The sequence below is a fragment of the Caretta caretta genome, chromosome 12 (genome assembly GCF_965140235.1).
Source record: "Caretta caretta isolate rCarCar2 chromosome 12, rCarCar1.hap1, whole genome shotgun sequence".
NCBI classification, from domain to species: Eukaryota; Metazoa; Chordata; order Testudines; family Cheloniidae; genus Caretta; species Caretta caretta.
Window position 1 is genome coordinate 30132135 of NC_134217.1, and position 144179 is coordinate 30276313.

At 40.4% G+C, this 144179-nt stretch overlaps 1 long non-coding RNA gene across 1 annotated transcript; it reads right to left on the reverse strand.

Annotated features, from left to right (window-relative positions):
* Positions 1-40901: 40901 nt before the first annotated feature.
* On the reverse strand, positions 40902-98486 carry LOC142068630 (uncharacterized). The gene is made up of 2 exons (XR_012664509.1): positions 98083-98486; positions 40902-41798 (listed from the first exon to the last, which is right to left on the reverse strand). It is a non-coding gene; the product is annotated as an uncharacterized LOC142068630 (long non-coding RNA).
* Positions 98487-144179: the final 45693 nt, after the last annotated feature.

Consider the following 144179-nt stretch of genomic DNA (forward strand, 5'->3'; position numbering starts at 1 on the left):
GAACCTGGGGCCTCTAGAGCTTAATGTATGAGCCTCTACGGAATGAGCTAAAAGCCAGGCTGTAGAGCAAACTCATTAATCTCTCTCTAAGTGGTCTCGGTGCCACTAGCCGGGACAGAACACCACACCCAGAAGGTGTGTGGGTTACAGCTGCATCAGCACTGCAGAAAATGAGCAATGACATGTCATCAGAAATTTCTAAGACTAGCAGCAGTAGCCTTTGGATACATCTATGCAAAATTGTCAGCTAACAATATGAAAGTGGACTGACCAATTCTTGAATAACTTGGGCCTCATTCTCCTCTCCATTAGGACATAAGAAAGGCCATACTGGGTCAGACAAAAGGTTCATCCAGCCCAGTATCCTGTCTGCTGACAGTGGCCAATGCCAGGTGCCCCAGATGGAGTGAACCTAACAGGTAATGATCAAGGGATCTCTCTCCTGCCATCCATCTCCACCCTCTGACAAACAGAGGCTAGGGACACCATTCCTTACCCATCCTGGCTAATAGCCATTAATGGACTTAACCTCCATGAATTTATCTTGTTCTCTTTTAAACCCTGTTATAGTCCTAGCCTTCACAACCTCCTCAGGCAAGCGTTAGCAGCTCCACTGAAGTCAATGGAGTTCCATTAGCATCAGACCAGTGCAACAGAGAGGAGAATTGGGCCCTTAGAGTAAAATTCAATATAGAAGAACTAAGTGAGGTTTTGCAGAAGATGGAAAGTGGATACGACAACTGCTAAGGCTCTTGTAAAACTGTTTGAACATCAACATTATTATTTCTCAGATTTTGTCATCTTCCCTCAGATATGGTTGCCATGATATTCCCTGAAGCGATTGACCAAATGTTACAATATTAGATTCTAAGAAAAAACGTTGTGGTAAGGAGAGAGGATGTGTCCATGAGATCAGATAGATCAGCTGTTACAATTTATTGGATGGAGCAAGCAGATGGTTCTGACATAATGTACAGGGATTTAATCTATGCATTTCTGTGAATCTGTGTCCACAGCAAGTCTGGAAAATGTTCACACTTGAATGGCAAAATTTCTTTGCAATTGCAAAACTGATTAATAGTATTGTGTAGCATTTAAACAAACAAGGGCTGTGTTTTAATTAGAAATGATCAAGCACTAACCTCCAATCTCTGGAATATTTGCAAGGGTAGTACTGAAAAGGACAGTAAAAGTGACAGATTTAAAATTATATGTTAAAAACCCAAATCTTACTCTATGCCACCATCTCAGATAACAACAAACTAATTTTAAAATAAGAAATTTATTTAAACCATTTATGCTCTTTTACTCTCTGCATTTTCTTTGCTTTGATTTTGTCTTACATAAGGAACGGAAGGAGTGAGAGCAGAGCACAAGAATAAAGACAATGAACTTCAAAAAAGCAGACTTCAGTGAACTACAGGAATTGATAGATATGGACCCAGGGAAAGAAAATCTAAGGGAACAGGGAGTTCAGGAGAGCGGACTGTTACTAAAAAAAAGGAATATTAAAGGCTCAACAAAAAAAAAAAAAACTATCCCAATGCAGAGAAAAGATAGGAAGACTAGTAAGAGACCAATATGGAGCATCAGGAGCTCTGTAATGACCTGAAAATCCAAAGGAATTATACAAAGTGAAACCAAGGACAATTTGCTAAGGTGGAATACAAAAGAACAGCCCAACATGTAGGGACAAAAATCAGAAAAGCTGAGGCACAAAAATGAATTACAACTAGCAAATGGACATAAGAAAAGATACTATAAATACATTAGAAGTAATCAAAAAGACAAACGAAAATGCAAGTCAATTAACTGTAAAGGAGAGCAAGCCACAGATGACACAGAGAAGGCTGTGTTTAATGCCTTTTTTCCCCTTCAGTCTTTCCTAAAAAGGTTAATTGTGACCCAGTGCTTAACACAATATTAAGAACAAGGGGAAAGAATATTCAAACAAAGATTAATTTTAGGGTTCTCTGACTTTCTTTGAAAACTCTGCATTCATATGCATGCAAATACACGAAGTAAATAACTTAACTGGAAATTAACAACCACCAAAAGCAGTGGGGAAAATTGAGATCCCTGGAAGGATTTTACTAAAGACCTAACCCAGAGTGTTTCCAAGCAGCAGTCTGGATTTTGATTAATATTATAATACAGCTTGCTAAAACAGCATCTTATAAATATCCATGAAACATTTTATTACAGATGATTGTAAATACTTAAAATCTTGTCTTGCAACCCATCAGACTGAAAAAAAAAGGTAGCTGAAAACACTGATATATGGAAATAAGGTAAATTTTTAAGTGTTGTTTCCTTAATATTACAATATACTGGTCCAAATTATACAGGAGAGTGTAGACCATTACACACAATTGAAAAGTGTGTTGATTTGCTTTATAACTAAACAGTAGGCCATAGCAGAGAGATGGACATCTGCAAAGAAAGGTTGGGAGAAATAAGGATGATGAAAACATGACAATTACCCTCCCACCCTCCTCCTGTCCCCTGACTACAAAACATAAATAGAACTCTCCAAGTTAGAGGTGGGGGCTGGGAGTTTGAGACCACCAAAATGGCTGTCCCAACGATTTACTGTTACAGTCTTTCACATCTGGTATGTCTTAATGGTATTACTACAGCTAAGCATCCTGCGAGTTCTAGAGCCAAGGAACTTTAATTTAAGGTCTATCTGTGTGAAATTTTGGTCATCTATCCTCCAAGTTCCTGTCCTATATCAAATATTTATGTGGCCATTGATAATGCCATTCTGTGTAGCACTTCCACTGTTCACTTTCCATTTTTCTTCCCTTAATGCAAATTTAGAGTTCATGAAAGGTGTCAAGTAGACAGCCCAGAAAACCAAAGTTATACCTTCTTAAAACTGCAGCACCCATATTGTGCCTCATCTCTGATCAACAAATCACTTCCAATGGTGAAAAACTCTGTGGTCTATTCAAGTCCTCAGCATCACTGCTGAGACTGACAAACATTTATGATAGAATTGAATTGTGATTGTCTCATTTCATAAAGCATTGAACAACTGCCAGAAGGTAATTACTGGGGCTGACCGAATAATACAAATAGGCCAGGTTGTGGCTGGCCTCTGTTGCAACTTCAGGAATAAAAGGAATTTGTAGTGATGTGTTTTTTCCAGATGCACGGTGCCTCCCTAAGGTCCCCAGAGAAAAGTGGATTGCTGATGCTCTGCTGTCAGCATCAGACCAGCACCATCAGATGAAGTGGTGGGGAAAAGGGGAGTAGAGTGCCCTATAGGAGAAGATGTTTGGTCAAGTGGTGTACAGCCACCTCTTTTCCACACTTTCTTTCCCTTAGGTCCTGTGCCAAATTTAGCTTAGCCAGACTTGAGGATAAGGGCTACTCTATTGGGATAAAAGCGGCAAAGTGTTCTGTGGCAATGCATCTGTTAGTCTATCAGGGACCACAGGACTCTTTGCCACTTTTATTCAGACTAACATGGCTACCCCTCTGATCTATTGGGATAGATACTCCTCATGCCAGTCTCTGTAACAGACGTTCGATGGCTTATCAATACAGAAAAAAATAGCAGTTAATCTTGCTATACCTATCCAAGCTGTGGGTTGGATGATGACATTAGTGGTTATGAGTTTTAGTCAAGTCCCAATACAAATATTTTCCCCATCTGGAAAACCTATGGACCCAGATTCACGAAGATACTTAGGTTAGATACAGGCAAACAGTTCCCATACACACACATCTGTGAACAGAATTTGACCAGAAGATATTTCAGTGAGTTTTTCTAAAAACAGTCCATGATCAATGCAATTTTCCTAGTCTTTTAAGCTGTTTTTCATCATCAGGATTGTCTCATCCCTGAGTTCATCATAACACTCCTCTAAGTCTAAATCCTAGTTTTAGGCTCCACTGCAATTCACAAAACTTCTGCTGAACACTGTAGGGGCCTAAAATCACTCTATGCCTGAATTTTCAGAGTACAAGTTCTCTAGGCACCTATGTTTCTGAGCATGTGCAGTGATGCCTCCCTCTAGGCATCTGAGCACCTATCTCCTGCCTAAGTCCCAGATGATCCAAAAACTGGAGAAGATAGGCATTCACCTGCTTAATACCATGAAGTGCCTGATCCATTAGGCTTACTCATAGGCCGCTTACCAGATGGGGTTCTAACTTTTAATATAGTGATTAAAGCAGTCATCTAGAAGGTGGGAGACCCAAGTTCAATTCCCCCTTAGCTAGAGGAGAAGAAAGGATTTGAACCAGGCTTTCTAACCAATGACCTATGGAATATCATTCTCATATTTTCTCTGTCTCCACTAGTGACTAAATATTTGAAGTTGTTCCACAGTGTATAAATACTTAAGAGTCAGTGGTCCACAGAGAAAGAATGACTTGATAGACTGATGGTTAGGTCACCCTTCTGGGAGGTGGGAGACCCAGAGTCCAATTCTCCTGCTCCAATCACACTAAGCATTTATCCAAACTAGAACAGCTTCAACATGGCAGACTGGGGAAGCCCCACATCTAAATGTCCTAAAGCTCAGTTGTTAGAGCACCCTCCTAAGAGGCAGACAATTTGAATGGTCTCCCTCTCTGCCTGAGGGTGAAATTGAACCTGGATTTCCCACATCCCAGGCAAGTGCTTTAACCACTGACTAAAAAAAGTTAAAGTGGGCTCCTCCTCCTCAGGCTCTTTTGCATGGAGCAAGGCAGATGTCCAATTCATTCCCTGAAGAAACTCCTAAGGCACCTAAGACACCTAACTCGAGGTATCAGGTTCCTGTTTGTGAACCACCATTCATTGTACAAGGAGCCTAAATACCCAAGTTGGCTCTATGGATTGCAGTGCTGTTCCTTTGATTTTCTAGGCACTTGGAAGTTATGCTGAGTGTTGTGATGCCTAAGTTCTTTGGTAAATCCTAACCCATGTGCCCAAATGTAGGCTCCCAAACCCATCACTGTTAGGGTAAACACCTAAACAAAGCTAGAGAAAGGTATTTAGGCACCTTACTGCCATTGATTTCAGAGTTCAGGCCCTGGGGAATCAAAGACATGGTCCCCTTTACGTTCTCTATACTTAGATGCCTAAATAAAGGAGTCGTGGATCTGTCTGGTGTCTTCATCTTAGGTCATGTCTTTTTACTTATGAGGGCTTAAAAATCTACCTGTATTTTATTTTGCCTAAATTATTAGATTCATAGATTCCAAGGCTGGAAGGGAGCTTTGTGATCATCTAGATGGACCTTGTGCGTAACATAGGTCATAGGGCTTCCCCTGAATAATTCCTAGAGCCTCTCTCTTTTAGAGAATGATCCAATCTTGATTTAAAAATTGAAAATGATGGAGAATCCACCACAAACATTGGTAAGTTGTTCCAATGGTTAATTACTCTCACTGTTAAAAATGCAAACCTTATTTCCAGTCTGAATTCATCTAGCTTCAACTTCCAAACACTAAATCATGTTATACCTTTGTCTGTTAGACTGAAGATTAAACATTGTTCTATGTAAACATAGACTATAATCAAGTTACTCCTTAGATTTAGCTCCTTGAATCTATTTAGCTTAACACAGAGAAGGCTATCGCTATAAGACATGTTTCAAATCCTTTAATTGCTGATAATGCTGCATTTGGCTGTTGACATTGCTTCAATGTTGAGCAGCAGTATTCTTGGGCCTCAAGACTCTAACGTGGGAGGATGGAGGAGGCAGAGGAGAGAGACAGAAAATAATTGCATCCAGAACGTTGGCTGGCAAGAAATTCAGCCCTAGAAAGGACCTCAAGTGAATGTGTCAAAGACCCCAAATGAGAAGCATGTCAGATGACAAGTCCATGATGATTGGTGTTAGTTCCTTTGGGAAATGCCACTTGACAACTCAGAGCTGTTCACAGTCACAGAGTTAGACAAAATATTGAATGAGAAGTACTTGTGCCACCTTAGAGACTAACAAATTTATTTGGGCATAAGTTTTTGTGGGCTAAAACCCACTTCATCGGATGCATGCAGTGGAAAATACATTAGGCAGGTGTGTTATACACACACACACACACACACAGAACATGAAATGGGTGTTGCCATACCAACTATAATGAGACTAATCAATTAAGGTGGGCTATTTATCAGCAGGAGAAAAAAAACACTTTTGTAGTGATAGTCAGGATGGCCCATTTCCAACAGTTGACAAGAAGGTATTGTTAGGGGCTTATTCCTTCACCCGCTTACTTCCGTGGTCCTTCTCGCATGAACAGAGAGCAACAATACCCGAAGTCCAAAGGTGCAAACAATCTGATGTTTATTGGGGAGAACTTCCAGCAAGCATGATTCCAGTTTCCTTCCTCAGTGTCCCCCTTCCCAGCTCTGACACCACAGAGCCTTACCTGTGTCCCTGTTCCCATTCCCCCCTCCAGCAAAACGATTCCAATTTCCCCAACCCCATTCCCATCCCCCCCACACACTTCCTGATTGACTGCAGACTATATAGTAAAACTTGAGTTCTGCTTAGCTATATCTTAACCAATCATTTTACTGAAATTTAACTAACCAATCCTAACATATTGTAATATGATTATTTAACCTGTTATATCCCACCACCTTAATTAGATTACACCCAGCAAAATTAATTATACAGCAGACAGAAACACTCACAGAACCAGACAGAGACCATGCAAATAAACAATAGCAAAGTGGGAACTATAATGACAAAACAATACAGAAGTGAGGATTTCACATCCCAGCTATTGATAAATGAGTTCTTGCCAGATAGGATGCTATCAAACTAAGTTTCCTTTTACATTTTCTAGGCACTTCCCTTTTTCTGGAGGTGATAGGAATACAATGCTTTCCCGACAATGCCTAACAGCCCAATAGCACCTTATTTCAATGTGACTAGTTTGGAATGTGAGGATGTGACCGTTCGCTTCCCAGCTTATGGCTGCCTCTGTTGCTTAACCAGAGGCCTTAGTCTAAGAACAGGGCCTCAGACGGTCACAGTAAGAGCAGGCCCTTACACTTGCAGACAGTGATTTTGATTCTCTTTTATACCTCCATAACTAGCTAAGTGATAAGAATACACTTAAATTCTTAGAGTATCGGCCTTTACAGACAGGCCTGAATATCTATAGCCTAACAGGTATGAAAAGGAGGACTTGTGGCACCTTAGAGATGAACAAATTTATTGGAGCATAAGCTTTCGTGAGCTACAGCTCACTTCATCGGATGCAAGTGAGCTGTAGCTCACGAAAGCTTATGATCCAATAAATTTGTTCATCTCTAAGGTGCCACAAGTCCTCCTTATACAGTGGCACACGTTCACATACGCAGATGACTGTGCTTTGATGCCTAAGCAAATGTCATTCCTAGAACTGGAAGATGCCCTAATCATTGACTTTATTAAGATGGCTGAATATCGCAGTTGGTGGCATCTGCAACCAAGTCTGATTAAGAGAGTTTCAAATGTGTTACATCTTTACAATGCTAGACCAGTCCAAAAACTGAATATCTTTCTCAATTAACATTGCTCGAAACATGAATCATACCCAGTCACACCCAGAGTAACGCTAGATAGATCTCACACGTGTCTTAATCAGCGGAGGAAAACTGTGGCTAAGATGAGGTCATGTAACAACCTTCTAAGCAAATTGGCTGGCACTTCTTGGGGAGCAAATGCCCAAACTCTCCAATCAACAGGTTTAGCCTCTGTTACTCTGCAGCAGAATACAGTACTCCCGTCTGGCTCCATAAGTCTCAGGTCAAGTTGTCTGAAGCACAACTACACTCACCATGTGCACTGTAACTGGGACAATTCGGCCCACACCAGAAGCATGGCTCCCTGTGTTAAGCAACGTCACTCCTCCTACACATCCATGCTTGACATGCTACAGCCAGAATGGTTGAGAAAATTGGAGCAAATCCAAGCCTAATAAACACTGTATACAGACCTTTTCAACCACTCAAGAGTGCATTTTTCATCGAGGCACCCATTGTGGGCCCACTTGCCATGCCCAGATTTATATCAGACATCAAAGTGGCATGAAGAATGGTCTGCATCGGATATCAGAAACAAGTCTTGTATGGTTGGGTCAGTCATAAATGTACCTGGCTTTGATTTGATACACCACTCATGGGATTTTCTGAACCAATTTTTAACAGACCAGGGTCAATGTGCAGCCAGCCGTCACACTCAGCACCAATGAGAGGATCCCGCATGCAGTCATGGCCAAAGACAGACAGACATCATCACATATCAGTGATGACTACCATCACATCTGGTCAGAGGGCAGTCTGAAGGCTCTGCACTTTACAGATGAGACTACCACAAATTGGTTTGGCAAGCTCTGAACCTGATAAGAAGAATAATCCTTTAATCGTTCTTATGACTCTTCTCTGTACCCTCTCCAATGTATCAACATCCTTCTTGAATTATGGACACCAGAACTGGATAAAGTATTCAAGCAGTGGTTGCACCAGTGCCAAATACAGAAAAATAACATCTCTGGTGGACGAGAAGCTGGATATGAGTCAGCAGTGTGCCCTTGTTGCCAAGAAGGCCAATGGCATTTTGGGATGTATAAGTAGGAGCATAGCGAGCAGATCGAGGGACATGATCATTCCCCTCTATTCGACATTGGTGAGGCCTCATCTGGAGTACTGTGTCCAGTTTTGGGCCCCACACTACAAGAAGGATGTGGATAAATTGGAGAGAGTCCAGCAAAGGGCAACAAAAATGATTAGGGGTCTAGAACACATGACTTGTGAGGAGAGGCTGAGGGAGCTGGGATTGTTTAGCCTGCAGAAGAGAAGAATGAGGGGGGATTTGATAGCTGCTTTCAACTACCTGAAAGGGGGTTCCAAAGAGGATGGCTCTAGACTGTTCTCAATGGTAGCAGATGACAGAACGAGGAGTAATGGTCTCAAGTTGCAGTGGGGGAGGTTTAGATTGGATATTAGGAAAAACTTTTTCACTAAGAGGGTGGTGAAACACTGGAATGCGTTACCTAGGGAGGTGGTAGAATCTCCTTCCTTAGAGGTTTTTAAGGTCAGGCTTGACAAAGCCCTGGCTGGGATGATTTAACTGGGAATTGGTCCTGCTTCGAGCAGGGGATTGGACTAGATGACCTTCAGGGGTCCCTTCCAACCCTGATATTCTATGATTCTATGGTCCTATTTGATATTTCACTGTTTATGCATTCAAGCATTGCATTAGTCTATTGCTCCACAGCATCATACTGGAAACTCATGTTCCACTGACTATCCACCATGAACCCCAAATCTTTTTCTGAGTCAGTGCTTCCCAGGATAGGAGACACCTATTCTGAAAGAATGGTCTACGTTCTTTGTTTTTAAATGTATACATTCATCCATATTGAAGCATATATTGTTTGTTTGCACCAAGTTAACCAAGAGATCCAGATCTCTCTCTATTAATGACCTGTCCTCTTCATGATTTACCACTCTTCCAATTTGTGTCATCTGCAGTGATGATTTTTATGTTTCCTTTCAGGTTATTGATAAAAGTGTTAAATAGTGTAGGACCAAGAACCAATCCCTAAAGGGATTCTCCTCGAAATATACCTGCTTTTTGGTTTCCTGTTTACAATTACATTTTGAGACCTATCAGTTAGCCAGCTTTGAATCCATTTAATGTGTGCCATGTTAATTTTATATCATTCTAGGTTGTTGTTGTTTTTAAAAATCAAAGTCAGATATTATACAGAAGTCTAAGTATTCTTCATCCACAGAAAGATTTTTTGTGAGGTTGACACAAATTCTTATATTTGAAATATATCCACATAAGAAATTTTCTGTCTTAAATTTGTGCCAAGCATATGAACATAATGACTGTGTAATAAGGTTTATTACTTGAGAAGTCTTCACATTGTACAGTATAATTTTAATCTCTTTTGTGAATTAATGTATTCTGTCTTTTATAACATACAACCCCATCTGCTGAACAATCTTACAATTCAATGGTAACATTGTATAAAAGCCAGCACCTTTTCTTTTACATAATACAAGGAAAGCTAACTCCCCACACAGAACTGTTGCAAGATTGCTGGACTATTCCTCGGAAAGAATAGAAAGAACAGAAAGGAGAAAAGTCTCAGGAGAATGCTCAGTAGAGGGGAAGATGACTGGCAATAGGATACAAACCTCTAGATCAATGGTTAAATAGGGCTCAGACTAAGAGGAGCTGGTTGGAAAGTTTCTGTTCAACTTTTTCCAGTGAGGGGGGGGGGTGGTACCATTATATTTCCCGAGAAAGTGCTCATATTTTAGCCAGCTGTCTTAATTATGAATATCAATACCATGTGAGGACTCCAAGATCGCCTCTGGGATGCTCAATTGCTGGTCTCAGTTTGTTTCTTGTGCACCATAGCACAATAACCACCATTTAAACTGGTGCTAATTAATCTTAGTAGGAAGTGTATCACTGGAGTTATGGGCATGGAGGCTGACCTACCTATCCCATTAACCTCTGCTATTTATAGGTAGTGCCTCCAGATCAGAGGTGGGCAAACTATGGCCCGCGGGCCACATCCGGCCCATAGGACTGTCCTGCCTGGCCCCTGAGCTCCTGGCCCAGGAGGCTAGTCCAGACTGCGAGCTCCTGCCACTCTGAGCTGCATGGTAAGGGGGTGGCAGCGGTGCACCCATGGCAGTGGGAGGGGTTGGGTAGTGGGTCCTGGGGGGCAGTCAGGGGACAGGGGGCGGTTGGATGGGGCAGAGGTCCTGGGGCGGTCAGGGGGGTTGGATAGGGTGTGGGAGTTCCGGGGGGCCTGTCAGGGGGCAGGGGTGTGGATAGGTTGGGACAGTCAGGGAACAGGGATCGGGGCACGGTTGAATAGAGGGTGGGATCCTGGGGGGGGGGCGTAGTTTGGGGCAGGGAGTCCCAGGAGGGGGCTGTCAGGGGACAAAGAGCAGGGGGGGTTGGATGGGTTGGGGGTTCTCAGGGGGACAGTCAGGGGGTGGGAAGTGGGAGGGGGCAAATAAGGGGCACAGCCTTCCCTACCTGGCCCTCCATACAGTTTCACACTCCGATGTGGCCCTAGGGCAAAAAAGTTTGCCCACACCTGCTCCAGATGAAGATCAAAGTATTTTAGTTGGGGAGCATGGGGGGAAATTCACAGGACATAAAGAGAGTGCTGTCAATCTTTTTTTTTTTTAAGGAATTAAAGTGAGGAAAGGTGGATTAACAACAGTCAACTGCAAACATTTCTTTCTTTCCTGAGCAATAACATTCAGTTTAAAAAAAATAATTCAGCGGCTTGTACATGGACAGTGCATTCCACAGTACAATTCTAAGAAGGGGTGCTTCAAAAAATACTTCAGGTACATTTATAAGCAAATAGAAATAACTTGTCAAAATGTAGCACAGGAGGAGTTAACTCACGATTTTAGAGCATTCTAATCTAACAGACTGTTAAACAGTGTGAGAGAATTAAGTGACCTGAAAATGGCATAACTAATGGCAGAATCTTGAAAAAAAATGATGGTAATGCAGAGGTTTATGAAATGTGTATGAACTGTATCACATATTCATGCCCTATTACTGTGAATTCTGAAGTGTCTTCCTGTTCAAGATAATAGACCTTGATTCAATTCAGTCTGATGTAGAATGAATTTCATGCGCTAATTAGTAAAGCATTTCTTAATGATTAGGAAAAAAGTAGATAACATCAAATTGAAAAACCTAACTGTCAGAGATAAAACAATGATACAACTCAGGGTGGAAGCAATGCCAGTCATGCTGGATTCAGGTGTCTTAATTATGATAATTAATGATTGTATTCCCTATATAAATGAACTCAACCAACATGAAAAGCATATTGTAATTAAAGTGCTTTTGAAAAGTAACATTTAAACAAATGTCATTGGTAATATTAATTACTTTTCTCATTTCAGTTTCACATTTAATTGCCACGGTTCACTAAGGAGCTGATATGGAAAGACTGAGCTACCACAGCTCCCACTGAAATCCCCACTTAGCTTTAAGCTAATAACGGAAGAATATTAGAGTACTCTAGTGTTACTCTAGTTCTGATAACAAGATCTGCTCCTAGATCACTGCCATAATGACTGGATTTCCTGAAGTATAATGAAAACATTCTACCATTAAAGAACTAAGGCATGACACTTTCTATTCTAATGTGCTGTTATAATAGGTTTCCTCTCTGTCACTAGTCCAGCTGCAAGCAGGTGTGATTTCAGAAAGGCTGAAAGAAATGTGAACGGACAGAAAAAGTATTTTGGGGGTTTGGAGGTCTGGGTCTGTCTATAGCCAGTCCTATGGGAACAGGTACTTCTGTACAAGAGCTCTGGCTGCACTGAAATGGATTGATAGACTTGGTGGCATGGTCTTGCCTTTTTCATTTGGTTGCTCCAGTGCAACAGTTTAACCGCTTATTGTGATGTTAACACATAGCGCCAGTGTCAAATTTTCAGGTGACAAATTTTTTTTGTTGTTTTTTTTTAATACAGATAATTATCTTTTAATATTAAAAACAGGAAATGGGAGATCGACTGTAATTTGTTAACAGAATCACTGGTCTTATGTCATATTTATCATATTGAGGGGGAAATACTTAGCGGTAATGAGTTAATCTCAACCTAATGCAAAATCAGTTTAGTAAATGTAATTTTAATCATAGTAAAATGGCAAATAGAGAATAACTTCACTGAACACAAGCCCTTCATGGATGACATTTTTGTTTCCATACAGGTGAGAGCCATACAAAAGTTTTGAAGCTGCTGGGTAAGGTGACAACGGGTGGGGTCCACTAAGAGACTTAGGCATTGCAAAGCTGAGCAGCACAATGCCTAACTTTTAGGGACCTAGGGGAAAAAAAATCACAGGAACAACACTATGATCCACAAAGCCTGACTTAAGCTCTTATGATCCTATACAATGAATGGAGAGAGACAGGTGCCTAAAAACATGATCATCATACCAGGCTTTTTGCTCTTTTTGAGCATCCTGTAGGTTTTCTTTAGCAAGGGCTAGAGGTTCGGAGGGTGTTTTGTAGGTTGGTTACAAAGTCCAGAATATTAGTTCCTGGAGAAGGTGTAAACCTCTCCCATTCCTGCTTCACCAGCTGTAAGGGCCCCTTAATCTCGTGGCCACATACAAGTTCAAATGGTGAAAATCCTAAACTGGGATGTGTTACAGCTCTGTAGGCAAAGAGCAACTGCTGCAACACTAGGTCCCAGTCATTGGAGTGCTCATTTACGAATTTACGTAACATGGCCCCCAAAGTTCCATTAAATTTCTCTACCATGCCATTTGTTTGATGGTGGTAAGGAGTGGCAACCAAGTGATTTACCCCATGAGCTTCCCAAAGGCTTTCCATAGTTCCTACCAGGAAATTAGTTCCTGCATCTGTGAGGATGTCGGAGGGCCAACCTACCCTGGCAAAAATGTCTGCTAGTGCCTGACACACACTTTTAGCCCTGGTGTTGCTTAGAGCTACTGCTTCCGGCCACCGGGTGGCAATATCCATGAAAGTCAGTGTGTACTGCTTTCTTCTGGGTGTCTTTGTCAGAAAAGGACCCGGAATATCCACAGCTACTTGCTGAAATGGAACTTCAATGATGGAGAGTGGCTGGAGAGGGGCTTTGACCTGGTCTTGGGGTTTTCCCACTCTTTGGCATACTTCACAAGACCGGACATAGGTAGAAACATCCTTGCCCATTCCCTCCTAGTGGAATGACCTCCCCAAATGGTCTTTGGTCCTGTTCACCCCAGCATGGCCACTAGAATGATCGTGGGCTAAGCTCAAGTGCTTCAAGAGTTGGAACTACCAATTCTCTCTGAGGATGCCAGTCTTCCTGGTGTCCACCAGAAAGAGTTTCCTTGTATAAAAGTCCTCTTTCTACAACAAACCTGGATCAATTAGAAGAGCTGAGAGGCGGTGGGTTGCTCCGTGCTGCCGTCCAAGCTCTCTGGAGGCTTTCATCTGCTTCCTGTTCGGTCTGGAACTGTTCCCTTGATGCTGGAGACATCAGTTCCTCATTGGATTGTGGACCTATGCTTGGTCCCTGTGGAAGCGATGTAGGGGATGGAGCTGTTTCCGTTTACTGAACCACTCTCCGCTGGTGCACTATGTCGGGGTTCAGCCTCTGGCTGAGCCTCATGTAGGGTTATCGGCTGCTGCCGGTTCAGGTTCGGTGGGGCCCTCTGGTGTTGGGGTTGCAAGTACTGGATTCAGTGCTGGCAATGGGTCTGGTGCTAGTTGTTCTGCCGATTCCAGTTCTGGGACTGGCTCTGTCTGGGTCTCTGGGACTGGATCCACAACTGCTGTTGCAGACATTGGGCTGGGGTCCGGGTCCATCACCTCTGACCGGGTCCTGGTAGAAGTTTCCGGAACAGAGCTAGGCATCACGGCATGTTTAGCCTAGCTGTGGGTGACCATTCCCACCCTCTTGGCTAGCTTCACATGATTGGCCAAGTCTTCCCCCAACAGCATGGGGATGGGATAATCATCATAGACTGCAAAAGTCCACGTTCCTGACCAGCCCTTGTACTGGATGGGCAACTTGGTGGTAGGCAAATTAAAAGAGTTTGATTTGAAGGCTTGAATCATCACTTGGATCTCTGGGTTGATTAAATTGGGGTCCACTAAGGAAGCATGGATAGCTGACACTTGTGCTCCGGTGTCCCTCCACGCAATGACCTTCTTCGCGCCCACACTCACAATTTCCCTCCGCTCCGAGGGTATCTCGGAGGTATTTGGGCCTGAGGACCTCTGGTGTGATTCCGGTGCAATGAACTGTAATCTTTTGGGGTTCTTGGGGCAGTTGGCCTTTACATGTCCCAGCTCATTATATTTAAAACATCCTCCAGCAACCCACCTCGCCCCAGTGACCCATCAGCTGGACAACGGTGTGGCAGGACGATAAGGGGTCTGGAGGGTTCCTTGGGGGTTAGTTGGGGCCTTGGGCTGCCCTGGTAGTAGGGTGTGGTCTGAGGTTGTCCCTTCTGGTATCTGCTCCAACTGTGACCAGTTTTTTTTTTTCTTTTTCTGCCACCTCCACCCATTTGGCTCCAATCTCCCCCCCCCCCCCTTGATTACAGTTTTGGACTTTCCATCTAGGATGTATCTTTCTATTTCCTCAGGAACACCCTCTAAGAACTGCTCCATTTGCATTAGGAAGAGCAAATCTTCTGGAGATTCAACACTTGCTCCTGATATCCAGGCATCCCAATATTTTCCAATGTGGTAGGCATGTTGGGTAAACAACACGTCTGGTTTCCACCTTAGGGCTCTGAATCGCCAACGGGAATGCTTGGGTGTTAGCCCCATTCTGACTCTTGCCTTGGTTTTAAACAGTTCATACTTGTTCATGTGTTCCTTAGGCATTTCAGCCGCCACCTTAGCTAAGGGTCCACCGAGCTGCAGCCTCAGCTCTACCGAGCTGCAGCCTCAGCTCTACCATGTATTGGTCTGTAGAGATGCTGTACCCAAGGCCGGCCCTTTCGAAGTTTTCTAAGGCGGCCTCGGTATCATCGCCTGCCTTGTAGGTGGGGAACTTTCTGGGATGGGAAGTGTTACCTGGAGAGGGATTGCTAGGGTTTGTTGGTATATTCTGCTGAGCCTTTGCCTTCTCCATCTCCAGTGCATGCTTCCTCTCTTTTTCCTTCTCCTCCAGTTCTTTTTCCCTTGCTTCCATAGCTCTCCTGTGGGCAGCCTCTTTGGCTGTTTCTGTTTTGGGCTCTGTCATGTTTGCCTCTCTGTTTTTAACTAACTTTACACCCGAGAGTTAGAAATAAAACAAACAAAAAACTTGGCTTGTAAAATTTTGCTGCACTGTAATTGGATACCTATGTTCTCTGATAGTGATTGTCAGCCTACAGAAAAATCCTTAAAAGAAAAAAAAAAAAAACCTAACACCTTTGTCTCCAGGCAAACAGACAGAAAACCTTTCTAGTTGCTCTTAGGTTAAAAAAAAAAAAAACACTTCTTCAGGTCTGTGGAGACTTGTGAATTTCCCTGCAGGAGGTTAACTACCCTGCCTTTAGGTAGAGAAAACTCAAGCTCACAAAAGACAACTCCCTTTTGTCTCTGCTCTGGCCTCCAAGCAGAGACCAAAAAAAACAAAAAACAAAAAAACAAAAAAAAAACCCTAACTGCTTAAAACCTGCTTTCCAGCAGCCCAAAGGGAAAAAAATATTTCCTTTTAAAATTTGTGCTTCTGGTTCAAAAAAATCTCAAATTGATCTCAAAATGATTTCAAGTTAATCCCACCGCTCTGCCACCATGTCAAGGTTCCTTCCCCACTCTGAACTCTAGGATACAGACGTGGGGACCTGCATGAAAACCCCCTAAGCTTATTTTTACCAGCTTAGGTTAAAACTTCCCCAAGTTACAAACTATTTTACCTTTTGCCCTTGGACTTTATTGCTGCCACCACCAACTGTCTAACAGATATATAACAGGGAAAGAGCCGCTTGGAAACGTCTTTCCCCCCAAAATCCTCCCCAAAACCTACACCCCCTTTCCTGAGGAAGGCTTGATAAAAATCCTCACCAATTTGCATAGGTGAACACAGACCCAAACCCTTGGATCTTAAGAACAATGAAAAAGAAATCAGATTCTTAAAAGAAGAATTTTAATTGAAGAAAAAAAGTAAAAGAATCATCTCTGTAAAATCAGGATGGTAAATAGTTTACAGGTTAATCAGATTCAAAACAGAGAATCCTGCTAGGCAAAACCTTAAGTTACAAAAAGGCACAAAAACAGGAATATACATTCCATTCAGCACAGCTATTTTCTCAGCCATTTAAACAAAACAGAATCTAACACATATCTAGCTAGATTACTTACTAAGTTCTAAGACTCCATTCCTTTTCTGTTCCCGGCAAAAGCATCACACAGACAGAGAGAGCCTTTGTTTCTCCCCTCCGCGTCCAGCTTTGAACGTATCTTGTCTCCTCATTGGTCATTTTGGTCAGGTGCCAGCGAGGTTATCCTAGCTTCTTAACCCTTTACAGGTGAAAGGGTTTTTCCTCTGGCCAGGAGGGATTTTAAAGGTGTTTACCCTTCCCTTTATATTTATGACAGTACTGTAGTAAGAAGGGACCTTGCAGGCTGCTAGCCTGTCTCCATTAGAAAAGACTAATGGCATGTTCGAGTCAACTTCATAGCATGGTTTTTTCTTCTTCAAATATAAAACTTACAAAGTAATAGAAACAAAGTCATTCCCCTACCCAACAGGGGCTGCAGGGACTCTCCCCTTGTAACTCATCCCCTGCTCCAAGCCCAGCCACAGGGGCCACCTCACTTCCTGTAGCTGTTCTCCAGCTCAGCTTTCCCAGCCAATCAGCTGACCCTTTCCCAGATGGGTCTGATAATTGAATAGAGCTGGCTGGCCGGCCGGCCTGCCCCAGGCATCCTGTCCCTTAAAGGGACAGGCCACCCTATTAGTCTACTTATGAAGATGGTATCTGTATATGCCTTTCACTTGGTGTCTTTAGCCACCCAAAACATTTACCAGTAGACTATGGATGTAGACTGAAGTGGTTCATTGCTATTAAAAAGTAGCTTGTTAACTTTCCTTTTTTTTTTAAATAAATGGCTGTGAATGATCTATCCTTCTACTCTGAGAAATAGCTCCCAGTAACAGAAAAGAAATGAATTAGTAAGGGGAAGGTTGGAAATACCTACCCTCTATTCTTTTGCATATAAATATTGCTTGTTTTTTTGTTGTTGTTGTTGTTTTTAAACCTCTTTCCCTAAGAGTAGTTGAGCTACTTGGTCTCCTTATCATCACCTCCTCAGTTCCTCACAAACCCAGCTGTCCTATCAGCAGAAATTTTTTCAACTCATTTTGGAATAGCTCCCAGTTAAGTTATTACAAAAGAGAGAGAGAAGTGGCTGAAATAGCCACAGACTGTTACCTTGAACTGACAGAGAGGGACAGTTTAAAATTGACACATTCCGCCCCCTCACCCATCAGCCATTCAATCTTCCACCTTCCCGCCTGTTAATCTCTCTTTTCACACAACCTCCGCACCCCATCTCACAGGGTGTGTTGTCATCATCAACCCTGGTTAATATTTCCTCCTCACTAGTTTAAAATAATAGGTGAAATCCTGGCTCCAGTGAAGTCAATGGGAAAACTACTATTGACTTCAATGAAGCCAGGATTTCACCCAAATGAGACACAGAAATATTGTGTATGTGTTTCAGTGATGAGATCTTCACTGTGAGTTTATGTATAGCTGTGACATGAAAAAAGCCCAACCGGCCAAAAAGAGTTTGAAGAAGATGGATTGTGGGTTTAGCCTCCTTCTTGTCCACAGGCACAAACCAGCTGAGCTGGCTGGGGGCTAAAGGGAGTGCATATGAAATGCAGTAGATAGGATTGTGTACCTTCCACTGCAATGTGCATTCCCTTAGAGCCCCCAGGAGGAATTTTGATCAAGTCAGCACTTTTCTTCCCAGGTGTTTTCACTGTAGCATAGTCTTTCTCCACCTCCTCCAGGCTGGACCATGCCTTACTAAAGTGGCCACCTTTATGCTTATTGTAGAAACAAACAAATTACAGATCACTAGTCAACAATCAGAGAAAATAGGTATATATGGAAGAACGTATGTCTTACACACAAAGTTTTATCTTTACTTTCAGCATCCAACCAGCCAGGAAAGTTTTTTTTTTTCCTTCTTCCTGGCCAGATGTAGTCCTCTTCTTGCCCTGTGTATTGAGTAGTTTCAGTGCTCATTGTCTAAATCCTGTATTCTGTTTGAAAGGATGCTGGTGTTTGTCCAGTCCTAAGCCAACATTTACCAATTAAATATCATCCAAGAGTCAACATTTTGTTAACCTTTGGCATGGTCATAAATCCCATCAAAGAGTTTGTATGTTCACTGCTGATTTGCATTTTAAAAGTGTTTCAGTTCCAGCAAAGAAACAAACCACCATTCTAATTGTTCACAGCAACTTCTAGATGGAAAGAAAATTAGAAAGACTATTAATCATACCAGAAGGGCATTTGCAGCTTATTGTCTTGATTTACAGATTCCAAATATTGATCTATTCTTTGATATACAAAGGTCTGTATAAGTTTTGGTCACCAGTTAAGTAAATGAGTCGGGGGAGGCAGGGTCTGTTTGGTGGACAGAAAAGGATCAGTTCGGGCGGCAGTCCTTAATCACTACAGCAAGAAAACCCTTCTTTTGTCACTAGTAAATAGGGATAGATCTTCAGCCTTAACTTTTTGCTTAAAACATAAAAATGCAGAGAAACTCACAGTTTACAATAGACTGCAAGCTATGAATCACAAAAGAAGCATTCATCACTGAGAGGTTTTAGCCTGCAAGGTGCTGAGTAGCTGGAGTAGGAGTAGATAGCACAGAGCACTTCACAGTATCTGCTCCTTAGTAAAATTTCAATGCCACTAATTAGCAGCAGTATTCTCTTCCTGAGCATTATCACTGTCACCTTAGGCTGATCATCCCATTTGCCTGAACAATGCCTTTAGCTATAGCCTCCAGCTAGGGTACCACAGAATTAATATTGATCCAGCAGCAGTTTCCTTCACTACAGATACTAACAGCTAAATGACAGGTTTCAGAGTAGCATCCATGTTAGTCTGTATCCGCAAAAAGAAAAGGAGGACTTGTGGCACCTTAGAGACTCACAAATGTATTTGGGCATAAGCTTTCAGCTGTAGCTCACGAAAGCTTATGCTCAGATAAATTTGTTAGTCTCTAAGGTGCCACAAGTCCTCCTTTTCTTTTAACAGCTAAATGTCCTTTCTTCATATATGATGTTGGTGGATTACTTAATGCATTTGTATGAAAGTAGTTTTTCACACCACAGTGCTAAAAGATCATTTTCGTTTCTGAGAAATGTACACATTCACTAAAAGCCATTTGAGATGGCGGGGTGGAAAACTGACTGAAATAGACATATTGTTCTTTTAAACAACATGTGTATATTTGTGTTTGTGTGTGAAAAATAATATTGCTTATTTGAGGCATATTTCACTCACAGACAAAATCAAGAGTCCAAGAGCTTGTAAACAGAAATCAAGGATGTATTTGGAAGCAACTTCAAAAATGCAGAGTCCCATTTGGGACTCTATTTTCAGGTGCTTTTCAGTACAAATCTTCATGAAGAAACATAGCACACATTTTTTTTTATATATTTCATCCACCACACAAGAGGAAAATGAGCCACTGCCCAGAAACTTGACCATTTGTCCAAGCCGATGGCAACCTAGACACTCATGTACAATTCAGCGTTTGTTGCTATGTAATGTTAGTCATTGATTTATTTATACAGATATAGCGTTACATGGAGAAAATGCAGGTCTTTGTGGGTGATACACTGAAATGTATATTCAAAGAAGACAGTGTACCAGACTCTCAGCAGGCCCATGAGTTCAAAGTTAACAGGAAGGAAGCTATGAGCCTCTATTTTTTTAAATAGTTCCTATTACTTTTTTCTACAACCAGTGTGTTAAGCTGCATGATGCTGTGTCTTTAAAACCTTCTAAATGTTGTTGTCTTTGACAAGGTAGAGCACTTTAAAATTGGTCCCTTTCTCATACGCTCATTTCTCCCTCTGTCATTGGTGGATGCTGATGCTTTCATTATGGTTTCTCTTGCTACACAAGTGTTTTCAGCTATTATCTTTTATAATTAAAAAAATGTGTTCATTTACTCCCATGCTCCCAATTTAACCTTTGCTAATAGAAAACAGGAGCAGAAAATGGCCTATCCACTAGTACAACTGCACTGAATGGGAGGGCAGGGCTGGCAACACAGCAGGAGGGAAATTACTTTGGTGCCCATGTTTGCAGTCTGAGGCTTCTATCTTGCAAACATTTAGGCCTCTGAGTAACTTTACACAAGTGAATAATCCCATTTAGTTCAAAGGGACTCCTCACATGTGTAATGTTATGAACTTGCTTAAATGTTTGCAGGCTTGAGGCCTAAATTATCACTGGGCTGTCACTTGCAGAGTAGGCAGCTTCACTTGTGGGAACACCATTTTTTTCATTTGCTCTTAATTGTACCCAGAGCAGCAGTATTGAATTCCCCTGATCAGCATAATAGACAAAACAAAATTCTGCATTGTCAGAGTGTACAGGAAGCTAAACTGAAAATAGTAGCTGGTCTTAAATTTGAGAAGGAAACATGATTGTAAAGAAAGTTAAAAGACACAGGCTAGGTCAGAGTACTTTTCTATAGCAGCATTACGGTAGTTAAGGTTGTATCATGATGTCTGTTTAAAGGTTGACTTTTCTAAATGCTCTAAAGTTAACATGCTTAGTCAGATTCCTTTGACATTTAGTATGCCTCAGAAAGGTGTAGGTAGGGTTAGTGACCCACATTTGGGGTTATTTGAGCTAGGAATTGCAAAGATATAGGCCCTGGGAGGCGAGGGGGAAGCTATTTTCTCAAAAGTTTTCCAGGTGTCTTTATAGAGCTAGAGATCAAGCTATTGTGCTGTCAAGATAGTCTAAATGCATTGAGTTTTGTCCAAAATAGTGTATATCACCCACTAAATCTTTCGGGGACCCATGCTGAGAATAATATTTAAGAAAATGTATGGTTTTTTACAGTGGGTATAGGCCATTAGAGACAAAGGGCTAGGGGGTTTCCATTCTCCCCATTTTATGTGCTTTAAAGCCTCACTCTTGTAAATCCTTCAGAAGCTGAATTATTAGCTAGATTGCTTTGAAATCTGGCATGCTCATAGAAGTGTGGGATAGCATTGATGACCCCATTTTGAGGTCATTTGACCAAGGGATTCCCAAATTACAGTCACCCAAACAGTTGTCTACTACTGCCTTGTATTGTTAACCTGAGACGTACTAAGGCCTGAATGGATCAAACTTACCCTTCAGTTCACTAACACAAGAGAGGTAAATTACTCACAAGCCCCCAACTTAAGATGGAAGTAATTTTGGACTGAGTAGTTGGCTGGCTGTTGCTACAATTTGTGAGTCATGGTGGCAATTTTATTTTGATGGGGGAGGGGGAATGCAATCAAAACATTTTGGTGGGAGGGGAATTAGACATGGGAAGGCTTCCTGGGAGGAGAGAGTTATTAGAAGGTGGAGTAGTGGGGGAATAGGGGTTCGTGGCTGCAGCAATGGGAGGAAGTCAGGGGGAGGGTTGGAGGCTCCTGTGAGGGAGGTATGGGGCTGAAGGGGTATGGAGAAGGGGTACACTGGGAAGGGGGATGTGGGAGGAAGTGGCAGAGGGACTGGGGGAGAAAAGGAGCAGGGGTACTTGTCAGCCCTATATTTTCCTTTCCTGGGTGAGTGTCCTGATTTGGGGGGGCTGCCCTCTAGAGGCATCTGAGTACCTCTCCCTGCTCCCTTATGTGATATGGGGTCCTTTCTCCTATGGGGATGCTTGAGCCCCTCATGTGGCCCCCTGTGTTTATGCGCCAGGATATGGGGGTCCCATGCCCATATACGGAGATTGACACACACCCCCACCTACCCTTTCATGTGAGCCAGGTTCTGGGTCATGCCCTTTGGGGTAAGTCTGAGGGTCTCTCCCTGCCCCCCAACCCAGGAGCCAGGATCTGGGATAGTTCTTCCCCTTTGGGTGGGAAACTGAGAACAGAAAGCACTCACAAGGTGGGTGGGAACACCTGCCATTCACGCATCTCAGCACTATTGTTTCAGGCTATATTAATTTCCGGAGCGTGTTCTCATTCAGCTGAGAACATCACATTAACACGAATGGGCAACTTCACTCCTTTCAGAGCCCACTATGTTGCAGATGGATGTGTAGAGAAGCCCTTTTCTTCCAGCATCATCTCCCTCTATCCTTCCTGTTTAAAGGACAGTGTTTCTAAGTGCTCTAAAATCTGCATGCTTGCACAGATTTTCTTGAAGTTTGATGTGCCTTGTGGTAGTGCAAAGTAGGGTTAGTGACCAACCCAATTTTGGCGTCAGTTGAGCTAGTGGTTCTGGAGATATAAGCCCTGAAACATGAGCAGTTTTTCAAAAAGTTTGTTTTATTGTTTGTATTTTTTGGTCCAAAGCTAGAGATCAAGCTATTGCTGAAATATGGGTCAAAATGGTCTTGATCAGTCAATTTTTACCTGATTTAGTGAATGGCACCCACTAAGTGTTCGAAGGACCCAACTTGTGAATGATATTTAAGAAAATGTTCATTTTTCTTGCATAGATGTGCAGTCTGGAAGGATTACAATGTACTTGCACCAATAAAGAAATCAACAGTGAGAGGACTTCAGTGCTTGCCTGGGTAGTTCAAAGGAATGTGTTGATACTATTTTCCTCTGGTGAACACCTCGCCACTGAAGTTTTTAGTCTGAACTTTTCTACACTTGTGCAGTAAAGATTTAATAACTCATTGCTTTCTATGAGTTGTAATATATGTTTTTATTTTATGGGGAGGTTTACTGTGAACACAGCAGAATAGTCAGCAGCAGCTGGTCTAACCAAAATTTTTTTTATTGAGTAGAAATAAGCCAGAGAACTCGGGGGAGGAGGGGAGGGGACAGATAAAGTGTTGCCACTGGAAATGAGGACCAGTGGTTCTCACATTGTATGCATGTAGTATTATTTCTGAGCAGTTTGTCAAGTGTGTAAATGAACTCCAGGATCTGGAACCACCTTAATTTTATAGTGCCAAGGTCCAGTAAGAGTATGTGTGCATTGAGGCTCTGCTTGAAGAGGGCAGAGGGAAGATGGCATGGGCACTTTTTTGTCCTTTAATAATGTTAGAGGGAATACTGTGGGTGAGAGAGAATGGGTTGCAAAAGGAGGTGAAGAGCTTGTATTGTGGGGCTGCCAGAGTAAAAAAATGTTTGTGTTAACAGAGGCTTGGTCTATCCTACCAACTTATGTCAGTATAACTACGTAGCTCAGGAGTGCGGAAAATCCACACCCCTAAGTGATGAACCTAACCCGCAGTGTAGACAGCACTATGTCAGTGGGAGAACTTCTCTTGTTAACTAAGCTAATGCCTCTTGGAGAGTTGGAGTACCTATGCCAACAGGAGAAGCTCTCCCATCAATGTAGGTAGCTTCACTAAGAGTTACAGTGCTGTAAGTGTAGACAAGCCCAGAATATATTGGAGCATTGCTGAAAGAAGCAGGTGTAAAGGTTGCAGGGGCATCCTTAATGGTTACTTTCCTGGTTTTCAGACATTTTCAATTTTGTTCAACTTAGCATTCTGCACGGGGACAAAATCCTACGGGCAGCCTTAATGCTGCATTAATGTAGTTTTTTACCATTTAATATAGGTGATACCTTCAGCTCCCATTGACTTCAGTGGCAGCTGAGGATACTCAATGCTTTGCAGGACTAGAGGAATATTTCCGGAGAATTTTGTGCTTCGTGCAAAAATTACACTGAAAAAATGATGATATATACGAACACCACTCCTCCTTACCACTTACTATGTTCATTATCTAATAAAATTAACCTGGAGGCAGGGTATACTTACGTATTAAGCAACTATTTCTCTAGCAGGAAAACAGATGAATAGAGGTGATAATGGCCTAAAGTAATATGTGCAATTAGCTAATATTTTTAAAGGGACATACAGGATTTCTAGCAAGGTGTTCTACAATGAAATCTAAACCTATCTCAGTTTGCTTATGTCTATGGCATACTAATATTGTCTTCAGTCACTCAAAAACCTTGGTGGCAAGTGCTATATAAACACATTAGATTGCCACCACCTAGTATTACTCAAAAATACACGATAGCACAGTTTGTATTTGAAACACCTTATTCTACCTTGTTTCTCTTGTTGGATTATTTATTATTTTATAGTACCGTGGCAACATTAGGTTCTTCCAGTGCCCTCGGGTATGACTGAAGTAGAATCATTACCATTCAGGCTCAACCTGTTTGGAGCATAATAGGGAAAATTTTCTTCTTTGACTATTTCTTTATCTACAGTGTGGGAACAACTTTGTTATAAGCTTGTCCCTTAAATGCAGTGAATCATCCTTAATCTTATGAATACTGTCTGGCACCAGAAAAGACAACAAAATTTGTTCTCAAACCACCGTTCACTATCAATGAAATGAAGAACACAAACAGGGCCTGATTCTCCTCTCAGCTACACTAATGTAAATTAGGAGTAAGTCCATTGCAGTCAATGGAGTTCTACTGGTGCAAAACTCCTATAAGTGGGAGGAGAATCAGACCCAACTGTAGGGAAATATTAAATCAGACTTAGGAAATGTTGGAATGAATACAATCAGTCTTATATAGATTGATGCATTCAAAATCATGTTGACATCCAATTTTCTTTTTCAGTTTGTTTGGCAGTTGCCTTGTACGTTGACTGCTAGTACAATTAACATTACATAAACACTGACACCTTTTAATTGTATTTTACTTTATTGATCAATGTTTAAGCATTAATGTAGCTTTATGTTGTAATCACTGCTGGAGGAATATAGGTATCCTTTGTTGAGCCATTCGAAACTCAGCGGTTAACAGTGTGCCTAGAGATGCTGCACATATACCGATTCTCCACTACTTTAACCTTTCATAGTCATTTACACTTGTGCCAATTGGATGTAAAATATTACTGCTCCAATTTAGTTAGTGTTTTAGACCCTCTTTGCACAGGTGTGAATGATGACACAAAGGTGCAAGACATTGGAGGATCAGCTCCTGGGTGTGGAGATTATGATCAAAGCAGAATGGAAACATCACTGCTGACATTTTATTATTACTAACATTTATCTCAGGATCTGGAGCCCTTTTAGTAATTTTCTGAAAGTGAATTTTGTAAAGGTCTAAATTGTGTCCTTTCCACACTCATGCAAGGGATAAGAATAATCTGGCCCTGAATATTATAGGGCAACTTCTTGTAGCACCTGTTGTTTAGTTCTAGAAACTTTGTATCTTAGTGGTCCTTCTCTCCTTCCTTTTCTCCTATTCTGGTCTTTTATAAGAGTTCAACAAAACTGATAAAATTACAAAGAAATATCAATTTTGCCACCTCCATTCTCATCAATATTTTATCACAGTAACACAAGAGCCTTGCTGCAGATATAATTGTCTTGATTCCTACTGTGACCAAATGTCTTATAAATATTGTGCAAATAGCTCATGAGCTGAGTTCAGCATCTTCCTTTCTACATGCTAAGGGGTAAAGACATTAAATAGAACTCAACCCCCTCCCTGCCAGTCCCAGTTCCTTCCTCTTCGCTTTTCCTCTGATTTGTCTCTCCCCTCCTACTAACCACCCCACTGGTTCCCAGTCCTAGTCTCCCTCCCTGGGCTTCTTCTACAATCTTACTCACCCTTCCACCACCTCCCTGGCTCCTTGACTCAGTCTCCTCCCTCTCTGCTCTCATTTCCATTGTCCACCCACACGTGGCCCAAAGCAGCCATTACAGGTGAAATCCAGCTTTGCCCTGTGATCCTGGGCTGGATGGAGCATGCAGGAGGATCCACGGGTGGATCATGTGCCAATTGTTCATCAGTAGGAGCTGGGAGGCATTGGTGCATGCTCACTGAAGACAGAATGTTTGCTGGTTTTAGCTGCTAACATCAAATCTCTACTGACTGTGTGAAAACTGTGTTTTTTCCAAAGGCTTAAAACTTGGTCAAATTTGATTGATTATAACAAGGATGGCAAAAGGCATAGATTCATAGATATTAAGGTCAGAAGGGACCATTATGATCATCTAGTCCGACCTCCTGCACAACGCAGGCCACAGAATCTCACCCACCCACTCCTGCGAAAAACCTCTTTCTTATGTCTGAGCTATTGAAGTCCTCAAATCGTGGTTTAAAGACTTCAAGGAGCAGAGAATCCTCCAGCAAGTGACCCGTGCCCCATGCTACAGAGGAAGGCGAAAAACCTCCAGGGCCTCTTCCAATCTGCCCTGGAGGAAAATTCCTTCCTGACCCCAAATATGGCGATCAGCTAAACCCTGAGCATATGGGCAAGATTCGCCAGCCAGATACCCAGGAAAGAATTTTCTGTAGTAACTCAGATCCCATCAGAGGCCATTGGGCCTATTTACCATGAATATTTAAAGATCAATTAATTGCAAAAATCATGTTATCCCATCATACCATCTCCTCCATAAACTTATCAAGTCTAATCTTAAAGCCAGACAGGTCTTTTGCCCCCACTGCTTCCCTTGGAAAGCTATTCCAAAACTTTACTCCTCTGATGGTTCGAAGTCTTCGTCTAATTTCGAGTCTAAACTTCCCAGTGACCAGTTTATATGCATTTATTCTTGTGTCCACATTGGTACTGAGCTTAAATAATTCCTGTCCCTCTCCAGTATTTATCCCTCTGTTATATTTATAGAGAGCAATCATATCTCCCCTCAACCTTCTTTTAGTTAGGCTAAACAAGCCAAGCTCCTTGAGTCTCCTTTCATAAGACAGGTTTTCCATTCCTCGGATCATCCTAGTAGCCCTTCTCTGTACCTGTTCCAGTTTGAATTCATCCTTCTTAAACATGGGAGACCAGAACTGCACACAGTATTCCAGGTGAGGTCTCACCAGTGCCTTATATAACCAATACTAAAACCTCCTTATCTGTACTGGAAATACCTCGCCTGATACATCCCAAGACAGTATTAGCTTTTTTCACGGCCACATCACATTGGTGGCTCATAGTCATCCTATGATCAACCAATACTCCAAGGTTCTTCTCCTCCTCTGTTACTTCTAATTGATGCGTCCCCAGCTTATAACTAAAATTCTTGTTATTAATCCCTAAATGCATAACCTTACACTTCTCACTATTAAATTTCATCCTATTACTATTACTCCAGTTCACAAGGTCATCCAAATCTTCCTGTAAGATATCCCGGTCTTTCTCTAAATTGGCAATACCTCCCAGATTTGTATCATCCTCAAACTTTATTAGCACACTCCCACTTTTTGCGCCAAGGTCAGTAATAAAAAGATTAAATAAGATTGGTCCCAAAATTGATCCCTGAGGAACTCCACTGGTAACCTCCCTCCAGCCTGACAGTTCACCTTTCAATAGGACCCACTGTAGTCTCCCTGTTAACCAATTCCTTATCCACCTTTCAATTTTCATATTGATCCCCATCTTTTCCAATTTAACTAATAATTCCCCATGTGGCACGGTATCAGACGCCTTACTGAAATCTAGGTAAATTAGATCCACTGCGTTTCCTTTGTCTAAAAAATCTGTTACTTTCTCAAAGAAGGAGATCAGGATGTTTTGGCACGATCTACCTTTTGTAAAACCATGTTGTATTTTTTGTAAATGTTGACATGTTATAAAAGCATGTCCCATTTACCATTGACCTCAATGTCCTTAACTACTTTCTCCTTCAGATTTTTTTCCAAGACCTCACATACTACAGATGTCAAAGTAACAGGCTTGTAGTTACCTGGATCACTTTTTTTTCCTTTCTTAAAGATAAGAACTATGTTAGCAATTCTCCAATCATACGGTACAACCCCTGAGTTTACAGATTCATTAAAAATTCTTGCTAATGGGCTTGCAATTTCATGTGCCAATTCCTTTAATATTCTTGGATGAAGATTATCTGGGCCCCCCGATTTAGTACCATTAAGCTGTTCAAGTTTCACTTCTACCTCAGATATGGTAATATCTACCTCTATATCCTCATTCACATTTCTCATGCTACCATTATCCCTAAGATCCTCTTTAGCCTTATTAAAGACTGAGGCAAAGTATTTGTTTAGATATTGGGCCATGCCTAGATTACCCTTGACCTCCACTCCATCCTCAGTGTTTAGCGGTCCCACTTCTTTCTTTGTTTTCTTCTTATTTATATGGCTATAGAACCTTTTGCTATTGGTTTTAATTCCCTTTGCAAGGTCCAACTCTACTTGACTTTTAGCCTGTCTCACTTTATCCCTACATGTTCTGACCTCAATAAGGTAGTTTTTTTTGCTGATCCCTCCCATCTTCCATTCCCTATATGCTTTCTGCTTTTTCTTAATCACCTCTCTGAGATGCTTGCTCATCCAGCTTGGTCTACAATTCCTGCCTCTGAATTTTTTCCCCTTTCTTGGGATGCAGGCTTCCGATAGCTTCTGCTGCTTTGATTTAAAGTAATCCCAGGCCTCCTCTGCCTTTAAATCCACAAGTTCTTCAGTCCAATCTGCTTCCCTAACTAATTTCCTTAATTTTTGAAAGTCAGCCCTTTTGAAATCAAAAACCCTAGTTGCAGATTAATCTTTGTTAATCCTTCCTTTCACTTTGAACTGAATTAGCTCATGATCACTTGAACCAAGATTGTCCCCTACAATCATTTCTTCTATGAGGTCCTCACTACTCACCAAAACCAAATCTAAAATGGCATCCATCCCCTCTAGTCGGTTCAGCAACTACTTGCTGAAGGAATCCATCAGCTATCACATCTAGGAAAATCTGAGCCCTATTATTATTACTAGCACTCGTCCTCCAGTCTATATCTGGGAAGTTAAAGTCTCCCATGATCACACAGTTTCCATTAGTATTTACTTCATTAAAAACATTAAAAAGGGCTCTATCCATATCCAAATTAGATCCCGGTGGTTTACAGCACACCCCAAGCACTATCCCAGGGGAGGCTCTAATAGTTTTCTTCCCCAATGTAATTTTTGCCCAGACGGATTCTGTCTTATGCATTCCATCACTTCTTATTTCTTTACATTCTACCTCATCATTGATATACAATGCTACTCCACCACCTTTACCTTTATTTTGGTCTTTCCTAAACAGCACATACTCTTCAATACCTGTACTCCAGTCGTGACTACTATTCCACCATGTTTCTGTTATCCCTATAATATCTGGCTTCACTTCCTGCACCAGTAGCTCTAGTTCTTCCATTTTGTTACCTAGGCTCCTCGCATTGGTGTACAAACATCTTACTTTTTGCTGTTTGGCCTTGCTCACATTGTGTACCCTATTAGGCACGGTCATTCTACAGCCAGTATAACCTATTAGACTGGTATCCACACTGCCCTTCCTCCTTATATACATTCTCCTACCTACGACTGTATCCTTTCTTACTTCATTTTCTTCCCTCTCAATGCTAAAATCCAGCGTGGAGATTACCTGGACATCTCCCAACCATCTCCCTCAGATTCCTAGTTTAAAGCTCTCTTAATCAGTTGTGCCAGCCTCCATCCTAGAAGTCTATTTCCTTCCCTACTCAGATGAAGTCCATCCCGAGAGAACTGTCCTCTGTCCATGAATGCCTCCCAGTGGCCATACATCCCAAAGCCCTCCTTATAGCACCACGGCCTAAGCCATCTGTTGATGGTCATAATCTTGTCACACCTTTTTTGACAAGAATTATCAAAGACAGACAGAATCCCACTAAAGATCATCTGAGCCTCGATTTCCTTAAGCATCTTCCCCAGCCTAGCATAGTCTCCCTTCATACGTTCCAGTGAGAATCTAGCCGTATCTCCCTGACCAAAAGACTACCCTCCTTCCAAATCCCTGCTCCAAAGTATGGGGTCTCAAAAGCTGAAAAGAAAAGGTCACTAGAATTTTTCACATGGACAAAACATTTTCCTTACCCTTGGGCTTGGAAACAGTGGAAATATTTTGGTTGAAAATCCCCCCCCCTCACCCCCACCCTCCACCATTCCTGCCAAAAATAAAATTAAAATAAAAAATCAATCTGAGGCAGACACCCAGAGAGGGAAATTACAGCCCAAATGATTAAAGCTTGGAAAAGTAATAAGCAACTGAAAACAGGATCTTATAATGGTAAGTGTTGGGCAACCTTAATAACAAGCACCATCTATAACAAATGCTGGGATTTTTTAATTTGTCTTCTGTTGGTTTTTGTTTGGTTGTTTTTTTTTTTCCCCCAACCCACTGGGATCCATGTTTTCCTGCTTCTTTCACCACAGCTCTTAAGGCTAGAAACTTCTTTTTTTCTTTTTCTTTTTTTCATGAAAATTAAGATTTTTCTGTAATCCATTGAAACTGGGAACGGGGCTATGAAAAAAGGGAGCTGGCAATATTGCCACTAAAAACAAACAAAATCCCAAATCCTGGATTCTCCCTGAAGCAGGTGGATAGACTTTTCTGATTCCTGCTATACCTAGCCCTGGCTATCATTACTCCTTTTTCTGTTCAGTTTTCTCTCCCTCCTGTCTTTTCTATCTCTCTTCCTGCCCTTTTCATCCTGTTTTATTAGTTTACTGTTTATTTGTCTATTAAAAACCCAATAAACTCCTTTCCTTCTAGATGACTCCCAGTCCTTGCTCCTCACTTCCCAGAAGGCTGGAGCCTGCTGGAGGTAGAACTGGAGGCTGGACCACATGAGTTTTCAGTGGCAGCAGAGGACACAAGCTCAGGGCTGGGCTGCTACCTACAGGTATTGGTATAATTATAGGGAGAATGGAGTGGTCATCTTCCCTTCCCCATAACTTTCAGTCTTCTAGAGACAACATTGCCTTTTCGCCCTTTTGGCTGGTTGTAAAGGAGAGGGAGGCAAGTCTAAGGCTTCTTTGGGAAGCAGCATTCTCACACCCCTGCCGGTTGCCAGTGAGCCACATAGCTGATAGGCTCAGTAGGTGGGAGTCAGCTCCAGCTCCAATCTTCTGCCATCAAGAACATAAGATTTTTCCCCTGCACCATGTGGAGACTATCGCTGTGGCACCTGCAAGCAGTGGGGACATGGGCACTGGGGGGCAGCTGTAAGAGGTGTTTGGAAAGGAGAAATAAGATGGCGGCAGCAGCATTGGTGAGAGGGGAGAGGAACTGGAGAGAGATCAGTTTGGGGAGATGAGAACTCCGCTGAAAATGCTATACAGTGAAAGACTTAAAGAGCTCAATCTGTTTGGCTTTTCCAAAAGGGGACTGAGAGGTGACTTGATACAGTTTATAAGTGCCTTCATGGGGAGAAAATACAGGGTACTAAAGGCCTCTTTAATCTAGCAGAGTGAGGCATAACAAAAATCAATGGCTGGAAGCTGAAGCCAGACAAATTCAAATTGGAAATAAGGCACCATTTTTTAACAGTGCGGGTGTTTAACCATTGGGAAGTGGTAGATTCTGCCAATGGAAGTGACAGATTCTCCATCTTTTGATGTCTTCAGATCAAGACTGGAGTCTTTCTGGAAAAATATGCTTGAGCTAAACAGAACTCAGTGGGCTCACTCAGTACAGGAGTGACTATAATTTAAGGGCCTGTGATCTACAGAATTTCAGACTAGCTGATTTGAGGCCTCTTCTGCAGGACGGAAGAATGTGATGAGTTTGGAGAAAGGGAGAGGATACTGGAGGGAGGTGAGGGGGTTCACAGAAAGGGGAGACTAGGGTCTGGGGAGAGATCAGCCTGGGGAGAAGAAGAGAGAGGTGGCTGGGGGGGAGCCAGAGGAGACATGGGAGGAATCTGGGGCCGTTTGGGAGTCTGGAAGGATTTCACACGGAGAGGAGTATGAAGAAGGCAGAGCAGGGACTGGGGGGATAGCAGGAGGGTAGAAACACTGAAGATGGCTGCAACACAGGATAGGAGCCTGTAATGGCTACACCATAGGGACACGTGTCGGGGAGGCCTGTGCTGGCTGGGCTTGGTTGTGTTTGGTTTCAGTGAGGAGGTGGGGAGCAATGAATTTGTGTTGGGGCCTGTTTGGGGTTGCAGTGAAGGTGGGTGGTCTAACAGCTCTTCAGGCAATTAATATTTCTGCCCCACCTCCAGAATGGCTCAACTGTTTAGGGTGGAAGCAGGACGGGAATATGAACATCTTTCAAGCAAGCTATATTTGTATTTGGGAAGCAGGGAGTAAGGAAGATCTGGAGTCATGCAGCTTTCTCAACCCCCAAAGTTCCTCTGCTTTGCTCTGCATCTCTCCTTCCTTCTTGCTGACTGGTCTGGAACCCCATCGGGGAATACGCTGGGCTTGAGTCACCACTTTGTTACTCCATTTTTACACAGTATAACTCAATTCAAGTCAAGAGTTCTACTTGATGAATAATGCAGTGACGAATTAGTCTTGATCTGTATAGAGCTTCCTCAGTCACAAATTTAGGTCACTAGCAGCATTGGCTGGATTTAAAGCAGCAGTATTTAAAAGGAAACTTCCATATACACTTTCATCTCTCAAGCAAAGCATCTTACTTCCTAATTTTATATTTTTTTGGAATCCAATTTTCACAACAAAACATTAGTGGGGTGTTTTCTATCACAGTCCCTTATCCACACTTAAAATCCAAATGCCCTACCTGTGTTTCAGGAAAGTTCAGATTTGGATCCAGATTTTAGTTCATAATTCAAGACTTTTGCTAATAACCACATGCTATCTTGCCTTAAATTCACATTATCTGAGCCTTGCCTTGAAAAGAAAGTATAGACGTCATGAAAAAATATTCTCTCCCCTCCCCCCCACACCTTTATGACAGTCTCCTTATGGAAACAGCTAATTCCCTATCGTCCTGATAGCAGGAAAACTCTTTTTTATAACATTATGCCTGGTAAATCCTCTTCTATATTTTACATATGCAACAAGGAAAATATTTTTTCTAATTATACTCAGGATTGATTAGTTGCCTTTTATAATAATTTGTTCCTTAAACTAAAAGTATCACACATTTCCTATAGGAAGAAAAAATTTCCCCTCCTTACTTTTTTCAGTAACTAAGTTCTGAAAAGTATCTGAACTCTTGTATGACTGATTCAGTGTTCATAAAGTTCACTGGAATTATTTGAATCCTATAAGGAAGGAGTCCTCAGTTCACAATAACTTCTTTAGCTGATTCAGTCAGTCAGCCTCTTCTTTGCAGATAATATGTAGGTCAGAGGTTTTGTAAGTTTCAGTTTCTAGTTAGCACCCAGTTATTTTGGTTTAAATAGTCTATTTCTCATCTCTTTCACTTTTTCTTTTTAATAAACCAATGAAATAAATTATTTGGATCTTCTACTCTTAAGACATATCTTCTTCTAAGACAAAACCAAGAAATGAAGTAATGTATTAAAGTAGACTTAGATGGGCGACTGAATTAATCAAGGCATAGATGTGGTACCTTTTACCTTTAGTCTACTGATTCAAATCCAGGCAAATTTACTGAGGATCAGAGATTGTGCAATTATTGAAATAGGTCCAAGGAGAGAAGTCTGAGTCCAGGTTCAGATCCCAAACTCTTGCAATGTTCAAGACCATCATACTGAATTTGGTATTGTTTGGGTCAGCAAATTGAAGCCCAAGTTTCAAAGCCTGGATCCAGTGCTGAATCTGGATCCAGAGTTTAAGGGTTTAGATCCCGATCTAATGTTCCTGTTCAGTACAATCTGTAGACAATTCCTCATGTCATAAAAACCACCATCACTGTTGTTGTCACACTTCTTAGTCTCAGCAGGTATGAATTGACTTAATAGGCACAGAAATACTACAGAACTACTGCAAGAGCTTAGAGCTGTACGTCCGTGGTGTAGCATCCGCAGAATGCTGTCCATACTTCATTTGTAAAGGAATTCAGGTTTCAAATGTAAATAAGAAAATGTTCATGAGCACAAAATATATATTTATATAAACATTTTCATGTTTGTATTTGAAATCTTCATTTCTTTACAAATAAAGTGTGGATAGCATTCTGCAGAAGATGCACCACTGATACAATTCTGAGATCTTGCAGCGTTCTCTCTTTCTCTCTATTACTGTGATAGTCTGGACCCTTTCTGTCCTAGATGGACATTAGTGCCTTTACCATTTTCTGCATTGATTTCCTACTTGTTTTCTCATTCTGTGAAGACAGCTAGAGGGTGTTTTCCAGTGGCTTAGAAACGTTTAATATTGTGGCATTCCTATGTCAAATGTAAAGCACTCAGCTGAATGTGATCTTTACACCATATGTCTTTACAGTGCTGTGTAGCTACCAAAATCAGTGCATGTTCAACATACTTCAATAGCCAAATACATATCTGGATGTCCATATATTGAGTTTCCATGGGCATTAAGAAATTATTTTGATGCACAGAATCTGGTACTATATTTGTGGCAATATTCCCTCCTTCAGCTGAGGCTTCTTTTTGCTGTCAAATAGAATTCAAGTTTATCTGAAGACTAACCTACCTAAAGTAGCAAGTGAGACCTGTCTGAATACATATTCTCATTAGTTACTTCAAATTTTCTTTGGGATGAGAAGTGGCCTTTGGCTATTTCCCATAACTCACAGCCTGCCCACAAACACACAATAGTCTCCCCTGTAAAATGCTATAGAGAAATGAAATATCACTTCTACTTTATCTGCAAAACATACTGTTTCTATGGACTTATTTCTATTGTTTCAAAGTTTCTTTCTTTAACAGAATGCCACACCTGTTTTCCCAAAGAATCATAAATCCTAGTTTTGTTTTGATTTAAATATATTTAATAATTTTCCTGTTGCCTCTTAGTGCTATAAATGAAGTTGGAGTAACAGTCTGATATGGCAAACAGCAAATGAACTAGCTCCTTTCTGTTTCTCTTTCTGCCTTCTCACTTCTGTGAAAGCCAGACAGAATTATAAAACTTCTGAATGTTTCATCATTTTATCATTTCATCTTAGATTAACTGCCTAGAGTGCTTAGGTCAATGGAGACACAGAAGCAATCTTTTTTTCTTGGAAAGCCTGGAGGTGAAATGCCCTTTTTGTTGACCCAATGTATTTTGTTTTCACATCTGGCTGCAAATACACTGCACTAAGAAGAGACTGCTATACCCATAAGTATCACTCCCAGCTATTATAAATATTTCCCTTTTTAAAGACTTGGAAAGGATTTTTTTTCAAATTTTGTATTTTGCCAGTTCTTATTAAAATAATACAAGTCAGATTTTTGTGGAAGCTTAGCATGGTGACAGACAAAAGAGATTTCTTTCTAGACAGAATATCTAACTGTCTGTCTGGAGATTACTTTTCAAGTGGAAAACTTTTACAAATGCTTGTTGAAAAACTAGCTGACGGTAAGATGTAACCAGGGTTGGAAGAACCCCTTAGCATTCCCCAACCCTGAAATATTATTTCCTTTCTGTTAAACCGATTGTGCTTCAAGGGACATTTTTAAAAGCTACATGGATTTCTAATTAAATGGAAGACTGTGCTATGAAAACAATAAATTCTTGTTTGAATGAAACTCTTGTTTCCAGAACTACTGGCAAATATAGACCTCAAACCAGAATTTATGTTTTGTGAGAGTCAAATGGAATTTTATCTTGTAAGTTTCAAGTTCTGTTCTATGCATAGATCACGTAATGAATAGGTTTGAAACTTGGCAAGATGAGGTCTCCTTTCCCTACAGCTGCAGGCTGGGTGCATTGCTGTTTGCTGGACATCACCTTTTCAACTCAAGAGAAAATCATTAGATAAAGAGGAAATTCCTGTCTCCAATTCCTGTCTTCAGAGGAATGGGCCACATATTCAACTCGTTAATTTAATGGTGACTTCAACTGAATTATGCTGATTTACACCAACTGAGTATCTGGCCCATTTCTCTTCTCCACCATCTGATGGTGGGTCGCCATTGGTAAGGGATCTCCTTTCTCTGATCTGTGTGAAGGGTTACCTGTGAAGGAAATATTTCTGGTTGAATTTGCTGGATGGGAGAGTGGTCAGCCCATTGAAACCCCTCCTGCTCATGCTAGCTGGGCTAAGGAAAATGTATGGAAGTCCCTGGGAATGTCATCTACTCCACATACATTTTTGAATGACTTTAAAAAACAAACAAACCCCTGTTACATGGACTCCATATTATGGTATAAAACACCTTCCCATGGAAAGTACTGGGCAACCACATCTCCTTTGGGAAGTGAGAACCATAGGGGATGATTAAGGGAAATTACTCAGCTTATAACACCTACAGAGAGCTGCCACTTTCTGGGGATGTGAGCATATTCTGGTTCAAACCAAGAGACCAAAAGACAAAGAAAGGATTTTGGGATAAATAACCCATTCTTGAACTGATTCAGGGCCTTCTTCCTGATCCAGCAAACAGATTGGACTTGCTGCCCAGGGGTGTCCCATCCCTTGTGTAAGGATGGAAAGACTTTGGCCTACTGAGGCCCGATAAGACTGATAGGTGGCCCCTGGTAAGCTGTTAGCATGCACATAGGAGCATTTATTATTTTTTGCAATAATGCCTTTACCTAAAGAATAAATGTGCTTGCTTAAAAAAGAGCCGTATGGTGACCTGCAACTGCTGGCAGTTACACTGTTCATAACCCTCGGCCACAAGCAAAACACAGGCTTTTTTAGGCAGACTGGCTTGCTGGGGATATTGCAGTGTAGTGCTGGATGAGGGTCCCTCCTCAGAGAGAGGTGATGGCTGGGTGTGGGTAACCTCGAGGGACTACGGCGAGGGAATTCAGGTGCAATTACCCTGAAACTGTGGCAGGAGATGTATTTAGATTGCCAAATACAAACTGTTTCTTTAGGGACTTCTCATTATGTGGCATGCTGGATGGGTCTGTGTACAACATATACTGTATAAATGCATATCTATTTCCACACTAACTGGAACATGATAAAGAAGGAACTTGTGCATATAGTACAATATTGTTGCTTTTATCATCTCCCTGTTTACCTCAGGAGTGTAGCACTGGGGTATAACAATTGTCCATCTTCTGCTATTGTGTCTCAAAATACAAGAAGTCATAAGTACAGTACCATTAAAGAAGAATGTCTTTCTTTTTCAATTCGTACAGATTTAGTGTTTGCCAGTAACATCTTTTACTAATATTGCACTCACTAGGCATGAGAGAATTGTTGTCAGGTTTTGAATGCATTGTCTCACCGTATGTCACTCATGATATTCTTTGTATATCCAGTTCAGCATGACACATAAGAATAATGAGGTGGAGACAATAACAAGGGGCATTTTATCTTGCCTGCTGCATAAGCTCCAATTTATTCTTTGACTAAAGGTGGAAATAGTTAAGATTAGAGACTGGCTTTAATCAATACCTTATATCCAAACAACGTAGAACTTTTGAGTGTTTGACATTCCTGGATCTGAATTCAAATTTTCAAGTGGTCCCCATCTTATATATGATACCACAAGAGGTGCCGGCAGCCCAGGTGCTGAAGATAGCAGTCCCTTGGTTTAAACTAGAGGGACAGTCTCACGCTGAGAGGTCCTAAAGTGTGGAACTCACTTCCCGCTCCCTGGGACTATCAGAGTAGATTTAATGAACATCAGAATGTACTGCATGACATGTTGTTGTTTTTTTCTAGTGGATGGTATGTTAGGAGCCACACTCACTACATCTGCCCTGCTCCATCTGGAAATTCTGCTACACCTACACACACACACACGTAGGTTAAGTTTCAGAGTAGCAGCTGTGTTAGTCTGTATCCGCAAAAAGAACAGGAGTACCAGTGGCACCTTAGAGACTAACCAATTTATCTGAGCATAAGCTTTCGTAGCCCATGAAAGCTTATGCTCAAATAAATTTGTTAGCCTCTAAGGTGCCACAAGTACACGTAGGTTAAGTTGATTAAGGCTGCTTTATTCAACTGATGGCAAAAACCAGCCCATGTGTGAGCCAGGCCCATAGAAAATTGCAGTGAATGTCTACATCCTGTTTAGAACAGCCTGGGTAACTCATAATTTACAGATGGCCAGAAGTCTGTGGCAGGCATTTCTTTGTTTCCTATGAGAGAGACAAGGTGGGCACCTGGGGTTTTAGTTTTTGTTTCCTAAGTCATTCCCAGAAGAAGTATTTTTAATTATGTTTCTATGTTGGAAACACTAATTAGCTGATGTGTTGATAATGAATGTCATATGGGTGTATGTATCCCCTGCTCCCCTGGCAACCAAGGAGTTAATGCAGGAACTATGGCCAGCACTGATCGGCAACCTTCCAGAATCTGGGAGAATAAAAAAACCGAGCAGCAGTGGGCTGGGGTGGCTGTGAGAGGAACAAGCAGGCTAGAGAAGGAAAGTCTTGCCAGTAAACTGGTGAGATGGCACCCACAGACAGGACCCAGAGAATGGATGGCTGGATATACAGGCTGGAGAAGCCTACAGAACCAAGGGAGGTAGGAGGGCGCTCAGGGTACAGCAGGAGGAGTTGTTGAGGCCTGATTCCACCTGCCTGGTTTGAGGTCCCTGAGCTGGAACCCAGGGGATTGGGTGGGTCTCAGTTCCCCTCCGCCCCCCCTCCGCCCCCAACAGAGACTTAAGCATCAAAGGGGGTTTCCAGATCTCCTGAGGACCAGGATCAGCTAACCCTGCCAAGCATAAGGGGAAACCCATACACCCCAGCAGGACTGAAACAAACATCCTTCATAGCCCAGAATGGGACTACCAAAGAAATTCAGGCAAGGGGAGCTCACTGACAACCCTGCCAGACTGACTGGACTTTGTGCAATGCTCTGTCTTAGCAGAAGGGGTGCTGTTGTGTTAGCACACCAGCTCATCTTGTGCCTGTGCCTTTCCGACTACCCTTCATTTCCCCATCATTAGTGTATGTTTCTATTTCTCATGTCATCTCACAACTCTTCTGTAAATAAAAGTAAGATACTTGTAGACGTTTCTAGACTCTCTAGAACCATTGTAGCTTTTAGCCACACAATGGCTGTGCAAGTGTAGTTTGGAATGAATGTATTATGGAGTGAGCAATGCCATCAAACTCCCAATATACACAATGCATTTTGTTCATTTGCTCACCGGCTATGAATTTTGGGACACTGTAAATATGCCTGATAGCTGTGCAGAAGACACTTAGATTTTAAACTAGCCTCAGAAGGAACGGTTTAGTTAAGTAGATTTTTCTTATTGTTCCCAAAGATTTCACATACTTTCTCTGTGATCCTTTAAATATCTCCCTAGCATAGGCAAGTATTTTTTGCTTCATTTTAAAATCAGGATTGGATGTCTTTCTAATCGATTCTAGGTTCTAGCTCAACTGAGAAGTTATGGGCTTAACGGAAGAAATACTGGGTGACATTATCTGGCCATTATGCAGAAGGTCAGACAAGATGATCGTAATGGCCCTGTTTAGCCTTAATATCTATGAAAATGTGCTAGCTTTAGATTAGTATTTTCTACCTCTTGTGCATTTCAAACTTACTTGCCCTTCAGTAAAAGCCTTGATTCTCTTTGATCTTTCAAACAAATTCAACCAATGTTCTCATGTCATACTATGAACCAAAAGGCAATTGTTCAATATCATATTCTTTCTGTGCATAGTTTTAAAATTCAATCTTATTTCTGTAATGGGTAATTTGTGATGTATATGTAATTATATATAGCCATGATAACCCCGGTTTAAATGCCATGTTATTTCTTCTTTAAACTAAAACCAGTAATTGGCATGTCTCTATTATAAACATTCTCACAGTCTAAGAAAATATTAGCAATTCTTTTTAAGCTTGGAAGAATAGCAAAATGTTCAAGCTTTATGCATTTAGTGCCCTTTTTAAAATGTCTTACTTATTGTTTATTCCTGATAGGAATTCAGATGTATTCAAATATATTGCTATCACATACACCAAATGATAAGCATTTCTTTGTGACATCTAGTAATTTAATAAAATTGATATTAATGGCATAAAAATGGTTTGCTGAATGAGTTTGTGAAGGACCTGCCACTTGAACCATAGCAGAACTGGAAGTTTGAGAATCAAATGGCTAAGAATAACACTGTTCCATTTTCAATGTACTAAAAGCTTTTTACTCAGTGGGAAACTAAGTTATTAGAAAGGGCAGTCTGAAAATGTACTGCTAGGAGATTTGGGAGTAGTAGTTCTTGAAGTGAAGATTTAGTTTTGTAGATTTTACAATTTATTCATTTTTGGTGGTTGTGATGTGAGTCACAGGGGTAATAAACTTCAACTAGGTTGAAGTAAAGTTAAATACTTCCCAGTGTCTTCTATTAATTATCTGTGGGATAGAAGAAAAGAAATTAATGCAGAGACATAAGCTCACCGTGGAATAAAAGAGGAATACATTCTTATTGTGATTATTTTTACCAGAGTCCTTTTAAGAAAAGGCTGAATGATCCAGAAATATTTCATGTCTTTAAATTAGTGACAACATTCTTATCATTTTTAACATTTAAATGATGAAATGTAGCAAAAAAATTAGAGGTGGTTATTACATATCCAGGGTGCAATCCAAACTAGTGAGTAGCTATGTCAACCCTGCCCTCTAACCTGGAGTACACTTTACACTGCTCCAGTCAGGATTGCTCACAAACAGCCTCCAGCATGTAAGTAACTCCCAGCTATGTCTCTGTGTGTGCTGCATACACATTGGCTCTTAGTAGCCTGGTTATATTGCAGAGTAATCTGAAAACACCCCCCATGTTGGATTTCCCCACACAAATGTATGTCCTGTACTGCCCAGCACTCTCCTGCACAATACATGTTTATATAAAGTCCCTCATTTCATTAACAAAATGATATGCACAAGCCTTGTTACCCCAAATGGAGTTTCCCAAACATTTCAATTGAAACACACTCGATTAGATAAAACAAGTTTTTAACTACAGAGAGAGAGATTTTAAATGAATTCAAGTAATGAGGCATAAAAGTCAGAAATGCTTACAAGAAAAATAAAGATCAGACACAATTTATGCCTAACTTAACAAACGATGTTAAATTCAAAGTAAAGTTTCTCTCATCACATGTTCTCAACAGTCTTACTGACCAAACATTTTAGGCCAGGACCCCTTCTTTTGTAATGGCTGCTTCCTTTGTTCCTTCTGGTGCAGTGAATCAACGGACGGAAAGAGTGAGTAGGAGTTGGTCCCTTTGAGTATCTCCCCTTTCTTTTTATAGTTCTCTCTCCCTTTTTGATAAGCATCTCCAGCTGAGATCATGGTGACTGGAAGTCTCATAGGAAAGCCACAGTGTTTCTTTGCCAAGATGTAGATTTTTTGCCTCTGCCCCATTTCCTGCAAAAGAATGGACGTTTAGCATGTAATGACCCATTGACCTTGTTTACACCTGGCTAGGCATTAGTTTGCCCTTTGAGGAACTAGTTAGCCACTCCCCAGATGTGGAACATGTTTTAGTAATATTATACAGTGGAATGTTCTAACTCTACATTCAGGCCATGTCTACACTACTGGCTAAATCGGCACCATTGCGATCGATGGAGCGGTGTCAATTTAGCAGGTCTGGTGAAGACACTCTAAGTCGATGGAAGAGCATCTTTTATTGACATAGTGTGGTGTAGACACTGCTGTAAGTAGACCTAAGTTATGTCGACTTCAGTTATGTAACTTACATAACTGAATTAACATAACTTAGATTGATTTACCGCATTACTGTAGCCCAGAATGTTGCTACACATATTTTATCAGGGCAATAATGACCAATAAATTATAAGTTTTTGAATGATACCTCACAAGGCATACTTTATACAAAGATTATTACGACAGTGTGCATGGGGTGAATACAGGTGTACAGTCTGTCACAGTGGTGGACTAGGAATATCGCAAACAGATCTAGTGCAAGCTTTGTGAATTCACTGTGCCAAAGATTCAGGTCAATCCTAGGCAGCAGGGATTACTCACTGGAGATTTTTCAAGAATATTTCTTGCTTTTTTGTTCGTTTAACCCAGGAGTTCTTTTGACCAAAGATAGTAGAATGAGACAAAACTTTGTCATGTATGTGAAGGTCCTGTGATCTTGCAGACAGTTTGTGTGCCACTGATCTAAGATAGTACAAAGGAATAGGATTGGTGATATCCCAAAGCTAACTGACAAAATAATAAACAGAAAGGCAGGGGGAAAAACACACCACCCATCATGCTACTTAATTCTAAAAGAGAAAGTCTGACTTCTTCATTTCTCAAGGACTCAACATATGAAGATGTTTTAATAGTAAGGGGGGGTTGGTGAGTTCTGTAAGGAAATAAGGCAGCGGTGTAAATAGTATCAGACAAGGGTCACAAACTGCTCAGAATTGGCTGGATGTCCATAGGGTTGGGTAGAACCTGGATCCACCTTGACTTTGTATAGAATTAGAGTTCTACTTCACTTGTTTGCACAGACCTCTTGTGCACTTGTCTGCATATGCAATACCCATATGTGTGTAAATCAGATATTCAGAGTCACATTTACTCAATTTGCACTCTAAAATACAGTGTTTCCATATGCCAAATATGCACATGGTAGTGTAAAGACCTGCTTCAGGTTAACTGAAAATTAGGCTTTATGGTCTTTCATTCCTCAGCTGATCAACATAGCTAAGACCCTACATTTCTTTGTTCAACTTTATAACTCTTCTCTGGATACTCTCCAGTGAATTCACTTTAATCTACTGCTTGTAACTTCTTGGCAACAATAAAAATATTTACCTCAGCCTTGCAGAGATTTGGAGAGCTGAAAATAAACCATTCCCTCCCTCTGCCCAGATTTTTCTTAAGAACAGCAACATTTTTGTCTATTCCTATAATTCCTATAATTCCATAATCCTATTTTGTATTAGGATCTGATTATAAATAACTCCCCAAATATGAGTAGGATGTGAAGAGTAAACATCAAAAGACTTGTAAGCTCTGTTATTTGATATCCAGACAAATATGTTTGGGTAGATTGATGCCATCTTTCCTTTCCCCTCTTAGAAAAAAAATCCTATATCTTATTTGCTGGTATTATTTTTCTAACATAGAACAATGCTTCTGGTGGCTAGCAATTGCCATAGACACATAATACATGTATTGCTTTATGTCCCTTGGAAATATAAAATATGTCCAGCTAGGTAGACCCCTTACAATAACAGATGTCATTCCACTCCATTATATTTAGTGATGTCTATCTAAAGCAATTTACTTTTATCCAGAGTGCGTATTCCATATTGGCTGGTACATTGGGTAAAATAGAAATGTGAAGATCTGCCAAAGATTCCTAAAGTTTTTATTGTTTTTTTTTTCAATTTAGAAAATGTATTATAATGGGGGACCCTGACTTTTTCTCCATGTATCTTTAACATAGTCTCACACAGAGCTGAAATTAAACTAAAGTCTCAGTACAGCTTCCCTTCACCTTGTTAGGATTCCTAGATCAGTCTTCCACATCCCTAGCTAATTATCAACATCATCTCTCCAGATAATCTTATCAGAGGATAACAGTGTCACAAGATAATCTTGTTAGAGGATAATTTTGCCAGAGGATCATCTTGTCACAAGATAATTACATTTCAAGAGTTACCCCATCAGTATCTCCCAGGAAGATGGTTCATCTTTAAAAACAGTTATACTATGGTTTTCTGGAGTGTAAATACATGCTAAACTACATGCTGTTAGCCTGAATAAAAATGAAAATCAATGTACTGATGTTTTATTCTCTAGATCTTCTGTAAACCATCCCATGCAAGAATATTTATATAAAGAAAACTCTAAAGTGTAGCATTTCTTGAACAATATATCTCTATATATTAATTCATAGATGCCTATGGCCTGGTTAATATTAGTTTATTAATATTAAAATAACTTTGCTTTTAAAGTTCATTTCAATTGCATTTGAACAAGCTTATCACAAAACGTAGGGCTCGCAATGCCCAGATGAGGTAGGTGTATATATAACCCCTTTTATACATATACACATATTTGTGGATAAAGTGGCTTAGGTGATGTAACCAAAGCTAATGACAGTGGGAAAATTCCCATTGATGCTACAGCCAGATCACCTGTAATGGTAGTAGCACTAAGGGGATCCCTAGTGGAGATAAGGCACCAGCAGCTTTTTGGTGTTTTCAACACTCTGTCAGACCTCTAGAGCTAGTGCCCTGCTCTAAGTGCTAAACTGTGCTGCCTCTGCTTAGACATAGTGAGAAGTGTGCAGTCAGATGTCACATTTTAAGTTATCTTATTTCCTTCTATAAAAAGACTGAAGTTGGTAATCAACCGTTATATCTCAAGGGTGGACAGATTTCCATTACTTTAGCAGGTAACAGGTTTTGTCTTTCTTTAGTCACATCATGGAACACAGGACTTAACCACCAGTCCAGAGTCCTCTTAAGGGCTAGTTGGTTCCAACCTGCCACCCAGCAACCTGCTAATCAGAAGTTGAACTCTGACCAAGGATACAATTTGGGAATCTAATTGGTTCCCACCTCTTATTTAGACCAAGCAGAGGAACATGAAGTTGTCCATGCAGTTGGGTTCTCCCTGCTTCGGACTGCTTCCCCTGCAATATCTGCTCCTGCTCTCTTGGTAACCCGACACCTGACTCCCAGTTTGCCCTTTGGCCTGTCTTGGACTCTGACCTCCAGGTAACCTAACCCAGCCTGACTCCCAGTTCCTGCTCCAACCACTGGATCAGACAGCCCACACTTTGGTTATGACAGTTTGTCATAATCACTTGTTAAGGATGTTGTCTTTAATAGAAAAAAAGGGAACTGAAGATAAATATTTTTATTTATTTATTTTTCCAATTTGACAATAATCCCTTAATTTCTGGAAATAATTTCATTAAAATGTACCACTGTCTTGTTGCTTTTAAAAAACAAACAATCCATCAACTTAAGCAACTAGGCCTGGATCCTGCAAAGACTTACTCATGTGCTAAACTTATGTCCTCTGAGTTGTTCCATTGACTTGTCATAGGTAAGGTTACAGGTATTCCACACTAGTACAGTCATACAGAGATGAAGACCAGAGCTTGCTTATTATAGAAGCTTCTATTACCCTTTGAAACTTTAGATTGGAACTCACTGGTGTTTCTATGTTTACCTGCTTTCACCTTTAAATAACTCTTGTTACCTGTTCCTAGTTAATAAATCTTTAGATAGTTTATTATAGGATTGGCTACAAGTCTTATCTCAAAGACCTAAGGTGTAATTGACCTGGGGTAAGTGACTGGTCCTTTCGGACAGGGAGTAACCTGAATATTGTTGTGATTTTTAGTGTAAGGGACCAACTATCACAAAGGCAAGCTTGCCTAGGCGACAACATAGGAGTAACCATGGTTAGGCTGTTATAATGCCAGCGGAGTTTACACTTGATACATGATTAGTAAAATCATGGAAGCATGGAACTCGCAACCACTTTGGGGGTGGTGTCCTGCTTCTTAACACTCTGCTCTGAGTTTGGTACTCATGTTCTTGAGCCACCGCAGGACAGCTTGACAAATTCTTTCTATTATCAACACCTCTTTTCTGTGAATCTGCATAGATCCTTGAAAAACACAGGCTTCTGATCCCCCTTTGTTTTACCCATCTTCCAATGTTTCATTTTCTTCTAACTTTACCTTCAACTAGTTAGCAGCTTGCACATCCTGGTGTTCCTTTATTAGCTGATGCGCTGCATTCTACCACTTCCCTCACCTCTGCTGAGCCAGCTGCCCAGTTTCAATTTATTTGGGGATAGTTTCTTCTTCTTTTTCCTCCTGACCTTCATGAACCTATTCATGCCACTGCAAGAAGTAGGAAGATTGTCTCACATTCAGGAATGAATTCAGCTTGATATTGTAAAGGAGTCAGTTGTTTAATACCTCAAGTGGCAGTTCTCAGCCTTTCTGACACAGTATATGCTCCTTCTTTCTCCTGTCACACACACACTGTCCCATTTTACTATTTTAACAGTCTCTATTTTACTGTAACTTATTCCCTTGTGTTATGTAGTGCACTTCTTTGTAATATTTTTAATGATTTAAAGAAAACACTACAGTTTGTGCTGAGTATCTGTTTACCTTGACAAGCTTCTACAATTCATCTGGGATGAATAATGGTTCTTTCTGCATCTAATACCTTTCTAATAACAAACCTCAAGAGAAATAATGAAAATCTAAAAGAAAGAAGCCTTGAAATTTTTTAAACATAGTTTTCTCTTTTTTCAAACCTGTGTTTGTAAACACTGCCTTTTGTTTACGTGGGACCAGCTTGACAATATTAGTTGGTCTTGGGTATAGAATAAGCAACATTGTATTCTGGCATCAAAATGAGACTACAGAAAGAAAACACAAAATTGCCATTTGAAACAAAGGAGAGAAAATGACTCTTCGCTCCTGCTAGTGTTTCATGGTTTTTGTTTTTTGTTTTGTTTTGTTTTGGATGAGGGGCGTTGCATTTTATGAGGAGATGCAGAGCTGTATGAACTCAGAAAAAAATGTCTCAGAAGTCTTACGGAACTCTCTGTGTAAATACAAAAATGGCATCATAATTAGTCTTAAAACCTACCTAAATCTTTTCTTTTTTACTGTGGTTCACGCATTCTGTATTTCACCAGTAAGTCCCTTTTGCTTTACAGACAGACCCATTTAGCATTGAACCCTTCTCTTAGATATTCAAGCTTCTGACATATACGTCCATATTTCATTCATTTTAACCCACTTATTTGAAGTTACTCCCTGAAAACTGTATGGATCTGATTTTTCATAAGTGCAAAACATTGACAGTCCTCATTGACTGCAGCTGGAATTTTAGGTGCTCAGGACCTCTAAAAATCAGGAACATTAACAGTTCAAATGTAACCACACCAGAAAGGACAATGCTGTCAGACAATTAAAAGTAGCCAAATAGATCATAAAATAAAAACTGGACTGAACTTAAACTCAACCTTTTGCAGTTTGTTTAACCTTCTTAATAGATTATAATTCTTTTTGTTAGAATACTCTTTAAATATTAAAATAAAAAGGAAATCTCTTTGGCTGGTATTTTCAGATTGTCTAATCCTGCATGCCTCTGTGGGTTAGAGGATCCTCAGAATGTGCTGAATTCCTCTGACCTCAAAGTCTGAAATTTAAAGCCAACCAAGGGGCCCTTTAACCTGATAGGCTTCTACCTTAACTGAAAACCATAATGTCCATTTAATTTGTGTAACTTTACAGAGTATTCTAAAAATGTAATGTGAACATTGAATACATTTTTACAGTGAAATGCCATAGGTTCCATGCAATGTAAAGGATGCCAACTAATTGGAAGGATAGACAAGTAACATGAATAACACTGAATACTCTCATTAAAGTACACATTTTTTGTGACAACCTGTAAATACAGAACATTTGCAGAATTAGTGTTAAAATCACAGTACTGGTTCTAGTTAGCTAAACTTCTAAGATCAACAAGTCTGCCTTCTGAAATCATCAAGTATTTATTTAGGAAGATTTCACAAAAGTCCTTGGATCACATTTTTTACAATAAAGCTTTCATAAAGTGAGTGTGCATCCTAATTGTTTATTTACACAATATTAATATTCAGACAGAAGGATCATGGAAGCTCAGTTAATTAAACATAAATTAATGTGGTGGAATATTTAATTATCAATTCTACACCTCACAACTAATGATTATGTAAATGACTTGCATTTATTCTTGTTCCCAGGAAATTAACTTAATGGCCTTCAACAAATGAACATTTTGTATGCATTGCAGGACACTTTATCTAAATTTTAACAGCATGGTATTAGTTTCAGATAATAACATGATTACACAATTTAAAATGTATATGTATACAACACTTTTTTGGTCTTCTTGCTTTTACACTAGAATATAAAGTAGAACAAAAAGCTTCTTTTGGGACTTAAACTCTGAAGTCCTGTGATCTAGTTTGTGGCCAGCCCTTGGATTTCTTCCTTTTATCCTCTCTTCAGAGGCCATCCACGGCTGAAATCCTTGTGCTCTCCTACACACAAGGACTGGTCCTAGTAATTGCTGCTAGCATTCCCATAAGGTCCTAAGTAGCACTGACAAGAGGGACAGGGAGAAGGGGAGAAAATGGCCTACCCCACTATTCACCCACTCCGGTGGAGCTGAGCAGTCACAGAGAGGAGTAGGCAGAGAGTCCTCTTCAAGAGTGGCACAGAACGTAAACTTCCCAAAAGCTCCAGAACGCATAGTGAATCCCTGAGGTTCAGTGACTTCCAGAGCGTCTGCTAATGGCTCTTCACCACCTCTAAAGCAGGGCTCTGAATTACTCCTGCAATTTACTGTTAAAGATATTGCTCAATGGGCTTCAATAAGAGCCTATGTTTGCAGCAGACAAGGAAACTAAAAAATGTTTTTTGAAAGGCAAGTGTGTTTTCAGTAGATAGTTAAATCGGCACTTACACACAAAGTCATCCATAAAGGAAACCATTTGATATTTACGTATAGAAAATACATCAGCACACTGCAGTATTTTCAAGCTCCAATTTTTTTTATACTTTTTGAATTATCAGACAGTTTTGCATGTGTTACCCTTGGACCCAAGAATACTTTCAATTGATCTGAGGACGAGATTACTGTAATTACTACAAGTACCATTAACTGCCACTAAAGTACATACCGGATATAGATTTAATTTGCCAGGAAAAAAGTTCCTTGCTACAAACTGTTGTAATTAATATGCACTCCATCATAGAAATTAATATAGAAAAGCTATGCTGCTCTAGAGGGGAGGAGGGGAGGTTATTTAGGTCTTATGTGTGACTCAAAAAGATGACTGCTGATTACAGGGTATACATCTGTAGGCCTAGAAATACCAATGCAGACTACCAAACAGAACTTTTTTCATCCCAGAGAAATTACTGCTAGATACAATGAGAAAGGCCAAATACTAACGGCCAGATCCAAAACATATTGGAGTCAATGGAAAGACTCCAATTAACTTCAAGGGGTTTGAATTAGCCCCTCCATGACTGAGCTGAAAATGTAACAGAAAAAATATACTTATATAGCACTTTATATTTTCAAAGAATTTACTTACTTTACCATAGTGTCCCAATGCTGAAATGTCTTTGAGCATTTGGATCCAATTTCTTAGGTATGTATGAAAAATGTGTATTTTAGTGCAATTCCTCACCATACCAGGCAACTTATTTCAATGCAATTATTAATTTAATATTTTAATTGATTTTGCCACATTATTGCTTCTGTAAGATTGCAAGTGTTTGCGTTAATCAGGATAGCACAAGAGTATGCCATTTGCTTTATAAAGTCTTCAAAACAGGCTTGTATGTGTCTACATTTCTTCAATAATAGAATAAACCTCCTTGATAAACTCCCATCATATTACTCTCCTCATTGACTAAAGATACTGTAAACTAAGTACCATCAACCTTGCTCTTCAAATGTGACTAGTGAGTTGGGGCATCTCAATATTTGGAGTGCACAGTATAAAACACCTGAAAAGGGGGGCTAAGTGCCAAGCCTAGGTGCCGGCTTCCAATTGTCCCGGGGGTTCTCAACCGCCGCTCAGCCCCAGGTCCTGCCCCCACTTCACCCCTTCCCCAAACCCTCACCCCACCTCTTTCTGCTCCCCCAGTCCTGTCCCACCTTGCCCCACCCCTTCTTGCCCCCGCTTGACCCCCAGATAGCCTGCTGGAGAATCCATGGAGTCGGCACCTACAGTACCAAGCACCTATCTTCTGAAAATCAAGCCCCTCTAAGGTATCTCAAATGGAGCACCCAACATCACAAGTCACATCTGAAAATTAGCATATGTCAAGTCCCATTGCTAGAGGGCTTAGAAGGACAGAAATCTCTGCTTTGCCTACAGAGGATGAGGCAAAAGTCAGCTCTGGCAGCCTCATTTACATGAATTATAATTAGGGCTGTCGATTAATCACAAGAGTAACTAAAAATATTAATTGCGATTAATCGCAGTTTTAATCACACTGTTAATATAATATCAACTGAAATGTATTAAATATTTTGGATGTTTTTCTTCATTTTTATAGATATTGTATTCTGTGTTGTAATTGAAATTAAAGTGTATATTATTTTTGATTACAAATATTTGCACTGTAAAATGATAAACAAAATAATAATATTTTTAAATTCACCTCATACAAGTACTGTAGGGCAATCTCTTTGTCGTGAAAGTGCAACTTACAAATGTAGATTTTTTTTTGTTACATAACTGCACTCAAAACCAAAACAATGTAAAACTTCATAGCCTACAAGTTGACTCAGTCCTACTTCTTGTTCAGCCAGTCACTAAGACAAACAAGTTTGTTTACATTTACAGGAGATACTGCTGCCCACTTCTTGTTTACAATGTCACCTGAAAGTGAGAGCAGGCATTTGTATGACACTTTTGAAGCCAGCATTGCAAAGTATTTATATGCCAGATATGCTAAACATTCATTGCCCTTCGTGGTTCGGCCACCATTCCAGAGGACATGCTTCCATGCTGATGATACTCATTAAAAATATAATGTGTTAATTAAATTTGTGACTGAACTCCTTGAGGGAGAATTGTATGTCCTTTATTCTGTTTTACCTGCATTCTGATATATATTTCATGTTACAGCAGTCTCGGAGGATGACCTAGCACATGTTGTTCATTTTAAGAATACTTTCACTGCAGATTTGACAAAACACAAAGACTCTACCAATATGAGATTTCTAAAGATAACTACAGCACTCGACCCAAGGTTTAACAATCTGAAGTGCCTTCCAAAATCTGGGAGAGACAAGGTATGGAGCATGCTTTCAGAAGTCTTAAAAAACCAACACTCCGATGCGGAAATTACAGAACCCGAACCACCAAAAAAGAAAAACAACCTTCTGCTAGTGGTATCTGACTCAGATAATGAAAATGAACATGTGTCGATCTGCACTGCTTTGGATTCTTATCGAGCAGAACCCATCATCAGCATGGACTCATGTCCCCGGGAATGGTAGTTGAAGCATGAAGAGACATATGAATCTTTAACGCATCTGGCACGTAAATATCTTGCAATGGCGGCTATAACAGTGCCATGAGTACCCCTGTTCTCACTTTCAGATGACATTGTAAACAAGAAGTGGGCAGCATTATCTCCTGCAAGTGTAAACAAACTTGTTTGTCTGAGCAACTGGCTGAACAAGAAGTAGGATTGAGTTGACTTGTAGGCTCTGAAGTTTTACATTGTTTTGGTTTTGAGTGCAGTTATGTAACAAAAAAAAATCTACTTTTGTAAGTTCTACTTTCATGAGAGATTACATTACAGTACTTGTATTAGGTGAATTGAAAAATACTATTTACTTTTTTTTTTACCGTGAAAATACTTGTAATCAAAAATAAATATAAGTTGAGCACTGTACACTTTGTATTCTGTGTTGTAATTGAAATCAATATATTTGAAAATGTAGACAACATCCAAAAATATTTAAATAAATGTTATTCTGTTATTGTTTAACAGTGTGATTAATCAAGATTAATTTTTTAATCGTTTGATAGCCCTAATTATTATAATGGTTACCCATAGTTCCACATACTGTATTTTGTTCCACTCATAGGAATTTATCTATATTGAATGTTACTGTAACTGCATTTAGAGAAAGGCTTGGGAATTCTACACAATAATTCCTCCATGAGTCACCCTGATGTTACAAGGAATAGACTCTGATTTGGAAATGGAATTCCATTTCAACAAGAGCAAGTAGCTGTCTCTGACTTGGAATGCAGGAGCTCTGTCCTTGGGAGCTGGGACTCTGTGCAAGGGTGATGTTTTGCTTTGGGTTCCCTGCCTAGAGATTCTGAACCCTGTGTGGAGCAATTCTGTGGGCCTGGAGCAGAAGTTGTAAAGAGCTGACAACACAGTGAGGCCTGAGGAGACCAGTGTTTGTGGCACAGACCTGGTCTTCATAAGATGGCCTGACCAGACCAGCTGTGGAAGAACTGGATTAAGCACTAGACCAGTTAGCTGCACATCCCAGTGGGACCTGGTGGTGTGGCCTTTGCTGGACTGAAGCAGACAAGGGGAGGACAGCCAACTCCTGATGCCCCTGATTACAACTCCATTCAGTTAGACATATCAGTGGAGATTCGGTGGGTGGGTATTGCTTTGTGACTCAGAGGTTTGTACGTCAACAAGCCAGACAATTCATAAATTGGAACTGTTGATTGGCCATCCCCCTGATAGACTGATTGGGTTTTACTCCTGTCATTGTATGCAAATATATATGGTTATCCTATTTTTTTCCCTTGTTCCTCCAAATAAAAGGTGTTTGCAAGAGAAGAACTATCTGCAAAGATGACCAAGGAAGTGAGATAGAAAATGCAGTTTTATTGAAATCAGAATACTTCACAGATTTTTTTTTAATGAGAATTTCCGCAGAAAGAAAAATGAGATTTTTTTGACCAGCCTTAGTTTAAGTGGTTGAAGTTGCAAGGAACCAGATATGAAAATAGTAGAAAGAGGACTTCTTTGTCAAAACATCAAGAGTTATCTCATTGGTGGGACTGTCTGAACCACAACTGAAATTCTTTGAAATAATGTACTCCTGTATACCACAAAATTAACAATGGTCAAGCTAACATAGTTAGAGTTGAACTGTATTATAATAACATGGACAATGTAGATGTTTTTACTGGACCAACTTCTGTTGGTGGAAGGTACAAGCTTTCAAGCTCCAAGCGCTCTTTTGGTCTGGGAAAGAAAGCAATCAAGCAGTGTCTGAGCTAACTACAAGTTGGGACAGATGGTTAATCAGAAGGGGTAATGTGGGAACTGGTTACTTGAAATGAAATGGGCAATCCGGGGGTTAGATTGTTGTGCATAAAAGTTTGAAGTGAGCAATTAAGGGTAGCAGGCAATGTAGTTTGTTACAAATTGTTCTAATGAGCCATAAAACCAGTGTCTTTGTTAAGTGCATGACTTACAGTGTCTAGCGGAGTTATGAATTTAATTTCCCAGGCTTGCCTTTTCAAGGCGTTGTGCAGATTTCCCTTGAAGAAAAATATTGAAAGATCAGATATGGAGTAACCATTTTGTGAAAAGTATTCTCCCATGGGTGATAAGGTGTTTTTGTCGTCTCTCATTTTTCTATGCGAGTTCATTTGAGAGTGTAGTGGTTGTCAGATTTCATCCATATAGTTGTTGGGGCATTTTATACACTGGATGAGGTACACTGCCTGTTGTAATAAGCATGTTTAGGACCCACGAATCATGAAAGGCATATTGTAGGAGAGTGGGGTATTGATCTTTGTATTAGTGGAGTTATGTCTGCAGGTTTTGCAACTGTTTTGACAGGGTCTCATGCTGCTTTGAGTTGGTGTGCCCTGGTGTGTGGGGAGCTTGCTTCTGAGAATAAAGTTGGGGGATGGGGAGAGGGAGAGGATTATTTGAAGGCCATGGCCGGGTCATGGACAGCCAGACCAACTGGTCAGAGCCACAGTCTGCAGGGTCAGCAGAGTGTCAGCAGGGTGCCCGGTGGAGTGTTGGAGTGTGGCCATTCCCATAAATGCTGCGGGCTCAGACTGATGACACATCTGTCATGACAGAGTATGATGGGTGGGTGGTGGTTGTTGAAGTTGTTGTAGAAAGCTATAAAGGAGTTTAGACCTGTCCAGAGGATGAAAATATCAACGATGTATCTTCGGTACATTGTTGGTTTCCTGGTGCTTTTTTCCAGAAATTCTTTCTCAAGGTGGCCCATGAAGAGATTGGCATATTGTAGAGCCATCTTATTACCCATGGCTGCTCCCATGGTTTGGGATTAAATGGATGAATTTTTCAATGTGTTTTGGGTGGATTTCCAAGTGTTGTGCATTATCTTGGTTGTATTTGAGGAAGACAGCAATTCCCTCGTGGTGAGGGATATTGGTGCATGGGGGGGTTTCATCCCTGGTGGCAAGGATAGTGTTCTGGGGGAGGTTGGTAATGCTGTGGAGTATAACAACATAGTGTGTGGGTGGAAGTAAACTGTATGTTATCTAAAGGTTTAAAAACTGTGCTTTAATCTGGGTAGATAAAGCCTAACTTTGTCATGTTTCTTTAACCTGGTTATAAAATAGTTTGAGAGGCAGGACATAAAAATCCTGCATTAATAGTCAAGTGTGCATCATACACAGGCCTAAATATTGCCATTTGTCTTGTTAAAAATAATAAGTGATTTTCCTGTTTTGTTCCTGACCAAAGAATGTGCCAGATCTGTTTGCCGTGTCCTGCTCCCATTTGGATCACACTGGTAGAATACATGTAAAACTGATTTTACTGTGATTCGCAGAAGAGGTAGGAGGGCATCACCTGGCCCATTCCTTTGCACTTTATGTGACTAAGCTTTGACACGATGGCTTTCCCCTGCATGGTGGTAGTCTGTGAAACCCATTGAGAAAATCGCCTAGGTGATGTTTGATCCAAGACAAAGGATAGAGCAGCTTGAAAGTGAATCCCCCACTCAGGTAATGTCGAAAAGGCAAAGTATTTTTACAGCTATGAAGCATGGCTTGGGGAGAAGGAGGAACATGTTTTTCCTCCACTTTGAATTGATATTCTTTAAAACAAACAAACAAACAATGGCTGTAATTAGAAAGAGGAACTCAATTGGAGATAAACTTGGGGAACCAAGGAACTGAACTGGTTGAATCACCACTTTTAAATTTATTATTAATATTATTATTATTTTATTTATTTATTTTGTTAAAACAAACAATGGCTGAGATATGGAGCTATTTTGGAGTAAAGGAAATTGGGTCAACACTGCACTTGTAGAGCCTCATTTTCATTGACCCCTTAACCTGGCTTCTAAATCAATTAACTGTTATTGCTAATAATAATCCTTAGCTCTTCTGTACTGTGTTTTTCATCTTCAATGCATTTTACACTAGAAAAGATGACTTGGTATGGGCCCTGAAAAGATGACTTGGTATGTCCCCCTAAACTTGGGGATATTTGGATTTGAAGTTTGCAACTTAGGCCTAGCTCATTAATGGGCCAGTCCACAACATCAAATACAAACACAACCAAAGGCTAGGGAAGTCTGGATTCATATTCAGTTCTGGAGCCAAAGTTTGTAGGTGTGGCAATTTTGCACATTATAGAGATGAGGTGGGTGAGATAATATTTTTTTTTACCTCTCTCTCACCAATAGAGGTTTGTCCAATAAAAGATATTGACTCACCCACCTTATGTCTCTAGTATCCTGGGACCAACATGGCTACAACAAGACCTTTTACGCTTGTAAGCTAATTACTAGAGATGATCAAAAGATGGCTGTTTGAAATATTTTTTGTAAGAAAGTGTTGATGACATTTCTAAAACTTAAAAAGCTTTGACTAGCTCTACCAATGACTTAATTTTCTCCTCATCTTTTAAAGATACATCTGTCACCATTATATGGATGGTTGTCCTAAGGCAGACAGGTAAAAGCTGTGTGATCCCATTCCCAGTTTGGTCATAGACAAATCATTCAGACCAACATTTTCAAAAGTGTTCACTAATTTGGGGTGCTTTTTTTTGTCTTGTTTTTTTTTAAGAGGTCAAAAATGTTAGAAATTTGAGAAACTTGGAATCTAATTTGCAGAGATTCTAACCACCCAGATCTGAAATTAAAAGGATCTAAGTGTGCTCAGCACACTTTTGGGCCCTAGGCATCTAAATTTGAGGTATTCTAAATTAGTGGATTCTTTTAAAAAATGGTGCTAGTGATTTGTCTAAGACCAAACAGGGACTCGGTGTCAGATCCAAAAGAGAGCCTATGAGCTCATTGTCCGCAGAACCTGGGTAAGATTATTCCTTGCTTTCATCTGCAAGTACAAAATCCTGATTTTGAATGAGCAAATGCTGGAGTCATGCACAAATCTGGGCTCCTTGTACGTATGCAAATGATTTCATCTGCAAACCTTAGGTTGTAAATTTGGAGGACATTTTTGAAATTTTTTATGTTGTAGGTTCCTAAAAGCTCATGCTTCAGTTGGCCATCTGCAAGGGTCAGGATATATTTCCTTCCAACTCTCCCTCCCCAACATATTCTGTTTGGTTGGTTTTTGCCTCCTTTCTCTGAAGCCTCAGAGATGGCCATGGCTGTAATTGGGACACTGGGTGGGGTGGGCCAGTGCTCTGAGGAGCCACCAACCATTCTCTCTCTCAGGTGTTTGGCTGGCTTGTTCTCTCTCTCATGCTCAGGGTCTGACTGATCGCCATGTATGGGGGTGGGAAGGAATTTTCTCCCAGGTCAGATTGGCTGTGACTTAGGAGGGGGTTTGCCTTTCTCTGCAGCATGTAGGTATGGCTCGCATGCCAGGATTATCTGGGTATATCCCATTTACTCATTTCCCTGACATTGCATGGGCCTCAGGCATTGGTGCATCTATTTTTTCCCTGTGGTACATAACAGTCTAGTCTCCAGTGTGCTGTAAATGCTTTGGTCTAATGTCCATTGTTTGGTGTAGTGTGCTGGGAGTGGTGGCCTTTGATATACTGGAGGTCAAACTAGATAATCTGGTGGCCCCTTCTATCCTTAGCCTCTATGATTATGACTCTAAAATGTGGACTTAATGTCTTGTCAGTTTCTCATTTTATAAAATCTTTTTATTAATCAAACCAATGAAAACACTGTCTAACACCATTCCATTTCAAAATATTACAACTAGTTCATTACTCCTTCAAAAGGAGAGAAGGGTCAAAGCCTTCACGTGGCCCATCCCCAGCCTCCAACTGTGGAGCTGTTGTCTCAGTGAATTAACAACTCCATGTTTAAACTAATATGATGAGAAAACTATTTTCAAAGCCTCTTCACTAGAACCTGATGCACTGTTCTAGGATAAAATAAAGGATAGTAGCTTTTTGCTTAAGATCATTTTGGATAATGCTAAGTACATGTTGAAAACACTTTGTTCTCCAGATTCAGAAAATGAACACATTTATTCTCATTCACTTGTCATAGTTGTCATCCAAAAATCAGTTGAACAATCACAGTGAAGTGCAGCCCATGAAAGCCAGCTGATCAAATTAAAATTAATTAGTTTACATTGTATTCTTTATGCAGTATGATCCATCCCAGACATCTTGTTCAGGGTTACACATGTGTCTCAGAGATAGCTGTGTGTCTCTGCAATACAAATGAGTGAAGATAATAATAAGTAACACATAAGGTTCAGAATTTTACATCTTCTTGCCTCTTCTGAATCCCTTGCTGATTTTGTTACTTGGTTTATCTGCTATGCACTCATATGCTAGAATAACTTCCATTTTCTTTTATTTTTGTGACAAATGAATGAGTCAACTATTTTATTAACTTCCTGCTAGTTCTTTCTGAAAGTGAGAAATGTTTATCATAATCCTGTTTAGAGATGAGCAACCTCTCCAGATGAGCTCAGCAATCAAGACTTATCTCTCAAGGACAGTTGAGTGCATGCAACAATCCTATGGGGTGCTCAACACTTTGCAGGATCAGACCTCAAATGAGAAATGGAAAGAAGGAAGCAAATGACAAAGAGGAGAAAAATAATTGTTTTGCATGTCTGTTTTAGAGACTGATTCAGCTCTCACTGAAGTCAAGGGGAGTCTTTCCACTGAGTTTAATGAGAGATGATCAAGCCCTTAATTAACTTTCTGTAACCCTGAGCACTGTACCACTTAAAGATCTACCTGTGCAGAGACTGTTGTTGGAATGACATGGATTTAAGGCTCTGTCCCTTAGATATTCTGAGGTGGGAGTTCTGTGTACAGAATAGCTACAGATGTCACACTCAAAATGGATTGCCAGGGTAATATTTACCTGAGCCCTGTTCCCTTAATTGTTTGGAATTCTGCAGAAGAGATTAAAGGGGACACAATAGGACATTAGCAAGTGATCCCAGGAGAGTTTAGTGTGAAAATAAGTAGCAATGGGGCAAATCTACATGGGAAAATGGTAAAAATGCCGTCACTAGACTAGACAAGAGCTCTCAGCATTATGACCTCTGGTAGCATGGTCTGTTCCTGGTTCTCTGGCTGAGGCGTGAGTCCTACACTCTGATCCATTTTAATGTCAAAATGAAATATTTCTTCACAGTTGATAACTTTGTAATATTTTGCAATATAATTTAAATCCCCCCAAACAAGCTAAGGCTCAGGGGCAGGAGCAGATTGCAAGAAAGTAAAAGCTACCAGAGGGCTGTCAGAGAGGGTCCATGTTAATATCAGTGAGAACTCCTAGCTGCCATTGTGAAGATAGTTACTCCCTAAAATATAATAGTTCACTATTACACTTTTCTTTTCACATTTGTACATGGTGCTCGTTGGACTATGGGGCACTTATCAACCCTTTTCATACATATCAAACAACCAGAGAGTTTATCAATTCCTATGATTTCCAAGGGGCTCACTGAAATTTAATGAAATCCCCCCATTTAAATTTTGGACCAAGCCCTGCAATCCTCTCATATTTGTAAGTATAGGACTACTAAATCAATATGAGTACTGAGCATAGATCCTGACCTGACCAAATAATTACATAGGCATAGTAGGCACTAGGCATAGTGCTCATTACTGTAAATAGTTTTATGGAAATCAGTGCACTATTTACAATCATGTGGTAAAATCAATGGGAAACTGGATGAGGACCTATGCCTGATAGTAAGTATTTCTAGGATCTGGCCCAATGAGACCAAGGTAAATACCTGATTTATATAAAACTCTTCACATTAAGTTTTGATGGTGATGATGGGGTTTTTGGTTTTTGTTTGTTTGGTATTGTTCACTCAAGCACAGAGCTAATTCTGCACACACATTCTAAGTGACTCTTACTTAATCAGAAATAAGCTGAACTATGTATTTCATAATCAACCAGCAGAACTCTACTGTATATGTTCATCTTGTCTAAATGCTAAAGTAAACACAAAACTTCTGTTCTCTGACTTGCAGGAGCTAGACGGAGCAGTGGGGGTTTCAATTAAAATCCACAGGAAAGGAAAGGAATATGTCAATAAAACCACAGACTTGTAAGTACTGCATACTAGTTTGCAAACAAACACAGCAAGCATTCTTGGAGTATGAGTCTATTACTGTAAATTTAGACTGAATGCACAATGTTGAAGGTGACTGTCCCAGCATGATCTTCCTTCATTGCATGTACAGTGGAATGTTCTCTAGCTTCGTTCAATAGCTCGATTTAGACATAGTGCAATGAGACTATTAGTAATTGGGGAAAACTCCATGAAGAGGAATAACCACTTGAGGAAGATTAGGAGTGTTTTGTTCTCTTTTAAAAGCAAATACAAAGTAAAAGAATATGAGATGTGAATTTATTTTCAGACACTATTGATTGTACATTACTTTTGTTTAATGTAGACATTAGTTGAACAGAAATGTAAATGACATGGTTTGAATTATACCACTTTTGCAAATATTAATTGTCATTAGAATAGATTATGTTGATAATTAATTAGTTATAGAAAAGGTGTAATCACTCTGTAGAAAAGATTGCATATTTTACAGTGATGAAATTTTGAAGGAAGGCAGCCAAGGTGAAGGGAGTATATCAACAATTTACAGTTTATAGAATACTGTATACCCCCTACTGCATTTTTTTTAGTGCAATGCACCCTATGGTGTTTTTTTTATTGCTATCATATTAAAGAGATGAACCATTTAGCGCAAACAATATGGTTTACCTAATTAATTAAGAGCAGCTTAGGCTTATTGCAGGTTAATATCTAGCATTAAATATACTGGCTTCACATTATGTTTGAACTATTAATAAAGTAAACTTATTAACTGCCTAGAATATTACAATTAGTTCTGAACTCATAAAGAAAAAATAATCACTCCTATAGCGGAAAAGATATAGACATATGCAACTGTGTTCTTTTTCTTTTGTCCGGTTCTCTTTAAACAGTTTCTTTCTTTCCCTTTCTTCTAAACAGCTATATTTTGAGGAATTTAAAAAACACAAATAAAGAAAAAAGTCAGCTTTGAAATTGACAGTACAGCGTTTGACACCACTGAGGTTCAATCTCTCTAGTGATTTAGGGTGTCATTTTCAAAAACGCTCAGATTTGGATTAACTCCACATGCTCAAATAAATTGGTTAGTCTCTAAGGTGCCACAAGTCCTCCTTTTCTTTTTGTGGATACAGACTAACACGGCTCCTACTCTGAAATCGGATCCCATTGAAGTCAAATTTACCATTTTCTGGCTCACATCTGAAAATCTGTATGGGAGGTGTAAAATGCTGCCATGTTAAGACCTCAATTCTGCAAAGAGTTATGCATGCGCTCAATCTTATGTGAACCGTCCCATTGGAATCAACATGCAAGTCTATGCAGGAAGCCTAAAATGTCAACACTCACTTAGCACAACAATAGATGGTTTGACAAGGTTCAAGATAGTGGAGGAAAAGGCCCTGTGACATAGGCTGCAAGATCTCACGAGGGCAGGAATGCAGCTCATGTTCTGTCATAATCTAAGAAGAGTCATGCGTAGCTTTGATTTTATGAAACTTCTACATGAAGCCTAAATAGTGGAGGAAGTGCTGCTGGTGGTTTTGGGCTAAATCCTACTTCACCTAGGTGTGACAGGAGCCTGGGAACAAAGAGGACAACTCAGGCTGTGAAGCAGGTTGGGAGGGGACATAGAAGAAATGCACATGCCCCTCTTTTGAAAAGGGAATACAGTACACACTCTGCAGTACATGCTGCAAAGTGCAGCATTTGCATTGCTGAACTACAGGCTTGAACACACCATGCAGATCACAATGCTTTGAGTTGGTAAAAACATAGAAGCCAAGACTTCCACGAGCACTAGGCAGGTATTCTTTCCTACTGTTATTAAGATGGCCTGGGGAAGCAGCTTTCTATATACCACACTGGGCAATAAAGAAACAACATCTTAGTAGCATTAGGGTGCAGTGTCCCGATGGATATACTGTGTTTCTGGTGAAATATAAAAGCAAAGTCTTGGCTCTGTGTAATTAAATAAATAAAACAAAACTCCCGTCACTTTTCATAAGAGTTCTAGAGTGGGTGTCCTTGTCAAATTCCAGCTGGACTATAATATGCAGCCTACCAAAAATGTCACCTACAGTTTCAACTAGCTATGGAATTCTTCATGTTTTATCTCAAACTGTTGTTGTTGGGCACTATTTAGAGAGTATTCAGAGTAGCAGCCGTGTTAGTCTGTATCCGCAAAAAGAACAGGAGGACTTGTGGCAACTTAGAGACTAACAAATTTATTTGATCATAAGCTTTCGTGGGCTAGAGCCCACTTAATCGGATGCACTGTTCCTCACACGTTCTTGTCTACTGCTGGAAATGGCCCATCTTCATTATCACTACAAAAGGTTTTTTTTTCTCTCCTGCTGGTAATAGCTCACCTTAACTGATCACTCTCATTATAGTGTGCATGGTAACACCCGTTGTTTCATGTTCCCTGTGTATATAAAATCATCCTATTGTATTTTCCATTACATGCATCCGATGAAGTGGGCTGTAGCCCACGGAAGCTTATGCTCAAATAAATTTGTTAGTCGCTACGGTGCCACAAGTCCTCCTGTTCTTCTTATTTAGAGAATAGTTATCCTTTCTGTAGAGTCAGTGATCCTCCGCAATTCAGACCTAATATCTTTTCATTAATATTCTTGGGCAACACTATTTGATGAACCTAATGCAAAGCACATCATTTTCTATTTTCATCTAAGTGATCTTATGACTCCGTTCTGGAGCACTGACGGAATATAAAACCCAAACTAGTGCTATTTGCCACTATTTTGGGCTCCCTTGTCCAGACTCCAAAGCCATGGTGCGGTTGCCAATGTAAGACAGAAGAGATTTATTTTAGAAAATTGGTTTCTTTATTGGTACTTTAATATCTAGCACTATTGTTCCCAACCTTTTTTGCCATATCAAGATCTCCTTCTCCATGGTGACGCTGTACCAGGATTTCCTTCCCATCTATCCAGGATCCCACTCCCATTTAGCAGTATAGCAAGGGCAGATGGACACTAGTTCACAAACCCCAGGTTGAAAAGCCATGATCTAGTATATGCACTTGTACCCATCCTGGTACTGTAGTAGTAATAAAGGTTTAGCTCACAAGGCTGTTGGCAAGAAATGGAATCTTTATTTCTTAGCCCAGTCATATCACCTTGGTAGGGTTCTGAAAGTAAATATGTTTATCGCATGACAGGGGTTGGTATCCACTAACACCAGTGGTTACTGTTACTCTACCCTGTATTGAAAAGGCAAATAAAAACATAACAATCAGACAAAGTAACTAATACAGCCAATTAACTACTACTCAGTGGGTATGCAGCCAATTCTTGTACCTACAACAGTTCTTTCTGCAATGTCCTGTTAAACTGAGATGGATCCACTATCTCTGCTGCTGACCCTATTCGTTTTGTTGATGTAATCTCCACTTGTAGTTGGCCAACTCCTGGGACTCCTGACTGAGCTTCTAGGGGGTGCTACCATATGAACTACAACAATAATTGCTACCAGAGCTGCCTCTCACCATTTCACATTTTCAAAGCATTCTGGAAGTAAGGAGAGAAGCCAGAACAGATTGGAAACTCCTGTTGAAGCCAGCAGGGATGCTTCTGAATGCGTTGATATGGATGAGCAGTTTGCTGAGCCATTGCTAAGCCCGGGGCTGCTCATTTCCTCAGTGGGCTGGGACAGCTAGATTTTAAGACAAAGACACTCATTTTAAGAAAAGGCGTACTTGTGGCAAAACTTGTGTAATAGCTCACCTTTCCTGGTCACTCTTGTTACAGTCTGTATGGTAACACCCATTGTTTCATGTTCTCTGTGTATATAAAATCTCCCCATTATATTTTCCACTGTATGCATCCGATGAAGTGAGCTGTAGCTCACAAAATCTTATTCTCTAATAAATGTGTTAGTTTTTAAGGTGCCACGAGTCCTCCTTTTCTTTTTACGGATAGACTAACATGGCTGCTACTCTGACACTCGTTTTAGTATTGATTTTGACTTTGGGAGCTCAGAGAGAAGCAGAACAGCTCAGGAGTCTCTGATTAACTCCCTTTCCCCACAAAGAGAGTCTTTGAACTGCTGGGAAATCTAGCTCGTGTTTCAGGCAGTTCCAGCCTTGCAGAGACCAGTATCCAGAGTGACAGAAGTCTGACCTATCACCGACTGCTGAGAACCAGATGAGACCTCCATTGGACTCCAGAGCAGGGACCCAGAGGGGGACTCTGCTCTACACCCAGAGTCAGAGACACTGTAGGAGGACTGAAGGAGTCAGAGACCCATCCTGCCTCTGACAGATTCCACAAGGGGTAATGAGGTAGCTTAGGGTCACTTATGGGTAGCTAACTCACTGAGTAATTGGGAGACAGTTTAATTAGGCAGGGAAGCACCTGGGCATGGTAATAGGCTAATAACCTCAGAGACGAAACTCCTAAGGAGAAAGGCAGCTGTCAGAGATACTGCAGAGAGAGCATCACTCCGGCAGACTGGTAAGAAGCTTTCTGAGGAGCTAACACTCCAATGAGGGAGAAGCAGGGCAGAAGCTTGGGGAAACCTACACAGGAGGGGAGGTAGGTGGTAGATCAGGAGCAAGAGACTGTGAAGGATTGTTTTTTGCTGTTGTAAACAAGGGTGCTGAACGAGAACCCAATGGTGTGGTAGGGCCCGGGTAACCCTACCTGCTCCAGCCAAGGACTTGGGAGAAGACGACCTTCTGTCCAGCCTCACTAGAATGGAACTTTTGACTCCACATTATCCTGAAGGGAACAGATTATTGAGGACCTGGCCAGAGGGCAGGGTCATAACAAAGAGTTGGTGAACACAGAATTCAGTGTGGTGGTATAAGGATGGAGTAATTACCCATCTTGTTGCAATGGGGTGCTACAGGTTAAGGCCCATATGACAAGTATTGTTTGTTTGTTTGTTTGTTTAAGCTGGCCAATGGTCATAATGCTGGAGCATTCATCTTTAGACTCATCTTCAGCCTATCACCTGCCAGGTAAGGTGCCAAGGAGAAGTCTGAAAAGAGTGTTGAGACTGGGAGATTTAGGGGCAGGGTGTTAGTACTTATTAGTTAATCCTAACCCTTTCCTTGCCCCAGATCCTATTTTCCTCATCCTAATGAATTTCCCCTTTGTTGTATTGTTGTTTCTTTGCTGGTATTTGTGTTTTTCTTCTTGTGTACTGGGTTTTATACTTTTTGCCAGCAGTGATAGTGTTGTTCATTTGCTCAAGGGATAGCAACCCTTGTGTCCAGCCACAGCTTGGTTGGAGGCACCGGGTGTCACAAAACAGAACCCAGGACGCAATGGAGGTGAGGAGAAGGGAGAAGCCAGTCCAAGTAACAAGCTTTAGGGAGAAGGCTTGAGCCACACAACTGGTGAGGGACTCTATCAGAGAGTGGGTAGGTGTGAATTACTTCTGACGCACGGCAACTGTCAATATCCACTTACTCCAGCATTCACTTGTATATTCGCCACCTGAAGATGAGGGGAAGATAGCAGCTTTCCATACATATGGTATGATAGCAACAGGGTCAGCCTGAATAGATTACTGTGAAGTTCTTATTCTTCACATTATGAAACCAATATTTCCTGTGCCCCATGTGCTGACCAAGTCCTCTTCTTTCCAGCTGACTATCAAGTACAATGTACAGTGTGACTGTGTGTTAAGGCATGCGTAGTCAGGAATTTATCTCCCCTTATCTGAAGCCTGTATTCAAAAGTGTGGCTGAACAAATCTCTGTCTTGCATGCAAGTGGGAAGCAGATTGTTAATCAACAAGAACAACATTTGAAACACTTTCATCCAGGTAAGCAATATACATGTTCCACCAGGAAATAATACACTAATGTTTATTTTATTTATTAATAGTCATTTATCTGACAACACAACCCATGTGCATCAGTAGTAAATAAGCAAGAACACAAGAAGTGTGAAAGGAACTCTAAAAAAACCCAAAACAATTAAATATTAATAAATCTGAGTGGGAAGCCTTTCCAGAAGAGAAATGAGACAAAAGACTTTACATGATTTCTTGATCCTCCCATAGGCCCTGTGCCTAAAATAGGTTTCATCTCTGAGATGAAAAAGTCATCTATGATACACAACCTACTTCCTTACACCCAGTTCATGTGATGACACTCTGTACTTTTAAAGTGTATGTCAGAGTTCACATGTATAATGAAAACACATGGGCAACGGAAAAACTCATCTTTGCTCACAAAAGAACTGTGTATACATCTCAAGGAGCTTGTCTATCCATTGTTTATAAACAAAATATGTATTTTTCCTTTGCGTTCAAAGGCTTTGTTGTAACTGAAGAACTAACATAACCTAAATCTCTTTATTAATATCATTAAAGTACTCTAGAGATGCTTCAGATGCCTCTGATTCCCCAAACGGTGCCCTTGGTAAACTATTGTCTTCAATGCCTAAAATATAGATTATTTAATGACTGATTAAATAGGTAGGTAGATAGACTATGTAGGTTCCATGGGGCCTCCTCTCCTTTGTCCATGTACCCTTCTGTTAAATTGAAGACTGAACTACTTGAAAAATTATTTGGTGATGAGTTAAAGTAAAATCAACCCTATTCAATGGGAATATTACAGAGTCTACTGGGTTAGGCTCACAGTTTGGGAACTGGGCACAAATGCTGCATTTTTTAAAAAAATTGTGGCCAAAGTTGAATGGGTATTAGATAACAGATTGTCCCTGTATCTCCAGAACTCCAGGCAGAGATATAAATCTACTTTGTTGGCTGTACTCTTTTTAGATATAAAATGAAGAAGCTTTACCTAGGGGGCAGTACAATATGTAAGTATTTGTAAATATCCCTGGAATTGTTGCTCATTTTGCGAGTACTTAAAAAAAGATATTGTAAGACATTGTGCTCACACCATAATACCTCATTTAATCCCTTGATGGATAAATGGGGAAGAGTTGTCAGTAGTCCATTGAAATTTCAGTGTGAAAAGGCCTGCCAGCTGTCTAATAACAGAATAACAAAAATTGAAATGATAAAAATTGTGAATATCGTTACAAGAGCAGCCCTTTGGCTAAAGGACATTCAAAATCAAATGTCCAATTGCAGCTGATACCTACTTGACCCTTGAAAGGTTAACCCTGCACAGAGAAGGTAAAAAGGCAATTAGCTTATTTCTGCAGCAAACAGTACATTTGGCTGTGTAGTCACAGAAAGAAACATCTACTACTCCATTGAGAATAACCACCTGGCAAAGCAACTACCGTTGGCCAATGGAATCTGAAAGAGAGCAACTGGCATCATTGTTTGCTTTATATTCCTCCTTGGTTTGATGCTTGCCTGCTCGTTAGTGGAGGAATGTTTGGTGGAGCGTGCAAGAGCGCAGCCTTCGGTAAATTTGCTGGTGACCAAGTGCTGTATTTTGATATTGTATAGCTGAATAGGCAAAGGCAAACCTTGATCTAGATCAGAGGTTCCCAAACTCGTAATTGATCAAAGAGCCAGTTGAATGGAGAAGCATCAAGGTTCGTTTCATGCAAAACAAGCAACCATATAATCTTATTTTCTGTATCCTTCCTCCTCATTCACCTCTCTTTCTCTCCTTTATGTCATGATGAAAACCTGCAATATTGTGGATCTTAGTGGCAGTTGGCTGAGGTGGTCAGGTGGAAGCTGTAGTCTCATGGTTTTAATTCTGGACATCCTTAGTTCAGTCGCTGTCATTGGTCAAGGTCTTGGCTGTCACACTCAGCAGCTCACAAATGCTGCTAAACACCTTGTAAGATTGTGGATGTTATGAATCATGCTTCCAAGTTGCTCACTGCAGTGTGCTACTAGCATCTATAGTACCTAAAGGGCCAGATTTTAAAGGTCTGGCAATGCAGATAGGTGCCTAGATGGATTTTTAAAAGCATCCAAGTGCCTAATGCTAAGGTGCCCAGGCACTTTTGGAAATCCCACTAGGCACCTATCTGCATCTTTTGGCTCCTAAATACCTTTAAAATGTGGCCCTACATGCTTAGTATTGGGCAAGCTGTTACAGTGCAAAAGTTAAGAATCAGACTTTTTTACCAGGCACTGCAGGATGTAGCAGAGAGGAAAGAGAATACAAGGAGGTCCACATCCTAACTCTCTATTTCTATGCACCCCTATGGAAAGGCTGACCAGAATCCAATTTGGTTAAGTAATCTCTACTCCTTTCTACCATCTCTGTGGGGAATAAGGATGAAAATGTTGTCCCCATTTAAGTCAGTGAGAGCGTCGCCAGGATTTCACCCTAAGTTTCTGCAAGGGAGTAAGGAGAGGTGGCATGAGGGAGCAGTCATGGTGCTCTCTCACACACATCAGTGGAGTATGCTGCATCTTTTTAAAAGTGGTCCAAAGGCCATGAGGTCAGCCAAAGTTCAGAGTTGGTCATGATTCATTTCAGGGAGTTCTGCTACAGTCTAACCCTTGCATACTTCTAACATGCCTGACAGCACCTAGGACATAACTGTGCACAAAAAGTGGGGGAAACCCCTTTTATCTTTGTGGAAAACACAAAGTCTAATCTAGCACACACTGCTATAAACATCACCCAGTCTTGATTTTAAAATGTTAATTTATCTTCCCAAATTACCATGCTCACATATGGCTCATAATTGCAGTATCATGGAGTGTCAAATGAGCAAAACAGATGTATTTTTTTTAAAAGAGTGGCACTGTTTGCAAAAGCACTCTATTCTCCGTGGATGTGCATGCTGCTTCTACCTTCTGCTTCAGTACCTAGATATTGATATTGCTGAACTAAATGCAGTTTTCTGCTTCAAGTATATAAAATATTAAAACTTGAGCCAGCAAAGGCCTTTATTTTGAGAGCATCTAGAAGATGGGGAAAGTGCTGAATAAAGCCAGTTAAGGCAAATGTTTACATATGCAGTAACCAATTTACATTTCTTATCGCGGCGCCAGTCAGACCAAAAACCATGAGAGGTTACGTCAGATTACCCACAAATTAGGAAAAAAGACCTGCATTTCTCAGAATGGTGTATGAAATAAATGTTTCATTAGTCTCAGGAACAGTAGAAGGGAATGATTCATAATGCCTGCCCTGGTAAATTAGGAACTAATCCTGTCAGGTGCTGAGCACTGTGAGTTCCCATTGACATCGATGGGAGCTATAGCTACTCAGCAGCAAGTATGAATTGCTCAGCAGTGCAGAAAATGATCTTTAATGGGGTCAACATCCACCTCTTGTGAGTGCTGCCTCTGGTTGGGTGTATCTGCAGTCTTTAAACTAGTCCCAGCCCTGGTATAGGGCCACATCCCCAGGGCTTCCTCCCTGGAGACACTATCTTCCTGCAGCCCTCCACATGCTCAGTCCCTACAGCCAGCTAGGCACTCCTTCATTGCTCCCCCGGTCTCTGCTAGCAAACTGCCTTTGGCTCAGTCCTAGCAGCCAGCCAGGAGCCTCTCACTCCCACAGTCTATGCTCCCCACTTAGTTGTCCATTGTGCTGCTGTTCCTTCAGCCAGCCAGATATGCAGTCATTTCTTCTCTAGCTTCCAGCAGGAACTAACTATTGCTTTATTCTGCAGCTCCCTTTTATAGGGCCTTCCTGGGCCCTGACTGGCTGCTTCCCCGCAGCCACTCTAGCTTGCTTTGTGGACCTCTCCAGTATTCCTTTCCTGGGATGGGTGTGGCAGAGCCCTGAGGCCTCCAGCAGGGGCCCTTTGGGCCTAGTCCACCCCATCACAGGCCCCCATTGACTTAAACAGGATTTTCAATCCAGCCCTCTATGAAGTCCTGATCCCAAGCTTTGAATGAGGTGCTGACGCCTACCTAAGGAAGGCCCCTCAGCTCCCGGAGAAGTCATCTGGCATGATTGGACCCTTAAGACTGTCCCAAGTCTCTCGACAAGTGAATCGTTGGCAAAACGTTATCCTTTGTCCATCATTTAGGCTAGTCTGCTGCCGTTCTGAGTCAAATGCACAGTCTCATTTTTACATAAATCTCACCTGTCCTGCAGTTAGGGCATGTCTTTGCCACAAGAACTCAAAGTTATTCAGTGAAATTAATCCCACAAGACAGGGAAACTTCTGTAAGAAAAGTGGGATTTTAAGGCTCCAGGACTATAGCAAACTTTTACTAAAAATGCCCAGGTAGTCATGGTAACTATATCCATGGAAGCTGCTGGAATCCAACACCCATGACAATCAATGTAAACAATGTCATTTTGTGAGCCAAATGTCTGAAAGTGGAAAAAATCTATACACTATACATTTGCCCAGGAATTTGTCATCACAGATCACTTGGTACATACGTACCCACCCATCTGTGTACTGTATTTTCATGATGTCAGAGATATATGCAAATCTTATGTTTTGGTGGAGAATTTCAAAGGGAATGGAGAGTGTCAGTGTCTTGTAGGAGCCATTTAGCCCCGCATAGGATCAGGTCTACTATCCCTGCACCATCCTGACTAGATCAGGATCAAGTCTGGCATTGAAAAATCTCTAGTGTAGGATCTTCCTTGATATGCCTTGGAGCCTTTTTCTCCTAGTTAGAAAGCATTCCCTAATACTTAACTTCTGTGAAATTTCTGCTTTCTTCATTCTGAAAAAGAATTGGCTCACAAAGAGTTTGCCTGAATTTCTCGTTTGTCTCCATATTGTTTCATTCATTATTTCTTTACTTACAATAAACTAGGATATATCTGGCTTTAAGAAAATCTGTAATTAAAAACTCTTCCTTACAGGTTTGTATCTGAGTGTCAACCTCTAGAAATATTTTAACCAGTAGCTTTAAAAAAAATTGAGAAATACTTGAGACTTAGCTTTTATGAAAGCTTCTCAGAATTGGACAGTTTTAATGCTCTGATGGAGAGGGAGGTAATTATGTCCCCTACAAATATTATTATTCTGAATTAAGTTCTCTCAATTTGCACTGCTAATTATTTACAGCAACTGGTCTTAAAGCACTGTAAAACAAGAGGTCTAACTAATCATTTTTGCTTTTTTACTAATTTAAAGTTTAGCTTTCAGATCGCTCTGAAAAGGCTTTTCATTCCATTTTTTGTCTATCGTCCTGTATATTTTTTCCAGCAGAATTCATAGTGGTATCTTCTTCATACAAAGAAGAAATTTAAAGCCATGAATACTTCTGAAACAGCGTGATACACTGCTGTTATCTTTCAGCTCTTACGCATGCAGGGCTCCAGTGGGACTTATGGGAATGTGAGAGAGGATTTGGCCCATGCAAGGTAGGGTCTTACCAAATAAAGTCAAAATAAGAAATAAACAAAACATTTATTTCTATAATAATATACTTGTAATAAGTTGAGAATATTTTAGAATGTCCAATCAGACTCTCCCTTTCTAGCTGGCATATTGGCTCACTCTAAAAGTGGCTTTTATTTTCAGGCTCAATGCTGGAAGTCACTTCTTACTGGCCTGCTACAAAAATAGTCAAAAGGGTTGTACTTTGATCCTTACTCTCCCACTACACTTCCACTGACTCCAACATGGACTACGCTGCTAAGCTCCTTTCAAACTTTGAGAAGGATGCAAAAAAAAAAAAAAAAAAATCACACTTGGCGATGGAACAGTTTCTAGACCTGTCCCTATTTGACACAGCATCATTACCAAGAGCAAAGCTCTGCCACTTTAATTTGTACTTTAGGAAAGGACTTTATTGGGTGTGAGAGTCTGATTTCCCATGTTCAAATATCAGCTTTGCAGACAGTCCATATTGTCATTTTTACAGTTTGTGTCATTAAGAGATGTAAAATGCAATTACAGATTTTTATGCTGTCCTTCCTATCAGATATGAAAGTTTGAACTTTTGCAAAATGTCACCACCAGGAACAAAAGGCAAATCTGATTTATTGTATAGTATAATGTGTTACTGTCTAGTGTGAGGTTTGATTCATTTTTTTACAATGCAGCATACCTATGTGGTGCAAGAATCTGATTTAAGGGTCTGCATTAAAGCCTCACTCACTTTTGAGATTCTGGTTAAATATTACATGATATGACACAAATATATTGAAAAATAGCATTTAAGCTTCTTATAATGGACCATTGCTTTCTATCTATCTTACAGCACATTGACTTCAGTATTGTGCAGGGTGTCCTAGGTCTCTGGGTTTTAATATGTGTCTCTGGTAGACAGAGTTCAATTAATATGCCACAATGCAGTCTCTAGCCAAAAGCTACCAGCTCAGATATGAAGATAACGCTTCATCTTCTGGAAGTGTCCGATGTGTCACTATGTGCCAATCTAAATTAATATTTTATTACACACCACTATTATGCGTGAGCCTGTGGCTCTCTATTAGATGGATATGTGTAATGCTATATTCTGCAGTGATTCTAGATGAGGTAACCGTAGTTAGCTGTGATTATTTGGTTACAATGTGTCTTGACAAAATGCAAGGTTAATACAATTTTAATTGAAAAGGAGGGTCCTGATCATGACTAGGACTCCCAGGTACTATGGTAATACTACTAATAATAGGGAAATTAGATTGTCCTTAGCACTTACTTGGCCACAGAGGGTATCAAAATCCCACCTTATTTCCTCTGCTCAAATTGGAGTTCTGACTAAGGGTAGGGCAGGGGTACAGCAGAGACTGTTTAGCCAACACCACCCACTGCAAGCTAGTGGATAAGAGGCCTATAGAAATGGGCAGAGCCTCAGAGGAGTCCTGGCTCTGCCTTCCCTACTCATCAGCCAGAGTAGCTGGCTGGCTGAACATGGGGAAGAAAGTGGCACCGGGAAAGGGGGTAAAGTAACTTAATGACACACACATGGAGCAGGGAAGAATATATGATTCTGCAGCATAATTCCTTCCCAGAACTCTGCCACAGATAGCACAGCTGTATATTACCCCTTATGCAGGGCTGAGCCAATTTGTCTCTAGCTGGAGTCTGACTCATAACCCTGATCAAGATTTTAACACAATACTTTTTTTCCAATCTATAAGTAAAGGCTAGCTCTTGGTACATAACGCTACTAAGTGCACTAGCTGCGGCTCAAGTAAAAAGGTGTAGTATATTCAAACTATGATGGACATGGGTCTCTGGAAGCCATTTACTGTCAACCAAGCCAGCTTTATATGTGTCCTATACCATTGCTTAAGCCCCTCATAAAGGGTGAGATTAATCCATCCTTACTCTCACACGTAGGGACTTACTCATGGAAGTCCAAAACTGAGGGCCAAATCCTGCAGTCTATACTCATCCTTACTCAGGAAAATCTACCACAGTTGTCAAGACTAAAGATTGTTAGACGTGCCCAAGTTTATGCAGATATTGTCCATACTCTCAGCTCCTGCAACCCATATTCACATGAATAATCCTTTCTCACAGCAGTAGCACCAGTGAATGATAGTCATGGTGCTAATTTTGCCACCCTTACTCACACTGAAGAATGTCTTGCTCCACTCACTCTCTGTCCCTCCCAAACCACTTGATCCAAGCACATAGCAAAATGGAGTCTGAGGAAGCTGCAGAGGAGCGGAAGGGAGGGGAAAGGGATCTTGTTGCCTATTATGACTCTATGCAGGTGTGCAGTCCAATGCTCAACCTAGCCCAAAGGGACAATTTGCAGAGAAAGGTGGCAGAATCAGGACCTAAAGTTGTATATCTGGATTTTTTGGGGGAAAATACATTCAATTTATTTATTTTATCTTGCTCACTCTCTGTGTCCATGAATAAATGGGAATTTGTTAATCATTTCCTGAATTTACTTTCCTATTCTTTTTAAAGACCACTTTGTCAGTACCAGCATGCTGAACTGGTAATAGTGATGGTTTATTACCTATATTTTTTTCTAATTTTTAAATGTGGAAATCTTTTTGTAATGGTCAACTGCAAGAATACTGGTGGCACATTAGAGTTAAACTGCACATATTTTTTTAATTTAAAATCCATTAGCAAATCACATAATTACTTAGAGTTTTACACTTCAGTTGTTTTTGGTTCCCAAAAAGAAAACTGAGCACATGGAATATAATTTAATTTAAGTCTATGTTTAATCTACCTGAAATATTCTTGTATTTTAGGGGAAGTTTTAACCATTTGCATCTTGTCAAAATGTCCTTAGTGAGCAAACATTTAGATAGTTAGTTTTATTTTAAAATACAGGAACAATACATTTTCAATTAGTACTTCACCCATTTTCAATTCGAAGAAAACAGATAAACAAAGAACCCATGCACACTGTATCAGAGGAATATGCATAATATTGCTGGAGCATATGACCGTGTGGCCAAAAGTGATAACTGTGGTACAACAGAACCATGTGTTGACATAAATGAACACCGAAAAAGAAATAACGTTAAAAAGAACAAGGCAAAAGAAGTGCATCGATGAAATCCTTTTACAACTGTCAAGTAGTTTAAGACAACATAGGCATGCTAGTGGTATACTCCTATTGGTAGGGGTTGTTCAATTAATAATGTATTAAATTTTATTAAGAGAATATAGCCAGACTCTCAGATGGCATTAATTAGTGTTGGGATTGAGCAGGCTGTGTTGTCTAAAGCTTAGAGCATCTTCTGTGAATTAGATCTGACTTTTATTACTGACTGATATTCAATGTTTGACATTGTTCATAGATTTTAAGTCCAGCAGGAACCATTAGATCACGGTCACATTCCGGGGTGCAATCCAGACCAGTGAGGGGTTGTGTCACTGTCTGATTTGTAACCCTAAGTGCTTCACAAGTCTCTGTTGCGGTGATTCCAGCAGCCTGCTCATTACACCCTAGCTGCACTCTGATTATACCTGGCAAGATGACCCCAACACACTCTCTGTCCCAAATTCCCTCAAACCATCTGTTCTGAAGCGTCCAGTCCTCTCCCTCAGAGAAATAATAAGGTTTGTTTGCTCCTTTTAAAGAGACAAAAATAACATTACAGCTTACTGATGTAACTGGGGTAAATACACCCTTCCCTTCAAGCACAGCACTGAGTTGGTTTATTGTAAAAATAAAACAGATTTATTAACAAAAGAATATAGATTAAGTGATACAAAGTAGAAGGAATAAAGTTAGAAAGGTTACAAACAACTGTAAAAATACACTCTTGTGACTAAGACCTAACTTAACAAGAAACAGTCTATCTTCCATTCCCCAAGACCTCAACCCCCGTAGTTGAAGGTCCCATCTTTCTCATCTTGAAAGATTTGACTCCTTGTGCCTGTCTAGTGATGGATGCCAAAGATGGCTTCTCTCCTTGCTTATATCTTCCAAAGTTCAGCTGATCAAACAGAATCAATTATTGGGCAAAGCAAATGTCAAAAACAGGATCTGGTCTTGGCAAAAGCAGGGTGTACAAGTCATGTAAAAGAGGATGTGGGTTTTTGGTTTGGGGTCATTAGTTTGGCAAGTGTAAATATATCCAGACTACCTGTTTTTCACATATGTTCACCCTCACACTTCAAGAAAAAAGGGCACAGAGGATCAGATTCACCTCTCCTCCTTTCTGACTTCACCTTAACTACACTAAATGACTGCAAAGATCTATTAAATAACTTTCTTAGCAATAAGCAAAATAATTGATAGTCCATCCTGATAGTTGGTAGTGGCATAGGCACCTGGTGGTTTGTTAAAATACCCCTGTACAGTACCATAAGCACAGAGTAGCAACAAGCATAATGATTCTGGGAGGAGTGAAGTATAAGATACATCTACACTGGAGGTGTAATCTTCAGCTCAAGTAGATGTGTGTGAACAAGTTTTGATCATTTTAGTGCACTAAAAATATCATTGACACTGTGGGGAGAGGAGAGGAGGGGCTAGCTGCCTGCATGCGTACCTAGCGTCTTGGATAGGAATGTACTCAGGGTGGCTAGCCTGTCCTGCTGCCCATGTTGCTGAAGCTACGCTGATATTTTTAGTCCACTAGCTCAGTCAAAGCTAGTGCACGTATGCCTACCCAAACTGGAAATTAGCCCTCTGTCACGGTGTATGCACACCCCATCCCCTTTGGGAAAGGACAGGGTGGTGGTCTCACCGCAGTTCATCTCTCTGGAGGCACTTAGGGCAACTGTGGTAAAGCCCAGAGGCCACAGTTACAGCCTAATGGCCAGAGTCAAGATGGCTGGGAAAGGTGGGAGCCACCACCAGGGGGTGACAGCCCAGGTAGGGGGGCCCAGGCCTGCCTGACTCCACAAGGCCATGACCCAGGGCCCTAATAGTGACAGTGCAGTCCATCACTGGGTCAGCAGGGAATACCGCTGAAACATGCTGACCATACTCTGGTGGGAGATACCACTCGCTTACCCTCCCTGGTCACTTCCTTCCGTAGTTCCAGAAGCTGCTGTCCATGGGGTGCCAGGGTCTCTGAGTTCCTCAGCACAGAGGATCCTCCAGGACTCCTTGGGCTCCAGGCCTCCACTCCAGCTCACAGGGTCTCTAGCTCTTGCAGGTAAGGGCTGTGGTGGCTAATTCAGCAGAACGAGCTGGATTGCTCCCTTTTATACTGAGGCAGCAGTTGGAGCATGCCCAGCATGGCCTGAGGGGCAGGACTTCCGCCACCCATAGTGTGGGATTAACCTTTTCTTCTCCAGTGCAGGGTATGCACACCCCATCATACCCTCCAACTGCAGTGTAGACGTTCCCATAGGGCCATCTCGTGCCTGCCATCCCACTATGGGGAGACCATATCCTGCCCCCAACACCTTCATACATTCCCTCTCTGGGTGTTCAGCATTTTTGACAACATGAGCGGAGCAGTTGTAGAATCTGGATTGCAGTAGACAATGACTTCTTCCCGCTGAAAGAATCAGGGAGAAGGGGTAGCAGTAAAATGTACCCTCTCCAGGCTCCAGTACTGCCAGGTAGGAACAGCAATACAACATTCATTTTGTGGATGAAAAGCAATTCAGAGTCTTAATCTGGGATAATTAAATCTGAGAAAGAATCTGTAATTCATCAGTTCAACAGAAAATATTTTTTTAAAAATGACTGTTAGGTACATTATATTTTTTCACAAGCTCAGCAAATGAGTAAAAATGTCCCTGTGTTATCACATCATTTATAACCATTATGCTTCTAGAGTGAGTGGTTTGTTGTTAATTATCAATTTTACGCTGTTCCAGAGGAGGATTGAGAAGAGAGAAACATTAGAATGGACTGGAATATGTGAGCCTCTCTCAGCAAAGTATTGTCTTTGACCATGCTCAAAATGCCCTATGGCCCAGTTTAATTTTAAACAGAATAGGTCTAAGGGGAAAAAATATAAGAGGAACAGGAGAAGTTTTAGGGTCTAAAGTAGTAAGGTTAGACAAGGGCACGTTATCTGCCAACAGGAATAATGTTATCTACCTTCAAGGGAATAACCAGAGACACTGATTCTGATAGGTCCTCTTTTCTCAGTGAGATATCTCTTGATGGTCCAGATTTTCATGAATCCTTATTTTGGTTCCAAAGCTCTTTTTTTTAAAAAAAATCAAGTTGCCCTTAAAAAGATGGGGATAGACAATCAGGATAACAAATATGTGCCCCTTTTGAAAGAAATTACAGCATTTACCAACATATATCAGACTGTGAACATATTTGTTTAGTCTAGTGCTCTTCAGATAACCTGTGTAAGGTTTGGTACATTCACAGGACCCTAGTGCTGCTGCTGAGCACAGCCTATAAGAAGGTACTATATGATAGGACTTGTAGTAATTTCTGTGAGCATTCAGCATTGAATTTTAGCACCTAGGATAACACTTACGTACCAGGCATCTCATTCTGCCCACTGACTGCCATTTTGGCTATTCAGTACAGCTGGGGCTTTTTTGTAGGGTAACAGAAGGACAGCAATCTGGGTACCCTACTCAGCAGAGAGTGGCGGCTGCTAGCTGGGCGCCCATCTCTGAAGGCAGCATCACAAGCAGCAACAGAGCAGAAGGAAGGGTGGCATGGTATGGTACAGTCATCCTTTCTTCCATGCTGCTGCTAGCGACAAGAGGTTGGTGGCCAAAAAGCAGTGGCAGCTGGCCGGGCACCCAGCTCTGAAGGCGGGGCCACCACCACCATCAGCAGCACAGAAGTAAGGTGGCAATACCATGCCCAGTGCAGTGCTCTACCCCGTGACATTCTTTTCATCATTTTTCTGTTCCCTCCGCCCCAGCTTTGTGTCCTGGGTGACTGCCCCACTTGCTCTGCCCTGGTTATGGCCTTGTCTGAGCATCTCACAATCTTATAATGTTTTTAGTCTTACTACACCCTGGCCAGGTAGGAAAGTGCTATTAGCCTCATTTTCCAGCTGGTGAGGTGAGGCACAGCAAGGTTAATTGTTTGAGTTTTAAAGGTATTTAGGTGCCAAAAGATGTAGATAGGCACCTAATGGGATCTTCAAAAGCACCTTGACACTTAAAACTTCATCAGTTGAAATCAGTGGGAGCTAGGCACCTATCTGCATCTTTAGGTGCCTAAATACCTTTAAAAACCTTTCCCTAAGTGACTTGCTCAAGGTCACCCAGGAAGTCTGCAGCAAACTTGAGTTTGGTGTGAGGTAGGTGTTGGTGATCAGAGTTATAGAGAAGGTCAGACTAGGTGATCTGGTGGTTCCTTCTGGCCTTAAACTCTCTGACTTATAAAGGCATGAATACAGGTCTCCCAAATTCTAGATTAGAGCCCACTCTAGACAACAGCTGCGCTGTCTCTGAGTGACAGTGCTTAGCACTGACAACTCTCCAGTTCTCCATGCCCTGCAGGTTGAGTCATAAAGCTGTTTTTTAAAAAAAAATCAAGAATTTTAAGAGAAAACCATATAGCACTTAACCTGCCCTATTGTCAGTGATACGCTGAAGCAGAATTGTAACATTTCTCGGCACGATGACTTTGAAACCATTGACCATTAATAAAAGCAGTATGGGAATTTGCAACTGTGATGCCCAGCAGCTCTTTTATAAAGTTAAAATCGTAGTTCTGCCAAAATCACTTATAAAATATAGCAAATGAGACTTGTCTCCAGGCCTGATTAAATCCTGCAAACTTTTTAAAGCGGGTATAACATTTTTGAAGCTGGTATAACATAACTAAAACAGTGTTTCTTTTTCTCCTTCATTGCTGTCAACAGTTGACCTATCGGTCTCCATTTCAGTGTAGCAGCCGTGTTAGTCTGTATCCACAAAAAGAAAAAGGAGGACTTGTGGCACAAGTACTCATTTTAAAATAAAATAAAATGCATTTGCAACTGGCACCTCATATAGTAAACCAAACACGAGCAATATTGATTCTTCAGGAGCTGTTAAACACCCCAAATTGAGGTTTACATTGATAGTCCCGATCCACACGTGGGACAAACCACACTTAGCTCCTGAGGGCATCGCTGGTCATAGCCCTGGGCCTTGACCAAATATATAGGAAAGAAACGCATGGGAAGGTAATATCTGTACACATCAGACCAGGTTACCATCTGTACTTGGTATCTGGGGCTGGTTCAACTCCAGCCCCAGCATAATCTAGAGAAGACTCAGCTACACTCTAAAGTACACTCACTGGCAGAGGCCCGCAAAGCATTGGTTGCCTGGTGGAGGATTGCCAGAGCACAACTGTGTTCCAGCCATTTCCCACCTCTCTCTCTCTATATATACCCTCCTATGGCAATAAAGGTACAAAAGGCCTCAGATTCCAGCCTATTACCTTTTTTTAAAAAAATACTGTGTGTATCCTGGCCTTTTTTAATTACTTCTGTTCCTGAAACAAAAGGGCACTTGTGGACATTAAAGATTAGAAATAGGTGTGTCAATTTGGTTAGATCTCGGGCAAAAATAAACTGGAGCAAATAAAATATATCATCTCACATAATTAATAAAAGGCTTAGAAACATAATCAAATCACGTACAACCTAGCAAGATGAGGGCATGACACTGCCACCTTTGAAATGGAGTTCAGCAAAAATAGGATCCAACCTATACCTCAAGTTTTCAAAGAGGAGATGTTAATTTTTTAAGTATAGTGGTATAAAACTAAAATAATTGTTCCACCTGAAAACAAGTTCTCCGTCTCTTGATTCTAACTATTGGTTTCTGCTGAGTCATGGACAATATTCTGGTGAGCAAATATTTGTTGCAAATGTTTGTAGAAATTGCATCTCCTTATTTCTGTGCAGCTTTTTTTTAATAGGAACTTGTCCTTGCAAATGACCCTGGAAAGAAATCTTTGTTTTAGTTTATAACTCATTAATCACCACAAAGAGAGGGAGAGTGGAAATCAAAAAAACCTTTCAGGAATTAAAGTTCTCATTTTAGTGACACTTGCTTTTATATGTTATTTTTTAAACTCTATTTTAAAGGAAAATTTAATCATCATTCAGATGAAATATATTACATTGTTTCATGGAAAGGTATTTAAAGGATCAGTGGCCAAATTAGAGATATAGCACAGAAATTAGAGATTGATTAGATCTTTTCCATTACATAGTTCTGCCAATGCAGGATTTTCTCTACAGCATAATTTACTCTTCATTCGCTTATCAGGTCAATTTTTAAAGCCTAGCATTGGGTTTGATCCTTCTCTGATTGACATTAGTGGTGGCAGATCATGCCCATGATTGGGCTGTCACTGCCTCTTTTGAGGCACAATTCCATTCTAAATGTCACACCATTAAGAATATTTCCTCTCTATTCATCCTAAATTTACCTCCTCTTGATTTTGTACCATTCCTCATAGTGTGAGGCCTTCATGTACCACACTAAGCAATTTCTCTCCTTTTTTGTGTTTGCAGCTTTCAAACCTTTATAGATATTTATTATAATCCTTCTTCCCTCTCATCCTTTATTCATTAAGAATAGTAGACTTAAAGTCATGTATTCAAAGCTAGATCATGAACCCTTTAATCCCACTGGTGAGCAGTGATACACGTGACTAATCTTTAAGGAATAAAGTACTACACAACATAAGTAAAGGATCTGGCCCTAAAAAGAAATATTGTATTCATTATCTGTTTTTAAAAGAAACCAAATATTTGATAATGACAAATGAGACCAAAGGTGAACTAATACAGTACTAACACAATATGGAATAGGAAAACAGCATGTGAATGAATTTTAATAGACACTAGTTGTTCTTTTGGGGTTATTTCTTTTCTTTCAGTTGCAAGGTTGTTCTATGAAAATGATTTTCCAGGAGGCTAGTGACAGTCTCATTTTTCACTATCAAGTAAATCTGCATTATCAATTACACTCCATCTGATTATGAAGCGGTCTGTTCCAACAGTCCACTATGATATTGTTAGGGGAAAATGGCATTGTAGAAAGCTTACAGCAATGAAAGAATCACTTCTTTTAATAACATTTCTATAAACATAGTTTCAAAATTCAGTGCATCAGAGGCAAATAATTCAGAATAATAAAAGTAGATATGCCAGGTGTGTGGAGGAGAGAGATAAATTTAGATGTAGCAAGCCAGATCCTGAGTCCTGCTCTGGCTACTTTGGCTCTGGCCTATACTGGGATCACTATTCCTCAGCAATCCCTTGGTGACAGAATGCCCTCTGAGGCTGCTCTAACTTTCGATGGGGCTCAGCCCCTCACTAGCCCCAAAGCCCCTTCTGAGCTGTACTGAGCACAGCTCACACTAGCCAAAACTGAGGCCAGAATGTGGTCAGCTCTACGGTCTACTACCTTAACTGTTTTTAATAAGAATATTTGAATTTACATGTTCTTTTTTGTTTTGTTTTTAGTAAACTTAAAATTGAAGAAACTGTAAAGAAGATACAGAAACTGATTGTCAAGTTCAATCTTGTTCCAAGGTTTCATCGCATACCTTCACCATCCCTACCATAAGTCTGGGTCAGAGAAATCAGGTCTCAGGTTTATGAGAGTGAGATTGTCATCACAGTGTGGAAGAGGAAGCTGTTCTCAAATACCATATCTCCCCCCCCCCCACATAACCACCTTAATGACTCCTGTAATGTTTGAATGGGGTGGGCAATCTAGTCCTCAACAGACTGTGAGGTATGTAACTCCCAACTGCACAACTCTGTTAGCAGCCCTAGCCACTAAGCTGTGTGTGGTCACTCTGATGAATCGTAGAAGTTTCATTGGGCCCAGACTTGAAGCAGAGAGGTTGTTGGGGGAAATTTGTTGTCTTGGCTGCAGCAGACTGCACCTGAAAGAAAGCCAGGGCATGCTAAGGCCTAACTGGCCGATGAAGTCCAGCTTGGGGAGGAGTTGGGTTGGGCTTATAAAGCCAGGAAGCTGGCAACTGAAAGGGACTGAAGGGAAATAGTCTGCAGTCACTCCATGGGAGGAGGAAGGTGTGTTTGAGGCTACAGAGTTCAGTAGTCTCTAGTTACTCCCTAGGAGGAGAGAGATTGAGATGGTACACCCGGGAGAGTGGGGAGCCAGAAGCTGTAGGAAGGAGCCCAGGGAAGGAACAACTGTGTCTGAAGGAAAGCAGAGTCTTTCCTTCAGACCCAGGTGCCAGGTATAGGTTCCCTGGACTGGAACCTGGAATAGAGGACGGAGCTGGGTTCCTCTACCAGCCACTATGGAAGTGGCACCATCATGGCAGTACTGGAGAAGACTGCCTGGGACCATTTGTGCATCAGGGCTTTGAGATACACCAAAAGGGGAAATTACATAGTGACCTGGTTGGAGGCTGTGTCACTAAGAGGAGGCTGCAGTTCCTGGGATGAGAGAGGGGCCACAGAGAGTGAAGTAACAAAGAGAAAGAATGCAACCACAGGAAGAGGCATTGGCCTGGCAGAGCTAATCCCCAGAGCTGCCTGGAGGTGGTGCCAGGCAATAGTGATTAGAGCATCACATCACATCTCCACTGGAAATTTTGCCTTTTCTGTCAAAAATTTCAGCCAAAAAATTTCAGTTCAAACTACATCTCCCAGTATACACTACTTTCTCCCCTCTTTTTCAGAGTCGTCTATGTATCCTAGACCCTTTGGCCATGGAGCATCATGGGGGGTACAGTTTCACCAGGGAGTTTGGCTTCCAGAGGAGAATGGGAGAACAAGTCATCCAGACTACAACTCCCAGGAAGCTCCTCAGTGCCATTATAAATCAAAATATTTGGGGCTTTGGCTAATAGATACTAGTTTTCAGTTTTTTTATGACATAATGAAATTTTCTGCAGTAAGCATAAAATTTCCACAATAATTACTTTGTCAAAAGCCCAATTCTCTATTGAAAAGCAGTTTGAGCTTGCGATAAAAGACTGTTTTAAATCTTTGTGGTAATATTTGATGAAACATCAGATTTCTCAAGAATTGTTGATGTTGTGTGAAAATAAATCAAAGAATGCTGACATACCAAATGCCCTGCCAGACCCCATACGTGAGACTCTCATTAATTTCAGCAAGAGTTCCTTGCTCTTCTTGGACCCTAAGTTATATTCCAACACACTTTTACTTATGTATACAATAGAATACATTTTATCACATGTATGATGTGCATTACCCAGATGTGCTAAGTGAGACATATACCATGATTTACATCTGACCGATCTAAGGCACATTACCACATATACAGTATGAGACCTATAAAATAGATTATCACTGTCATAAATATAAAGGGAAGGGTAAACATCTTTAAATCCCTCCTGGCCAGAGGAAAAACCCTTTCACCTGTAAAGGGTTAAGAAGCTAGGATAACCTCGCTGGCACCTGACAAAAATGACCAATGAGGAGACAAGATACTTTCAAAGCTGGAGGAGGGGAAAAACAAAGGGCTCTGTCTGTCTGTGTGATGCTTTTGCCGGGACCAGAGCAGGAATGCAGGTCAGAACTCCTGTAAAAAGTCAGTAAGCCATCTAGTTAGATATGCGTTAGATTCTGTTTTGTTTAAATGGCTGATAAAATAAGTTGTGCTCAATGGAATGTATATTCCTGTTTTTGTGTCTTTTTGTAACTTAAGGTTTTGCCTAGAGGGATTCTCTATGTTTTGAATCTGATTACTCTGTAAGATATTTACCATCCTGATTTTACAGAGGTGATTCTTTTACTTTTTCTTTAATTAAAATTCTTCTTTTAAGAACCTGATTGCTTTTCATTGTTCTTAAGATCCAAGGTCTTTACGTCTGTGTTCACCTATGGAAATTGGTGAGGATTTTTATCAAGCCTTCCCCAGGAAAGGGGGTGCAGTGCTGGGGGGGGTATTTTTTGGTGGGAGATGTTGCCAAGTGGGCACTTCCCCTGTTCTTTGTGTAACACTTTGGTGGTGGCAGTGTTTACCTAAGCTGGTAAGAGTAATCTTAGGGGGTCTCTCATGCAGGTCCCCACATCAGTACCCTAGAGTTCAGAGTGGGGAAGGAACCTTGACAATCACAGACATGTTGTATATGTTACACTGAAACCCTTTAAAGTGTGAGGGAAAAGGGACTGAATTATCTCAAGCCAAAAGACTGGAGCTCACCCATTTATCATTTTAAAATATATGTATATGTTAACTTGACAACTTTATTGTCTCGCAATTGAATCTTTCAACTGAAAATTAGAATAATGAGAATGCAAGGCAGTAGCAATTTGTATTTATTTACTAAAACTTTGTGTTCAGATTAGCTTAGTATTATCTGCCAAATGAATAAATCACAGTGTGATAGGATGAATCCCTTGTAAATGATGGATCCAACTTGAGCAAGCTGACTGCATTGTTATATCAACAATTCATTTTATGATACATAACCTGATGAGAAACACATTAAGAGATGATGACAAACAGACTTTTTACTAAGCTCAGTAATACTCTAAAGCCACATTTGGGCTTCTGCTGCATAACTGAAAAGTCAATATCAATGGTATATAATAAATTGTGTTCATTATCGGCCCAGACTTAGATATATTGATATAAATATGCTATATTGTGATCCTGGCATACCAGTTGCCAGCTCATGCCACGGTCCCCATGCATCAGCTGAACACTGACAAATACAAAGCTGGAACCAGTCTGTTGTCACCTGTGTGTTAGTATTGTTAAAATGTGTATTAGAATAATAAGAATGTTTAGTGTTTAGACTTTATGGAATGTTTGCATGTTGCTGCATGCATTAATCTCTTATAACATCTGTATCCCATACTGAAGGTAACATCTGAGCATTCATACTGTAACTGTATAAATCACCAGATAGGAGAGAGACATTAACTGGTGTGAAGTGCTGGTTTCCAACAGGGGGCATTATGTCCTGTCCAAGAAGGAAGGTCCATCAACATCGATGACCTAGAGTAGAATACGAAAGAGGATACAAGACTTTGTTGTTTACTCTCCCCCCATATCCATGAAGATGGGTCTTGCAAGTGAATTCTGCCCATTAGCTGAGTTTGCAGCTCAAAGTGGAAAGGGCCGGGGGAGAGGAATAAAACTCCTTAACAAAGAGGAACTATATCTCTATGCTGCTTGGACTCTGAGGGGCAAGGCTTTCTAGGCATAAGAAGCAGAACCCCAGTGCTTAGCCTGATTTAGGCTTACAGGACACAGAACTTGCTTCTTTTAGAAGATTCTATTACCTTTTGAAATATAAGATTGGAACTAATTTGTGTTTAACTGCTTTAACCTTGTAAATAAATCTGATTACCTTTTCTTATTTAATAAATCTTTAGGTAGTTTATTCTAGGATTGGCTATAAGAGTTGTCTTTGTGACATCGAAAGTGCAGTTGAGCTGGGGTAAGTGACTGGTCCTTTGCTATTGGGAGTAACCTGAATACTGCTGTGATCCTTGGTGTAAGGGACCATCTATCACAAAAGTAGACTTACCTTGAAGGCAAGACAGATTGGAGTACCCAAGTGGACTGTTCGTGAGTCCATGATTAGGCCTTTATAGTGCCTGAGGCATTTACACTTGATAATAGGTTGGTGAAATCTAAGAATAGAGCCACAAACACTTTGAGGGTTGTTCCCTGGTTCTTAAGTTTGCTCTGGGGTTGGTACCTGTGTCATTTAAGGTTCTGAAAAAATTCAGAATTTCATACTTTTTTTTTTAACCAAAAACAAAATAAAGGGGGAGTGGACCTAGCTACGTAGCCACATCTTATCTAGCAGATTTTATACTACACTCATCAGTGTAGCATCTCCTGGATGGCTCAAGAGATTGGAAATGGTATGAAACAGAATGGCTAACACAAAGATTGGGGGGATGAGAAATAATGAAGAGGTCAGGTCACTGATATAGCGTGATCTGGATCACATGGTAAACAAGTAAACAATATATTTCAATATGGACAAACATAAGGTCATATATCAAGGAATAAAGATTGTAGGCCAAACTTACATGATGGGGAAACTCTGTCCTTGGAAGCCATGACTCTGAAAGTCTTTGAGGTCATGGGGGATAATCAGCTGAACAGGAGCTCCCCATGTTGCCCTTTTTAACTATAGTGCAAAACCATGCTCTGAAGTGTCCCTAGCCTCTGTTTGCCAGAACAGAGCAACAGGGGATGGATCACTTGATTACCTGTTCAGTTCATTCCCTCTGAAGCACCTGGCATTGGCTGCTGTCGGAAGACAGGATGCTGGGTTAGATGGACATTAATCTGACACAGTATGGCTGTTCTTATGTTCATGTGATCCCTGGGTTCACAAACAAAGAATATCAAGCGGGAGTCGGTTATACTCTGTACTTCATACTGGTGAGACTGCTACTGGAATACAGTGTCCAGTTCAAGCGTCTACAATTTGAAAGTGATGTGGGAAAAATTGGAGATGGTTCAGAGAAGAGACAAGAATGATTAAATGAGTGGAAAACATGCCTTATAGTGAAAAACTCCGAGTTCACTCTCTTTAGACCTTCAAAGAAGATGAAGGAATGTCTTGATCTTACTGTAAGTACCCATATGGGAACCAGAAAATTTGGTAGAGGGTTCTTCTATTTGTCAGATGAAGGTACAAGATGCAATGGCTGGGAGATGAAGCTAGACAAATTCAGACTAGAAATAAGCCACACTTTTTAACAGTGAAGGTAAATAACTATTGGAACAACCTACAAAGGATTGTGATGGAATTTTCAGCAGTGGAAAACTTTAAATCAAATTTAGATGATTTTCTAGAGTTCAACCACTTTAGTTCAATTGAACTTTAGTTCAATCACAACTATTGGGTTTGAAGTAGGAATTAATTCAGGGAAGTCCTATGGCCTGTGTTATGCAAACAATCAGACTACATGATCACAGTGGTCCCTTCTGGCCTTAGAATTTATGAATATATGGAAAAACACTCTCCTCTCTACATTCAAATCAAATCCATCCATCCTAGGTGTAAAATGATCAAAAGTCACATGCATTAGAAGGCTGCTCAATGACCTATATGGAATGAGATGGTACTTTCAGTCCTGTTACTAATGGAAAAGTGTGCACACCACACCAGCTCCATCACTCATCAGTTCACTTCTTCCCTTTTACTCCATCCAATTATTGTCCTTGCCAGCTTTTTTCTGAGCTGACACATGTCGCCATTACGATAATGAGGTTGACTGTCCAAGCCAGGAAATTATCTAGGTCATTTAGAGAAATTCTGAAGATTGATCTTTCCTACCACAGAAGCTTGTTTGAACTTTTCTACTCACATTACTGTAAAAAAGAAATGTTCCTACTTAGATGTGATGTAGAGTAAGTGCAGTTCCACTGCCCCAAAGGAGGTTTGTGCTCAAAAAGTGGAAGTGTCTTTTTTCCCTCAAAAGGAGCCCTACTATCTTAGCAGGAATGTTATTGCCACAAGGAAAGTCTGTCTATTTAAAAATAAACCCCGGTTTTCACCTTCTCAACGAGAGCTTCTGAAGTAGGACAGTGTCATCTCAAAATAAGTCTTACAATTTCTCAGTGAAGAGCTTAATAGAGTTTGTCTATATTTTGCCATCTAAAAATAGATGTACACTAGGCAATTAGAACTCATTTCCCCTTTTTACCCCTGGGCAGCCAGTCTAACTACTGAGCTACAAAAGTTTGGTATTCTTCCATTCTTCCTTAAATCACCATCCTCATGCAGGGTGGGGGGTGTTCTGCTCCTCCACCACTAAAGTTATTAGGAGTTTTGCCTCTGATTTCTATGGAAGCAGAACTGGACCCTAGATTCTCAATTGTCACCTCTCCCAGTGTGAACTCTGCAGACTAACTTGTTAAGTTTCTTAACTTTTTGCTGAAGGATTATGACAGAGCATTAATCTTGAATGAGAATTACAGCTTGTATTTTCTTTTTGATGGCTTCAAATGTATTTTAAACTCTTTTTCTTTCACAACCTTAATAGAGATGTTTTTATGTCTACATTTTTCCCCCAATTATTGCTTGCAACATTGGAGACTTGCATTAGCTGATCTGTATGAAAAAGTACATACACAAGTACAGTGGGGAAAACTTAAATAGATTAAAAGTAAATAAAAGCATAAATAGAAATTGAAAGCACACATCTCCCAACAAGAGAATCTGTCTAACAAAAAGAAGAGGTAGAGAAATAAGGTGGGTGAGGTAATATCTTTTATTGGACTGGCTTCTTTTGGTGAGAGAGAGAGAAGCTTTCGAGCTTACCCAGAGGTCTTCAAGCTTGAAAGCTCTCACACCAACAGAAGCTGCTCTAGTAAAAGATAGTACCTCATCCATCTGTCTTCCTAATATCCTGAGACCAACATAGCTACAACAAGCCTGCATAGAAAAATGCTATACAGTTTTTCATTTTATAAGGTAATACAAAATCAACCTGAACTACAATGTTTGTATAGCATCATTTTTACTTAAAGAAGGAGAAATTTTTGCATCTGATTACATTGCATATCAAAACTGGGGTGAGGATTTCACCCTGCATGTCTATTACAAAGCGATAGTCTCACTTTCCAATGTTTCAAGACTTGGGAATTAGATATTGCTCTGGAGTATGTATCCTAGAAGAGTTCCTGTGGTGTCCAATAGCACTCCAAAGTTTTGTTAGTCTAATATCAAATTCTCCATATACTGCCCCTCCAACCAGGGGTGCTGGAACAATCTGAAGAATGGGAGTGCTGAGAGCCATTGAACCAAACTGTAAGCCATGTATATAATGGAAACCAGGTCAAGCCCGGGAGCGTGGCAGCACCCCAGCACCTCTAGTTCCAGGACTTATGCCTCCAACAGGATTTTGTTTCCTAGTTTGAGCACTTACTTTTGTTTTACTGTTCACCACTGACATTGTGATAAACGTGGTTGAGTCTTATAATGTTTTTGCCTTTTCTTTTAAAGCGATAGGTTGGTGCTGATACTGAAGCCTTACAAGTCTCAGGTTGGATGATTACTGTGGAAAGGTAAAGACAAGTTAATGGAGATTCTTCTTTGGTTCATGTGGTAAGAGCTTTTTTTCAATCTGTTGCTTATTCAAGTCCCAGCAGCGATAGATTCCTTGCATCTGAAAAGTAAACTCTGGATTGGAGTGGGAAGGGGAGAATTACTAACAGAGAAAAACCAGGAGATTTTTTTAGGAAAAATTAAGATAAAACTAAGTGTTCACAGACCACCTACCACTTTTTAGATCAGGTCATATTTACATTTTTGCTTTTGAGTTTTATATTATTTTGATAAGACACTGGTGCTTTGTAAAGGTATGGAAGTTATTAGTCCATGTTCATACTTAAGAAAAATTATATTAAATCAATTTTTCCATAACTTTGTGAGGATTTTAACAATTATCAGAGAATGCTTTAAATTATTCATTCAATAATTAATCCTAAGTAATCCTAAGCAACCCATGCAGGAAGTATTACAAAAACTATCACAGCTTGCTATCTTCCAAATTTTACTTGCTAGATGTGTATTAATTTTCAGAACTGGCAACCCAAAAGCACTGTGGGAGACGCATGAACATGAATAAATAATTGCATGTGGAATGAATAATTGTGACAGCCCTGTGCTCTGAAGTATCCCTTGGTCTGAGTAGGCTCCAGCACCGTTTCTTTCCTTAGTCTCTCAGGCACACTTCCTGAGCACAGACTATTTGTTACCCCATCATAAAAATAGGATCTCATAGCCTATGTCCCCAGGACCTACGCTGACCCCTCAGATGCCCTAGTAGCTTAAGTGCATCTTTGCACAGAACTCCAACCTTGTGGGCATTGTAGGTTTACAGTTCACCTGTTTTGGGGAACAAGATAGTGAAAACAGACAGATGCATGGGTTTTTTAAGGGTTCCAAAAAACAATCACTGTTTACTTTAGCTACCACAAGATCTAAACTAAACAGTAACACCTCTACCTGCATCTCCTGGCTTCAGTTTTCTCACAACTCTTGAGTGTGCTCCTGTGAGGAGTCCAGGATCCACCCTCCTGCACATGGTTTCTCCTCTGAATTATGGTGTGTCTCTCTCCTGTGCAACCTATTTCCATTTCCTTGGCCAGTCTCTAGTTAAAGAGATCTCGTCTGCTATGAAAGCAAGTTCCTCTCTTCTTCTCTCCTACCCAAGCTTCCAGTGAGTCTCTGCATGAGTCCCTCTGAGTCTTCCCTGCAACCCCCAAGTCCCAGATTCTGTGGCTTTGAAAACCCAGCCTTAACTAATCTTCTATTTGTTCTGCTTCTGGGGAAATCCTACTGCTGTAAAACCATCCCTGCTGAAAAACTTGATCAGACTTGTTTCCCTAGGTTTCAGCCATCCCATTGTCCTAATGAGGTCCCTCATGAATGGTAGTCATTCAAGGTTTAATGGCCTTTCATAGTCTCTGGTTTGGGGGGATCCATGACAGCATATGACTCCCCTTACATTGAGGTATTCAATGATACAGCAATTTCATAATATGAAAGAGAATTCCTAAGTTGTACATTAGACAGATTCCCAAAATTCATAGCATCATAAAAATGTAGGGTTGGAAGAGATCATCAAGTCCAGCCCTTTGTCCTGAGGAAGGACCAAATGAACCTAGACCAACCCTGGCTGGTGTTTGTTCAACCTGTTCTTAAATACCTCCAATGATGGGATTCCAGAACCTCCCTTTTGAATTCTATTCCAGACTTTAACTACAGTTAGAAAGTATTTCCTAATATCTAACCTAAATCTCCCTTGCTGCAGATCAAGCCCGTTACTTCTTGTCCTATCTTTAGGCAACATGATGACATCATCATCCTCTTTATAACAACCCTTCCCATATTTGAAGACTGTTATCAAGTCTATCCTCACTGTCTTTTCTCAAGATTAAACATGCCCAGTTCTTTTAACTTTTCCCCATAGGTCAGTTTTTTAAAATCTTTTTTATTATATTTTATTGCTCTCCTCTGGACTGTTTCCAATTTATTCACATCTTTCCTGAAGTGTGGTACTCAGAACTGGACACAGTGCTCCATCAGTGCTGAGTAGAGCAGGACAATTACCATATATGGTAATTTACAGTTTACATATGACACTCCTGTTAGTACTTATGACACTCCTGTTAGTATACACTAGACTATTAGCCTTTTTTTGCCACTGCATCACATTGTTCATTCATATTCAATTTGTGCTCCTCTATAGCTCCCCCATCACTTTCAGCAGTCTTACCACATGGCCAGTTATTCCCCATATTGTGGTTGTGCATTTGATTTCTCCTTCCAAAGTGTAGTACTTTGCACTTGACTTTACTGAATTTCATCTTGTTGATTTCAGACCAATTCTCTATTTTGTCAGTCATTTTGAATTCTAATCCTGTCCTCCAAAGTGTCAGAATAATGTTGCTGAAGAAATGTGTCATGCGTCACAATGATTTGTTTTATTCTTCTTTTAAACATGCAGATTTGTGGTTTGCATAGACCGAGTTACAATTCCATCTCAGAACTTTTCATAGGGAGGGAGAGCTACACATCATTCCTTAGATATGGATAATACAAATGGCTCAATCTTGCCCTTTTCATTTTATTAAATATCAAAGTTAATATGTTCATATAAATCCATATTTTCAATCCATTAATTCATTAATTTTCAAAGATGCTGATTACTTACATCTCCCACTGCAGTCAGTGGTAGCAATGGGTGCTAGGATTTCTGAAATCATACTATTATGGGTGGAGAGATGGTGTTGATCTTAATACAGTACAAGTAATCTTATATACTGTACAAAATGCTATGGCCCAGATTCTCAGATAGTGTAAATTGAAAAAGCTCCTCTGGCTTCAGTGAAGTAGTCCAATTACACCAGCTGAGGATCTAGCCCCATACTTAAAATCACTTCACATTAAAAATTCACCTTTTAAGGTCAGACCAAAAATCTGACATTTCAAAAAATAAGAGCCATTACTGATAAGAAATCAGAAAGATAAAATTAAACTGACAGAAGAACAAGATCTAAAGAAATATAGAGACTTAAATACCTCATCTCCCAGGTGTTCTCTGAAAGCATACCCATTTCCTCTCCACTGCAGGGGGAAAAAATAGCAGCAGAGGATAATCTGTTACCCTGGACCTGCCTGGAACAATACCTGAAATATTGCAGGTCAAATATTCAAGGTTCCCAGAAATTACTAGAAAATTGATTGTCTGGAACCAAACGATGTATTGTCTCATCAGTATTCAGCAGCGCTGCCCTAGCATAAAGAAGAATAACCACAAGAAAGAGAAGAGAGCAGAGATGGACTTTCAGAAGAAAATAGGCTTCTTAACCATCCCTGCTGTGGATTCTCTCTGTGGCTATTGTATACCTTTCCGAGGCTAAGAAACTTCTATATTCTGCATTCTATAAATGGACCAGCAGCAGTAGTAAATGTACAGCTGTGCACATGTGGCATACGGAATCAGCTTGTATTTGAGAACTAGCTAGCAGCCACACTTTTTAAAATGCATTATTTATTTTATATGAAAGTGTGACTGCTAGCTAGCTTTTGTGTGTGTGAAAGGACGGACAGTTGTTACACAAGATGGGAGAGGGTTGTAAATATCCTCTGGCACTAGCTATAATAACCCTTCTCCTCCATTAGAGGCTCAATGATTCAGACTCACAGCTCATCCATTTCTCCCCTCCCTATTCCCAGTATCTCACGGATTCTGCTTTTGTATTTTTCTTCATTAACGGGATGTAGATTGTTTGTTTGGAATTGAATAATTCTGGCAAGTGTAGCAACATCTGCTGCATTTTTTAAAATTCCTTACATGAGCTGTACAACAGCCTTTATTTTTGCCTTTTCTAGTTAGCAGTTTATTAAATCAAGGAGAAAGAAAAGAGTATAGACAAGCCAGGAATAACAGGCAAAGAAGACCACAAAGTATATGTTCAAAAGGCAGCTGTGGCACTGGAATAAACTACCTTGCAGGGGATTCAAGTTCCTATCCCAGGCTCACACCCTTGATACTTTGACACTGGTTTGTGAGCACTGTGTGGCTGTGTGTTCAGAGCCTAAGGGAAAAGTGAAGTATATTCCCTCTGCCTTACTCAGGATTGGCTTTCACAAGTTCTCTAGGAGCCCAATACAGCTTTCCTCACTCAGAAAGATAGATCAGCTTATTCTGGGGTCTTTAAGTGGAGGATAAAAAGAGGGATACCTGAAACACTAAAAAAAAAATTAAGTGAATGGGGAAAAAAAAGACTTTTTTAATGACTTTTATTTTTCATTTCCCCTTTTTCTAAGATCTGGTCTCCTGATGACCAATAACCGACCAGAATCTCAGAGGGCATTAACCTGTCTGATCTGCATGATCAGGTGGAGCTGGGTGGGGAAAAATAGCCTGGCGATGTGGCCTCTTGGGGTCTCCTTTTATTGAGCAGTCCTGCTTCCATTTGTTATTCTGCACTTGTGTTAATATTCTAGGTATTAAAAAGCACTTCCCTGTTGACAGTATTTGAGTACTCCTGTGTTCAGAGGCACCCAGATATTTCTGAACGACATTCTCGTCTGTATTTTGACATATGTTGGCTTAGTTCCATGTGTCATCATGTTCACCATATTAGTATTACCAGCACGGTGTGTCAGTGATACCAGAGCAGTGCTCTCCCTCATTCCTGGGGAATTTGCTCTTTGGGGGAGTAAAGAAAAGAGGTAGGGTTAGACATTTCCACAGCCTTCCCTCTGGTGCACTGATCTGTAAAGAAGGCAAGACGCCATATGGAACCTTCATGCTCCTTTGAATTGAAGACAGAATTGCAGTGGGGAATCCTACTATACTGAATTCAGAAACAGGAGCCCAAAAGGATTATGGTCTGCTTTCTAGGATATTATGCCTGCCCAGACAGCTAGAGATCATACATCTGTCAGCAGCACATACTAGCCAGGACTTGATGCCAAATAACAACAGCAAACCTGTTGCACATCCCAAGTTCTGCCCCCCAAAATACTTCCCTGGTTTAGTAAGATTCCTGGAACCAAAGCCTTATCTAACAGTATTACTACCTCTTCTACCTCTTCCCCAACCTTGCAGCACACCTTGAGGCAGGACCTGACTCCAAGAGAACTGCAAAATTGTGGAGGTACCTGTGGCTTCTTGACAGTAATCGTAAAGTGCTTAAGTAGTAAAGTGCTTAAGAATCTCTCTTATAAACATTGTTTTGAAGGTGTGAGAATTTCTTACCACAAAAAAGCAGGGGAGAGACGGAAAGGAGGAAATGAACTTGAAACACTTTAATTACAGATTATTCTCTTGCATTTTAGCATAAATACCTTACCAGCTATTGCAAGAGACTTATTTCTCCTATTTAAATGCATGCTATGTGTGAGTGATGCTATTTGTAAAAGCAATAAATCCAGCCATAGCAGTAAAATGTAATTACAGTATTCTTCTGTGACAGAATTGATTCTGGCTAGGTACATTAAACTCATTTGTAACAATGGGCACAGAAGTCATGCAGCTAAAATGTTTACATGAAAACATTTGCAAATTCAGGCAAATTTCTCCTCCATCATAAGGGATTAACTGTTTCAAGGTTATTATGAAATGTTGAGGAGTCACTGCATGGCAGGCCAAACTGATGGAAAAATAAATTTTCTCTTGGGGTGGGGGGTGGGGCAAAAAAAAGGGGGACAGAAGTGTTTTTTAAATGTCCATTCATTAGTCAGTGTTAATTTCCTATCAAACTGGAGGGGAAAAGCCCTCTACCATTTATTTTTCCATGATCCAGTGTATTATGGCTATCACCATAAGGGCATTTCATATTAACCTTCTTCTAAAACCTAAAGTCATGTTACAGCCTGATCCTGAGAAGTGGTAAGCACTCTGTATTTCAGAATTCAAAAGGCAGTCAGCAGTTTCTCACAATCTGGTCATAACTGGGCCAGTTTTTCAAATGCTCAGCTCCCAGTTAGGCACCTAAACAAAAAACAGATTTGAAAAATAAATGCTTTGGCCTGCTATATTTGTTTTCAAATTCTGTTTCTTAATTTCAAATCAGTTATATATCTATACGTGCTATATTCAAGTCTCATCTACTTGACAAGAATATGTGTTATTGTCACAGCAAATCTTCCATTTGGTTAGAAATCCTTTTTATTTTCTTAAACTGTTATTTTCCAAAGGAAAATAATTAAACATGAAGGGACAAAAATACCTTGGGGGAAACTCAAAACTATGTGATTAAAACCCAAAACTTAAAAAAATAAAAATTCTTAGGAACTATTATAAGAATGTTTACTTTCCTGCAAGGCTTTACACAGGTAGAGAATATGCAGTTGTTTCCATCAATCTGTCCTTCAACACAGTAGTCAGGTGTCATCTTGACACAGTCTAATTGTTTCAGACAAAATACAAATGCTCAAGTGCCATCACTATAAATCCATCCCCAAGCATTTAAAAGTTTGCCCGTCACTCTTTTTGAGTTAGTTTACTAGGTTCTTTTACGGCACTCATCACCATGGTGACTAAGCATCTTCTGAAATCATGAGGTGTACACAAAGATGTAATAATTGCTTTATCATCCCTCCAGCCAGCAGGTAATAGACTTTATTTCTATTCTATTTCGTTTCATTCATTCGATCTGCTGGCAGCCCTACTCATGCAGCCCAATATACCATTAGCCTTCTTGGCAACAAGGGCACACTATTGACTCATATCCAGCTTCTCGTCCACTGTAATCCCCAGGTCCTTTTCTGCAGAACTGCTGCTTAGCCAGTCGGTCCCCAGCCTGTAGCAATGAATGGGATTTTTCCATCCTAAGTGCAGGACTCTGCACTTGTCCTTGTTGAACCTCACCACATTTCTTTTAGCCCAATCCCCCAATTTGTGTAGGTTACTCTGGATCCAGCCCTACCCTCCAACATATCTACCTCTCCCCCTAGCTTAGTATCATCTGCAAACTTGCTGAGGGTACAGTCCATGCCATCCTCCAGATCATTAATGAAGATGTTGAACAAAACTGGCCCCAGGACCGACCCTGGGGCACTCTGCTTGATACTGGCTGCCAACTAGACACTGAGCCGTTGATCACTACCCATTGAGTCCAATGATCTAGCCAGCTTTCTATCCACCTTATAGTCCATTCATCCAATCCATACTTCTTTAACTTCCAGGGAAGAATACTGTGGGAGACTGTATCAAAAGCTTTGCTAAAGTCAAGGTATAGCATGTCCACTGCTTTCCCCATATCCACAGAGCCAGTTATCTCATCACAGAAGGCAATTAGGTTGATCAGGCATGACTTCCCCTTGTTGAGTCCATGTTGACTGTTCCTGATCACCTTCCTCTCCTCCACGTGCTTCAAAATGGATTCCTTGAGGACCTGCTCCATAATTTTGCTGGGGACTGAGGTGAGGCTGAATCTGTAGTTCCTCAATTCTCCTTCTTCACTTTTTTAAAGATGAGCACTACATTTGCCTTTTTCCAATCGTCTTGGACCTCCCCTAGTCACCACAAGTTTTCAAAGATAATGACCAATGGCTCTTCAATCACATCAGGCACTCTCTCTGCACCCTTGGCTGCAGTGTATCCGGACCCGTTGACTTGTGTATGTCCAGATTTTCTAAATAGTTCTTAACCTGTTCTTTCACCACTGAGGGCTGCTCACCTCCTCCCCATACTGTGCTGCCCAGTGCAGCAGTCTAGGAGCTGACCTTGTGTCAAGGTTCCTCCCCCACTCTGAACTCTAGGGTACAGATGTGGGAACCTGCATGAAAAGCCTCCTAAGCTTATCTTTACCAGCTTAGGTCAAAACTTCCCCAAGGTACAAAATATTCCACCCTTTGTCCTTGGACTGGCTGCTACCACCACCAGACTAATACTGGTTACTGGGGAAGAGCTGTTTGGACGCGTCTTTCCCCCCAAAATACTTCCCAAAACCTTGCACCCCACTTCCTGGACAAGGTTTGGTAAAAAGCCTCACCAATTTGCCTAGGTGACTACAGACCCAGACCCTTGGATCTTAAGAACAATGAACAATCCTCCCAACACTTGCACCCCCCCCCCTTTCCTGGGAAATGTTGGATAAAAAGCCTCACCAATTTGCATAGGTGACCACAGACCCAAACCCTTGGATCTGAGAACAATGAAAAAGCATTCAGTTTTCTTACAAGAAGACTTTTAATAAAAATAGAAGTAAATAGAAATAAAGAAATCCCCCCGTAAAATCAGGATGGTAGATACCTTACAGGGTAATTAGATTCAAAACATAGAGAACCCCTCTAGGCAAAACCTTAAGTTACAAAAAAGATACACAGACAGAAATAGTTACTCTATTCAGCACAGTTCTTTTCTCAGCCATTTAAAGAAATCATAATCTAACACGTACCTAGCTAGATTACTTACTAAAAGTTCTAAGACTCCATTCCTGGTCTATCCCCGGCCAGGACAGACTATAGATAGACACACAGACCCTTTGTTTCTCTCCCTCCTCCCAGCTTTTGAAAGTATCTTGTCTCCTCATTGGTCATTTTGGTCAGGTGCCAGCGAGGTTACCTTTAGCTTCTTAACCCTTTACAGGTGAGAGGAGCTTTCCCCTGGCCAGGAGGGATTTCAAAGGGGTTTACCCTTCCCTTTATATTTATGACACCTTGTCTGTGAAGACTGAGACAAAAAAAGCATTGAGAACTTCAGCTTTTTTCACATCATCTGTCACTAGGTTGCCTTCCACACTCATTATGGATCCCACACTTTCCCTGACCTTCTTCTTGTTGCTAACATACCTGCAAAACCCCTTCTTGTTACCCTTCACATCCTTGCTAGCTGCAACTCCAATTGTGCTTTGGCCTTCCTGATTATACCTCTGCATGCTCGAGCAATATTTTTATACTCCTCCCAGGTCATCTGTCCAAGTTTCCACCTCTTGTAAGCTTCCTTTTTGTGTTTAAGCTGACCAAAGATTTCTCTGTTAAGCCAAGCTGATCGCCTGCCATATTGCTATTCTTTTTGCACATCGGGATGGTTCGTTCCTGTGGCCTCAATAAGGATTCTTTAAAATACAGCCAGCTCTCCTGGATTCCTTTCCTCCTCATATTAGCCTCCATATTAGCCTCTCATATGCTGAGTATAATTGAAAACAAAAGCAAAAAAACCATGAAAACCCTTGCACATCAATACCACTGTGCTGGAAATGCTTTCTGCCTGAAAATGTACCATTGTGAACAGTGATAACCCCCACATGCAATTAGCAGTTGCAAAAGAAACAGGAAACTGAACCAGAGTGTAAAGGTCACTTCAAGTTGGTGTTCTGAAGTAGCTGGACACATTAGGCACTGCAAGTTCTGCTGTAGTTTAAATAATTGAGAGTGGTATTTGAACTGTTTTCTGAACCAGACAAATAAATCTGCCACTCTCTGAATGGAAACTAGTGACTAATATAAATAATGCACAGGTTACAGGTTGGTAAGATAGTCATTTTTTGCTTACCTGATACTGCTTTCCAGCTTCCCATACAATAGAACAGATAGCCCTAAGTTGGCCCTCCTGCTGTAGGTGTTATTCCTCTGCTGTGACCGTCATGTTCAGATGAGAATCTCCTCAGGTGTATTTCGCTTTCTATAAAACTCCTTCCTTCCCCCTTAAATGGAGAAGAGGATAGGACTAAATTGTATATTTCTCAGTTGAATTTATTTGTAAATGAGATCAAACAGCTCATTTGTCCTTTCACTAGACAGTTTGTGTTAAAATTTGCAGCAGGGATAGGCATATCCACCTATCTGTTTTAACTTCAGCATGTGAGGAGCTTCTCTGCCTATCCTATGGCTCACAGCATAATGGCTGCCTAAGAGCTAAGGCAAAGTTATGCTGATTAGCTTCAGCGCTACACTCAGCATTGCCTGTGAATCAATGAAGGAAGCTGTGTGTGTGTATCAGACCGTTAACTCATCACAGTGACACAGATGGATTGGCAAACTAACATCAGCAGGGGCAGCAGAGCGGTAGGTATTAAGAACATTAGATGTGTGAAACTTCGCCCTTTTTATTGCTTTCTGCTGCCAGGGGAAGTCAGAAAGTTAAACAGGACTCAGCAAGAACCTGGTAGAGAGTATGGTATTGGATCAGTAATGCAAGGACCCTTAAGGGAGGAAATGAGAGATGTTCCAGACTGAATCACATCTGGAACCCTGGGATGGTGCAGCACAGAGACTGCATTGGATAGAAGATTTGTGCAGGAACTTTATAGGCAACAGCATAGGGCCAGGTATCTGCTTTGGTTTCCCACAATCAATAAATAACACTAATGCTACTAATAATAAATCCTATTTATGCAGAGATAGGAGGGAGAGAGCCAGGGCTTAAACCACCAACTACATTTTGCCACTATGGTTAGCATTTGAATATGTTGGTAATGAGCACAGAACATATGACTAGCTAGTGCTAGATAGACTGGTAGATTGATATGCCAGTGATATGTGCATTTTGAAAACGTGTAGACTTGCTTTTGTATTTCCCCTTCTCATATGATTTCAAAATAGAGTTCTAAGAACTTCCGTTGCCTTACAGGAAAAAATAAATATGGGATCAAATAAATTATATAATTGAGATAAGACAATCCCTAATATTTCTTGATTAATTAAGGAAATCAAAATACAGAGGCATGAGCTGAAGACTAGTAATTATTGAGAGAATTGTGACTATTCTGATGGACAAATTATGACTGTTGTGTCGGCTATAAAGTGTTTCAGGATGAGAGATTTGATTTATATCTCAGTTTGGCTATGTGAAGTATTTACTCTTCTAGTTATGCATGGAATTATTATCTCACTCAATGTCAATTAGACAAAGAACCTTAACAGATATAGACACATGACACAAAAAATCAAATGTCAGTGATGAACAAACAGAAATGACTGAGCAGGAGAAAAAACAGCGCGAGCATGTATAGAGTAGAATTAAAAAAATATTTATGTGGCTACAATGGTTAGCTACAACTGAAAGTCCTTCATGGGGCCTTTTGCTATATATTTGAGTGAGTTGTCAGTTTTTACAAAGTCAGAGCAAGCATTAGGGCCCAACAGAGATGTGTTGCAAAGAGATCAACCTAGCTAACCACTTTTAGGAGCTACCTCGTGTGTATGTGTGTACAGATATATATAAACTTCGCACACTGGAGCCATGTCATTACTTCCTAGTCCAGGACAAGAGTTATCCTGCTATGTTCAGTGACATCACACCACACACTGTGGTATTCATTCTGGGAGTTGGAGAACTATAAGTCTCCATCTGTATCCAGCTGCCTAAATAAATATTACTCTGGATTTGTTAGTACTCTGTCATATGTATCCTGCTAAATCATAGTAGGTGCCTCCAAACCTGCAACCTACTGGTATCAATGTTTCGTTTCAGTTACCACAATGGTACTGATACTCCCTAGAAATAGGAAGCCCATGAATAATGAACACAACCTATTATAGGTTGGGTACAAAGGAAAATGAATAACATAAAGCACTAAGTTGAAGTAATAACTGGAAAGTTCATCTTCCTTTGTGAGTTTAGTCTCTATTGCTGTGTTGAAGTGCAAGCAGTATCAGACAGGACAACGGGGAACATGTGGATACAATAGAGGTAATTTATAATCTAGAAGCAGCCAGCCCTATTTCTGGGTCTAATAAGACCTACTATACAGTGTTAACTCTCTAACTGCCTTTTTTTCTGTCAGGATTATTGGAGCCCATTCATTGTGTTCAGCAAATATGAAGTGAGAATTTAAATTATTATACACATTGTTCATTCCTTAGTTTGCAGTTCTCACTTGCTGATTGACAATATATAGTTCTGGAGCCGGTTGGGTGGGAGACCTGCATCTTGGGAAATTTTAAACACACTTAAACTTTGAATTAGCTTTTACTACTTACAGATTGACTACAAATTTTCACATGTAAAGGAATAGTTCCTGGAACATTATGTGTTGAGCTGACTATTTTCCCCTGTAGTTTTCTTAAGTGATTTAAAACTCAAAGTCACTTCAGGTTTGCCCACCCTTAATGTCATAGGGTGAGCTGACTCCATAAGGGGGTGGAAGCTCAGCCTTATCTATGCCAAAAAGAGCCTGACTTCCCAGGTGAAGAGAATGTGTAGGAGTCATATGTGGGGGAGGGAGGAGGTATGTGGTTAAACCAGGTTTGCTGGGGGATAAAAGAGCAGCCTGTGGTCAGTTAGAGGATGGGAGACTATTTTCCAGAGCACCAAAGAGATCTGCAAGGAATAGAAGGAGCCTGTTGATAAGCCATAATTAATGGGCCTGTGGGTAAGAAGGCTCATCCAGGAGGGTTACAAAAGATGGTGAGCCATAAGGGGTAGTCCTGATAAAGGACTGGGAAGACTTTGGGTTTTATTTCATGTTAATAAACCACATACAGAAGGGAAACAGTATTGTGGAAACACCAGAGGAAGTGAGTTATTTTAATGTGAGATGGAAGGCAAATTGAGGCAGTGGAAGAACTTGACATCAGACCTACTAAGCAATGCTGCACTTACTCTCATCAGAGGATACAACTGATCATTCTTATTATTACTGACTGAGTTCCAGAAACATTCAACTCTGTACAAAAAGAGGAGACACGATTTACCCTTGAAAAGTCTAAGTGAAGACTGACCATAGACAATGCATTCGGTGCTTAAAACTACCACATGGCTAATACTTCTTTGTGACGTGCACTGAAGCTGACTTGCTACATAAAATTGTGTACTAGAGAGAGGGGTCTGAAGGAGGCCAGGTGGAAGCTAAGTACAGTGGATCAGGAAGGAAGTTCCAGGCATAGGGAGCAACATAAGGATTGCTACACGAACAAAAGGAGGAAACGAGAAGTGACCTCATGAGGATGTACTCAGGACAAATGCAGAGCCTGGTGAAGCACAAGGGTGAGGCAATTTACTAATGGAACAATAGGCTAGTAGTATTGTAAAAGCAGCGGAGGTTTATTGAAGCCTGGCTTCTGGGCAGCACGCGCCTTTCCTAGATATTAATCTTCCCAAAAATCCTCCTGTAGTGAGGCAGTGTGGTTCCCTGCCACTCCAGAGAGAGACGAACCCTTCTGGACACCAGAGTGGGCAGAGCCAGAGAGCTCTGAGCCTGCTTTCCAGAGGGTCAGGCTTGGCACAGGAATATAAAGGCCCGACCCCAGAGCTCACTGAGAGAGCAGCCACTGGGGAGGCCAGATGCCTGACCACCTGACTCACCATTGCCCCTCCCTGACCAAGGACCTGGACGCACTGTTTTATATTGTTGTTGCTCAGCCCCTGCCTGAGGGCCTGAGCACCGGACTCACCATTGCCCCACCCTGACCCAGGGCCTGAGCTTATGACTAACGGTGTTTATTTCTGCCCCACAAAGGCCCTGGAGGCCTGTGGCTAGACTAATTTCCTGCTAGGCCTCCTCCCAAACTTAGTGAGGCAGTGTGGTTCCCCGCCTCCCCAGAGAGAGACAAACCCTGGCTAAGCTTTCTACACCTCCAGAAAAAAGAGCTTTGATGTGAAGGAGCAGACTTACCGATGGTAGTCACATTGCTCAATGTACTAGTAGAAGGTGCTCAAATGCTACACTGACAAGTGAGATATAAAGAGCTCCATAGAGGAGAATACATTCTCAACGAGACTGAATATCTCCATATTTTGCAATGAAACTCTGGGTCAGAAAAGCTTTGTGTGACTCTCATAAACTTGCTTTGTCTTCCCAATGAACACACTTTCATTAGTCTTATATTTCTCCCTATGGTTTATTCATGTAGGGCTAGACTGGGGCTGGCTTTTGCATGGTGTGTGGGGAAAGGGGGTGGGAGAAAGAGCCCCAATACAGTCTATGACCTTTCTTGCAAGAACCAGGTACATTTGTAGCCGATGTGCTTTGTACACCTCTAGGAACAGAGGGAACAAGTGGGGTGTAGAGAGTGCAATACCCTCCCTCACTGCTCTTTGTCTCAGAGCAGGGCTAGCGAGGTGAAGGGAATAAGCATCCCTCCATGAAGTGGTGTAGCATCTGGCAAACTCCCTTGCACACCGTGAACAGAATTCTGTCTTGAATTTCTGTGGGGTGATTCAGCTCTACATTGATCCCAACATGAGGCTAAGTTAAATGGAATGTCTGAGCCCTTAGTTGTTGTGTTTTTTTTTTTTAAAAAGCATTTCTATCCATAATGACTATGGGCCAGATTTTAAAGGGATTTAGATGCCTAAAGATGCAGCTAGATGCCCAGTAGTATTTTCAAAAGCACGTAGGATCTGTCTTCATCTTCATCTTTAGGCTTCTGAATATCTCTAAAAATCTGTCCTTATATCTTACAATGCAAACACTAAAACATACACGATATCTTTACCAAACAGTACCTAGAACTTTCATTAGCCATTTGTTAGCTAGCACAGGGGGGCAGATTTTTACACCTTTCAATGTAATATGAAATAAAGAGAACCAGTTTCAGGTCATTCATGTTAGTAGTGGGTGAACCACTAAAATCCACTAGAGTTTGATTCAAAAGTTAAGATATTTACATTATATCCATCTGAATCTCAAATGTGGGAAGCTGAGTTGGAGCATCCTTACAAGATGAGTGGCACTTTCACGTCTGGTCTTATCTGGTAATCTAAGATCTGAATATTTCAGAATCTCTAAAGGGATTTGTTTAAGATCCTTCTCTTTTCAGTCACTGGTTTCTTTCTCACTAGTTTTAACCTTTTTTCTCACTTACGTTGTCTTACAAACACAAAAGAGCAAGCCCTGCCAGTCAATCCACTGAATGTCTTATTCATGGCATCACCTCCTCATTTCAAGTTTTAAAAAGCATCCTCTTCTCTCCTCTCCTCTCCTCTCTTCTGGGCTAGGCAATATTGTTTTAAAAGAGGCCAGATGCTACCTCAAACTAATCTAGAGTGGGGGGAAAGACCCACTCCAGAGATGTTTCACATGTTTCAGCTGAATATTATCAGTGGAGAATAAAAATAATCAGGACAAATCTTCAAATGGAAAAGGAAATCACCCATGTCAAATTCAAGATGTTATTTAGCAGTATTGTGATTAAAAATAATGGCCCAGATCCTGAGTCCTACTCAGGTGCACAAAAATCATTAAAGCCAATAGATACAAATCTCTATGGATTCCTCCTACCTTAGAGACCCTATGATACTCCTGTCATCCAGGTTCCTGAATAGGGGCTATCCTTTGAGTCCATGGGTAACTGGGCATACATTAAACCAGCCCTGAGGCTGCTCTACATTATGCCAGGAGACAGTCAACAGCAGAATTGAATGTGTGTAAAGCAGCTCGGCCAAACTGAAAGATCTAGGGCAGTATCACTTCATTTGTGACCATGATTAAGGGTATTACACCATTTTTAAGTACTCTGGACTGTGAATAATAACACTTTGCTATAAGAAAAAGTACACTTGTAGTAAAAATATATATAATGGCATCTCACTAGCTAGCTAGAACATCAGACATGCCACATACAAGTTCTTTTTTTAAAAAAAAACTAATTAAACTCTCAGTTCTCTTCCATTACTTTAAGCAGAAGCGAGTCTTTGTGTTTGTGGTCAGTTTCTTAATGGGCATGGATGTGAAGTCATTTATCTTACTGAAAATCCCTTCAGCCATATCTAAATTACTTTCTTACCAATGGCTGAAGAGTCTCAATTTAATCATAATGTTTAAGTGAGATACATAGCAAACTGTTTTAACGCAATTTGGACATTCTTACATACTCATGGCAATCACCTTACTGGGCTATCTATCAAAGAAAGTGTTTGCCGTCCTGCTCCATTCAATACCAGAGGAGAATATAAAACTGCACATCAGCTAGACTCAAAGCTGTTACAAGCAGTGGACTTTAATATTTGCATTTCTTTTAAATTGCAAATGTTTTCAATTAGTTGATTTCCTATTGTCCAGGGAGATTTTTTGGTGGACAGATTTTCAAATATTTTAGATGTGCAATTACTGCAACAAGTGATTGTATGTGGGCATCCGTGTGCCCAGTTGCCCAGCTGGTACACACAAGTGAACTAACTGTGCTCACCAATTAAGTATGCGGTTGTATGGCTAAAGATTTTTAAATCTGATGGTCCAAGTCTGATGGCTCATTGCTAGGATGATAAATCCTGTCTCTGGTTAAGTCAGTCCCATTCTACTGTTTCCGAACAATAATAACAAAGAAAATCTTAAACCAGATTCACTAGGATGCTCTGGCTACTTTCCACTGCTCTGATCATGCAAAACAGCCATAAAACCTTGGCCAACTAAGATGGGTTATGGCTGCTTTGTATCGCAGCAGCGATACAGAACAGCTGGAGCATTGAATCTAGCCTCTTATGCTTAGAAGTTTTCATATTTCTTGCAACTCATAGTACTGATAGTTTACAATTCATATGAAAAATCTAAGGCAGAGGTTCCCAAACTTGTGCCATCACTTGTGCAGGGAAAGCCCCTGGCGGGCCGGGCCAGTTTGTTTACTCCGCAGGTTCGGCCGATCGTGGCTCCCAGGGGCCGCGGTTCACTGCTCCAGGCCAATGGGAGCTGCTGGAAGCGGCACAGGCTGAGGGATGTACTGGCCACCGCTTCCAGCAGCTCCCATTGGCCTGGAGCAGCGAACCCACATTCCCGCAGCCCCCATTGGCCTGTACCACAAACTCTGGCCAGTGGGAGCCGCGATTGGCCGAACCTGCGGACGAGGCAGGTAAACAAACTGGCCCAGCCTGCCAGGGACTTTTGCTGCACAAGTTGCAGAACAAGTTTGGGAACCACTGCTCCAAGGGCCTGATTCTTCACTCAGAGCTGCTTAAATCAGGACTAACCTCTTTTATAATCATAGTGGATTAATGCCAGTGTAACTGTTCAATAAGAAAAAAAAAATCAAGTCCTAACAGTCTAACCAGAGTAACAGATTAACTACTTAATATAAAATCATGGAGTTTTATAACTTTTTGGTAAATAAGAATTGTTGGGATGGTTTCTGAGACCTTATTTACTCAGTAGCCTCCAAGACCTTATTATGTGTAATGTTTATAATGTTTTAAAAAAAAAAGAAGTTACACTTTGTAAAAGCATTGAGACACCCAAACAGTTAACAAACAAAGTGAGGGTTACCAGTAGAGGTTGGCTGCTGCCCAAAGAGTGTCTGTTTCAACTTCGCAACCTTGAATGAAAGACTTGGGTGGAGTTTTAGTGATTTTTTTAAAAAAGCCAATTCATTTTACACATACATTATACATTTTTCAAAAAGTTGCTGGATTTTTTTTAAAAAAAAATCCTGCAGTCCCTTGCTATGTTGTAAACAGTTTATTACGAGAGACCAAATATTTTAAACTTGCTCGACTCAAAGGCTTGCCTGCTGAGCCTTTGAACCTACTTCTTTCCTAAAATGGTTTTATACTCCTGACATTTTCCTTTTGTAAATTGCACATTATGAGCTGATGACCCATTTTAGTTGCTTACATTTTTACACTTCATTCATAATATTTTATATTTAAACTTTGAATAATTTTTTTTCAGTTGACTTAAATTTGTTGGCTTGGACTCTGATAACTGCTTTATTCTAGCAACATTTCTTAGCCCTGGTCTACACTAGGACTTTAGGTCGAATTTAGCAGCGTTAAATCAATGTAAACCTGCACCCGTCCACACAATGAAGCCCTTTATTTCGACTTAAAGGGCTCTTAAAATCGATTTCCTTACTCCACTCCTGACAAGTGGATTAGCGCTTAAATCGACGTTGCCGGCTCGAATTTGGGGTACTGTGGACACAATTCGATGGTATTGGCCTCCGGGAGCTATCCCAGAGTGCTCCATTATGACCGCTCTGGACAGCACTCTCAACTCAGATGCACTGGCCAGGTAGACAGGAAAAGAACCGCGAACTTTTGAATCTCATTTCCTGTTTGGCCAGTGTGGCAAGCTGCAGGTGACCATGCAGAGCTCATCAGCACAGGTGACCATGATGGAGTCCCAGAATCGCAAAAGAGCTCCAGCATGGACCGAACGGGAGGTACGGGATCTGATCACTGTTTGTGGAGAGGAATCCGTGCTATCAGAACTCCGTTCCAGTTTTCGAAATGCCAAAACTTTTGTGAAAATCTCCCAGGGCATGAAGGACAGAGGCCATAACAGGGACCCGAAGCAGTGCCGCGTGAAACTGAAGGAGCTGAGGCAAGCCTACCAGAAAACCGGAGAGGAGAACAGCCGCTCTGGGTCAGAGCCCCAAACATGCCGCTTCTATGATGAGCTGCATGCCATTTTAGGGGGTTCAGCCACCACTACCCCAGCCGTGTTGTTTGACTCCTTCAATGGAGATGGAGGCAATACGGAAGCAGGTTTTGGGGACGAAGAAGATGATGATGAGGAGGAGGTTGTAGATAGCTCACAGCAAGCAAGCGGAGAAACCGGTTTTCCCGACAGCCAGGAACTGTTTCTCACCCTAGACCTGGAGCCAGTACCCCCCGAACCCACCCAAGGCTGCCTCCTGGACCCAGCAGGTGGAGAAGGGACCTCTGGTGAGTGTACCTTTTAAAATACTATACATGGTTTAAAAGCAAGCATGTGAAAGGATTACTTTGCCCTGGCATTTGCGGTTCTCCTAGATGTAGTCCTAAAGCCTTTGCAAAAAGTTTCTGGGGAGGGCAGCCTTATTGCGTCCTTCATGGTAGGACACTTTACAACTCCAGGCCAGTAACACGTACTCGGGAAACATTGTAGAACACAGCATTGCAGTGTATGTTTGCTGGCATTCAAACAACATCTGTTCTTTATCTCTCTGTGTTATCCTCAGGAGAGTGAGATATAATTCATGGTCACCTGGTTGAAATAGAGTGCTTTTCTTCAGGGGACACTCAGAGGAGCCCATTCCTGCTGGGCTGTTTGCCTGTGGCTAAACAGAAATGTTCCCCGCTGTTAGCCACAGGGAGGGGGGAAGGTTGAGGGGGTAGTCATGCGGTGGGAGGAGGCAAAATGCGACCTTGTAATGAAAGCACATGTGCTATGTATGTAATGTTAACAGCAAGGTTTACCCTGAAAGAGTGTAGCCACTGTTTTATAAAATGTGTCTTTTTAAATACCGCTGTCCCTTTTTTTTTCTCCACCAGCTGCATGTGTTTCAATGATCACAGGATCTTCTCCTTCCCAGAGGCTAGTGAAGCTTAGAAAGAAAAAAAAAACGCACTCGCGATGAAATGTTCTCCGAGCTCATGCTGTCCTCCCACACTGACAGAGCACAGACGAATGCGTGGAGGCAAATAATGTCAGAGTGCAGGAAAGCACAAAATGACTGGGAGGAGAGGTGGCGGGCTGAAGAGAGTAAGTGGCGGGCTGAAGAGAGTAAGTGGCGGGCTGAAGACAGGGCTGAAGCTCAAATGTGGCGGCAGCGTGATGAGAGGAGGCAGGATTCAATGCTGAGGCTGCTGCAGGACCAAACCAGTATGCTCCAGTGTATGGTTGAGCTGCAGCAAAGGCAGCTGGAGCACAGACTGCCACTGCTGCCCCTCTGTAACCAACCGCCCTCCTCCCCAAGTTCCATAGCCTCCACACCCAGATGCCCAAGAACGCGGTGGGGGGGCCTCCAGCCAACCAGCCACTCCACCACAGAGGATTGCCCAAAAAAAAGAAGGCTGTCATTCAATAAATTTTAAAGTTGTAAACTTTTAAAGTGCTGTGCTTAAAGTGCTGTGTGGCATTTTCCTTCCCTCCTCCACCACCCCTCCTGGGCTACCTTGGTAGTCATCCCCCTATTTGTGTGATGAATGAATAAAGAATGCATGAATGTGAAGCAACAATGACTTTATTGCCTCTGCAAGCGGTGATTGAAGGGAGGAGGGGCGGGTGGTTAGCTTACAGGGAAGTAGAGTGAACCAAGGGGCAGGGGGTTTCATCAAGGAGAAACAAACAGAACTTTCACACCGTAGCCTGGCCAGTCATGAAACGGGTTTTCAAAGCTTCTCTGATGCGTACCGTGCCCTCCTGTGCTCTTCTAACCGCCCTGGTGTCTGGCTGCACGTAACCAGCAACCAGGCGATTTGCCTCAACCTCCCACCCTGCCATAAATGTCTCCCCCTTACTCTCACAGATATTGTGGAGCACACAGCAAGCAGTAATAACAGTGGGAATATTGGTTTCACTGAGGTCTAAGCGAGTCAGTAAACTGCGCCAGCGCGCCTTTAAACGTCCAAATGCACATTCTACCACCATTCTGCACTTGCTCAGCCTGTAGTTGAACAGCTCCTGACTACTGTCCAGGCTGCCTGTGTATGGCTTCATGAGCCATGGCATTAAGGGGTAGGCTGGGTCCCCAAGGATACATATAGGCATTTCAACATCCCCAACAGTTATTTTCTGGTCTGGGAATAAAGTCCCTTCCTGCAGCTTTTGAAACAGACCAGAGTTCCTGAAGATGCGAGCATCATGCACCTTTCCCGGCCATCCCACGTTGATGTTGGTGAAACGTCCCTTGTGATCCACCAGAGCTTGCAGCACTATCGAAAAGTAGCCCTTGCGGTTTATGTACTCAGCGGCTTGGTGCGCCGGTGCCAAGATAGGGATATGGGTTCCGTCTATAGCCCCACCACAGTTAGGGAATCCCATTGCAGCAAAGCCATCCACTATGACCTGCACATTTCCCAGGGTCACTACCCTTGATATCAGCAGATCTTTGATTGCGTGGGCTATTTGCATCACAGCAGCCCCCACAGTAGATTTGCCCACTCCAAATTGATTCCCAACTGACCGGTAGCTGTCTGGCGTTGCAAGCTTCCATAGGGCTATCGCCACTCGCTTCTCAACTGTGAGGGCTGCTCTCATCTTGGTATTCATGCGCCTCAGGGCAGGGGAAAGCAAGTCACAAAGTTCCATGAAAGTGCCCTTACGCATGCGAAAGTTTCGCAGCCACTGGGAATCGTCCCAGACCTGCAACACTATGTGGTCCCACCAGTCTGTGCTTGTTTCCCGAGCCCAGAATCGGCGTTCCACAGCATGAACCTGCCCCATTAGCACCATGATGCATGCATTGGCAGGGCCCATGCTTTCAGAGAAATCTGTGTCCATGTCCTGATCACTCACGTGACCGCGCTGACGTCGCCTCCTCGCCCGGTATCGCTTTGCCAGGTTCTGGTGCTGCATATACTGCTGGATAATGTGTGTGGTGTTTAATGTGCTCCTAATTGCCAAAGTGAGCTGAGCGGCCTCCATGCTTGCCTTGGTATGGCGTCCGCACAGAAAAAAGGCGCGGAACGATTGTCTGCCGTTGCTCTGATGGAGGGAGGGGCGACTGATGACACGGCTTACAGGGTTGGCTTCAGGGAGCTAAAATCAACAAAGGGGGTGCCTGTACATCAAGGAGTATTTCAGGCAGGACTGCACGCAGGGTTCCAATAAGAAATGGTGCACCTAAGTTATCGTTCTTATTGGAACAAGGAGGTTAGCCTGGCCTCTGATTGATACATGGCTAGATTTACCTCGCTGCACCTTCTCTGTGAGTGACTGCAGTGTGACCTAGAGGAATGAGTCCCCTAGACAGGGGAGGAGGCAAATGAGTACAAAACAAATCTGGTCCATTTCTTGTTCTGAGCCACTCCATCTATCTTTTACGTCTTTGGCTGGCAGCAGACGGTGCAGAAGGACTGCATGCCATCCACATCTCATGGCTGCTCGGCAGAAGATGGTACAGTACGACTGCTAGCCATCTTCATCTCTTGCCTGCCTGGCAGAAGATGGTACAATACGACTGCTAGCAATCCTCATCTCTTGCCTGCCTGGCAGAAGATGGTACAGTACGACTGCTAGCAGTCCGTATCGCCTGTCCGCTCACCATAAGATGGTTCAATAGGACTGACTGCAGGACTAAAGAGAATGACCTGGTCAAGTCACTCCAAATTTAGTCCCTGCGCCCATGTCTGCCCAGGCGCTCCCAGCCGACGTGGCCAGGAGCACCTCGGACACGACGAGGACGACTACCAGTCGTATTGCACCGTCTGCTGCCAGAAGGCAATGGATTGCTGCTACTGTGCAGCAAAGCCGTACCGCGTCTGCCAGCACCCAGAAGACATAGGGTGACGGTTACCTGAGCGGGCTCCATGCTTGCCGTGGTATGGCGTCTACACAGGTAACTCAGGAAAAAAGGCGTGAAATGATTGTCTGCCCTTGCTTTCACGGAGGGAGGGAGGGAGGGAACGGGGGCCTGATGATATGTACCCAGAACCACCCGCGACAATGTTTTAGCCCCATCAGGCATTGGGATCTCAACCCAGAATTCCAATGGGCAGCGGAGACTGCGGGAACTGTGGGATAGCTACCCACAGTGCAACGCTCCGGAAGTCGACTCTAGCCTCGGTACTGTGGAAGCGCTCCGCCGAGTTAATGCACTTAATGCACTTAGAGCATTTTCTGTGGGGACACACACACTCGAATATATAAAACCGATTTCTAAAAAAACGACTTCTATAAATTCGACCTTATTCCGTAGTGTAGACATACCCTTACATTCCTATTTTCACTCCCTTGTTTTTGTTCTGTGTCTTAGTTATTTGATGCTTTAGTAAGATGATTGTTACAATTAAATTTTTCTTTTTCTGTCAGGCAGGGTTTTTTTTCTTCTGGACTTACTAGGGTGTTTCTCGCTCCCTTTTTCTAAACAATCTGTTGTTTGAGCTGACTTGTGTTGCTTATAATTTTTTTTCTACACAACTGGACCCAGATTACATTCACTAGTACCTTTGGAAGCAGTCAAGCCATATAGAAATCTCTATTTCCTTTCTAGTGATTTTTACTAAATCATCCATAGTCCAATCATTCAAATCAGATTGTCACTCCACCCGCAGCAAACAGCACAATTGATCATTTACAGACACCTTCATCTGGAAGAGCCCATTTCCTTGAATGGCTGTAAAGGCTAGGGAGGAGGGGAGCATATAGTGGTGGTAGTTGTTACCACCTGACCTCCTCTTTGCATAATTTGTTTTATTACTAAGGATTTCAGTCAGTGTGACTGCACTGAGTTATACTTCCATAACTGAGTTACATCAGTTAAACAAAGCATTCTCTTCCTTAACACTTTAACATCTTCTTTAGCACTTTCACTCTTTGACATTTCTACAGCCCCCAACTGTTTGATTCCCTCCTAACTCTTCACTGTTTACTTGTGCAAAAGTTCCTTTCAGCTCCTCACTCTCTATCCTTCAATTAGTTATCTTCCAAAGCGACACATTTCTTAGTCAATTTTTTTTGGCAGCTCTAAGCTTATCTTCTATGTTTTTTGGACTTGATTCTTAATTTAGTACACTTTGGCTGCAAAGTAGTGCTCATTAAATAGACTCCTTGAAGGACAGCTGCTTTTTATTTTGAATTTATGCAAATACATAACAGAACATTGTTTTGTCCCTGATCTTCCAGGCATTTTTTCCATTTAGTTTGTTTCCTCTTTTACAACTTTAATTTGCGTTTTATGCTTTCCTCAAGGTGGCATATTTTGTTTGTAAAGTTTTAGCCACCAGACATAGTCCTTGTATGCCTGGATATGGACTTTCTTTGCCTTCAGTAAAAAAACTAGATCTATTTTTTCCATGGCTGCCAATGGGTCCTATTTTTAAAAAAAGCTTCTGCTGTGCTCTGCCAACCATTCTTTATTTTTTTCTCTAATACCATTCTCTGGAGTTCCTTTTTTACCCAGTCTGACTCTCCCCCTTAACACTTTCCTGGGGGCTCCACAGCATCCACTCTTTGATTTAACCTACTTCTCCAGTGTGTACTAACTTTTTTAAACCCTTACGCCCTTCCAGTGCCATTTCCTTTACTGCTAGGTAGAGACTCTCACAGTAAAGAGTGTATCTATTACCTGTTTCAGATGAGTGGATTTGAATCCTGGCACTTGTATGTTGGGCTGGCTTCTGAGATCTCACTCATTCAGTAGGCTCCTCAGTTCCCAAGAACTCAGCTCGACTTCAGACTCATCATTCAGGTTTCTTTATTGGCATACAATTAAACTATACTTGAGCTGCTCAGGGCACACCATGTATCCAAAGTTACACAGCAGACCCCCTTATAAATATTTACACATTACATTTCCTTTACCATACACTGCATTACATGTTCTAGGAGTTGCGTGGTCACTTTGTAGGAACCGGTCCCTGTACAACATGCTCTGTCCACACACTATCCAGGGAAGACTTACTCTTTATCTCATCGTATGTTCCAGGCTTATTTTATCCATTTTTATCTTGTCATTGTAAATGGTTCCCTGGATATATGCCCTTATTTTAGCTAGTACACTGTTTCCAGCCTGCTGATCCATTTGTCGCCCTAATCCTGTCTCCCAAAAAATCTTAGGCCTTACCCATGTTCAAGGACTCATGTCAAGCCAGGCCTACAAGAATTAGTGACCGGCAAAAGATTTGGCAATAAAGAGAAGCCCCAAACCATGATTGTTAATCCACAGATTACCTGAATTATTCAAACCTCTTCGCTCTTCAAAATTGAGCTGGAAATATCAGACAAGCAGACTTTATCCACTGTGTGTGTAGTAATAAGAAAAAAAAATCCCCCAAAAAGTCCCTTACAAAATATCACTGGTAATAATAACAATTTCTGCACTTTGTGAAATAGTCCTGTCAATCAAACAGCAAGGTTATGAAAATTCCCCTGAAATAGCACTACTGTAGCTTTTGATGATATTCCAGAATGCAACCAATGGACATTTCTCCTGTATGTGTGGAAAAGTTTCTTCCTATTAGAAAAAACTATGGAAGAGACTAGATAGTCCTCCACAGATACTCACTCACACCACAAAAGCATCAGCACTAGTCTCTGTTTAAGAGAGGATTGGAACACGAAGAGCAAAGATACTGCGGGCTAGAAATGGGATACGAACAGTGGCAAAGTTGCATGCTAAATTTGCACAGCAATTCACCTGCCCTAAAGTCTCATCTAGTATATGTTACCAGTGCCTCACTTTTCATGAATGCTTGGAGTTTTCCCATTTAATTCATTGCATTTTGGATTCGACTTTAATTGGAATGAGCAGTTAGATATTATGGTGATATATGCTTCATCAATGCTGGTGGCTAGCTCACATGAATAAGATGAATGGAATAGATAGATTTGTCCTGGTCAGATTTCCCATATGCTTCAGTGATTGATTAAATTAAACTTTTTGATCTGGAAAGGAACTTTCATGATCCTGTTTGTGTGTGTGAGTGGGGAGGTGGGAGACAAGGGAGGAATTCAAATAAAAGGGTTCTAAAAGTGCCTAATGCTACATTTCTTACTAAGATAAAATCCCTAATGGCTTCAACATAAGAAGATAGGATCAGGGCCAAAATGCACTCTCTGGTTCTCTCTCTCTCTCTTTCTTTCCATTATCCCATCATCTAGGGTCAGGTTGTCGTGCAATCAGCTACCATCTTCATCTGTCCCAAGTGGCACTGATGTCCACCTGTTTACTATCTTCTTTGATGCAATCCATATATTGCTTCCTCGGCTTTCCTCGGGCTCTCTTTATTACCACTTTCTCCTGCCATGCTATCTTCACAAAGTCTTCTTCAATCATCCTCTCTGTGTGTGTCTGAACCAGTGAAGTTGCACTTCCTGGATTTTGTCAGCCACATCATGGACTTTGATGTCCATCCTAAAGCTTTCATTTCAAAATCTGTCCCTTTGAGATGATTTGCCTTCATGCGAGAAAAAGAGTTACTCAAAGACCTGAAGGCTTTTAACGTGCCTTTTCTTTACTGCTCCTGCTTCTGTGCCCTACAGCATTGTACAGTGTTCCGCATGTTTGTTATATACCACACACAAAATGTTATTCTGCTATTTTCATCACTCCCAAGCCTGAACTATGTCTCATGTTCAAGCTCATTGTCTTCCATAACCCAGCCTCCTAGATACTTGAACAGCTCAGTCTGGTTTAGTCGTATTCCATTAATCTTTATATTCTGGTCCCCTGAATATAAAGGCACCTTTACTAACCCACATGGCCTCAATCTTAGTCGTGTTCATTTTCTTTCCATGTCCTCTTATAAACTCATACCATTGGGTTACTATTTCTTCCAGGTCTTGTTTTGAGGATGTCTTTAGTGCTGAGTCATCTGCATATAGCAGCTTCTGACGTTTTCCCATGGGGATCTTCCTGCTGATGTAGTCCATCCATATGACAGAGGTGAACTGAGGGGGCTTGTTGTTCCAAAACATGTCTGGATCTGTTTTTCTGGTGACCTATATAGTGTATTCACCTTAGTTTTTAAACCCTCACACACTCCATATTTCCTCAGCACTGGTGTAAGTATCCTTCTGTCCACTTGATCATATGCCTTTTCTACGTCTATGTCAGATGCTATCCTGTTCGTATTCTAGCAACTTCTCTTTCACTTGCTGTATTACAAAAATGACATCTGCGGTTCCTCATCCTTTCCTAAAACCAAACTGTTCTTGTGTAAGGAGAGGTTTCCAGCATTCTCCTTAACCTAGTGCCCAAGATGCATTCCAGTATCTTCATGTCATGCAATGGTAACTTTCTCCCTGTATTCATGGATGTTTCACTTCTTACTGGGACCAAGTTAGACTTGCACCAATCTTCAGAATTCTTGTGTCTCACTATATGGCTTGAAACCATTTTATGCCTCTCTCACCCAGGATTTTCACCAGGTCCACGATCACTTCTTCAGGTTCTGCTGCCTTACTGTTCTTCATTTCTCACCTCTTCTTCCGTTATGCCAGAATCAGGCAACACATTAGTCTCACATGTTGGCAACTCCACCAAAAAAGGGAGATTGCCTCATTTAAGAGACTCTCAGAGTATTGTTTCCACCTCTCTTTCACTTATTCAGGTGTTACTAATAGTTTCCCTGGTCATCATTTAAAAATACCATTCTGCTTCCCTTTGAGTCTCATTTTTGCAATACTGTATGCTTTTGCCAGCCAGCTTACAAGCTCAGCGTACAGAACATCTACGGTATTCTCTTCGGCCTTCTTCACTGCCCAGTTGGCAGCTCACTTTGCTTTTTTCTATTCAATTTCACTTTACTTTCACTTGATGGATTCATTTTCTTTTTCTTGTATGCACCCTTTTCTTGTTTCAAATTGCTAGCTGCACTTCATAGGTCCACCACCACGCCTCTTTTCCTCACATTTTGTCCACCTTTTGTACCATCCATCACCACAATGCATGTTCTTTTGAGCTGGTTCTTTCTTTTGTTAAGCAGATATATATTACTGTAATTGCCTTTCTCTGCACCCTTTGTGTTGAGAAATTCAGGGAGAATCACTTAAAGGTTAGTCCGCTCCTTAACTTCAGTCCACAAACCCTTTTCAATTAGATATTATCATGAGCACTTTATTGGCATCACTGCCTTTCTTTCCTTCAAGGATCTTATTAGAGCACTACTATTCATGCCACTCTAGTTAAGTTCATGTCAGCATTTCTAGTTATAAACCCCAATGCCATATTCAGGGGTTTATCACAACCATAAAACATGGCTACAGTATTATGTTTTTAATCCCTTTGGTAATGAAAATAAAGCTGTAAAAAAAAAAAAAAGAAAGTCATTCAGAATGCAAAGATGGCTTATGAGGTCTCAGCCCAAAAAAATAGTGCTAAGAAAATTCACACAAAAAGAACCCCTATTTTTTAAAAATAAAGATTTGCTGCTTTCTGATGCCTGCTAGTCTCTTTGTATCCTCAAAACAGAACTGTGTAATAACTTTCATATTAAATGCAACCAACCCTCCCACAGTCTGTTTGTTAATGCAACATAAAGTTTGAAGAATCAAGAACTAAGAAGTCAGTACACTACCAAAAGTAAGTTTTTCACCATTTTAACTCAGCTGCAATGCATAACTATATATTTAATGCTTTAGATTAAAAACATAAACAATAAGGGGGTAAAGTTCAAAGTCACAAATGGAGGTTAGGCACCCAGCCTAATTCAGTTGTAATTAGATGTCTAACTGCCCTATGCCTTATCTCCCACTATGACACAAAAATTGACATTTAACAAGGACACCAGGAATAGATAATGTTATATACTGTAACTGCAATATAGTCAAGTAAACATTGCCAGGGAAACATTAAAGGTTGGAAGTTCATTATTCTCAGTTTGAATTCTCAACCTTAAATATGCTATTAATACATTAATGCTATTTTGAAAATGTATTTCGGAATGAATCAGTCTGGAATTTTTTAGGGAGAGGAGAAAATGGAGGGGAGCGGGTTTTATTTTATGTATTCATTTGACCAAATGTTGAACTGACAATTTCTAATATAAACAAGCCTCAGCATAACATCTCAATATTGACACAACACAGACCGAAACAATCAGCTGGTAAGATAAAATAGAGATCACTTAGACTTAACATTAGTTCATTAAGGATCCAGAGAGAGTAAACCTTATGCTTTCGGGCCTTAACCAGTCTCTGACTATGAAGGATTAATAATTGTTTGGGTTTTTTTGCAACTTCCTGTGAAACATCTGTTTCTGGTCCCTGTCAAAGAGAGGATATAGATTGCATACACCATGGGTCTGATCCGTGGGAGTCTTTCCTATTCCTATACTAGAATGAGTGGTAGACCAGTTGCTGCATTTCATTTTAAAATGAAGACTAGAAAAACTTCTTTAGGCTGCAAGCAAAAGAATAATTTGTGTAGTTCCTTGCATGAGAAAGTAAATATTATGGAAAATAATCAATTTTAGTGCCATTTTTATTGTTTTTCAACAAATTAAAATTCTACTTTGTTTCCACCACTGAACTCTTAGACAATCCAAAATAAATTAAAGTAAATAGTTTGTACAGTTGAGAGTTCACTAGGAAAGAAACTAAGCATCTGATTCCGCAGTGTTACATGGGAGTTTTATCACTGACCTCAATGGAAACAGGATCAAGCCTGAATAATTGATAATTGATGGATTATAGTGTAGTTCAATTTTGACTAAAATTATAAACGCAGGTTGTCAAAGTACAGGGTCAAAGGAAGTTTTGTTGATATTACAAGGGAAGAAGTATTGTTTTCATAAAGAAAGAGCTTCTCAAGCAATAATGCTGTGGCAAATAATAATAATAAAAATAATAATGTATGTGTGTTATCCAAAGGGCCCTAATAATGGGTTTTAGTTACATCTAAACTAAGACCTTCTATGTCTGTTGTTCACTGTGAACAATAGCCTATGGTCCTGCTCATTCAGTGGAAATAACCAAGTGTCTTCAATAAAAGAATATGGATGGATTCTGAGGTCTTGAGCAAATTTCACTGATTCAGCTTCCGTGCTTATTTTCTGAGAATTGATTCCATATTGTTGCTGATTTCCAAACAGTTTGTCTGTAAATTCTTACTTTGCATATAAATTAATTGCACTGCTTTATGTACCTGAAATTTCTGCACATTAAATCTAGAAAGACTGAATTTTAAAGGTTGCTCCTAGAGAACGTGCAGACTTTTTGTTAAGATTCAGGCTACATCTACACTTGGCGCTGGGAGGGTGATTCCCAGTTTGAGTAGACCTTCTCTCATTGAGCTGGTGCACTAAAAATAGTACTGTAGCCACAGTAGCACAGGCAGCAGCCAGTGGTGGGCATGATCTAGCCACTACAAGTACAAACCCACCTGGATCCCATAGGTACTTACTTGGGGTGGCTACTGACTGCTGTCAGGGTTACACTACTATTTTTAGCATGCTAGTTCAATGAGTACATCTACTAAAGCTGGGAATCGTACCCCTGGCTTCAAGTGTAGATGTAGCCTCAGAGGTATGATATTCCTCGTTTTCCTCCTACCTCTCTAATTCCTTCGTGCATCCTTTAGAAGATCCCCCTTATCCCCCCTCCAGCTTTCCACAGGGTTCTGTTCTTGGTCCCCTTCTCTTCTCCCTGTATACCTTATCTCTAGGTAATCTCATCTACAAACACAAATTCAACTACCATCTCCATATGTACAACTTACAAGATCTGCCTCTCTACCCCAGAACTGTCTTTCTGGCATCGCCTTGTGGCTGTTTGGCTGTCCACTCAAGCTCAACAGAGCTCCCAGTCTCCTCCTCACCCAGAAAATCATCCTTCTACCTCCTTGCTCAATCACTATGGACAACACCACCACCATTTTGCTTTGAGTATGTCATCCCTCTTTTGGTATCCCTCTACTGTCTTCTCTGTCATATTAAACATAAGCTACTTATCGTCACATTTAAAGCCCTTCACAGCCTATTCCCCACTCTACATATCAGCTCTGATTGGCTATTAAAATGTTGACTCCTACCTCTGACTGGCCTATGATAACAGCTTCTATCATCCACTTGTTAATATTTCAAACAAGCACCTTCACACTTTCTCTCATATTTCCTCTCAGGCTTGGGAGGAGCTCCCTATACACATCTGCAAAACTAACTCATTGTCTTCCTTCACTTCCCTCCTTACTACTCTCCTTTGCCATAATGCCTACAAAAAACTTGACAAATGTTAGGCCATTGGTGTTCTGAGACCACTGCCCATCATGCTGACCAATATTGCCTCATTGTTTCCTTGTATTCCGTCATCGGTCTGCCTGTATACATCTGTTATTCCTTGTCTTATACTTAAATTCAGATAGGGCCTATCATTTTGTTCTGTGTTTGTATAGCACCTAATACCATGGGTGTCCCTGACAGAGACTCCCAAGTGCTCTGATAATACAAATTACTATGAATAAATAATTAATAAATCCTCGTCCTTTAGACATCAATGGAAAAACTCTCATAGACTTTAATGGGACCAGGATTTCATTCATTAACTGTAGTAGGATGTGGATCTGTCATTGGGGAGCCATATATTCAAAAACAGTCTGTCGTTTTGTTTAGAAGAGAATAGTGGCTCGCATATGCACTAAGATTCCATGTAGGTACATGGCCAGGAATGACATTTGGCTCATCTCTGTGTAACCTTCACCTTAACTTTACTCAACATTTTGGCTAAGTAATATAAGGCAACACTAATGGGATAATATATATTGTTGAAGAGCAAGTATAGCTTTCCAGACTACCATGAAATGTGAATTATGGAACCGATGAGCCGCAGCATTAAACTGAGGCATTTATGAAATCATGATTTTGCAAGAGATTTTATTTTTACACCTTTATTCCTTTGAAAAGCCATAAACACTGAAATATTGATATAAAGAATTTATACTGTAATTAATTATTTTCTAAAATATTTGTGTGGCATCTCATATTTTGAAAATATACTGTAGGCTGTAAAACAATATGTCCAGTAGCATGTCTTTACACTAACGTGATCAACCAAAGATATTAAGCGCATCATAAAACTGTAATGAAAGCCATATGATCACTTGTAGTCAGCACAAATACGTTCAATAATGGATGGCAAAATGGTATATAAATGCATTATTAATAACTTTTCCCCTGTATGGACCTGAAAATGGAATAGTTTGCTTTGCCTTGGAAATTTTTTGTCATGGTTTATTTTTTCTGTTCAAAACTTCCTAGACCACAACATTTTTTTTTAGCCTAAAGACCATTCTCTAATTGTAACGTTGATCATTGGCAGAACACCTTTCCTCTGTTTGTTGAATAACACATGTTCTTTAACCATTTTTTTGTTTAATTCTGTCTTCCTGAATTGAGAGCACAAGCTAGCCCATATACAAATATGCATGTTTATAGATTTCATCTGGAAAGCTAAACTACTCTACTCATGATGCTTCCCTGTCAACAGTTTTATAAGTCAAGAAAATTTGACACTTAAGGTTGCCATAAATAGACAAATCAAATTCTGATAATATATAGTTAGTTTCAGCATGGTACCTTAGTAGAGTAAGCCTAGCATGGATTTATATAAAAGAATGTAAGGGCAGGTTCTATAAAATGCACACACATTATAGCAGCACCAACTAATGGTCTTTATACCTTAGTTTGAAATTGTGATTCATATACAACTCCAATTTTCAGCACGTATCACAAATATCCACTAGCTTATGTTACATTGGATTAGTATTTAAAATCCAATAACATTTGGGCCATTGTCTTTCTGAGTCATACCATGCTGTACTGTGTAAATACGCTCCTAGTGTTATATTTCTATAATAATCCACTAACACACATAGAGGGTTTAATCCTGCACAGCCCACAGGCAGAGTGTTGTGTTTATAAGCATAAACAGAAGGTGTTAAGAAAGAAACACAGTAAGTCTATGGCAGAGCCAAGCCTTCAAACTTTCAGTTCTATGCTTTAACCACCAAGACATAATTCCTTCTCTTGGCTATTCTACAAGCAAAGACCAGGGGTAGAGTCTTTTGGCTAGTCTCCCAGAGAAAGTGGTAGCATTTCAATCTCTAGGTACAATTCAGATTAGATTTGAGAAAACACCAGTAAACATATGGAATTATCTGGCCTTGATGGTAAATTAAACCAGGCACATAGCTCTGCTGCCTTTACATACAAAACAGCTATTTGTACACCATGAGTGAGAATGAGTAGCATTTGCCTCTAGAAGAGCTGACGTGTCTTATTTTTTCTTACAAAAAAAGTGGAATCACACATGTTTGAATTGTCCTGATAATGAATTATAAAGTGGGAGAGTTAACCTCTACTTCCTCCATGTCAGATCAATCAATATCCTAGTCAGAGCATTTTATGACATTTGTTTTGATGAACCCAGTGGATTAAAGTTGTCATTATTCTTCTAAACCATAATTTTTTAGATATCCTTTGCTGTTTCATTACCCGTTTACAACCAAAATGGTGTCTGACAAGCCTGCACTTTTATTTTCCATCACAGAGTTAAGGGAAATCTACTGAGGATTACTAGACCAAGTGCTAACAAAAATATACAAGCCCGATTAAAAGGAACAAATTTCAACAAGGACTTTTTACAGGTGAGTGCTTTTAGCTAATACAATCGGATATGACACGGATGAAAAAAGAACCAGTTTTTAAAATAAACCAGACAAACAACCTTTAAAAGAATTGTTATGCTCAGGCATTAGTCAGCATCCAAGCCACCACAGTTCCTACCATCCCAGGGATTTGTTATTAAAAGTCAGTAACCTGAAAGACAGGGTAATAGCCACAGCTCAAGAATACCATCATTTGAAAGAGCAAGTTTAGCAAAATGTTTTCCTTGGGCAACCATCAACAATCAGTGGAACAAGAGAGGATCGGACACAACTGACAAGTTAAGTTGATGTGGGAGCACAGCTTTTAAATGCACTAGGCTAGATTCTCTACTGCCTTTCCCCGTGTGGAGTCATTCTGTGCAGCATGAGTGCAAATGCTACAATCCTGACTGAGCAGAGTTTTGCACTCTGGACAGATGTAAATGTCTACATAACGCACAAGGCAGAGGAGAATCAGGCTCAATCGGATGTTTTTGTGCAAGTGCTAACCAGTGAATATGCAGAATATTACCAGGTGGGAAAGCAGAGAGTCCCTATACCAAGTTTCAGAGTAGCAGCCGGGTTAATCTGTACCCGCAAAAAGAAAAGGAAGACTTGTGGCACCTTAGAGACTAACAAATTTATTTGAGCATAAGCTTTCGTGAGCTACAGCTCACTTCATTGGATGCAACAGTTTCCATCCCACCATCAACCTCAGCCTGGACCAGTCCACACAAGAGAGCCACTTCCTGGACACTGTGGTGCTAATAAGCGATGGTCACATAAACACCACCCTATACCGGAAACCTACTGACCGCTATTCCTACCTACATGCCTCTAGCTTTCATCCAGACCACACCACATGATCCATTGTCTACAGCCAAGCTCTACGATACAACCGCATTTGCTCCAACCCCTATACCAAGGGTTCTCAAACTGGGGGTTGTTGACCCCTCAGGGAGTTGCAAGATGGTTGCATGTGGGTCGTGAGCTGTCAGCTCTCTGGGGCTGACAGCCGCCAGCCCCCATTAAATTAAATTACCCCCCCCCATTTTTAATTTTTGAGGGGGATCACATTCAGAGGCTTGTGTTAAATAAAGGGGTCACCAATACAAAAAGTTTGAAAACCACTGCAATCTGCTCCCATTGAAGTCAGCAGAAGTTGTATTATTGGTTTCAATGGCAGTTGAATGAGGCCTCTAAATAAACCAAACCTTCAAAAAGAAATAGACTGGGAGCTGGAGGCAGATGTCAAACTGTCAGCCATTGCTATATTGGAAAAATATTTCAAATATTTTCACAACGAGAAAAAAAGTAACAAAATCCCTAGCAAAGTATAATAATGATAAAGAAAAATAGCTTAGACTGTTGAAAATTAATTTTCTTTTCAAAATCCTAATTCATGATTCAGGGCACGATTTACATTGAACGGTAAGCCTCCCACACTCTGAAGCGTGAGCGTTCAGAATAGAGTGGAAGGATGTGCCCATCAGCCCCATGGGAGTAGCTGGCTGCATCACTTCTGAGCATTCCTTGCTCACAAAGCAACATTACATTTTTGCACCTTTAACAGTCTTCTCATTTGAAGATAAGTGCTATGATCTTGCATATCTGCCTGATGATTTGTGTGTGTGTTCCAGGACTGATTAAGAGTTGGGAGATAGAGTAATGGGGAACAAAATCAAACCCAGCTAAGAAGGTTTTGCTGAACCAAGTCCTTCTGCTCTTGGGCTGTATAACTAAAAGTCATATACTGAACCCCCACAATTTAGAATTTGAAAGATATATATACTTCAAAGCAAACTGTGATCTTCTGTATGGGTATAAAAGAGATGGATTAAAAATAATACTAATTACCTGTAACCCTGTTGATAAAAAAAATTGGTTTTAAATAAACTTGGATTCTAGAACTTCAACCATTTAGGCTCTGCAAAAGCATGAAACTTTTTAAAGATGGCGGGGGAGAATACAAGGGATGGTTTGTTTTTGTTTTAACCTTTTAAGGGAGGGGGACCTCCAAAGTCTAAAAGGGTTTAAATCTAATATTGTTCAAGTTCTAAGATGAAGATTAAAGTCATTTCTTGTATTAGTCTATTCATCCTGGTCACAAGTGAACACATGAAATGACGATTTACATTTGTTAAGACTAATAATGAGTCGCCTCCTTCGTCCAGAGCCACTAGCCTATGGCCATGGCTGTTTTGCCAAGGAAAACAGACACTCCAGTAAGCATCTGAGTGGTTCTTTCTTTCTCCCTAATTTCTCACTATTAACTAATTTCCTTATCAAAAGAAAAAAAAAGCCATCCGATTTTTGAATTGTCATGTGTTTTTCATGGATAAGACCCACATTTCATATTTTTATGAATATCTTGTAAAGTTCACAACCATTACTCCTTGCATGTCAGGAACAGATTCCTTTCCTTGCTTTTAGGTAAGACCCTTTGAAAGGCTCAGGGGGAGAGTTGTATTTTTCCCCCTTCTAAATGGTTAACCATATTGCTGGCCTATTGCTACTTTCTTCAGTAATTCAACATCATTACTCGAGCTCCTTCCAGTGGTAAATCATAATGTGCAAAAGCAAAGGAATAGAACTTTTAATGTCCCTTGAATCATTTTACACTAGAGAAACACTGAGCAAAGCAGTGGTTTATCTTTTCATTGTAAATCCATTTTTGTTTGTCTTAGCCCCAGGTTAAAGGTAAAGGGTAAATGAAGTTTAAATGTATAGGTCAAGTTCATTCAAAATTCTCAGTGTCACCTAGTTCAAAGCAGTCAAAAAACATGTTCCATTTAATCTACATACTAATATATGGTTTGTGACTTTCTGTGGACTTTTTCCAAGCCTTGGTAAAACCCCAGCTAGATAATCACACATATACACAATATAATAGTATATATGCTATTGTACCAAAATGTTACTTCTTCTGACTTCAGATGGGGGGGGGGGGGCATTGTAATAAATGCAAAGCAGCTGTTTTTACTGGTAGTTTTATGAGATTTTCAATGTGCTTAAAAATCTATTTTTTTTTAAAGTTGCAAAATTGGGAGAAAGGAAAAAGTCAAAACAAATAGTGTTATTAAAATAGGCATTAAAATATATTAGACTCATAGATTAGGTTATATTTAGCTTTGATATAAAATGGATAAACCCAGCATGAGTTAATTGAATTGTATACCATGAACATATCAGTGACAAAGAGTTCAGAATAAAAACGTTTATGAATACCAATCATAATTATTAAAACTAAGTTGTAAATAAAACATGCTAGCCCAATTTTATCTCTGTGGTAATTGGAGAGAAGTCTCTATATAGCTACCATTATGGGATGAATTTGGACCATTATTAATTTCAGATCTGAAAAAATATTAGAAGCAAAACAAACTCACTGTAGAAGGCAAATCAAATATATGGAAGAAATGATTCATTACAGAATGTTAGACACATTAACGGTACTCAGCCGATCAGTAATCGTAGCAGAGAATATTTGCAATCATTTATTTTGTTATAAAGTACCTAAGAGTGTTCAGATGGTCAGACTGCTCAACTGGTTTAATGTTCTAATAGCTCTTTTCAATCAAGGGATGTAGCAAGGCAATGGAACACTGCACACAGACACTCTGGTGATGGAGGTCATAGAAGCACCTAGTTAGATAGAGAAAGGAATACCCACAGCAGCTTTAAAAACACTCCTGGGCAAAGGATTCTGTTTTTAACACTGATGATTTTTCCCATAGCATAAGAATCATACAATAATTTCTAGCTGGGTAGATGCACGGAACACTATTAACTTCAATGGGGATGTTACCCCTAAACTGCCTAGGCTGCAATCCTCCAAAAATACATGCAAATGTCTTATTTTACGCACACAAATAGTCCCCATAAACCCAATGGGACCGCTCATGGTCATAAAGTTAAGCATGTGCCTAAGTGTTTGCAGGGTTGGAATAATAGTTTCTAAAAAAAATTTAGGATCCTTTGAAATATTCATTTATTCCAAGGCCAGAAGGACCATTGTGATCATTTAGTCTGATGTTCTGTATAATGCAGACAAAGAACTTCCCAAAAGTAGTGCATTCTGTAGCTGTATAATATTACTATTACAATTAATTATCAGGATCAAGCTGGTCAAAGGAATCAATGAAAGAACAAACTTAATCCATGTCTTGTAATTGGTTGAATCTGTTTCCTGTTAATCAGACTCCATTTACTGCTTTGTATTTGTATTAGTTCACTTTGGATTAATAGCTGGCTGCCCGTTTGTTTCCTAATTCCACATTTACTCTTTCACAAAGAAAAGGAGATTTTTTTTTCTCAATCAAGCTTCCAATCTCTCCATGGAGAAATTATTGTCTAAATGGACAACATCACAAAAAGACTTGTAAACCTCTTGCACTCAAGGGACCAAGTAATTGCATAGTGTGATACCTTGTATTTAGAGATAGCTGTGCATTTACACAGCTTTGGAGATATGGGGTGATTGCCATCTTTGAAAAGCTTAAATAACAGATAGATGACCAGAGATAAAATCACTGGTTAGCTGGAAATCTTCAGCAAGCAAACCCCATCTGATTTCTTATCCTCAGGACCACAGAAAAATCTGTCAACAAAATATGGAAGTGTTGAAAAGCATGAAAGGTTAGAATGTGATTAATGGAATGATGTGTGGATACTGTTCCATAATCCCTCTAAATTCTATTTAGTTCAATTTTCCCTGTATCAATCTGCATTAAAAGATTATTAAAATAGTCTTTCCAGGCCATCAAAGTAATATTTAACATATAAAAATCACAGTCCTCAATTCCTTTTTAATACAAATCACATTAAAAGTGCATTTAGTAAGGTAAAATAATTTCAATAATAAACTGAAATCAATCTGAGAATTGTTTCTCTCTGAGTAAAAGCCTCTCTCCTCCAGTATCAAAGTTCCAGTAAGGTAGAAACTTGGAAAGTATCTGATCCCAAATGATGTAACTTTCCAAAATTAATAATAATTTCCCAGATAAACTGAGAATTTTGCAAAAAAAAAATTCAAGAACGGGAGGAGTGTACATACTGGTACCATAACTAGTATACCATAACTGGTATTTTTAAAATTATATTTCTTCACTCTATGAATTGGCCATTCTAAACCAACATTTTAACCAGTAAAGAATAAACAAGTTTCTTCTCCAAAAAAGAACAAAAAATATATTTCTAGTCTTCAAGCTTCTCTCAACTTGCCAACATCAGTTTTCTCTCTGACCATGCTTTATTCAGTCATTATGTCATAGTTACTGCAATCCAGTCATCACTTACGGAAAAGTGGGTAGAAAGACTTCCTGCATCATGCTAGTCAGAAGGCTATTGTCAGAGTCTGTGTTCTAGGGATACAGTATGAAGCATGTGTTTAGCCACTGAATCACGTAATTATATTATAAATTTGAATTAATTTATTTGTAGAATCAAGTTCTGTGTCCCAAGTTAAATCCATGGAAATAAAACTTTATGCATAACACATGATGCCATGAAATAAGAATCATTTCCATGGAATTCATTCATTGAAATTAAAATGTACTTTGACTACCTTCTTGTGTCTGTTTCAGGGAATAAGATGATTCATGTCCAATGGGATTTTCATGATTAAATTATTACTATTTATATTGTAGTTTATGTAAATGTGCAAGGAGCTTTCCAGGAAGATGTACCTCTTGGCCTAAGTAGGTACAATCTAATGGACAATATGCAACAAGTGAGAGCTATAATCATAGATATGGAACTTAGCAGAATAGACAGATGAGGATTACAAACATAAAACCAAATGGTTACTCAGGCCCTGATTCAACAAAGCACTTTTTAAATGAGTAATCTCACTGAAGCCAATGGGACTACTCATATGCTTAAAGATAAGCACATGCTTAAATGCTTTGATGAATAGGGGCCTGAGATTTTATGCATATCTTCTTACAAAGGATCTGCCTAAATGTGTACAAAGCTAATCACCATTACCTCAAAACACTAAAATCTCCCTCCAGGACAAAATGTCACCTCACTCATTCCCTCCCCCGACTATTCAACCTCCTTCCCCATCCTCCTCCATCATCCAGCTACCCCTGTTTGTGATCTGCAGAGAACCCAACTGTAACCTGTAGGTTGTTGGCAATGCAGTTAATTGCAGTATGTGTGACATAGAGATTCATTTGTGAATTTGGTATTTGTTCCTTCTAAGTTGCTCTCCCGCACTTTATGCTCTTTATGTTTGCTTTACCTGCATAGCTTCTTTAAAACTAATCTTCCCAGTTTAAAATGAGCACAGCACATAGAAAATATAGAGTTCACTGATTTTAAGCCTCCCTCCCACCCCATATCTCTCTGTTTTGTGAAAATTGGATCTGTCAGTGGCATGTAGCCAAACACCCATCCTAAGGACCTCTGAACTAGTCTGACCCACTCAAAGCTTTACAGAGACATAAATCTGCTGGTGACTTGCTGAGACTCTTGGGCAGTAAAACAGGTACAATTGATCCTATGAGTGTTCCAGCTCACGAAAGCTCATGCTCAAATAAATTGGTTAGTCTCTAAGGTGCCACAAGTACTCCTTTTCTTTTTGCGAATACAGACTAACACGGCTGTTACTCTGAAACCAGTAAAAGCTGTAACATTGTTGTCTTTAAATTATTTGCTGAACTAAAGAAACTGTTGGTTTCAGGGAAAATAACTGTTCAAAGTTATTTAACATTGTATATCTATAAACTCTGCATTCCTCATTTAAAACACCAGTGCAGTTTTTTGTATTAGCAGTAAGTGTCAGGATGGAGGTCAGTCCTCTGCTCCACTCTGAGCGTGCTCATGGCTAGTTGTCCATTAAGAACAGCTTCCATGAGAATCTGTGTGCATGAGGAGGATTGAGCCTCCAATGCTATTCTCTCTGACACCAACTTGTGTGAGCAATTTTCTATGCACTATCATTTCTGCAAGAGACTAGTAGAATTTACACACACAAACTGTGCATCGAAGCTGAATATGCAAAGTGAGGTAAGAGGGGTCTGATTAAATTGTCCACAGAGAAGTTTTGTATATGCAATAATATTCTCCCTTTCCTCTGCTCTGCAGAAGAAAGCAGTTTGGAGTAAGTAAAGTAAAAAAAGATCTGGATTGGTCACTCAGCGAAGCAATGCAGTTAGATGGTATTATACCATACAAGCCCGAGGAGCACTGTAGCATAGATAGACGTGTTGCCATCAATAAACAAGAGATTCACTAAGTGTTTGTGAGCCAGAACAAAGACCTAAAAAATCATCAGATTTTTGATTTGGGGAATACTATTTGACTTGCTCTAGATGGGTGTGATGCTTGTTGTTTGGGAGGAGCCTCTAGAGCAGAGATTCCCAATTTTTTCTTATTGCATACCAGCTGCCTGCATACCCCTACCCTTCTCAGCACTGATACTTTGTGCGTTCTGCTAACACTACCTGTCTTTAGCCATCTCTCCATATTTCAGTGTTACAGAAAGATATAGTGTGACATATACAACCGAAAAAATCCCTCTGACTAACTTCTGAGCTCAGTTAGACTGGACAGTTGCTGGGCAATTGAACATGCACTCTATGGTGACTGGAGGTGAGGGCTCTGTACATCAGCATCTTTGTATCTGTGTTCTCATTTGTACATCTTGAACTACCATATTTTATATAACAAATTCCCACCAAATTTTAAAGCTGCATCTGGGAGGCCTATTATGAAAATGTAATAAATAAAATAATAAATCCACCTCTACACAATTTCTCATGTGTACCCCCACCCCAGAGACATCTCATATACCCACAGGGTATGTGTACCATAGTTTGGGAACCCCTGCTCTAGAGGAATGGGCTGAGGCAGTAAACATCCCATCACTGAGGATGTTTCTGAAAACACCATAAACATTTTGTAGGAAGATTTTGCACCTCTGGGTCCAGATAGAGCCAGTGGTGCTTCTGAATTCTCAGTTCCTTGTATTATTTACTGCTGGAGAGCAAATGGCAACCTCTTCTCTCTGATGTGGACAACACAACAGTCAATGAACACCTCCAGGTTAGAATACTCTAATGTGATCTGCTTAGAACTAAATGTGATGATGATACCAAAGTTTCAGCGTGTAGCTACCTGTCTTCTTCATGGGACAAGACATGAGTGAGTAATACCAGTGCTCAAATTTCTGCACTGGCTACCTCTGTGCTGTCAGCAGAAAGTTTGCCTGGATCTGCTTATAGGTGTTTAAGTTGCTTCTCCAGGTTGTCAGGCAGATGTTTTGAGAGCTAAAGATCTTGACTAGAATTATAAATGAGAATGTGCACACCTTATATTGATAACCTCAACAGAGAAGAATCCTAAGGTAAACTTCACAGACTGTAAATATAGGGGTTGAAACTTTTTCAACGCGTTATTTTCAATAGAAGATGTGTGGTTCAATCTCCAGCACAATTTTAAATGTTCTACTAAAGTTCTTTTCATTCATTAAAATGGAATAAACTCTGGGATGCAACACAGGATATGAAGCTTCATTCTGAACCAAAAGCAATCTTTCTTAGCTTAGAAGAGCATATAAAATCACAGCCTCAGGTGATATGGCTGCAGCTATTACATAACTGGAAGTGGATCAGTAGTAATAAATGTCAACCATTTGCATCCAGTGTGTTGAAGTAAAATTATAATGAACATATTTGCATTGGGAGTTAACAGAATTAAATCCTCATACCAGAACATGAATAGATTGTAACTATTTACATTGTTTAGATTATATTACTATTTACATTATATTTAGATTGTAACTGGGTAGAAAGCTGGCTAGATTGTCGGGCTCAACGGGTAGTGATCAATGGCTCCATGTCTAGTTGGCAGCCGGTGTCAAGTGGAGTGCCCCAGGGGTCGGTCCTGGGGCCGGTTTTGTTCAATATCTTCATAAATGATCTGGAGGATGGTGTGGATTGCACTCTCAGCAAATTTGCGGATGATACTAAACTGGGAGGAGTGGTAGATACGCTGGAGGGGAGGGATAGGATACAGAAGGACCTAGACAAATTGGAGGATTGGGCCAAAAGAAATCTGATGAGGTTCAATAAGGATAAGTGCAGGGTCCTGCACTTAGGACGGAAGAACCCAATGCACAGCTACAGACTAGGGACCGAATGGCTAGGCAGCAGTTCTGCGGAAAAGGACCTAGGGGTGACAGTGGACGAGAAGCTGGATATGAGTCAGCAGTGTGCCCTTGTTGCCAAGAAGGCCAATGGCATTTTGGGATGTATAAGTAGGGGCATAGCGAGCAGATCGAGGGACGTGATCGTTCCCCTCTATTCGACATTGGTGAGGCCTCATCTGGAGTACTGTGTCCAGTTTTGGGCCCCACACTTCAAGAAGGATGTGGATAAATTGGAGAGAGTCCAGCGAAGGGCAACAAAAATGATTAGGGGTCTGGAACACATGAGTTATGAGGAGAGGCTGAGGGAGCTGGGATTGTTTAGCCTGCAGAAGAGAAGAATGAGGGGGGATTTGATAGCTGTTTTCAACTACCTGAAAGGGGGTTCCAAAGAGGATGGCTCTAGACTGTTCTCAATGGTATCAGATGACAGAACGAGGAGTAATGGTCTCAAGCTGCAGTGGGGGAGGTTTAGATTGGATATTAGGAAAAACTTTTTCACTATGAGGGTGGTGAAACACTGGAATGCGTTACCTAGGGAGGTGGTAGAATCTCCTTCCTTAGAGGTTTTTAAGGTCAGGCTTGACAAAGCCCTGGCTGGGATGATTTAACTGGGAATTGGTCCTGCTTTGAGCAGGGGGTTGGACTAGATGACCTTCTGGGGTCCCTTCCAACCCTTATATTCTATGATTCTATGATTCTATTTTGAATATTGCACAGAAATTCATGATGGGGTACTAGTTCTATTGGTCTTTTGGAAAGGTGTGTGTATTCTTCTTGTACTTTGATGTAACGATATGTAATGGCTTGCATAGTCCAGCAGGTTGTACATGATGGAGGAGACAAAAATACCTATGAAATACACAGACTATAGTAGGGATCCTTTTCCAATCAGCACCCAAACCTCAGAATATAAAAACCCCATCTTTAGTAGTTAACAGTTCTCCATAGTGCCCTTTCTCATGTACACACTTGTCATTTCAGACTCCCCTGATTCTCCCGACCTCAGCCACTTGAACTGAACTCCAAGCAGTAATTGTGAGAATGAACTCAGTGTCAGCCAAACAAGCTCATTCCCAGAAATACAATTTTGATAAGCACTGCATTATTCAAATGAAAGGCTGCAGCCAGCCTGACGGTGACCAATTGTTTGGTTGTTGTTGCTAGTCTACCCAGTTAACCTACCTACAGTTTTTTGAACATCTGTATTCAGTGAACTATTCCCGGTTAAACATAGCCATCTTTGGTGCCCAACTTGACACACCTTAAAGGGTCTTGGATACCATTTTTTTGAAAGTCAGACTTCTTTAACATGTCCCAAGGTGGGTACCATAAAATTAGGCACCCCAAACCACTAGTCATTAATAGGGCTGGCCAGAAAATAACAATTCCATTTAATGAAAAAGTTTGAGGTTTTAGAATTTGTTTTCCATTTCATAATGAGAGGAGGAGGAGGAGAGACCTTTCAGAGTTTTTTTTCAGATCTCTCTCTCTCTTTCCCCCCTCTCCATCATCCTGGTGCTGAGAAATTGTCACAACAGAAAGGTTGAAACAGGCATATTTCTAAAAAAAAAAAAATGTTGGTTTTAGTGAAGCAGTATTTTCCAATGGAAAAACATTTATTTGAAATATTTTTGGCCAGCTCTAATCCCTAGTAATTAAGATAATTATGAAAGTCAGCCAGTTTAAACCATAGGAAGATCACCTAAGAAGCAATTAGAGTTAAAAACCAAAAGGCCTTTAGCTTAACTGTACAGAAATGTTTGTAAAGAGAAATAAGATGCAGGTTAATATACTTTTTCATTTACGTAAAATGGCTAATAATGTTTTGATTTCAGCATAATGCACTGTCACCCTATAAACACCTTCATGGACAGCATTACAGCACACAACAGTAACAACTTCATATTGATGTCTGGATTTCATCATTTTAATTATTTTGCATAAGAGTTTTACTATATCTCCTGCTTATTGGGCATAAAAATACTAAACATTACATAAAAACAATCAACATAATATTAAGGGTTCATTTAGTCCCTTCCAGATATCATTTAATGAGTTTTCCTAGATGCAATTTTCTGATTAAAATAAAGCTGATTAAAAAGTAAATTAAAAGTAAACTGTCATTGATTGTTTTTTTATTGTAATGATTTTAGTCAGGGAAGTTGTATCAGTTGGAAATATGTTTGCATTACATTGTTTAAAATCACCTGTCATGTTGCTTTTACATTTCTGATTTCATGCAGCAACTGAGACACTTAGCTGATCTTCGGAAATATTGCTGTCTGGTACTTAGTTACAAACATTGCAGTCACATCTGGGCATTATAAAAAAAGTTATCTGATTCAAATTATAGCTGTTTATTGTGTGGCTGGGAATCTGTAATAGCAATCAGCAGGGTTCCAGGTACTTTCATTGTTCACTGATTTCAGACATTGACATCAAGTTGTTATTGGCTTTATTTTTTTTAAAAGCTTTAGATTTCAGGAGGTAAATTACCTTTAATCTTCATAGACTTTTATTTAAAGCGTCTTAATTTCTGTTTCTTTTTTTCTCACCATAAAAAAAATATCAGACAGCTGTACTCTTCTTCATGGCTCTGTTTCCTCCTGATCACTATCAATAATTTAAAAGAGCACACACTGTGAAAAAACCTTGGATGTCAGAATTAATTGTTCCTTTGCCAGTCACTGCGCTTTAGAATGTTGCTTTCTGTACAGCGGGACACATTTATCTATACCTTATGACTGTGCACATTGAAATTATGTTAAGTGTTGATTTGACCAAACTAAACATGTGTCGGAAAGTGTGCAAATGCATTGCAATTAGGAGGAATGAGTAGGAATCCATATACTTCAAACAATTTATTCACTTTTCTGTAATGTAATGATAGCTATACTTGTAGGGTTAGATCCTCAGCTGGTGTACGGCATCATAGCTCGCTCAGCTTCAAAGGACCCTTATCATTTACTCATTCGATATAACTCAAAAAGCACATGTTGGAAAAGAGAGCTAAAGCAAATTATGTTTGTAAAGAAACAGATCTCTTTACACAGACAGTATAATAGGCGAATCCAATGATCCGGAATGGTTTTTATGTCCATGTACCTGGGAATTTTGCCTGTGGTAAATAGGTGGACAAATGACCTTGACAATTTGTAACATTAAATGAACAGCGTGCTCGAATGCTCCTTGTAACTTTTGTTGGGTTTTTTTTAATTAAAATGCTGCTTCCATAACTCTTACTACGACCACCATGTGGCTTTCCCTTAAAGTTGTCACAGCAAAAATCACATTATTAAATATGACCATAGAAGTCAAACTCCATTTATATATGCCAACAAATATTTCAGATTAGTAGCAGCCTGCATGCTGTGAACTTCATCCTCTTATTGTCTCTCCTCTCCTCATCTTGAATCCCCATCACTGTGCTGCTATCAGCATGCTAATTGCCCTTTGTGGCAGTGTCTTTGTCTGTAATTTGCCTAATGGGAGAGAAGGTGATGGACCCACACAAATGTCCTAGAGAAGCATTGGTGGAGATCTGGGGCATTCATGAAAATCCACTCTTTGAACCACTTCCTCACCTCACTGCAATGGAAGGTCAAACCTGACTGTGTGCTGTTCCAGTCCTCCAACAGAAACATCCTCTGAAAGAAAATGTCTTTCCCTGGGCAGTGTTATCTACTTCTTCCCAGCCCAATCTATTTTGGGAATGCAGACAGAGCTTCATCAAAACTCTAAAGTTGGTCCAGAGGACCAAATCCCCCCTCTTGTGAGCATTGGACGATTTACACCGGAGATCAAAAGTAACCAAGAACGGATCTTATAGGTAACTATGGCACGGCAATAATCATTTACATTTTAAAAATAAATAAATCCAGGGGTAATGTTTTAATTTGTTTTACTTTAAGTAAAAAGGAACCCAAGATCCTCTACTTATTATATGTCATTGATGGGCATTGTTTAACAGTGGAACTCCTTTCTTATATTGGCAGCCACCTCTGTTGCTATGTTGTTCTTTGAGGAAGCAAGGCATGAGGCAGGGAGGGCAGAGAGAGTTTTGTTTTCTCTCTGTGAACTGCACTCCGATGATACTGCATACAGCATCCGCAACAGCGTGGGCGGTAGTGCTGGGCTTGCATATGCAGTTCAGTCAGTGACCCAGAAACTGGAAATAGTGAGGCCCAGAGGAGCACTGAGAACAACTTTCTCCTTTGTGATTTCCATTTTTCATTGTGTTTGACATTTTTGAGACGGACGTTTGTTACAGCCTAGAAGTGTGCAGCGGAGGGCTGGGGAGATGAGATTTCACTGCAACATAGAAGATGTGCAAAAGGAAACGAGTGAGGAATTGAAAGCATCAGGTTTTGGGGGGGAGCTTTTTGTTAGGTAGTTGCAATAAATTATTCTTTTGTGATATAGTCAAATGAAATATATACACAATGTTCTTAGAACTTTCAAATATAAACAAATAATTAGATTTTCTCTTTACTTGGTATGAAAAAAGCTGTCAGCACAGCTTTTGATGTGTACAACTGCAGAATGCATGTACCAGATCCTATTGAACTATCAAATATATTTTTTTACCTTATTTTACTAATTTAAAGCTATGACTTCACTGTCACTTTGTGACAAATATGAAGATTTAAAAATAGGCTGGACCTTTCTTGTATTTTTTTTTTTTTTTTAAGAAGAGGCACTGCCTTTGTGAAATCACCACAGACAATTCTGTTTTGGGCAGAAAATACTCAGACAATGTTTGGAGGCAACCGGGAGAGTGTTCTTCCATCTATTATGTACTGTTTACTATAACAATAGTCTTAATCCTGTAATCTGAACTGTGTGGGTACACCCCTTCACCCATGTGGATCCCTACTGCAGGGCATCCACTTTTTTTGTCACTCAGCTTCTTTTTGTCTGCTCTGATAGGTTGGAAAACAGCTAGGGCCGCTCCTGCCTCATTGACTTAACACATTTTCACATAGGTGTAAAGACCCAGCTGTATGTGTAACACCGACAGATCCTGGTCTTCAGCAGGTGGGATCGAACCTAGGACCTCTGGAGCTAGATGTATGAGCCTCTAATGTATGAGCTAAAAGCCATATGACTCTTAGCTAAGGCTGTAAAGCTGACTCATTAATCTCTAAGTGGTCTAGATACTACTAGATGGGACAGAGCACCACACCCAGGAGGTGTGTGGGTTACACATGGATCAGATTGTGGGATCAGGGCTTCTAGAACATGCACATGTCCCATCAGTGTAAAGGGCTCAGTCTGTGCCCCCAAAGAGTTTGCAATCTAAAACCTGGATCAATTGAGAAATACTCTGGGTATCATGTTTCCTTTTTCTCTTTTTCAGGTCTGAACATTGCAGTTAGTCCCTTCCTAAGCAATGGACCTTTCAAACAGTCCTTAACAATGGAACAGTTTAGGTCTGAATCTCTGTCTGGGTCTGAATGTTGAAACTTGGGTCTCTCTCTGCTTTTTATACATTTGTTTTCTTCTGAATGAATTTTCATTAGATTTACACTTTATTAAGATGAACAAATTGATCTAGTCTTGATTTTGGGTTAGAAAATATCCTTTTTGCCCCCGATTGATGAGTTTTCTTTCTAAATGGAGCATTTACCTTCATGTCTGCATGTTGAGACATAGAAAGTTCTTTTTTCCCCCATCTTTGATATTCTGCCCACAATTAATGATGCTTGGGATACTGAAACAAGTGCTCTGTTTACCGTTAGGTTATGTAAAAAAATGTTGCTTCGGATGCAATTTTTTTTTCTATCCTGCTAGGTCTGGAATTTATAGCAGCCCCCTTTTTTATTGTGATGATGTTGTGCGACACAGCATGCAAGAACCTATTTAAAGAGTCAACATTTCCCAACTTTTATCATCCAGTTACCAGAAATCATTCCAAGGATACCAAGACAATAGTGTCTATTGTGTGGTAAACTGCTCACAAATGTTAACTTTATTAGTGACCACGGCAAATAGGTGGAAATAAGCTAATAAGTAAGTTAACATAGTTGGTAAAAAGGATTAAGAAGTTTGGCATTCATGCAGCTGGTGACAACAGAATTGGGACCAACAACAGCCCAGTGGCAATTCCAAGTGTTGAACCAGTATTCTGTTCAATAGTCTATGACTAGCAATCTCGGGATTCAACTTGGAATAACAGCATAAGGGACATGATTGCAGACCAAGGCAGAATATGGGTATCTATTATGGAACACTTCTTCAGTAGGGGTTCACGTTCTAAGCACCTCTGAACATCAGACCACTTTTTTACATGCCTAAATATGAACTTAAGTGATTGACAGTAGACACTCCGTTTGATTTCTTCCCCTTAACTTTTCTGTGCTTCAGTTTATGTGAGTAGAAAACTTACTCACCCTGATCCATGGGGGTGTCTTGAGGCTTAATTTGTTGCTGTTTGTAAAGAGCTCTGAGATTCCAATTAGAAGAACTCTAGAAGTGCAAAGCAGTAGTTGTATTTCGTGCAGGGTACCATGTTTGTTCATCTTTGGGAAAGTTAGATGCTACACACTCTAAACAATTTAACACATTTTCTTGTTGCTTACTCTGGGCTTCAAATAACACTGAAATGTCTCTATGGAATTATTTCATGTTTTTAGTATTTCTGTTACTCGAGATTAAGGTGCCCCTTCCCATAAAATATCCAGCTCCTTTCTCTTCAAGTAGGGGATGAAATACTGGAACCTAGAGAAAAAAGCTAACATCTCCTGATGTGTATATATATCTGTCCATGCATGTAATAGGAGAGAAGGAACACACACACAAACACACCATGCACAAACACTTGTCAAGATTTTGCTTGGTTAGGCCAAACATTGATTTCTTCTCAGAGAGCCTAAACCTGTGTCTGACTAATGCTAATGGAAAGAAGCACTGGAATGACTCAGAATAGGGAAGAATGTATCAATCTTGGCTTTACTATGATGTGTGTGACTGCAGAGTTGCTGTGATGTCCAATGGATATTGGAGGTACCAGGCATTGGTGTCAGACTATCAGAGTACTTAGGTTACCCCCTCTGATTCACAAACCTTGCTGCCAGTATCCAATGATTGGCATCCCTAGGAGTTGACTTAATCTCATGCTATCAAGAAAAAGTAGCTTGAAGTATGTCAATAACAAATAGTTTCTTCTTTTCTCAAGAACTGAAGACTGGAATTTGGAATTTACTGAATTACCAAGTAGCAACACAAGACCCAAAGTAAAACGGAGGTGTTGTACACATGATCTCTACTATCTTAACATTACATAAATAGATTTATGCTACTCAGGATTCTTGTTTATTATAGATGTTTATTGTATAGTGTACATATTACAGATTGGCTGTGATATAAGGTTTTGTTATTATTATACTCTCCCCTTAATTTCTTGTTCTACTATCCATTCTTTATAAATTATTAAATAATGGATGAATTTAAGAATCTTCTAAGTGTCTGTTCAGATAAGTTGTGGACAGTTCTGGTTCTTATCACACCATTTGATATCTCCGTTGTTCCTCATTGCTTTTTAATCTGTATTCTGTCCATCTTCTTACTACTGTCAACCCAATGAGCGCTTCTTTCTTACCTTACCTTCTTCTTTCCCCTGTCTTTACTCATAGCCCCTACTCTGCAAAGATATCTCCCTATCATCAACCCCCCTTATGTCAGAGGTGACCTCAGAGAGTCCATGGTGGGGTGATTTACATCTTCATCTGGGCTCTGCAGCATTTAACTCACACCTGTGCGGGCTTGGACTCCTTTTACAGATTACGGATGCAAACTTTTTATCCTGTGAAAGTGAGAGTACAATTAATTTGGTGCTGTCTGATCTTACATCCATGTCTCTCATTGTTTCAGTGGTGCTTTTCGGAGGAAGCTTTGCCAAACCATGATGTGGGAGTTAAATTGCAACAGGGATTTTTGAGTCCCTGCTGGGCTATGATAACCAGAATATGAAACTACATAGATGACTTAAAGATCCATTTTTTTCAGTGCTCCAACAAAACTCCTGCAACAATCTTGACGAAGCATCACAAGAACATAGAGGATAATAGGAGACTCCAGTTTATTAGCAATCCTAGTTGTATTCCTGAACAACAAAAACGTGCAGGATTGTGAAGACAATTACAAAGAAAGTGAAGCAAATGCTCTCCTAGACCTTTCCCAAGCTCTTAAATGAAAGAATTAGTTTATTAATGTCCTTCGGCCCCTTAGAGATGGTTACTTAGGGATCACAGCCAATAGTGCATCCACAACTCTGATGGTGCTCGGAACTCTTGCTGCAGAAAATCTAAAGGGATACTGGATAGTAGTTGTGGTAGGAGCCCCAACCATTTACAATGAAACCCTAATTGGGATAGTATAAGATAATAGTCAGTGTATATCCACAATGTGTATCCAAAATAGAGTCAGTGTACTCACAATAGGGGATAAAACACAGCAATGAAAATTCCTTTTATTTATTGGAAAATAAGAATTTGGATGTAGACAGCCATGAAGCTAATTTGTCCACACCAAGCAGTGTTTACATTTTATGTAACTGTATTATTTATTAAACTGCTGCAAGGACCCACTAATGGACAGAAGTACCCCATTTGGCACAAAAAAGTGAGTGCCTTTCAGAATTTAAAATTATTTTGGAAATCCTTCTATATCTTTGATTTTATTGTTCAGGTTGTGAATCAGAAGACACAATTTCAAAAAGGTAACTTTTTTAGTTGGGATGTTTCAAAGTAGAATCTGGCTAGTATCTCACAAAAACAATGAACAATATGTACAAGAATGGTTATATATACCAATAACTTCTTGAATGTTGACTATAGAGCCTATAATTATTTCCAAGTTAAAATTCCAAATCCATCGTTCTTTATCTTAGTAATGTGTGAACAATACATTGCTTGATTAAATGATCAAGAAGCTCCGTTTTGTTTTCAATAGAGTATTTGCATATATTTTCAAGGTCAGTGCAATAAAGTAAAAATGACTAAGTATCAATATGTCCCGTACCTGCATTATGTGACTATTCATGAGTCATAATAATTCTTCACACTTAAAGGCACCTTACAAGTTGGTATGTTTGATATGTGATTTTGATTGGTTGGTTTGTTTTTTCTAAGAAGGGCAGAATTAGACAATTACACAATTTACCAAAAGGTCAAGTCCATTACCCAAAGTCACAAAGCAAGGTGGTGGCAGAACTGGGAATAGAATCCCTTAATACTAACACCCAGTCAAGCACTATAATGCTTGAGCATATTCCTACCGGAATCAAAGACCTGATTGAAAACCTTGACGTCATTAAGAGTCTTTCAGTTGGCTTTGGTGAGGACCCAGATGAATAGTTTAAATTTTCTTTTATTCTCTTTCACCCTTCCTATTTGTTTGGGGACTTTTCTTTAAATTTCACAATTTTCAAGGTTGCTTTTTGATGGAATTCCAGTTTGGACAAAAGTAAAGAATGACATTTCTTTTACATTGCAGATTCTGCAGAGTGCAGCCTAGAGAAGTATTTTACAATCTTGGAGGACAAAAATTTAAGGTCCTTTGTTTTCCCTTCTATGTTTAAGAAAAGTCTCCAGTATCTGATAGAATAACAATTCTAGACACATACACAAAAATATGGAATGAACGTAATAAGAACAATATTTTTTTTTACTTGGTCTTTATAGAGCAACAAAACAGCAACGGAAGATAGGGCACAAAGGAATAAAATGTTTGCAATCAAAGTAATAAATGTTGTTTTGCAAACCTAAGAAGTGATTTTTAAACAGCTGATTTTCATCAATCCTACTCTAATGTAGTTTTGTCAAACATATCAGAAATACTTGTTACTCTCTCTGGTATCATTAACCTGCTGGATTTCTCTTTACTAGTGTTTTCTTCCACTTTGGGAGAATAGGTTAGCTGTAGGAGGCATAAATTGAAAAGGGAATATTTGTTATGCACACAAATCTGGTTAAAAATAGTACCAGGCATAAGCTATAATGCCCAATTATGAAAATATATCCATTTAAATTAAAAGTATTGAAATAGTTTACCTAATTAGCTTGGCAAATTGCTGCACCTTGAGTTTGCTCTTTGTTAATCTTATTTTATTATATAATGGCATATATTGCTGTCTGTAGGACATTAAGCTAGTTTTGAAACCTTTATATATTTCCCTGAGCCCCCTCACACTCAGATTAATCATGTCAGGAAAGGTTAGACACTTTCCATGAGAACTATTTTGCCTCCAAAGATTTTATGAAGTGGAAGAAAATGTAGTAATTTACTTTAATTTTATGGAAGACTTAAAGTCCCTTTTAAAAAGAAATTGGTCAATAAACAAAGTCAGAGTAGTGCAAATTACAAGATCAGTAGAAGGAATCATTAAAATCTATCAATCTCAGCAACAGTACAAGACAGAAAAAGAAAGTACTCCATGAAAAAAAATCTGAAAGGAACGTTCTCATTGCAGTAATAATACATCACTTTCAGCTTCCATAAATACAGACTGAAGACAACTGAAAAGCAATCTATATTTTCAGAGTCTTAAAGATGAGTCCTGCAAAAATCCCCGTACAGTAGCTGATTTGTAATCGCAATCGTAAGAGTGATCAGAAGGACAGCCTCTTTTCTGGACAGGATTTTAATGGAGTTACTGCCCAGTTTACCAAATGCCTGGAAGAAGATGGTCCAAATTAATGGGTACTGATGAAAGGGAGCTTCAGGAAAAAATACAATTAGGTATTATAGGCAAAAGAAATTTTAATATGCCTACAAATTGAAATGAATCTGATGGGTCGTGTCTGGCCAATCCTGCAAATCTTCACTATAAATAAATAATTAAGGATTTCACTGAATATTATTTGGGACCAGAAAGATTATGATTATTTTTTAATTATTATTATTATTAATTATTATTATAAGCTGGTTGCATTATGTTAGTGCCTAAAGACCACAAGGTAGATCCATTGTACTAGGCACAGTACAAACACATACCAATAGACAGTCCATGCCCCCAAACAAGTTACAGTCTGAAAGCAAACACACAAAACAAACAGAAGGTATGCCTATACTTAAACAGCTACAGCTGTAGCACTGAAGCTGTGTCACTATAGTGCTTCAGTGTAGACACTACCTGTGCCAGTAGAGAGGATTCTTCCATCAGTGTAGGTAATCCACCAAGAGATGATAGCTAGGTTGATGGAAGAATTGCTCCATTGACCTAATGCTGTCTACACTGGGGATTAGGTTGTCATAGCAATGTCTCTTAGGTGGATGAATTACACCGGAGAGATGTACCTATGCTGATGTAGGTTCCCAGTGCAGACCAGCCCAGATATAAAGTGTGAAAGGAGTGGGGAAAGGCACAGTAAAATAAGGTCATGTACCAAGTGACTGGAAGAGGAAGGAATATAACCCAGGTTTCTCTACTTCCATTCCTATGGCCTGTCCATTGGCCCATGTGGCCTAATAAACAATTGTCTCTCTACTGAAACAATACAATCATTTTGAAGAAAGGAAACCCATTTTATTTTACCATTTTTTAAAAAAGACTGCATTTGCATCTCTCCCTATTGGCAGCCTATTTGAACCTCCAGTGGGGCTTGAGAGGGAACAAAGCTGTTTCAGATAGCTGCTTTTCAACCAACTAACTTCATTTCCTGATAAGAGCTGAATTTGAAAGCCCTTAAAACATCAGCTTCCATCCAAAAATGAGGGTAGAAGAAGCCAAGAAATTAAATGATTTACTAGCATACTATCTGTACGTGTCCTTTGCCATCCTGTTGGTATACAATTTGCTGGCCTGGAGCAGTTCACTTTCATTTTGCAATGGGTTCCTTCCAAGGTCGTTGCTCAGAATAGCCAACAGAAGGTGCCTGTGCTTGACCTTTATTCCTAATAGGAAAGAGATAAAGCTATAGAAGCAGTTTCTTGCGGTAGTGTTTGCAACATATTGCAACATCTCATTACCTATGGCAGGCTGACCTATATACTGAATAGGTCAACCTTCCAGGCAGCCAGGATCTGTATCCTTCCAGGGCTTCCCATCATCCTTTCCTTGTCATTTCTTGATCAGCTTTGCTTCTCACGTTGTTCCCATTTCTTCTGTGACAGACATGCTGTGTGTCCTGGCATTCTGTTCAGCACTTGCTGTGCATTGTGCAATATACCATGCTGCCCTTGCTACCTCGAAACTTCATCTTGCCCCACTTCCCTTTTTTCTATAGACACTTGATGCTGCTAATGTCACCTCTTAGGGGGTAAATCCAGCCTCCCTTCAGCCACACGTGCGGAGCCACACTCATGTACAGACAGCGGAACTGGTGCAGTTATTTGTGCACCAGCAATTACTCTGTAATTAAGAGTCAGGATTTGTGGAGGTCGTACACATGCCCTGCAGGGCATGGAGCTCAGCTCCTCAGCGCCTCCTTGTGTGTCAGTGCAGGACTAGGGAATCCATTGATGCTAGATGGATCCTCACACCTTCTGCCTGCAAAAGGATTGGAATCCTATTAGGGCTTTGGTAGCTTAGGGGTAGGGCTCCAACTGCAGTATAGCTCTATGGTTGCTGGACAGACTGGCCTTCTTTGTTTGTTTCCCCAGCTACATGGGCTTCACACAGGACTCAGACTTTGGGCTTTATTTAGCATATCTAAGGATTTGGACAAACCATACTGATTGATCCCTTGTTATCATGATCCTGTCTGATCATTGCTGCCTCTGACTGCTAATCCCGTATCGGCTGTCACAGGAGTCTTGTCTAAACTAGGGGCTTAGAATAAAAGATGCATTGCTAAGGTGTGTTAGTGGAAACTTTTCAGCCAACACATTTTAAAGACCTGGTGCAGACAATGCAGGCTGTATTTTGACACTTCAGCTGATGAAGTGAAACCTAGCACAGACCCATCAGAATGTGAACTATGTGGTGCTTCCTTGTCACACTAGCCTAGCAGAAAACTGTCTCCAGCCAGATAATACAGGTGAAACAAACATAAGACCTCAGCCCACAGCCACTCCATTAACCTGAAGGGAATGAACACTTCAAAGCTTAACTGCTACTTTTTAAGTGATAGCATTGTTAACAAGGGCTAATTACTCCACCCCCCTCCTTCAAAATATCAAAAGCTCTGTGAATTCACAGGTAAATTCTGCACAAGCAGACAAAAACAAAAACAGAACAAAACAAAATAAGAAAGTCAAAACACAAGTTTCAATCAGCAACACCAGCTTCTCCTAGATGCACATCCATAGCATTTCCCATCCCTGTTTTTATGGTTAAATACATAGCAATATATACTTACTTTTTGTGTCAAAAATATATGTATTGTGCTTTATTTTCCTATTCATAAAACCAGAGCTGAGCAATGTCTATCTATCACACGTGCCCAGATCTCACAGATTCAGTCAGACTATAGGAATAGCACTGCATTTCCTTCTCCTGGTCAGCTCTGAAGGTGGCTAGACAACCTCTCTGCCTCCCCTCTCTACTGTCCATGTGGGGTCTGAAAGGGGAAGGAGCAACCAAGAGTAGGAGGAGGCAGCAGTAGAGGTGA